General features: G+C 44.7%; 1 protein-coding gene and 1 non-coding gene across 2 annotated transcripts; both read left to right on the forward strand.

Annotated features, from left to right (window-relative positions):
• The first annotated feature begins 27,819 nt into the window (after nucleotides 1-27,819).
• Nucleotides 27,820-27,909, forward strand: LOC138673269 (small nucleolar RNA SNORD88). Its single transcript, XR_011319922.1, has one exon. It is a non-coding gene; the product is annotated as a small nucleolar RNA SNORD88 (small nucleolar RNA).
• A 20,244-nt stretch (nucleotides 27,910-48,153) lies between these two features.
• On the forward strand, nucleotides 48,154-119,562 carry MBD6 (methyl-CpG binding domain protein 6). The gene is made up of 13 exons (XM_069758563.1): nucleotides 48,154-48,492; nucleotides 85,335-85,521; nucleotides 85,822-85,958; nucleotides 87,813-87,915; nucleotides 94,966-95,134; nucleotides 97,871-99,556; nucleotides 101,555-102,255; nucleotides 103,445-103,637; nucleotides 104,033-104,211; nucleotides 104,312-105,058; nucleotides 109,596-109,648; nucleotides 113,573-113,648; nucleotides 117,063-119,562. Exons 3-13 carry the CDS (start codon nucleotides 85,846-85,848, stop codon nucleotides 117,132-117,134), a joined length of 4,092 nt encoding a protein of 1,363 aa, XP_069614664.1. The 5' UTR covers nucleotides 48,154-48,492; nucleotides 85,335-85,521; nucleotides 85,822-85,845; the 3' UTR covers nucleotides 117,135-119,562.
• Nucleotides 119,563-142,382: the final 22,820 nt, after the last annotated feature.

Raw genomic sequence — 142,382 nt, forward strand, 5'->3', positions numbered from 1 at the left:
CATTGCAGGCCTGCATGACACTCAGCTGGAGATCAGGAGTAAGGTGTTCCGACATGCCCTGCTCAATTTGGTTCAAAAAATTATGTGCTGGCCTCTGGAGATCAGCTTTTACTTGGTCGAGGCTTTTGGTGACCTCCTGGATACGTGTATTCATGTGGCTAAGTGAAATATCCATTCGGTCACCCAAAGCCTTGAGTCCTTTGTAAAAAACCGAGCTCAAGTGCAAAAACTCGGTCATGAGGGACCTGTCAGATGCCCTCTGCCGCTGCCGGGAGGAGCCCCCAAAAAAAGGGGCAGTGGCAGAGGACTGGGAAAGGGGAACACCTGATGGACCAGCTTCCTGGTCTCCAGTTAGTGTGGCAGGCACACTTGCTGCAGCGCTGCTGGATGGCTGGGACGAATCCATGGCTGTCTGATGAAGGACCGCTCCAGAACCTGGGCCAACAGTAGTGCTCCATGTGCTGTGAAAAAAGTAAAAAGAAAATTAATACCAAAAATTAACCAGACACAAAATCCTGTGGAATAGAAATATACAGATTATGGCAATACAATACAACCTAATGCAAGGGAAAAATACTTACGTTCTCTGGGCAAGGACCGGTCTTAAAAATGCCAGAACGCGATGGTACTTGTATTTTCTGATTCTTGCTCCTGAACCACTGGGAACACGGCTCTCTTGACGAAGGTCCTTGTTGAAGCGGTCCTTCATCGAACGCCACCGTGTTTTGACTTTGGCCGCTGTTAAAAAAACAAAACATTATGTTCAGAAAATGAACTTTTGACCGTCCTCACACAACTGTGTGTGATGAGAGAAACTCCTGAGAGTTTCTTTCATCACACACAGTTGTTTGAGCACGGCCAAGGTCTCTGCTACTTCACACTGCATTTCAATACTTACCGAATGCAGTTCGGACCCGAGTCGGGGCATTGTCCCAGCCATCCCACATCACTATGGCCACCTCATTCCATAGGCGCCGGATCGTTACGTTGTTTGAGTGCAGTGGATCCCAGGTGCCCCACAACGGGACTCGCTCCTGGACCAGGGAGATGAGGAGGTCATTTTCTATTAGGTCTTCATCCCGTTCTGGAACCTAAAAATGAAATAAAGACATTAATGTTGGGTCAATTAAGGAAAAGAAAGAAAACAGAGGCTGAGAAATGGCATGAATAGGAAAGTCAAGATACAAAAAGATTCCAGAAGAAAAATGTAAAGAGATAGGAATGTAAATAAAGGAAGATTCAAGAATACTTAAGTGAGGATAAAGGAAGATTCAAGAATACTTAAGTGAGGATACAGTAAACAGTCAGCCTTGTATATGTACACGCTGCTGCCTTGCCACCCGACCTTGACTCCGCTGCTCCTGCCCAGTCTCTGCCGCAGTAGAAGAAGAGCTCTAAAAAAATGAAAAACAAAAATTGTCATATGTGTAGATGTGACAGTGAATACTTACCAATCTGAGGAGGCAAGTACTCACCTCACTGACATGTTCTACTTCAGAAGGCCCAGGACGTTGCTCCTCATCAGAAGAAGACATTCTGATGCATGCAGAAAGAAAGAAATAGCAGAAATCAGGACATGTAGAGACAGAAAATAGAAAATAAAGGCATTGGCTAGGATATACTCACATTGTTCAGAGGCTTGTTTGCTCCAAGGTGCTGTGGTCTGTCTGCTCTGCTTGGCTGTCTGCTGAGTAGTGACCTGCAAATGTCCACTCCCTCACTTTATCACCTTGTATGTGGGGGGTGGCTTATCAGTGTCTAGACATGTTTTTCTCTTGTGGAACGCATGCGTTCACGAATGCAAGCAAACGCATGTGCTTGTGAACGCATGCATTCATATAGACAGCAATGCATTTTTTTGGCGTATTCCTTGCACAATTGACCACATACGTTTCCAGGCGGCAAATTGACGCCTCTAAAAATTACTACATGTTGCATTTCCGCGACAAGCCACAGAAGACGAAACGACGCATGCGTCGTCAAACACGGCAAAACGCGAACGATCGCAGACGCATGCGTCCCTAATGTTAAAGATAGGAATACACAACGCATGCGGATATTTGCGGAAGAAACACTGCGGACACAACCACAAATGTGAAACCGGCCTTACTGAGAAGAAAATTGACATGTTGCAGAGTTGAAACATGCACAGCAAGTCAGTTTACGCTGAGTAAAAAAAACACAGTGGACAGGAGATTTTTATAAATCCATCCATTTTGATGGAACTGTAAGCACATAGCCTGAAGTGTGTAGTTTCCAAAATAGGGTCACTTTGAGTGTTTTCTGCTATTCTAGCACCAAGGAGGGTCTATAAGTGGCACCTACAAACCATTACAAGAAATTTTGGGCTTCAAAAGCCAAATAGTGTTTCTTCCCTTTGCAGTTCTGCAATATGTCCAAACGATAGTTTTCAATCATATATTGAACATGTTTGCATTAAGGAGATATTGCTTCAAAAATTGTGGGGTCCATTTTCTCTTATTACCTCTTGTAAAAATAAAAAAAAATGGGGCTCAAACATTTTAGTAGAAACCTCCCCCCCTAATATATTGTTTCCACCAACCAACACTATAACGTTCTGTGATGCACATGGGGGCTGAATATACTCACCATATCAATTTAGGAATTCCTCCCTGAGTGCAGTTTATGAAGGTGGGGTCAATTGGAGAGGAGGGGTTCTACTGTTCTGGTACTTTTAGAGCTCTGTAAGCAGTGCCTACAAACTAGTCCAGACAAATTTGCAGTCCACAAGCAAAATAGAGTTTCTTTACTTTTAAGTTCTAAAGTGTGTCCAAATAATAGTTTCCAACCACATATGGGTATCGACATACTTAGGTGAAATTGCACAATAAATTAGGAGACCCGTTTTCTCCTGCTAGCATGGTGAGAATGAAAAAATTTGGGAAAAACCAACATTTTCATAGAAATTTATTTTTTTAAATTTTCTTGTCCCAATGTATAAACTTTTGAGAAGCAAAATGGTCACTAGACCCCTAGATAAATCTTAAGGGCATTGCAAATGTGATATGCCATTAACAATCCATTCCAGTTAAAATTGTCTTTCAAAAGTCATATAGCGCTCCTTCGGACGGACAATGTGCTCAAATAGGTAGTTTTGGACCACATATGGAGTATCAGCATACGCAGAAGAAATTGCGCTACAAATATTGTGGTCCATTTTCTTCTGCTACCCTTGTCAAAAGGAAAAAATTGGGGCAAAAACAACATTTTCAAAGGTAAAACTTAATTTTTCATTTTCATGTTCCAATATGATAAACTTTCATGAAGCACCTGTGGGTCTGAGAAGGTTACTGCACCATTAGCTACATTCCTTAAGGGATGTAATTTATAACTAGGGTCACTTGGGGGTGTTCTGTTTTGGCACCTTGGGGACACAGCAAGCAGTAGCCTTGGAAATCGTCACTTTAGTAGAAATTGCACAAACTTTTGGGTGAATTTTCTCTCACTACAGCTTGGAAAAATTTAAACTTTGAGGCTCAAACAAAATTTTAGTTGAAAGAATGTAATTAAACATTAAAATTTGTGAAGCAACTAGAGTTCGCAAATTTCCTGAATGTGGTTCTGGATACTTTGTACTTTGAAGGGTGCAGTTTTTAAAATGGTATAATTTTCAGAGGGTTTCCGGCATAAGCCCCTCTAAGACACTTCAAATATGAATAGGTCTGTAAAAAAATAGATTTTGAAAATTGTGCTTAGAAATAAAAAAAACACTCCTACACTTTAAAGGGGTTATCCATTACTTGGACAACCCGTTCTTGATTGAAATATTTGGCCCCGATAACATAATAAAGCCTATACTCACCTCCCATGCCAGCGCCATTCCTGCGGTGTTAGCACTCAATCTCCTCGGGTCTCTCATGCTGTTGTGATACGTGATGCCCGATGTCCAATCAGCGCTCTCGCCACTGTCTCCACCTTTGAACACTTTGAACATGAAGAGGAAGTCCGAGCTGCAGCTGATCCCCGGCTTCCATAACATTTTAATATTTTCCGCTAACCCCTTAACCCCCAAGGATGGTTTGCATGTTAATGACGGGGCCAATTTTTACAATTCTGACCACTGTCCCTTTATGAGGTTATAACTCTGGAACGCTTGCATGAATCCCAGTGATTCTGACAGTGTTTTCTCGAGACATATTGTCCTTCATGTTAGTGGTAAAATTTCCTTGACATTACTTGTGTTTATTTGTGAAAAAATGGAAATTTGGTGAAAATTTCGCAATTTTCCAACTTTGAATTTTCATACCCTTAAATCACAGAGATATGTCACACAAAATACTTAATAAGTAACATTTCCCACATCTCTACTTTACATCAGCACAAGTTAAGAACCAACATTTTTTTTGTTAGAGAGTTATAAGGGCTACAAGTTGACCAGCAATTTCTCATTTTTACAACACCATTTTTTCTTTAGGAACCACATCACATTTGAAGTCACTTTCAGGGGTCTATATGATAGAAAATACCCAAGTGTGACGCCATTCTAAAAACTGCACCCCTCAAGGTGCTCAAAACCACATTCAAGAAGTTTATTAACCCTTCTGGTGTTTCACAGGAATTTTTGGAATATTAAAAAATTTATTTCAGATCCAATTTGTTTTATTTTACCAAATGTAAGAGGAGAAATGGGACACCAAACGTTGTTGCACAATTTGTCCTGAGTTACGCTGATACCCCATATGTGGGGGTAAACCACTGTTTGGGCGCGTGGCAGAGCTCAGAAGGGAAGGAGCGCCATTTGACTTTTCAATGTAAAATTGGCAGAAATTGAGATAGAACGCCATATCTCGTTTGGAGAGCCCCTGATGTGACTAAACAGTGGAAACCCCCCAAAAGTGACCCCATTTTGGAAAGTAGACCCCCTAAGGAACTTATCTAGATGTGTGGTAAGCACTCTGAACCCCCAAGTGCTTCATAGAAGTATGAGCCATGTAGAGCCATGAAAATAAAAAAATCTTTTTTTTTCCACAAAAATGATCTTTTAGCCCCCAATTTTGTATTTTCCCAAGGGTATCTGGAGAAATTGGACCCCAAACGTTGTTGTGCTATTTGTTTTGAGTATGCTGATACCCAATATGTGGGAGAAAACTACTGTTTGGGCGCATGGCAGAGCTCGGAAGGGAAGAAATGGCGTTTGGAATGCAGACTTTGATGGAATGGTCTGCGGGCATCACGTTGCGTTTGCAGAGCCACTGATGTACCTAAACAGTAGAAACCCCCCACAAGTGACACCATATTGGAAACTAGACCCCCCAAGTAACTTATCTAGATGTGTTGTGAGAACTTTGAACCCCGAAGTGATTCACTAAAGTTTATAATGCAGAGCTTTGAAAATAACAAAAATGATTTTTTTAGGCCCCAGTTTTGTTATTTCCCAAGGGTAACAGGAGAAATAGGACTCCAAAAGTTGTTGTCCAATTTGACCTGAGTACACTGATACCCCATATGTGGGGGTAAACCACTGTTTGGGCGCACGGCAGAGCTCGGAAGGGAAGGAGCACCGTTTTACTTTTTCAAGGCAGAATTGGATGGAATTGAGATCGGATGTCATGTTGCGTTTGCAGAGCCCCTAGTGTGCCTTAACAGTGGAAACCTGTTATGATCCGGTGACCTAGGAGCTGCATGAAAACTTTCACTGGAGAAAATGGCCACTGTACTGACCGCAATCCTGAACTTAACACCGCACTAGAAGTAGCCGTGGAGTGTACCTAACACACCTAGACACCTCGTCACAGCCGGAGAACTAAATACCCCTAAAGATGGAAATAGGAATACTATCTTGCCTCAGAGAAAATCCCCAAAGGATAGACAGCCCCCCACAAATATTGGCGGTGAGTCGGAGAGGAAAAAAAACATACACAGGCAGAAAAACAGGATTAGCACAGAAGGCCACTCTAGCTAGATAGGACAGGATAGGACAGAGTTCCGTGCGGTCAGTATAAAAACCCTTCAAAACATCCACAGCAGGATATACAAAAACTTCCTACATCTTACTAAAAGATGTAGGAGCGTAAATCTGCAACTCCAGTGAATCCTACAATCAGAGCAGGAATAAAACTGAAACAAGCACACCGGCAGTGTGCCACAGAAACAAAAACCAAACACTTATCTTTGCTGAAATTGGCAGCGAGCAGGAGAAGCCAGAAAGTGATCCAACACTTCACAAGGAACATTGACTACTGGCAAGGGCTAAAGGATCCTGCCCACTTAAATATCCCAGTCAGAATTGTAATCATCCGATACACCTGGCCAGGTCTGTGACTCAGAGACAACTGCATTCCCACCTACAACCACTGGAGGGAACCCAAGAGCAGAATTCACAACAGTACCCCCCCTTGAGGAGGGGTCACCGAATCCTCACCAGGGCCCCCAGGACGATCAGGACGAGCCAGATGAAAGGCACGGACCAAATCAGCAGCATTGACATCAGAGGCAAAAACCCAAGAATTATCCTCCTGGCCATAACCCTTCCATTTGACCAGGTACTGGAGCTTCCGCCTCGAAAAATGGGAATCCAAAATCTTCTCAACAACACATTCCAACTCCCCATCAACCAACACAGGGGCCGGAGGATCAACAGAGGGAACAACGGGCTCCACATATTTCCGCAACAAAGATCTATGGAAGACATTATGGATAGCAAAAGAGGCCGGAAGCGCCAGTCGAAAAGACACCGGATTAATAATCTCAGAAATCCTATAAGGACCAATAAACCGAGGCTTAAACTTAGGAGAAGAAACCTTCATAGGAACATGACGGGAAGACAATCAGACCAGATCCCCAACCCGAAGCCGGGAACCAACACACCGACGACGATTAGCAAAACGTTGAGCCTCCTCTTGAGACAACACCAACTTGTCCACCACATGAGCCCAAATCTGCTGCAACCTGTCCTCCACAGAATCCACACCAGGACAGTCAGAAGGCTCAACCTGCCCAGAAGAAAAACGAGGATGAAAACCAAAATTACAAAAGAAAGGCGAAACCAAGGTAGCAGAACTAGCCCGATTATTAAGGGCAAACTCGGCCAATGGCAAGAAGGCCACCCAATCATCCTGATCAGCAGACACAAAGCATCTCAAATAAGTCTCCAAGGTCTGATTAGTACGCTCGGTCTGGCCATTAGTCTGAGGATGAAATGCAGAAGAAAAAGACAAATCAATGCCCAGCCTAGCACAAAAGGCCCGCCAAAACCTAGAAACAAACTGGGAACCTCTGTCGGACACAATATTCTCCGGAATACCATGCAAACGAACCACATGCTGAAAGAACAACGGAACCAAATCTGAAGAGGAAGGCAATTTAGGTAAGTGCACCAAATGAACCATCTTAGAGAACCGGTCACAAACAACCCAGATAACAGACATCTTCTGGTAAACCGGAAGATCAGAAATAAAATCCATCGAAATATGCGTCCAGGGCCTCTCAGGGACTGGCAATGGCAAAAGCAACCCACTAGCACGGGAACAAGGCTTGGCCCGCGCACAAGTCCCACAGAACTGCACAAAAGAATGCACATCACGTGACAATGAAGGCCACCAAAAGGACCTACCAACCAAATCTCTGGTACCAAAAATGCCAGGATGACCGGCCAACACGGAACAGTGAACCTCAGAAATCACTCTACTAGTCCATCTGTCAGGAACAAACAATTTCCCCACAGGACAGCGGTCAGGTTTGTCAGCCTGAAATTCCTGAAGAACCCGTCGTAAATCAGGGGAAATGGCAGAAAGGACCACCCCCTCTTTCAGAATACCGACCGGCTCTAAGACCTCAGGAGAATCAGGCAAAAAACTCCTAGAGAGGGCATCAGCCTTAATATTCTTAGAACCCGGAAGGTACGAGACCACGAAATCAAAACGGGAAAAAAACAAGGACCATCGAGCCTGTCTAGGATTCAGCCGTTTAGCAGACTCGAGGTAAATCAAATTCTTATGATCGGTCAAGACCACAATACGGTGCTTAGCTCCCTCAAGCCAATGTCACCACGCCTCAAACGCCCACTTCATAGCCAACAACTCCCGATTGCCAACATCATAATTGCGTTCAGCAGGCGAAAACTTACGGGAAAAGCAGGCACACAGTTTCATTAAGGAACCAACAGGATCCCTCTGAGACAAAACGGCCCCTGCCCCAATCTCAGAAGCGTCAACCTCGACCTGAAACGGAAGAGAAACATTCGGTTGGCGCAACACTGGAGCAGAAGTAAATCGACGTTTAAGCTCCTGAAAAGGCAGAGACAGCCGCAGAGGACCAATTCGCCACATCAGCGCCTTTCTTCGTCAAATCGGTCAAGGGTTTAACCACGCTGGAAAAATTAGCAATAAAACGGCGATAAAAATTTGCAAAACCCCAAAATTTCTGAAGGCTCTTCACGGATGTGGGCTGAATCCAATCATGAATGGCCTGAACCTTAACCGGATCCATCTCTATAGACAAAGGAGAAAAAATGAAGCCCAAAAAAGAGACTTTCTGCACCCCAAAGAGACACTTAGACCCTTTCACAAACAGGGCATTGTCACGAAGGATCTGAAATACTATCCTGACCTGTTGCACATGAGACTCCCAATCATCGGAAAAAATCAAAATATCGTCCAAATATACAATCAAGAATTTATCAAGATAAGTCGGGAAGATATGCATGAAGGACTGAAAAACAGATGGAGCATTAGAGAGTCCGAATGGCATCACAAGGTATTCAAAATGGCCTTCAGGCGTATTAAACGCAGTTTTCCATTCATCACCCTGCTTAATACGAACAAGATTATATGCCCCCCGAAGGTCAATCTTCGTAAACCAACTAGCTCCCTTAATCCTAGCAAACAAATCGGAAAGCAAAGGTAAAGGATATTGAAACTTGACCGTGATTTTATTCAAGAGGCGATAATCAATACAGGGTCTCAAGGAACCATCTTTTTTAGCAACAAAAAAGAACCCCGCTCCCAACGGTGAAGAAGATGGCCGAATATGCCTTTTCTCCAAAGACTCCTTAATATAGCTCTGCATGGCGGTATGTTCAGGCACAGATAGATTAAAAAGTCGACCCTTAGGAAACTTACAGCCTGGAATCAAGTCAATAGCACAATCGCAGTCCCTGTGTGGTGGAAGGAAACTGGACTTGGGCTCATCGAATACATCCTGAAAATCAGACAAAAACTCTGGAATTTCAGAGGTGAAGAAGAGGAGATTGACATCAAAGGAACATCATTATGAACCCCCTGACAACCCCAACTAGTCACAGACATGGACTTCCAAATAAAGAAAAAAAGCAGCATCCATACCAGGTGAATTGTGTCCAAGAAACGGTCTTTATTCAGCCATAAAACAGATGCAACGTTTCGGCCACAATGGCCTTTGTGGCCGAAACGTTGCATCTGTTTTATGGCTGAATAAAGACCGTTTCTTGGACACAATTCACCTGGTATGGATGCTGCTTTTTTTCTTTATTTGTGATTTCGGGCCCGATTGGATCCTGGGACCCTTGAGCGTGCATCCTGCATCCGAGTGCTGGTGGTTGACTTTTTCTATGTAGACATGGACTTCCAGTCCAACACAGGATTATGTGCCTGCAACCATGGAAAACCCAGCACGATAGCATCATGCAAGTTATGCAACACCAGAAATCGACAATCTTCCTGATGGGCTGGCGCCATGCGCATGGTCACCTGTGTCCAAAACTGGGGCTTATTTTTAGCGAAGGGTGTAGCATCAATGCCCCTTAAAGGAATAGGGTTCTGCAAAGGCTGCAAGGGAAAACCACAACGCTTGGCAAATTCAAAATCCATTAAATTCAAGGCGGCGCCTGAATCCACAAACGCCATGACAGAAAATGATGACAATGAGCAGATCAAGGACACAGATAACAGAAATTTAGGTTGTACAGTACTGATGGTAATTGAACTGGCGATCCTCTTTGTCCGCTTAGGGCAGACAGAAATGACATGAGAAGCGTCGCCACAATAATAACATAACCTATTTTGACGTCTGAAACCTTGTCGTTCCGTTCTAGACAGAATTCTATCACATTGCATAGGCTCAGAAATTTGCTCTGAGGATAACGCCACAGCGCGCACAGTTCTGCGCTCCCGCAGGCGTCGGTCAATCTGAATGGCCAGAGACATAGAATCACTCAGACCGGAAGGCGTGGGAAACCCCACCATAACATCTTTAACGGATTCAGAAAGCCCCCTTCTGAAAATTGCCGCCAAAGCATCATTATTCCATTTAGTCAACACAGACCATTTTCTGAATTTCTGACAATACAATTCTGCCGCCTCTTGACCCTGAGACAGGGCCAACAAGGTTTTCTCAGCTTGATCCACAGAATTAAGTTCATCATATAATAGTCCTAAAGCCTGAAAAAAGGAATCAATATTAAGCAAAGCCGGATTCCCAGATTCCAGGGAAAACGCCCAATCCTGCGGGTCGCCACGCAGCAGGGAGATTACGATTTTTACCTGCTGAATGAAATCACCAGAGGATCGAGGTCTCAGGTCAACAAACAGTTTACAGTTGTTTTTAAAACTCAAAAATTTAGACCTGTCACCAGAAAACAAATCAGGAGTAGGAATCTTCGGTTCTAAAGCAGGAGTTTGAACAATATAATCAGAAATACCTTGCACCCTAGCAGCAAGCTGGTCTACACGAGAAGCTAATTCCTGAACAGTCATGCTTGCACCAGGCTCCTCAGCCACCCAGAGATAAAGAGGGAGGAGAAGACAAAACAGACTGAAGAAAAAAAAATGGCTCAAGAGCTTCCTTCCCTTCTTCTGAGATGCATTTAACTCATTGTTGGCCAGTAGTACTGTTATGATCCGGTGACCTAGGAGCTGCATGAAAACTTTCACTGGAGAAAGTGGCCACTGTACTGACCGCAATCCTGAACTTAACACCGCATCTAGAAGTAGCCGTGGAGTGTACCTAACACACCTAGACACCTCGTCACAGCCGGAGAACTAAATACCCCTAAAGATGGAAATAGGAATACTATCTTGCCTCAGAGAAAATCCCCAAAGGTAGTCAGCCCCCCACAAATATTGGCGGTGAGTCGGAGGAAAAAAAACATACACAGGCAGAAAAACAGGATTAGCACAGGGGGCCACTCTAGCTAGATAGGACAGGATAGGACAGAGTTCTGTGCGGTCAGTATAAAAACCCTTCAAAACATCCACAGCAGAATATACAAAAACTTCCTACATCTTACTAAAAGATGTAGGAGCGTAAATCTGCAACTCCAGTAAATCCTACAATCAGAGCAGGAATAACACCGGCAGTGTGCCACAGAAACAAAAACCAAACACTTATCTTTGCTGAAATTGGCAGCGAGCAGGAGAAGCCAGAAAGTGATCCAACACTTCACAAGAAACATTGACTACTGGCAAGGGCTAAATGATCCTGCCCACTTAAATATCCCAGTCAGAATTGTAATCATCCGATATACCTGGCCAGGTCTGTGACTCAGAGACAACTGCATTCCCACCTACAACCACTGGAGGGAACCCAAGAGCAGAATTCACAACAGAAACCCCCCAATTCTAACTCCAACCCTAACCCCAACACACCCCTAACCCTAATCCCAACCCTTACCACACCCCTAACCCCAACACACTCCTAACCCCAACACACCCCTAACCCTAATCCCAACCCTAACCACACTTCTAACCCGAACACACCCCTAACCCTAATCCCAACCCTAACCAGACCCCTAACACAACCGTAAACGTAATCCAAACCCTAACCCCAACTCTAGCCCCAACCCTAACTTTAGCCCCAACCCTAACTTTAGCCCCAACCCTAACTTAAGCCCCAACCCTAATCTTAACTTTAAACCCAACCCTAACGGGAAAATGGAAAAAATACATTTATTTTATTTTATTATTTTCCCCTAACTAAGGCGGTGATAAAGGGGGATTTGATTTACTATTTATAGCGGGTTTTTATGTTTGGCAGCTGTCACACACTAAAAAATGCTTTTTATTGCAAAAAGTATTTTTTGCGTTCCTAAATTCTGAGAGCTATAATTTTTCCATATTTTGGTCCACAGAGTCATGTGAGGTCTTGTTTTTTGCGGGACGAGTTGACGATTTTATTGGTACCATTTTCTGGTCCATGACATTTTTTTATCGCTTTTTATTCCGATATTTGTTAGGCAGAATGAACAAAAATCAGTAATTCGTGAATTTCTTTTGGGGGGGTGTTTATACCTCATATCTTTTTTTATGCGTTGGCGCTTTTATACAATAAAAACTATTTTATAGAAAAAATAATTATTTTTCCATCGCTTTATTCTGAGGGCTACAAAATTTTAATTTTTTCGCTGATGATGCTGTGTGGCGGCTCATTTTTTGCGGGACGAGATGACGTTTTCAGCGGTACCATGTTTATTTATATCTGTCTTTTGATCGCGTGCTATTCCACTTTTTGTTCGGTGGCATGATGATAAAGCATTGTTTTTTGCCTCTTTTTTTTATGGTGCTCACTTAAAGGGACTCTGTCACCCCCTTCAGCTGTTAGAAACTAAAAGAGCCACCGTGTGCAGCAGTAATGCTGCATTCTGACAATGTGGCTCTTTTAATTATTGGTGCAGTCAAAGCAGAAATAAAGCGCTTTATAATTTCGCAAAAATACCTGTCTTTAGTTGTGGAGGCAGGTCTTAACCCCCCTGCTGCACACGCCACACTGCCGTCACTCAAGGCTTCTTCGGCACCGGGCGCCGCCCCTTCACGCTATTTTCAAATCAAATCCGGAGCCTGCGCTGTATTGTTCTGCCTGGGGCAGACGCAGTGAGCGCTGCCCGTCTGACCTCAGATGCAGTCTCGCAGACTGCGCCTGTGCGGCCACCCAGCTTGTTAATCCCAGCCCCGCACTGTGAGTAATGCATAACACACTGCGGGCTGGGATTCAAAAGCTGGGTGGCCGCACAGGCGCAGTCTGCGAGACTGCATCTGAGTTCAGACGGGCAGCGCTCACTGCGCCTGCCCCAGGCAGAACAAAACAGCGCAGGCGCCGGATTTTATTTGAAAACAGCGCGAAGGGGGCGGCGCCCGGCGCCGAAGAAGCCTTGAGTGACGGCAGTGTGGCGTGTGCAGCAGGGGGGGTAAGACCTGCCTCCACGACTAAAGACAGGTATTTTTGCGAAATTATAAAACGATTTATTTCTGCTTTGACTGCACCAATAACTAAAAGAGCCACCTTGTCAGAATGCAGCATTACTGCTGCACAAAGTGGCTCTTTTAGTTTCTAACGGCTTGGGGGGTGACAGAGTCCCTTTAAGGGGTTAACTAGTGGGACGGTTTTATAGGTCGGGTCGTTACGGACGCGGCGATGCTAAATATGTGTACTTTTATTGTTTGTTTTTTTTATTTACATAAAGGAATGTATTTATTGGAATATATATATATATATATATTTTAATTTATTTAGGATTTTTTTTACTTTGTCACAGGGTGAGATATCATGGTAGTGTCTGACAGGCAGTGCAGCAGGCTTGCCGGCGCCTGCTGTCAGCAGACACTTGCAAGCCACCTCCCTGCAGGACCCCGCGGCCATCTTAGATCCGGGGCCTGCAGGGAGGAGACGCGATGAGATGCGATCGCGTTGTTCCGAGGGTCTCAGGGAAGCACGCAGGGAGCCTCCTCCCTGCGCGATGCTTCCCTATGCCGCCGATACACTGCAATCATGTTTGATCGCAGTGTTCCGGGGGTTAATGTGTCGGGAGCGGGCCGTGCCGGTTGCCTGGTTGCTAGGGAATCCCCACATGTACTTATGCTGGCTAACAGATGTAAATCATTCAGCTGCGGCAAGAAAAACTAAATCTCCGAGCAATAAAAAATACTTGGGAGGACCCCCGAGCGTGCTCAAGAAATCTCGAGTAACGAGTATATTATTATTATTGATTTTTATAGCGCCATTTATTCCATGGCGCTTTACATGTGAACGGGGCAAATATAGACAAGTACAATAAACATGAGTAAAACAAGGCACACGCAAGTACAGGAGGAGAGAGGACCCTGCCCGCGAGGGCTCACAGTCTACAGAGTATATTCGCTCATCGCTATTTTTTATGTGTGAAATAAATTAAAATATATAAAATAAAGAAAAAGCAGGAAAAGAAAAATTAAAACCTATAGCAAATCTAAGTTGCCGTTACTAACATTGCCATCATCGGAAATAAATAATATATATATGTGTATACATATATATATGTATATATATATGTGTATATATATATATATATATATATATATATATATGTGTATAGACGAAAAAAAAGGAAAACAGCACACAAAAAAATAAATAGAAAAAGTGGGCTTTTAATGCCTGAACGGCGTGGCAACGTTTCGGATATAAAATCCTTTTTCAAGGATCACCATCACCATCCCACCCTCCCAACCGTGAAGGTTTTTCCACATGCTTGAATAAAAGGTTTATCCAACTTCAACATCGGTGAGTGCTGCCGCTTTTTTTCTTCTGTGGAGCTGCATGTCATTTATTTTTCTAAAGCGAGCACCTCCGATTAGCATTTGGGGAATTAACTGTTCGAGTACACGCTCATTTCTCCCTGCTCTGGCTGTGCTGCTTTGCTATTTTTCTCTTTATATATATATATATATATATATATATATATATATATATACACAGTGGGGCAAAAAAGTATTTAGTCAGTCAGCAATAGTGCAAGTTCCACCACTTAAAAAGATGAGAGGCGTCTGTAATTTACATCATAGGTAGACCTCAACTATGGGAGACAAACTGAGAAAAAAAAATCCAGAAAATCACATTGTCTGTTTTTTTAACATTTTATTTGCATATTATGGTGGAAAATAAGTATTTGGTCAGAAACAAAATTTCATCTCAATACTTTGTAATATATCCTTTGTTGACAATGACAGAGGTCAAACGTTTTCTGTAAGTCTTCACAAGGTTGCCACACACTGTTGTTGGTATATTGGCCCATTCCTCCATGCAGATCTCCTCTAGAGCAGTGATGTTTTTGGCTTTTCGCTTGGCAACACAGACTTTCAACTCCCTCCAAAGGTTTTCTATAGGGTTGAGATCTGGAGACTGGCTAGGCCACTCCAGGACCTTGAAATGCTTCTTACGAAGCCACTCCTTCGTTGCCCTGGCGGTGTGCTTTGGATCATTGTCATGTTGAAAGACCCAGCCACGTTTCATCTTCAATGCCCTTGCTGATGGAAGGAGGTTTGCACTCAAAATCTCACGATACATGGCCCCATTCATTCTTTCATGTACCCGGATCAGTCGTCCTGGCCCCTTTGCAGAGAAACAGCCCCAAAGCATGATGTTTCCACCACCATGCTTTACAGTAGGTATGGTGTTTGATGGATGCAACTCAGTATTCTTTTTCCTCCAAACACGACAAGTTGTGTTTCTACCAAACATTTCCAGTTTGGTTTCATCAGACCATAGGACATTCTCCCAAAACTCCTCTGGATCATCCAAATGCTCTCTAGCAAACTTCAGACGGGCCCGGACATGTACTGGCTTAAGCAGTGGGACACGTCTGGCACTGCAGGATCTGAGTCCATGGTGGCGTAGTGTGTTACTTATGGTAGGCCTTGTTACATTGGTCCCAGCTCTCTGCAGTTCATTCACTAGGTCCCCCCGTGTGGTTCTGGGATTTTTGCTCACCGTTCTTGTGATCATTCTGACCCCACGGGGTGGGATTTTGCGTGGAGCCCCAGATCGAGGGAGATTATCAGTGGTCTTGTATGTCTTCCATTTTCTAATTATTGCTCCCACTGTTGATTTCTTCACTCCAAGCTGGTTGGCTATTGCAGATTCAGTCTTCCCAGCCTGGTGCAGGGCTACAATTTTGTTTCTAGTGTCCTTTGACAGCTCTTTGGTCTTCACCATAGTGGAGTTTGGAGTCAGACTGTTTGAGGGTGTGCACATGTGTCTTTTTATACTGATAACAAGTTTAAACAGGTGCCATTACTACAGGTAATGAGTGGAGGAAAGAGGAGACTCTTAAAGAAGAAGTTACAGGTCTGTGAGAGCCAGAAATCTTGATTGTTTGTTTCTGACCAAATACTTATTTTCCACCATAATATGCAAAAAAAATGATAAAAAAAACAGACAATGTGATTTTCTGGATTTTTTTTTCTCAGTTTGTCTCCCATAGTTGAGGTCTACCTATGATGTAAATTACAGACGCCTCTCATCTTTTTAAGTGGTGGAACTTGCAATATTGCTGACTGACTAAATACTTTTTTCCCCACTGTATATGTATATATATATATATATATATATGTGTGTGTGTGTGTATATATGTATATATGTGTATGTATATATGTGTATATATGTGTGTGTATGTGTATATATATGTGTGTGTATGTATATATATATATGTGTGTATGTATATATATATATATGTATATACTAGATGGTGGCCCGATTCTAACGCATTGGGTATTCTAGAATATGTATATAGTTTATTTATGAAGATTTCAGAATAATGCAATGAATACACAGAATTTTCTGGGTAAAAAATATTTATTATCATTAAATTTTATTGGTCATGGAACTTAATACAATTGAATGAAATTATGAAACAGATTATCAAAATACATAAGCCATTACATGAATATCCAACTGTATTTACATAAATCATCGAACAAAAGAAGTACATCGACACTAATATATTTGTTAACAATATCAACCCAAAATATTTTTGTACACCACATTTTTTGTGAATACCTTTTCACTACTTATAAGCAACTTTCCTTGTAACGGGGTAGGAAGAACTTGCACTTTGACGTTGAATCTCATTTTAACTCTTGAAAATGCAACGTAGAGTTGTCCATGACCAAAAACAGGCTCCGGTAGATATATGCCAACACGGTGTAGAGTTTGACCTTGTGACTTGTTTGTTGTCATGGCAAAAGCTGGTTTAACCTGGAAACTGTCGACGCCAAAGCCCAAATGGAAGACCGGTGTCTGAAGGACATAAATCAATCCGTGGAATGAACACTTCATCTCCTTTTCCTGATCCAGTGATCACTCTTGCTTGAATGACGTTAGAATGGAGTCCAGTAACAATAAGGCGAGTTCCATTACATAGACCATTTTTTGTATTTAGATTCCGCAGCAACATTATGATTGTTCCAACTTTGAGTTGTAGTCTGTGGGATGGCATTCCTGATGGCATAAGACTATTTCAAAATTCAACTGGATAATGCTCTCGTTCATCTTCATTATCTACATCCACGGAATCATCACTTTTGTACAACTCATTCTCTCCAGGCATACTATCCATCACACGGGAATTTAGCAGAGCCACGTCATCGTTCTTGGGACAGAGAATTGCATGAGAAGAGGCCCTCTCAACACTACTTTGGTAATTCACATCAATTTCAATGCATTGTCCAAAAACATCACTTACTATGCAGTCAGTGCACAACATGTCTTCTGGTATTTCAATAATGTCTTCTCCAAGGTTGTATTCGTTGCTAGGTTCACCGTTACCAAGTTTAAGAAGCCAGTTGCTATACTCTGGGTCAGAAGATCGCATGTTGTTAATTAGTTGGAGCTTATTAAACGGTTTCCAAAGGTCAGCCATTTTTAAGCTGGACTCGATAACATCTGTTCTTGTTCCATTTGGTATGACTGGAAGGCATTGCCTAAAATCTCAGCCAATGACAAAAACTTTACCCCCAAACGGAATTTCATTTTTTTCAGCAACATTTGTAGTCATTACTTCACGCAGAAGTCTGTCAATTAAGCTCAAAGCGTATTTGGGTGCCATGGTGCACTCGTCAAGTATGAAAAGATTTGCGTTCTTTAACAGTCTTCCTGCAAATGTGTCTTGTTTTATTCTGGAAACAGAGATTTCGTTGACTGGAACTGGTATCCCAAAGAGTGAATGGATAGTGCGACCTCCCTGTAAAAGGTTTGTTGCAATACCTGTTGTAGCCGATGGCAATACGACTTTTCCAAACCCTCTAACGTGATGCATTAACCCCTTCATGACCCAGCCTATTTTGACCTTAATGACCTGTGTCCCTTTATGAGGTAATAACTCGGGAACGCTTCAACGGATCCTAGCGGTTCTGAGATAGTTTTTTCGTGACATATTGGGCTTCATGTTAGTGGTAAATTTAGGTCAATAAATTCTGCGTTTATTTGTGATAAAAACAGAAATTTGGCGAAAAGTTTGAAAATTTCACAATTTTCACATTTTAAATTTTTATTCTGTTAAACCAGAGAGTTATGGGACACAAAATAGTTAATAAATAACATTTCCCACATGTCTACTTTACATCAGCACAATTTTGGAAACAAAATTTTTTTTTGCTAGGAAGTTATAATGGTTAAAATGTGACCAGCAATTTCTCATTTTTACAACGAAATTTACAAAACCATTTTTTTAAGGGACCACCTCACATTTGAAGTCAGTTTGAGGGGTCTATATGGGTGAAAATACCTAAAAGTGACACCATTCTAAAAACTGCACCCCTCAAGGTGCTCAAAACCACATTCACAAAGTTTATTAACCCTTCAGGTGCTTCACAGCAGCAGAAGCAACATGGAAGGAAAAAATGAACATTTAACTTTTTAGTCACAAAAATTATCTTTTAGCAACAATTTTTTTATTTTCCCAATGGTAAAAGGAGAAACTGAACGTTTGGAAAGTTGTTGTCCAATTTGTCCTGAGTACGCTGATACCTCATATGTGGGGGTAAACCACTGTTTGGGCGCACGGCAGGGCTTGGAAGGGAAGGAGCGCCATTTGACTTTTTGAATGAAAAATTGGCTCCACTCTTTAGCGGACACCTTGTCACGTTTGGAGAGCCCCCCGTATGCCTAAAAATTGGAGCTCCCCCACAAGTGACCCCATTTTGGAAACTAGACGCCCCAAGGAACTTATCTAGATGCATAGTGAGCACTTTAAACCCCCAGGTCCTTCACAAATTGATCCGTAAAAATGAAAAAGTACCTTTTTTTTCACGAAAAAATTATTTTAGCCTCAATTTTTCATTTTCACATGGGCAACAGGATAAAATGGATCATAAAATTTGTTGGGCAATTTCTCCTGAGTACACCGATACCTCACATGTGGGGGTAAACCACTGTTTAGGCACATGGTAAAGCTCGGAAGGGAAGGAGCGCCATTTGACTTTTTGAATGAAAAATTATCTCCATCGTTAGCGGACACCATGTCGCGTTTGGAGAGCCCTTGTGTGCCTAAACATTGGAGCTCCCCCACAAGTGACCCCATTTTGGAAACTGGACCCCCAAGGAACTTATCTAGATGCCTAGTGAGCACTTTAAACCCTCAGGTGCTTCAGAAATTGATCCGTAAAAATGAAAAAGTACTTTTTTCACAAAAAATTTATTTTTGCCTCAATTTTTTCATTTTCACATGGGCAATAGGATAAAATGGATCCCAAAAATTCGTTGGGCAATTTCTCCCGAGTACGCCGATACCTCATATGTGGGGGTAAACCACTGTTTGGGCACACGGCAGGGCTCGGAAAGGAAGGCACACCATTTGGCTATTTAAATGGAAAATTAGCTCCAATCATTAGCGGACACCATGTCACGTTTGGAGAGCCCCTGTGTGCTACATTGGAACTCCCCCACAAGTGACCCCATTTTGGAAACTAGACCCCCCCCAAGGAACTTATATAGATGCATATTGAGCACTTTAAACCCCCAGGTGCTTCACAGAAGTTTATAACGCAGAGCCATGAAAATAAAAAATAATTTTTCTTTCCTCAAAAATGATTTTTTAGCCTGGAATTTCCTATTTTGCAAAGGGTAATAGGAGAAATTGGACCCCAAATGTTGTTGTCCAGCTTGTTCTGAGTACGCTGATACCCCATATGTGGGGGTAAACCACTGTTTGGGCGCACGGCAGGGCTCGGAAGGGAAGGCACACCATTTGGCTATTTAAATGGAAAATTAGCTCCAATCATTAGCGGACACCATGTCACGTTTGGAGAGCCCCTGTGTGCCTAAACATTGGAGATCCCCCACAAATGACCCCGTTTTGGAAACTAGACCCCCAAAGGAACTAATCTAGATGTGTGGTGAGCACTTTGAAACCCCAACTGCTTCACAGAAGTTTATAACGCAGAGCAGTGAAAATAAAAAAAAAATTCTTTTCTCAAAAATGATTTTTTAGCCAGCAATTTTTTATTTTCCCAAGGGTAACAAGAGAAATTTGACCCCAAAAGTTGTTGTCCAGTTTCTCCTGAGTACGCTGATACCCCATGTGTGGGGGTAAACCACTGTTTGGGCACACGTCGGGGCTCAGAAGGGAAGTAGTGACGTTTTGAAATGCAGACTTTGATGGAATGCTCTGCGGGCGTCACGTTGCGTTTGCAGAGCCCCTGGTGTGCCTAAACAGTAGAAACCCCCCACAAGTGACGCCATTTTGGAAACTAGACCCCCCAAGGAACTTATCTAGATATGTGGTGAGAACTTTGAACCCCCATGTGCTTCACAGACGTTTACAACGCAGAGCCGTGAAAATAAAAAATCATTTTTCTTTCCTCAAAAATGATGTTTTAGCAAGCAATTTTTTATTTTCACAAGGGTAACAGGAGAAATTGGACCCCAGTAATTGTTGCGCAGTTTGTCCTGAGTACACTGATACCCCATATGTGGGGGTAAACCACTGTTTGGGCACACGTCGGGGCTCGGAAGTGAGGGAGCACCATTTGACTTTTTGAATACAAGATTGGCTGGAATCAATGGTGGCGCCATGTTGCGTTTGGAGACCGCTGATGTGCCTAAACAGTGGAAACCCCTCAATTCTACCTCCAACACTAACCCCAACACACCCCTAACCCTAATCCAAACTCTAGCCATAACCCTAATCACAACCCTAACCACAACCCTAATTCCAACCCTAACCCTAAGGCTATGTGCCCACGTTGCGGATTCGTGTGAGATTTTTCCGCACCATTTTTGAAAAATCCGCAGGTAAAAGGCACTGCGTTTTACCTGCGGATTTACCGCGGATTTCCAGTGTTTTTTGTGCGGATTTCACCTGCGGATTCCTATTGAGGAACAGGTGTAAAACGCTGCGGAATCCGCACAAAGAATTGACATGCTGCGGAAAATACAATGCAGCGTTTCCGCGCTGTATTTTCCGCACCATGGGCACAGCAAATTTGGTTTTCCATTGGTTTACATGGTACTGTAAATGTGATGGAACACTGCTGCGAATCCGCAGCGGCCAATCCGCTGCGGATCCGCAGCCAAATCCGCACCGTGTGCACATAGCCTAATTCTAAAGGTATGTGAACACGCTGCGGAAAACGCTACGGATCCGCAGCAGTTTCCTGTTGTGAATTCTGCTTTTGGGCTCCCTCCGGTGGTTGTAGGTGGTAATGCAGTTGTCTCTGGGCTGCAGTCCTGGACAGGTGTATCTGCTGATTGCAGTTCTGACTGGGGTATTTAGGTTTGCAGGACTCATTAATCCTTGCCCAGAGGCGTAGCTAGAGCTTTTGCCGCCCGGGGCTGTTCCCGAGTTTGGCGCCCCCCCTCCCCCCCCCAATACACACAAAGGTTACCAAAAATGGTTTTCCTGTTTTGTAGAACTTAAACTGGGCCTAATGGTGTCACCCCCACATGCCACACCTGTGACTTAATACCACCACACCATGACCAGGCCACATAGTGACCGAATAATACTACATACAAGGGACAAATACCACAACATTATTTCCAGACCACATATTACCACCACATAGTGACTGAATACTACAATACTGATCAGTAATAAAAAAAACCCCCACAATACTATCACCATAAGTGCCAGTATTCACAGGAGATCTGTACTTAGTATGCAGTGTCTGTGTAGAGGTAATACAGAGATCACTGGTGACATTATACACAGGACCTCTATATAGTATACAGTGTATAGTGTCAGTGTATAGGTAACACTGACTCACCAGTGACGTCTCTAGGTGAAGTCCTTCATCTTTCATCCAGCACAGACCGCCATCATTCCTTCCAGCCAGGACTCGTTTCTGCAGGAAATAACAGTTATCTCGAGCTCCGCTTGCAGAACACATTACTTAATTTTTCACAACTTCTACATTACATCACATGAAGAAAAAAAGGTGATATAGTGTCACTCTGCACAGTAACAGGACCGCCCCATTTAAAACAGTATACTCAAAAAATAAAATAAATACATCACTGCAGTAATAATATCCCTTAATTAGCCCCTATGGTAACACTATTCCCCACCCTGGCCCCGTTTATCTCATTCCTGGCTCCAGCCATATGTTCTCGCATCCTGCCCTCATGAGTATCCATTCTACCCCATATGATCTCCCCATCCTGCCCCACCAGCCTCCATCGTATCCGTCCTGCCCCATGATCCAATCCTGCCCCATGTCTTTCATTCTGCCCCGTGTCTCCAATCATGCCCCGTATCTACATTCTGCCCATGCCTCAAGTCCTGCCCCCAGTGTGTCCAGCATATTACCCCCATGTTGTCCAGCAATCTGCCCCAGTGTGTCCAGCATATTACCCCCATGTTGTCCAGCAATCTGCCCCAGTGTGTCCAGCATATTACCCCCAGTGTTTCCAGCAATCTGCCCCAGTATGTCCAGCACTGCCCCCAGTGTCCAGCAATCTGCCCCAGTGTCCAGCATTGCCCCAGTGTGTCCAGCAGTCTGCCCCAGTGTGTCCAGCATATTACCCCCAGTGTCCAGCATTGCACCAGTGTGTCCAGCATATTACCCCCAGTGTGTCCAGCAATCTGCCCCAGTGTCCAGCATTGCCCCAGTGTGTCCAGAAGTCTGCCCCAGGGTCTCCAGCATTGCCTCAATGTGTCCAGAAATCTGCCCCAGGGTCTCCAGTATTGCCCCAGTGTGTCCAGCAATCTGCCCCATGGTCTCCTGTATTGCCCCAGTGTGTCCAGCATTCTGCCCCATGGTCTCCAGTATTGCCCCGGTGTCCAGCAATCTGCCCCATGGTCTCCAGTATTGCCCCAGTATGTCCAGAAGTCTGCCCCTGGGTCTCCAGCATTGCCTCAATGTGTCCTGAAATCTGCCCCATGGTCTCCAGTATTCAGTGTGTCCAGCAATCTGCCCCATAGTCTCCTGTATTGCCCCAGTGTGTCCAGCATTCTGCCCCATGGTCTCCAGTATTGCCCCAGTGTGTCCAGCAATCTGCCCCATAGTCTCCTGTATTGCCCCAGTGTGTCCAGCATTCTGCCCCATGGTCTCCAGTATTGCCCCAGTGTGTCCAGCAATCTGCCCCATAGTCTCCTGTATTGCCCCAGTGTGTCCAGCATTCTGCCCCATGGTCTCCAGTATTGCCCCAGTGTGTCCAGCAATCTGCCCCATGGTCTCCAGTATTGCCCCAGTGTGTCCAGCAATCTGCCCTATGGTCTCCTGTATTGCTCCAGTGTGTCCAGCAATCTGCCCCATAGTCTCCTGTATTGCCCCAGTGTGTCCAGCATTCTGCCCCATGGTCTCCAGTATTGCCCCAGTGTGTCCAGCAATCTGCCCCATAGTCTCCTGTATTGCCCCAGTGTGTCCAGCATTCTGCCCCATGGTCTCCAGTATTGCCCCAGTGTGTCCAGCAATCTGCCCCATGGTCTCCAGTATTGCCCCAGTGTGTCCAGCAATCTGCCCCATGGTCTCCAGTATTGCCCCAGTGTGTCCAGCAATCTGCCCCATAGTCTCCTGTATTGCCCCAGTGTGTCCAGCAATCTGCCCCATAGTCTGTTGTATTGCCCCAGTGTGTCCAGCATTCTGCCCCATGGTATCCAGTATTGCCCCAGTGTGTCCAGCATATTACCCCCAGTGTTTCCAGCAATCTGCCCCAGTATGTCCAGCACTGCCCCCAGTGTCCAGCAATCTGCCCCAGTGTCCAGCATTGCCCCAGTGTGTCCAGCAGTCTGCCCCAGTGTGTCCAGCATATTACCCCCAGTGTCCAGCATTGCACCAGTGTGTCCAGCATATTACCCCCAGTGTGTCCAGCAATCTGCCCCAGTGTCCAGCATTGCCCCAGTGTGTCCAGAAGTCTGCCCCAGGGTCTCCAGCATTGCCTCAATGTGTCCAGAAATCTGCCCCAGGGTCTCCAGTATTGCCCCAGTGTGTCCAGCAATCTGCCCCATGGTCTCCTGTATTGCCCCAGTGTGTCCAGCATTCTGCCCCATGGTCTCCAGTATTGCCCCGGTGTCCAGCAATCTGCCTCATGGTCTCCAGTATTGCCCCAGTATGTCCAGAAGTCTGCCCCTGGGTCTCCAGCATTGCCTCAATGTGTCCTGAAATCTGCCCCATGGTCTCCAGTATTCAGTGTGTCCAGCAATCTGCCCCATAGTCTCCTGTATTGCCCCAGTGTGTCCAGCATTCTGCCCCATGGTCTCCAGTATTGCCCCAGTGTGTCCAGCAATCTGCCCCATAGTCTCCTGTATTGCCCCAGTGTGTCCAGCATTCTGCCCCATGGTCTCCAGTATTGCCCCAGTGTGTCCAGCAATCTGCCCCATAGTCTCCTGTATTGCCCCAGTGTGTCCAGCATTCTGCCCCATGGTCTCCAGTATTGCCCCAGTGTGTCCAGCAATCTGCCCCATGGTCTCCAGTATTGCCCCAGTGTGTCCAGCAATCTGCCCTATGGTCTCCTGTATTGCTCCAGTGTGTCCAGCAATCTGCCCCATAGTCTCCTGTATTGCCCCAGTGTGTCCAGCATTCTGCCCCATGGTCTCCAGTATTGCCCCAGTGTGTCCAGCAATCTGCCCCATAGTCTCCTGTATTGCCCCAGTGTGTCCAGCATTCTGCCCCATGGTCTCCAGTATTGCCCCAGTGTGTCCAGCAATCTGCCCCATGGTCTCCAGTATTGCCCCAGTGTGTCCAGCAATCTGCCCCATGGTCTCCAGTATTGCCCCAGTGTGTCCAGCAATCTGCCCCATAGTCTCCTGTATTGCCCCAGTGTGTCCAGCAATCTGCCCCATAGTCTGTTGTATTGCCCCAGTGTGTCCAGCATTCTGCCCCATGGTATCCAGTATTGCCCCAGTGTGTCCAGCATTCTGCCCCATGGTCTCCAGTATTGCCCCAGTGTGTCCAGCATTCTGCCCCATGGTCTCCAGTATTGCCCCAGTGTGTCCAGCAATCTGCCCCATGGTCTCCAGTATTGCCCAAGTGTGTCCAGCAATCTGCCCTATGGTCTCCTGTATTGCCCCAGTGTGTCCAGCAATCTGCCCCATAGTCTCCTGTATTGCCCCAGTGTGTCCAGCATTCTGCCCCATGGTCTCCAGTATTGCCCCAGTGTGTCCAGCATTCTGCCCCATGGTCTCCAGTATTGCCCCAGTGTGTCCAGCATTCTGCCCCATGGTCTCCAGTATTGCCCCAGTGTGTCCAGCAATCTGCCCCATGGTCTCCAGTATTGCCCCAGTGTGTCCAGCAATCTGCCCCATAGTCTCCTGTATTGCCCCAGTGTGTCCAGCATTCTGCCCCATGGTCTCCAGTATTGCCCCAGTGTGGCCAGCAATCTGCCCCATGGTCTCCAGTATTGCCCCAGTGTGTCCAGCAATCTGCCCCATGGTCTCCTGTATTGCCCCAGTGTGTCCAGCAATCTGCCCCATAGTCTCCTGTATTGGCCCCAGTGTGTCCAGCATTCTGCCCCATGGTCTCCAGTATTTCCCCAGTGTGTCCAGCATTCTGCCCCATGGTCTCCAGTATTGCCCCAGTGTGTCCAGCATTCTGCCCCATGGTCTCCAGTATTGCCCCAGTGTGTCCAGCAATCTTCCCCATGGTCTCCAGTATTGCCCCCGTGTGTCCAGCATATTACCCCCAGTGTGTCCAGCAATCTGCCCCAGTGTCCAGCATTGCCCCAGTGTGTCCAGAAGTCTGCCCCAGGGTCTCCAGCATTGCCTCAATGTGTCCAGAAATCTGCCCCAGGGTCTCCAGTATTGCCCCAGTGTGTCCAGCAATCTGCCCCATGGTCTCCAGTATTGCCCCAGTGTGTCCAGCAATCTGCCTCATGGTCTCCAGTATTGCCCCAGTGTGTCCAGCATTGCCCCCAGTCAGACATAAAGAAAAAAAAAACAGTAAAATCCTCACCTCTCCCGTTCCTAGCGCAGGTCCGGTGCGGTGCAGCCAGTCAGCATCTCTCCGGCTCTGCGACGCTCAGGACAGAGAGGCTGAGCGGCGCGCACAGTAGTGACGTCATCGCGCCCTCTGCTCTGAGACGTCGCAGAGTCAGAGGACGCTGAAGCCGCAGGAACCAGGAGAGGTGAGTATTAGAGCGGGGGGCGGGGGGAGCCTGGTCGTGGCGGCGGACGGCGCCGCCCGAAGATTTAGAGGGGCGTCTTTTTTTTTTTTCTTTTCTCCTCCTGCAGCGCCGGCCGCCCCCCGCATTGTGCCGCCCGGGGCGGACCGCCCCCCCGCACCCTGTTCCTACGCCACTGTCCTTGCCAGTTGTCAATGTTTCTTGGGAAGTGTTGGATCTCTGTCTGGCTTCTCCTGCTTAGCTACCAATTCAGCAAAGATAAGTGTCTGTTTCTTTTTCTATGGCACACAAGCTGTGTGCTTGTTTTTTGATTGTATTCCTGCTCTGAGTTTAGTAGTCTCTGGAGTTGCAGATATACGTTTCACGTCTTTAGTTAGATGGAGGAATTTTTTGTATAATCTGCTGTGGATATTTTTGGAAGGGTTATAATACTGACCGCACAGAACTCTGTCCTATCCTTTCCTATTTTAGCTAGAGTGGCCTCTTGTGCTAAATCCTGTTTTCTGACTGTGTGTCTTTCCTCTCCTACTCACAGCCAATATTTGTGGGGGGCTGCCTATCCTTTGGGGTTCTGCTCTGAGGCAAGGTAGTATTCCTATTTCCATCTTTAGGGGTATTTAGTCCTTCGGCTGTGACGAGGTGTCTAGGGCTTGTTAGGTACACCCCACGGCTACTTCTAGTTGCGGTGTTAAGATCAGGATTTGCGGTCAGTATAGTTACCACCTACTCCAGTGAAAGTTTTCATGCTGCTCCAAGGTCACCGGATCATAACAGTTTCCAATGAGTTTACAGTTCAATGTAAACCTATGGGAAACAAAAATCGCTGTACACATGCTGCAGAAAAACTGCACGGAAACGCAGCGGTTTACATTCCGCAGCATGTCACTTCTTTCTGCGGATTCCGCAGCGGTTTTACAACTGCTCCAATAGAAAACCGCAGTTGTAAAACCGCAGTGAAATGCGCAGAAAAACCGTGGTAAATCCGCCATAAATCCGGTTTAGCACTGCGGATTTATCAAATCCACTGTGGAAAAATCCGCAGAGGACCAGAATACATGTACACATATCGAAACCCTAACCCTAACCCCAGTTCTAACCCCAACCTTAGTGGAAAAAAAAATTCTTTATTTTATTATTGTCCCTATCTATGGGGGTGACAAGGGGGGGGGTCATTTACTATTTTTTTATTTTGATCACTGTGATAGGTTATATCTCAGTGATCAAAATGCACTTTGGAATGAATCTGCCGGCCGGAAGATGGCGGCGCCCATGGAGAAGACGGACGGACCCCGGGAGGATCGGTAAGTATGATGGGGTGGGTGGGGGAGCACGATGGGGTGGATCGGAGCATGGGGGGGTGGATCGGAGCGCGGGGGGGTGGATCGGAGCACGGGGGTGGATCGGAGCACAGGGGGGTGGATCGGAGCACGGGGGGGTGGATCGGAGCACGGGGAGTGGATCGGAGTGCAGGGGGGTTGGATCGGAGCAAGGGGGTGGGATTGGACATTGGCTGTGTAATAATGGCCGTTAGTCTGCCAGAAATCCATCAGGTTTCCCAATTTCTGTGCATGTCTTGATAAGTCCCTATGATGCCAGCACTGGGCTCTGAATCACTGTGATGGATACCTGTGCCCCTCTTTCCTGACATGCAGGGGGCCTGAGGGACCGCAGTAGCGCAAGCACCAATACAGAAACTAAAAGGGTTCCTAAAGTGTGAATTTGGTGAACTGGTTACCTTGCAGTCCTAGAGCGGCCGATCACCCAGGCAAGGAGCATGCTGTATAAGTGTGGGTCCTTTGCACTCCTAAAGCTATCCGGGTCCCACCAGACTGTCCCCCATTCTTCTCCCTTATTGGGGAGCACAGATGGGGTCAGTGGCATGACCTGTCAATCTTCAGGAGGGCATTGGGAGCAGTGCGATCCGTTTTATCTTAAACGCCCCTTCACACTTATTTTGTGCAGAAACGCCCTATAAAGTCTCTTCACACTTTAAACTATTCAATCCAGGCACTTGTTGCACCCTTGATTCAGTGCTCCTTCCACCTCCTTGTGGTCCATCAATCTCCCGGTCATTGTTGATTGACAGCTCTGACTTCAGTCAGTAGTTTAAAAATGAAGGAGAAAAGCAAATACCGTAGGTGGGATGTTACACGGAACTGTTCGGCCACGCAAAGGGTGCACTTACTGCCTGTGAACTGTCATTGTGCAGTCTCCTAAGTCCTATGTGGGAAAGTGGTGGTCTCTTACATGTTGGGTTATGGCTGGAGTTGTGGGTAATTCCTTCAGTATTGGTTAGTGCTGATATATTATGTTATAGCACCATTTATTCCATGGCGCTTTACATGTGAGGGGTATACATAATAAAAACAAGTGCAATAATCTTAAACAATACAAGTCATAACTGGTACAGGAGGAGAGGACCCTGCCCGCGAAGGCTCACAATCTACAAGGGATGGGTGAGAATACAGTAGGTGAGGATAGAGCTGGTCGTGCAGCGGTTTGGTCGATCGGTGGTTACTGCAGGTTGTGGGCTTGTCGGAAGAGGTGGGTCTTCGGGTTCTTTTTGAAGGTTTCGATGGTGGGTGAGGGTCTGATGTGTTGTGGTAGAGAATTCCAGAGTAGGGGTAAATATCTCCAGGATCCGTCCTTTCCTCAACCCCCAATCTACTAAAATGCTTGTGCACGCCCTCATTTCCCGCCTTGACTACTGCAACATCCTTTTCTGTGGCCTCCCTGCTAACACCCTTGCACCTCTCCAGTCCATCCTTAACTCTGCTGCCCGACTAATCCATCTCTCTCCTCGCTACTCCTCCGCTTCCCCCCTCTGCAAATCTCTTCACTGGCTCCCATTCCCTCAGGGTATCCAGTTCAAATTGCTAATACTGACCTACAAAGCCATCCACAACCTGTCTCCTCCATATATCTCTGAACTAATCTCTCGATATCTTCCCTCACGTGACCTCCGGTCCTCCCAAGACCTCCTTCTCTCCTCCACACTTATTCGCTCCTCATCCAATCGCCTCCAAGACTTCTCCCGAATATCCCCCATCCTCTGGAACTCTCTGCCCCAACACGTCCGACTATCAACCACAGTCGGATCCTTCGGACGGAACCTGAAGACTCATCTCTTCAGGAAGGCCTACAGCCTGCACTGACACCGCTGCTGCCTCATCACTATCGAAGCTACCTCCTCACCAACACCGGAGCTACCGCCTCACCAACACCGGAGCTACCGCCTCACCAACACCGGAGCTCCTGCAACCCTCAACCTACTGTCTCCTTCCCCATAATCCTGTAGAATGTAAGCCCGCAAGGGCAGGGTCCTCGCCCCTCTGTATCAGTCCGTCATTGTAAGTTTGTTTACTGTATGTGATGTTTGTAACTCGTATGTAACCCCTTCTCATGTACAGCACCATGGAATCAATGGTGCTATATAAATAAATAATAATAATAATAATTGGAGCACGGGGGAGCAGACAAGAGCACGGGGGGAGCGGAGCACAGGACGGAGGGGAGCAGGGCAGTGTGCAGGACTGATCGGTGGCTTGGGGGAGCGATCGGTGGGGTGGGGGGCAAATCAGTGTTTCCAGCCATGGCCGATGATATTGCAGCATCGGCCATGGCTGGATTGTAACATTTCACCAGTTATAATAGGTGAAATATTACAAATCGCTCTGATTGGCAGTTTCACTTTCAACAGCCAAGCGTACTACCACTCCCCCCGTCCCTGCAGATCGGTTGAAATTGGAGTTAACTTTTTCACCGGATCTGCAGGGACGCGATCTTTCCATGACGCCACATAGGCGCCTTGTAGATTGTGAGCCCTCGCGGGCAGGGTCCTCTCTCCTCCTGTACCAGTTGTGACTTGTATTTTTCAAGATTATTGTACTTGTTTTATTATGTATACCCCTCCTCACATGTAAAGCGCCATGGAATAAATGGCGCTATAATAATAAATAATAATAATAATAATAAATAATAGGCATCATGGGTCGGATTGGCACCGACTTTCATGACGCCTATGTGGCGTCAAAGGTCGGGAAGGGGTTAAAACTTCATAGAGGTATGTTTTACCGCTCCCTCCTGGACCGTCAATAAAGAAACATTTTGGCCTTGCATCTGCTTGATTTTCTATAGCGCTCACAATAGTGTCATATGCAATCCGTTGTTGTTCATTTAAGGAGTTTCTTTTCTCTGTTGCCAACAATAGTTCGTAAGCTTTGTCATACTCTGGAACTTGTGGAACTTGATTTACAGGATGTGGCAAATTAAAGTCTGAAAACATTTTTCCATGCAGTTGTAAGACATTTTGGACATCTTGCATGGCATAAGATTCGCAATTTTGACAATTTCCACTTCTGTTGTGAAAATGTAAGCAGTAATCCTCGATTAGATATTCTTTAAAATTTGCCCAAAGTTGAGCCGGATTTGTAGGTGGTCCAAATACACAGATGTAGGCAAACAATTCATGAAGTTGCTTAGGCATATGTAGAGCAACTGCATCTTCTAAAGTAAGTCTCCACACAGTATCATCCAATAGAAGTCCTAAAGCCAAAGCTGCAACTTTAAATGTATCCTGCAATACTCCGTCAACTGTTTTCAAATCGTCATAACTTTTAGCTCCTTTAACATGCAGTAGTAACAGCCGAAGGCAATATCTTTCTTGATCCTTGACACTAACAGTATACATGCATTCAATTATTCTGCTAACTCCTCGTTGTCTTGGATTCCAAGTTTTATTCCACACGTACTGCTCTGGAATCTCTCAGTACAAATACTGCCTTGCGTTTTCGTCACGTTGGTTCAGCAAAAACCATTCCATTAATGTTGGCGGTGTGCTTAAAGTTTTTGAGACATCTTTGACTTTAGCATCTTCAAAGAAATAAGGCTGCTGTTGATTTGGTAAATGAATAGCTAAACGTATAATGGCATGGGACTGTGAATGCATTAGAAACGCAAATATCCTCCATGCAGCTTCTGGAGCACTAACGTATCTTGAGTCAACAAAAGTTGATGATTCATCGTGATTGACTGTTTTCTGTTGTATTTCAATGTTAGCTTTGTCATGCCCCTTGTAGATGTACTTGAAAAGATATTTGACACTTTTTATTGAAGTACAGATTTCTACGTTGATGAGACAGTTGTAGCGTTTTGATACGTACGGGTTGTATGGGACTATCCATGAGTTATTTATAATTTTTTTGTTGCAAACAATGTTATCAATGTGTTGTCGCCGGTAGGATGGGTAGCCATCCAAGTCTTTAATAGTGTGCTGTTTCAACTCCTTTGGAAACCCTTTTGTACACTTTCCGTTTTCCATGCATGGGCTTTTTGGATTTGCTACACTACATGGCCCATGAACCATATGAGAGACTACAATATTATACAGTTCAGGATACTTTTCTTGGTTAGGAATTTCAGCCCACACTATTTTGTCAATTTCTTCCTCCGTACGAAACTTGGAATCTGCGTCTAAGATAATTAGTATATGCGCATGTGGGAGACCTCGTTTCTGAAACTATGACGTGTACCATTGCTACGACTGTTCCAAAAAGCCAATTTTTTATGTCTTTCAAAAGGCTGCTGAGTTTCGGTCGAAACTAAGTCCGGTCTGTGTTCAACTTTTTGCCAGGGTTCTAGATTTTCGGTAATTTCCGGCCATTTATGATTACAGGTCATTTTCACAAAAATGTCAGGTCTTCCATGCTTTGTTACTATTGCCATTGCATCTTGGCATCTTTGGGAGAAAGGATGGGTCTAATCGCAGGATAAGCCTGTCCTGAAGAATCTTCATGTAGGGCTCATTGATTGACAGGACTTGTAGTTCACCCACTCTTCTGGCTGTTGTTATGGCTACCAGGAAGGTGGTCTTCCAGGCGAGTTTATCCATGGTTATGGAAGATAAGGGTTCAAATGGTGGCAGTGTAAGTCCTTTCAGGACTATATTCAGGTCCCAGGATGGAACTATATTTATGGGTCTTGGAGGTATGCGGGATGCCGCCGTCATGAATCTTCTTACCCATCTATGGTCAGCTAAAGACTGGTCAAAATAAGAGCTCAAGGCTGCCACTTGTACCTTGAGGGTGCTGGGTCTGAGACCCTTCTCCAGCCCATCTTGTAGAAAATCCAGGATCTTGGCTAGGTTTGGTTTATCTGGGTTAGGTTGTTCAGGAGCACACCATGTGATGAAAGTCTTCCAGATTTTTTGGTAGATAGAATTAGTAACTGTTTTGCGGCTTTTTTGTAATGTTTTAATTACTCTCTTTGATAGTCCTCTAGTTCTCAGAATTGAGAATTCAGAAGCCAGGCATTTAGGTGTAGCCTCTCGGGATCTGGATGCAGTATTGGCCCCTGGTAGAGAAGGTCTTTGACGGGTGGAAGTGCTATTGGCCCATCTATTTTTAGACTGATGAGGGCCCCAAACCAACCTCTTTTGGGCCAAAGTGGAGCCACTAGGATCACCTTGAGTTTTTCTGCCCTTATTTTCTGCAGGACTTTTGGTAGGACTGGCAATGGCGGGAAAGCGTATGCTAGCGTGAATGTCCATGGCTGGACCAATGCGTCCACAGCTAACCCCGGATTCATCGGATCTAGCGAGAAGAACTGGTCTACCTTTGTGTTCTGCATGTTCGCGAACAAGTCCACTTCTGGCTGTCCCCATCTTTTGACTAGTATCTGAAAGACTTCTGGGTTTAGGCTCCATTCTCCTGGATGGACCTCTGTTCTGCTCAAGAAGTCGGCTTGTACGTTTATCTCCCCTTTTATGTGTAGGGCGGATATGGAGAGAACATGTTCTTCGGCCCACGAAAATATTCTTGCTGATATTCTTTTTAGATCTTCGTGTCTTGTACTTCCCTGGTGGCGAAGGTGGGCAACTGTTGTCATGTTGTCTGAGCATATTTTTATGTGGGAATTTTGTACAAGAGTTACCGTCGCTTTGAGAACTTCTTCTACTGCTTTTAGTTCTTTGAAATTCGAGGATTGTTGTGCTATTTCGGCTGACCAGAATCCCTGGAATATGTGCTGGTCTACCGTAGCTCCCCAACCTTTTCCACTGGCATCTACTGTTATGGTCACTGCTGGGACCTGCAACCAGGGAACTCCTCTTATTAAGTTCTCTTTTTGTAGCCACCATGTTAATGAGGACTTTACATGCGGTGGTATCCGGATCTTTTTGTCTAGAGAACCTGGGGATCCGTCCCAGCTTGACAGAATATGTGTCTGAAGTATCCTGGTGTGGGCTTGAGCCCATGCCACCATCTGGATGCAAGATGTCATGGTACCTAGAACCGAGATGGCCCATCTTAGAGATACTCTCTTCTTGTCCTGCAACATTCTTATCTTTGATGTAAGCAGGGACCGTTTTTGTTCGGGCAAGAAAGATGTTTGGCTGTGGGAGTCTAATAAGACCCCTAAAAAGATCTTCGTTGTGGACGGAACCATATCCGATTTTTTGGGGTTTACCACCCATCCCAGGGATGACAGGATCTGGACTGTTGTTTGAAGATGTTCCTGTAGAATTGGAACCGTGGGAGCCACTACCAAGAGGTCGTCGAGGTATGGGATTATGCATATCTGCCGACTTCTGATGTACGCCATCACCTCGGACATGACCTTTGCAAAGATCCTTGGAGCTGATGATAGTCCGAATGGGAGGACATTGAACTGGAAGTGGTCTATAACTTCTCTGGTGACTGCAAACCTTAGAAATTTTCGATAGGTTGGATGGACTGGGACGTGATAATATGCGTCCTGTAAGTCGATGGTTGCCATGACGAAGTCTTGCCCTATTAAGGGTACTGTCGATCTCACGGACTCCATTCTGAATCTTCTGTAGGTTACATATTGATTCAGCGGTTTCAGATTGATTATCATCCGATGGGTTCCGTTTGGTTTCCTTATCAGAAATAGGCTGGAATAATGGCCCTTGTTTCTTTCGTCTTTTGGGACTGTGGAGATCACATTGTTGATTAAGAGATCTTCTATCCCAATTATCAGGGTGGACTGTAGCTTCGGTGTTGATAACGTTGTCGTTTTCATTCTTTTTTGGGGATATGATGTAAACTCTATTTTCATCCCCTCTTTGCCCAATCTTAAGGTCCACTGATCCACACCGATCTCTTGCCAGACTGGGAGGAAGTTCGAAATCCGACCCCCCACTATGACGGCGTCATTGCTTTCTCTGGTTTTGGGGTTGTGAAAGAAAAAGATTCCTGTCTTTCCCTCCTTTCGGATAGCTCCAGCGACCTGTCTTACCCTTTCCTCTGTATTGAGGAGTATGCTCCTGCTGAGCGCGGAAGGGTCTTTTCCTAGGGTTCCTAGGTTCTGGTAAGGTCTTTTTCTTGTCTGAAGCCTTCTCCAAAAGATAATCCAAGGCTGGTCCAAACATATACTTTCCTTTAAAAGGAATAGAACACAGCCTCATCTTGGAAGTCATATCCCCAGACCAGGATCTTAGCCAGAGTGCACGCCTTACCGAGTTTGACAGTGCAGATGATCTCGCCGTCACTCTCACGGATTCTGCGGAAGCATCTGCTAAAAAGCCTGTTGCTTTCTGGAAGATAGGCAAGGAGGGTAGAATATCTTCTCTCGGGGTACCTGAGGACAAGTGCTCCTCTAGCTGCCCCAGCCAGCGATGCATCGATCTAGCCACGCAAGTGGATACTGAATTGATGTTCAGTAAAGACGCTGACGTTTCCCACGACTTCCTTAGTAGTCCGTCCATCTTACGTTTCAGAGGGTCTCTCAGTTGGGAGGCATCCTCGAATGGTAGCGTGGTCTTTTTGGCTACTCTGGCAATCTGGACGTCCACTTTTGGAACTTCTGACCAGCATGACGCTGTCTCGGCATCCACAGGAAATCTGTCTTTAATTTCCGCTGGAGTAGTCAGCTTCTTTTCTGGGGATTCCCACTCCTCCAGAACTAAATCCCGGATGTTTTGGTGAATAGGAAACACCTGACGCTTCCTAGAACGAAGTCCTCCAAACATCTCTTCTTGCACTGACTGGGCCATCTTCTCTTCCTCAACCTCCATAGTTTTCTTTACAGCCGTAAGGAGTTCTTCTATATCAGATGAAGAGAAGTAGTATCTCTCTTGCTGGACAGTTTCAGAGTCCAGGGATAATTCACCCTCCTCTGGGGGTTCGTCCGACGTCTCTCCCTGAGAGTCCTCCTGCTCTTCCTCCTGTGGATTAAGTTTCCTTTTCTTAGCCTCAGGAGGGGCACTAGGAGATGGTGTAGGCTGGGAAAGAGTGGCCAGAGATGTTTTAATCTCCTGCTGGATTAAGGTTTTAATCTCCTCTATCAGGGATGGCTGTTCCTCTCTGATAATTTTGTCTGTGCATTCTTTGCACAATGATTTCTTGTATAAAGAGGGCAGCTTCTTCATACAAACTGCGCATTTGCGGGTAGTTTTTGTTTTGCTTCCTGATGTGGGTTCCTTGTCCCCCTAAAAAGGAAGGGGAGAAGGAATCATAAGACTACAACCCACATCAGGGAATGGACACCCGGGGCCAGACTACTCACTGGGGCCGGGATGGTGCTGTGTTCTGCAGGTGCAGAGCGCGAGGAAGCAGACATCTCCATAGTCTTCACCACACAGTGGTCCTACCTGCGATGTCTTCCTGTCCAGGGCCTGAATATATAGGCGACCGGACGCAGCACCTGTCCTCCTGGATGAGGACCTCCTCCTCCGGTGTCCGGAAGTACGTGGGGGGAGAACGCCGACGTCTTCCACGCTGTCTGCCTAGCGTTCCTGGCTGGAACGCACGAGGAACTTCCTGTTTCAGAGAAGCCGGCCGGCGTCTGACGTCATATCTGGCCGCCGGCTTCAGACCGGAAGTACCCACACACGCGCGCGCGGTGCGGAGGAGGAGAAGGGCTGGAGAGCTCCGAGAGGCCTCCAGCCGAAGAACGCCCCAGACCTTACCCGCAGGAGCGGAATGGCGGCGGTGAAGAGTCCCGAGTCGGAGGAGACGGGAGCAGCGACAGGGAATGGACGTAAGTCTGATCCCCGCTGCCCGGCCAAACTATTCATATTCCCCCTGGTGACCGCTGCCGGCACAGTGCACCTGGGATGACCTCTTCATCCCTAGTAGGGACAGGAAAGAACACTGAGGGGAGGATGAGGGAGGGGTTATTTAACCTCTTGTCATTTCCTGTCCCTATTAGGGAGGTAAGAACATTTCTAAAACAATCCACAGCGAGGAGATTGGAACAAAACAAAATCCTCTAAACTGCATGCTCGCAAACGCCAGAAGCCTGACAAACAAGATGGAAGAACTAGAAGCAGAAATATCTACAGGTAACTTTGACATAGTGGGAATAACCGAGACATGGTTAGATGAAAACTATGACTGGGCAGTTAACTTACAGGGTTACAGTCTGTTTAGAAAGGATCGTAAAAATCGGAGAGGAGGAGGGGTTTGTCTCTATGTAAAGTCTTGTCTAAAGTCCACTTTAAGGGAGGATATTAGCGAAGCAAATGAGGATGTCGAGTCCATATGGGTCGAAATTCATGGAGGGAAAAATGGTAACAAAATTCTCATTGGGGTCTGTTACAAACCCCCAAATATAACAGAAACCATGGAAATTCTACTTCTAAAGCAGATAGATGAAGCTGCAACCCATAATGAGGTCCTGGTTATGGGGGACTTTAACTACCCGGATATTAACTGGGAAACAGAAACCTGTGAAACCCATAAAGGCAACAGGTTTCTGCTAATAACCAAGAAAAATTATCTTTCACAATTGGTGCAGAATCCAACCAGAGGAGCAGCACTTTTAGACCTAATACTATCTAATAGACCTGACAGAATAACAAATCTGCAGGTGGTCGGGCATCTAGGAAATAGCGACCACAATATTGTACAGTTTCACCTGTCTTTCACTAGGGGGACTTGTCATGGAGTCACAAAAACACTGAACTTTAGGAAGGCAAAGTTTGACCAGCTTAGAGATGCCCTTAATCTGGTAGACTGGGACAATATCCTCAGAAATAAGAATACAGATAATAAATGGGAAGTGTTTAAGAACATCCTAAATAGGCAGTGTAAGCGGTTTATACCTTGTGGGAATAAAAGGACTAGAAATAGGAAAAACCCAATGTGGCTAACCAAAGAAGTAAGACAGGCAATTAACAGTAAAAAGAAAGCATTTGCACTACTAAAGCAGGATGGCACCATTGAAGCTCTAAAAAACTATAGGGAGAAAAATACTTTATCTAAAAAACTAATTAAAGCTGCCAAAAAGGAAACAGAGAAGCACATTGCTAAGGAGAGTAAAACTAATCCCAAACTGTTCTTCAACTATATCAATAGTAAAAGAATAAAAACTGAAAATGTAGGCCCCTTAAAAAATAGTGAGGAAAGAATGGTTGTAGATGACGAGGAAAAAGCTAACATATTAAACACCTTCTTCTCCACGATATTCACGGTGGAAAATGAAATGCTAGGTGAAATCCCAAGAAACAATGAAAACCCTATATTAAGAGTCACCAATCTAACCCAAGAAGAGGTGCGAAACCGGCTAAATAAGATTAAAATAGATAAATCTCCGGGTTCGGATGGCATACACCCACGAGTACTAAGGGAACTAAGTAATGTAATAGATAAACCATTATTTCTTATTTTTAGGGACTCTATAGCGACAGGATTTGTTCCGCAGGACTGGCGCATAGCAAATGTGGTGCCAATATTCAAAAAGGGCTCTAAAAGTGAACCTGGAAATTATAGGCCAGTAAGTCTAACCTCTATTGTTGGTAAAATATTTGAAGGGTTTCTGAGGGATGTTATTCTGGATTATCTCAATGAGAATAACTGTTTAACTCCATATCAGCATGGGTTTATGAGAAATCGCTCCTGTCAAACCAATCTAATCAGTTTTTATGAAGAGGTAAGCTATAGACTGGACCACGGTGAGTCATTGGACGTGGTATATCTCGATTTTTCCAAAGCGTTTGATACCGTGCCGCACAAGAGGTTGGTACACAAAATGAGAATGCTTGGTCTGGGGGAAAATGTGTGTAAATGGGTTAGTAACTGGCTTAGTGATAGAAAGCAGAGGGTGGTTATAAATGGTATAGTCTCTAACTGGGTCGCTGTGACCAGTGGGGTACCGCAGGGGTCAGTATTGGGACCTGTTCTCTTCAACATATTCATTAATGATCTGGTAGAAGGTTTACACAGTAAAATATCGATATTTGCAGATGATACAAAACTATGTAAAGCAGTTAATACAAGAGAAGATAGTATTCTGCTACAGATGGATCTGGATAAGTTGGAAACTTGGGCTGAAAGGTGGCAGATGAGGTTTAACAATGATAAATGTAAGGTTATACACATGGGAAGAGGGAATCAATATCACCATTACACACTGAACGGGAAACCACTGGGTAAATCTGACAGGGAGAAGGACTTGGGGATCCTAGTTAATGATAAACTTACCTGGAGCAGCCAGTGCCAGGCAGCAGCTGCCAAGGCAAACAGGATCATGGGGTGCATTAAAAGAGGTCTGGATACACATGATGAGAGCATTATACTGCCTCTGTACAAATCCCTAGTTAGACCGCACATGGAGTACTGTGTCCAGTTTTGGGCACCGGTGCTCAGGAAGGATATAATGGAACTAGAGAGAGTACAAAGGAGGGCAACAAAATTAATAAAGGAGATGGGAGAACTACAATACCCAGATAGATTAGCGAAATTAGGATTATTTAGTCTAGAAAAAAGACGACTGAGGGGCGATCTAATAACCATGTATAAGTATATAAGGGGACAATACAAATATCTCGCTGAGGATCTGTTTATACCAAGGAAGGTGACGGGCACAAGGGGGCATTCTTTGCGTCTGGAGGAGAGAAGGTTTTTCCACCAACATAGAAGAGGATTCTTTACTGTTAGGGCAGTGAGAATCTGGAATTGCTTGCCTGAGGAGGTGGTGATGGCGAACTCAGTCGAGGGGTTCAAGAGAGGCCTGGATGTCTTCGTGGAGCAGAACAGTGTTGTATCGTGCAATTATTGGGTTCTGTAGAAGGACGTAGATCTGGGTATTTATTATGATGGAATATAGGCTGAACTGGATGGACAAATGTCTTTTTTCGGCCTTACTATGTTACTATGTTACCTGGAGCAGCCAGTGCCAGGCAGCAGCTGCCAAGGCAAACAGGATCATGGGGTGCATTAAAAGAGGTCTGGATACACATGATGCGAGCATTATACTGCCTCTGTACAAATCCCTAGTTAGACCGCACATGGAGTACTGTGTCCAGTTTTGGGCACCGGTGCTCATGAAGGATATAATGGAACTAGAGAGAGTACAAAGGAGGGCAACAAAATTAATAAAGGGGATGGGAGAACTACAATACCCAGATAGATTAGCGAAATTAGGATTATTTAGTCTAGAAAAAAGACGACTGAGGGGCGATCTAATAACCATGTATAAGTATATAAGGGGACAATACAAATATCTCGCTGAGGATCTGTTTATACCAAGGAAGGTGACGGGCACAAGGGGGCATTCTTTGTGTCTGGAGGAGAGAATGTTTTTCCACCAACATAGAAGAGGATTCTTTACTGTTAGGGCAGTGAGAATCTGGAATTGCTTGCCTGAGGAGGTGGTGATGGCGAACTCAGTCGAGGGGTTCAAGAGAGGCCTGGATGTCTTCCTGGAGCAGAACAATATTGTATCATACAATTATTAGGTTCTGTAGAAGGACGTAGATCTGGGGATTTATTATGATGGAATATATAGGCTGAACTGGATGGACAAATGTCTTTTTTCGGCCTTACTAACTATGTTACTATGTTACTATGTTATTAGGAAAGGGGTAACATCCTCCAGGTGTGCTGTCGTGGGGGGTTACTAGAGAAAAAAACGCTAAAAATCTGCAACATGTGCACACAGCCTAAATGTGACTGAACTATGTAGCACTATGACTGACTGAAAATGTTAATTAAATTGGACTGAACTACGTGGCACTATGACTGACAGAAAGTGTTCATTAAACGTGACTGAAATACGTGGCACTATGACCGACAGAAAATGTTTATTAAATGTGACTGAACTACATGGTACTATGACTGACAGAAAGTGTTCATTAAACGTGACTGAAATACGTGGCACTATGACTGACAGAAAATGTTCATTAAATGTGACTGAACTACGTGGTACTATGACTGACAGAAAGTGTTCATTAAACGTGACTGAACTACGTGGCACTATGACCGACAGAAAATGTTCATTAAATGTGACTGAACTACTTGGCACTATGACTGACAGAAAATGTTCATTAAATGTGACTGAAATACGTGGCACTATGACCGACAGAAAATGTTCATTAAACATGACTGAAAGACGTGGCACTATGACTGACAGAAAGTGTTCATTAAGGCTATGTGCACACGTTCAGGATTTCTTGTAGAAATTTCCTGAGAAAAAAACGGAAATTTTCTGCAAGAAATCTGCATGCGTTTTTTGCACTTTTTTTGCGCGGATTTTTCCGGACATTTCCTAATGCATTATATAGTGGGAAATCCACAAAAAATCTGCAAAATTAATGAACATGCTGCGTTTTTTTACCACGATGCATTTTTTTCGCGGAAAAAAACGCATCATGTGCACAAAAATTGCGGAATGCATTCTAAATAATGGGATGCATAATGTATGCAGTTTTTATAGCGAAAAAAACGCTAAAAATCTGCAACATGTACACAAAGCCTAAATGTGACTGAACTATGTGGCACTGTGACTGACAGAAAAGCATTAACCTACTTACTGGTAGCGGCATTTCTCGGAGGCCCATGACAGCACGACGAGAGAGGGGATCCGCCCATTAGGAACAGGAAACCTACAGATACAAAAGGGCGGTACCTCTCCCTTGCCTCAGTTGTATTTCAGAGTCTTGAGAGGACTACCGCGGTTAGTGGTACACAAAAATATACACTATATACAGATTATATACAAAATATCAGACATCTATTGGGACTGAAGACACAAAAGAGAATAGTAAAACCAAAAACACTCAGTTTGAAAAAATTATTGCAGTAATCCGCAAGTGCTAGTAAAAGATGTAAAAAACAGGGTATTTGGTTGATACGTTTTTTGCAAAAAATGTATACTAAGCTGCTCTACCAATCTTCACGGTATACCCTTATCAGAGCAGTCCTAACTAATGTATGCAATCCCTATCTGATGTATTTAAAAACCTGATCATCTGTATATTACCTGTGTGAACAGGGTTCAGAGAGGAAAAATCCATGTGTGCATACAGAGTAGCCCATGTGTTCCTGTTCCTGTATCTATTGGGACTGGTATCGTATTGTGAAATATATACATTTATAGGAAGTGCAACCCCCAGTGAATAGGGAGGGAACTAAGGGTGCTGTCATGGGCCTCTGAGAAATGCCGCTACCAGTAAGTAGCTTAATGCTTTACTCGGACTCCCATGACAGCACGACGAGAGAATTACAGAGATGTAAGCTTCCTTAGGGAGGGACTATGGCCTGTAGCACCCTTAACCCGAATGTGAGATCAGAGGAAGCCCCCAAATCCAACCTATAGTGCTTAAAGAAGGTGGACGGGGATGACCATGTGACCGCCTAAAGGCCCCTTCACATTAAGCGACGCTGCAGCGATACCGACAACGATCCGGATCGCTGCAGCGTCACTGTTTGGTCGCTGGAGAGCTGTCACACAGACCGCTCTCCAGCGACCAACGATGTCGGTAACCAGGGTAAACATCGGGTAACTAAGCGCAGGGCCGCGCTTAGTAACCCGATGTTTACCCTGGTTACCATGCTAAAAGTAAAAAAAAAAAAACACTACATACTTACCTACAGCCGTCTGTCCTCCAGCGCTGCGCTCTTCTTCTCTGCTCTCCTCCTGTACTGTCTGGGAGCCGGAAAGCAGAGCGGTGACGTCACCGCTCTGCTTTCCGGCTCACAGACAGTACAGGAGGAGAGCAGAGCACAGCGCTGGAGGACAGACAGCGGTAGGTAAGTATGTACTGTTTGTTTTTTTTTACTTTTAGCATGGTAACCAGGGTAAACATCGGGTCACTAAGCGCGGCCCTGCGCTTAGTTACCCGATGTTTACCCTGGTTACCAGTGAAGACATCGCTGGATCGGTGTCACACACGCCGATCCAGCGATGTCCACGGGAGATCCAGCGACGAAATAAAGTTCTGGACTTTCTTCAGCGACCAACGATCTCCCAGCAGGGGCCTGATCGTTGGTCGCTGTCACACATAACGATTTTATTAACGATATCGTTGCTACGTCACAAATAGCAACGATATCGTTAACGATATCGTTATGTGTGAAGGTACCTTTACATATCTGGTCGATACTCCAGACTTTTCTGCCCAGGATGTAGCCATGGCCCTGGTGGAATGCGCCCTCAGATTCTGCGGAGCCGGACCTCCACCTGCAGTGTAAGCCAAAGAGATAGCCTCCCTAATCCACTTTGCTAGTGTGTACTTTGATACCCTAAGTCCCTTTCTAAGGTTTTGGAAAGATAAGAACAACGCATCATCTTTCTTCCATGTGTCAGTAATAGAGATGTATTCTAGCAGGCATCTCCTAACATCTAATGTATGGAGTAGTTCTTCTTTAGGGTTGGAGGGATTGGGAAGGAAGGATGGTAAAACTATCTCCTGTGTCCTGTGAAACCGTGATGACACTTTTGGTAAATAGGCTGGGTCCGGTCTGAGGATTACTCTGTCTGGTAGAAACTCTGTATAAGGGGATACCCTGGAGAGTGCTTGTATGTCCCCAACTCTACGGGCAGATGTAATTGCCACAAGAAAAGCTGTCTTAAGAGATAGGGCCTTAATTGAAGCTGATTGTAAAGGTTCAAACGGCTCTCTAGTCAATGCTGACAGTACTAGGTTGAGATCCCAAGGCATAGATCTATCTTTATGTATGGGTCTTGATCTAATAGATGCTTTAATGAACCTCGAGATCCAATTGGCGATGTTACAGGAAAATAGAGCCCCTAGGGCCGAGACCTGTACCCTTAGAGTACTAGTGGATAGATCTAGCTCTAAGCCTTTTTGCAGAAATTCTAAGATTTGTTTTATAGGTAATCCCTCTTCTAAATTAAAATCAGAAGAGGCCAGAAATTTCCGCCAGGTTCTAGCGTAAATTGTTGTGGTTATTTGCTTTCTACTTTTCATGAGGGTCTCAATTAGACTCGGGGAGAACCCTTTGCTTTTTAGCAACGCCCTTTCAAAATCCATGCCGTTAAATGGAGATTATTTACTTGAGGATGACTGATCGGACCCTGGTAGAGCAGATCTGGAATGTCCGGAAGTACCCAGGGTTCCTCCACTGACATGATCCTGAGCCAAGTGAACCAGGCCCTTCTGGGCCAGAATGGGGCAATCAATATAACTCTGGCTCGATCTTCTCTTATCTTCCTGACTACTAGGGGTAACAGGCCTAGTGGAGGAAATGCATACGCCAGTTGAAAATCCCATTTGATTAGAAAAGCGTCTACCGTCAGAGGATTTTCCCTGGGATTTAGGGAACAAAATTTTGTTGTCTTCCGGTTGTCCCTGGTAGCAAATAAATCTACTTCTGGATGTCCCCATTTGTGGACGATCTGATCGAACACGCAATTGTTTAGGGACCACTCCCCTTGTCTCAAGGTGTTGCGGCTTAGAAAGTCCGCTTTGATGTTTTCTTTTCCTCTTATGTGTAGAGCGGTTAGGGATAAGAAGTGATTTTCTGCTGTCTGGAACAGACGATCCGCCACTCTCATCAGTGACTCGGAATGAGTTCCACCCTGATGATTTATGTATGCGACTGCCACCTGGTTGTCCGATAGGATCTTGACATGATGACCCTTCAGATATATGAGGAATTTTTTCACTGAAAGCTCTACTGCCATTAACTCTTTCTGGTTGGAGGAGGCTGATGTTAGGGGAGGGGACCATAGACCCTGAACCATCATGTCATCCATGTGTGCTCCCCAACCCGAAGGGCTAGCATCCGTTGTTACAACACGTGTTACCTGTGACACCCAGGGAACTCCCGCTGATAAGTTTTCACTGTCTAGCCACCACCTAAGAGATGTGAGTGCTTTTGGACCTAAGGTAATCTGATTCTGCAGGGACCCCTGTAAGATTCTATCATTAACCAGCACCTCGGATTGTAACGGTCTGGTGTGGAACTGGGCCCAACGGACGGCGGGAATGCAAGAGGTTAAAGAACCCAATAGTGACATAGCCTGTCTAAGGGTCATGGATGGCTTATCAATTGCCCTAGACACCTGTTGCTGGATATGTAACAACTTGTCGGGTGGAAGACAACACTGTTGGGATTCTGAGTTTAACAATAGTCCCAAAAATCTTTGTATTTTCTGGGGCTGTAAACGAGATTTTTCGTAATTTACGATCCACCCCAGATGCTCAAGTTTGGATGTGGCTGTCTCTAGCGGAGAACGGCAATGGTCTGCAGAGCTCCCTACTATAAGAAAGTCATCCAAGTAGGGAATAATTAGGATGTCAGACTCTCGTAAGTGTGCCATGACTTCGGCCACTAACTTTGTAAACACCCTAGGAGCTGCCGATAAGCCGAAGGGAAGAGCTCTGAACTGGAAATGGCGAATCTGGCCCCCCATTGACACAGCTACTCTCAGGAATCTCTGGAAGTGTTCATGTATTGGAACATGATAGTATGCATCTTTTAGATCTACAACTACCATGAAACAGTGATTAAACAACATTTTTATTGCTGAATTGATTGTTTCCATTTTAAATGATTCATTGACCAGGAACTCATTAAGACATTTGAGATTAATGATCGTTCTAAAAGATCCGTCTGGTTTCTTAATCAGAAAAAGAGGAGAATAAAATCCCCTTCCTCTTTCTGATTCCGGAATTTCAATCAGCACGTTCTTGGAACATAAGTTGATAACCTCTGCTTCCAGGGCTGCTTGCTCAAGGGGGATGGAACGTAAAGGGGTTAATTTAAATTTTTCACGAGGCCAGTGATTGAAGTCCAGTTTTAGACCTTCAGTAATGATGCCTCTGACCCATTTACTGTTTGTAATGTCAAGCCAAGCTGAAGAGAATGCTGACAGTCTACCCCCCACAGGTATCGCTAGTCATTGGTCCGTTTTTTTCTGATCCTTTGAGGAACGGCGAAACATATATCCCGTACCTCTACCGCGTCTGTCTTCCCATCTGAAACTTTCTCTAGTGGGAGAGGACCCCGTTTCTTCCCGCGACCAAATCTCCTTCGATTGAATGGCCGGCGGTAAGATGAATATAGATTGGGGAATTTCTTTTTGTCATCCCCTGCTTTTTCCAACAACTCGTCCAGAGTTGGACCGAAGAGGTATTGTCCTTCACACGGAATGGCGCAGAGCTTGGTTCTAGACTGAATGTCACCTGACCAGCATTTCAGCCACAAGGTCCTGCGAGCCGCGTTGGATAGTCCTGCCGCTCTAGCCACCATTCTGACAGAGTCCACCGATGCGTCCGATAGGAAGGCTGCAGCATTCTGGATGGTCGGTAGAGCCTTCAGAATAGTGTCCCTGGATGCACCGTCCTTAAGCTGAGACTCTAACTGATCTAGCCAGACCATTAATGATCTGGCCGTACATGTTGCCGCCACAGCAGGTCTGAGAGATCCAGCCGCCATCTCCCAGGTACCTTTAAGGAATATATCTGCTTTTCTGTCCAGAGGATCCCCATATCCTCAAAGGGTAATGAGGCTTTGACGCCTTTGCAACAGCCGCGTCCAATTTAGGAGCTTTATCCCATGTATCCACAACCGGATCGTCAAAGGGATACCTGCGTTTTAATGCTGGTGGTAAGGCCCCCTTTTTTTCTGGTTTCTTCCATTCTCTAAGGATCAAGTCCTGAATCTTTTCGTTTACCGGGAAAGAGCTATGTTTTTTACGATCAAGTCCGCTAAACATCATCTCCTGTTTCGAAGTATTAGGCTATGTGCACATGATGCAGATTTGTAGCATTTCACATGATCCGGATATTTCCGTCCTTATTTGCAGCGTTTTATTTTCCGCAGCATATGGGATAGCTGACGCACCACTACAATATGCAGATATATAGAGGGGGTGCAAGACTGATGGCTAATAATGCAAACTGACAAAAGCACAAGAAACAAGAGCCATCAAAATATCTGCACACCACCAAAGTTATGATAAAAATACTATAAGCTTTATTGGGAACATAATTAAAAACATCTAAAATCACACATAACCTCCGTGCAGATACCCCTGTGAACACTGTATGCCAAAATATACATACGGTAGATATATAAACGTATGAAATCTTACAGACGTGTCCCTGCCCTCTGCACTTAATATTATTAATATAACTATATATAGTCAAAATTTGGAATGAACACGCTGTATACAACCATATAACAACAATTATGCACACAGTCAAGTATAATACAAGCCACAGATCATGCAAATAGCATGCAACACCCCACAACAATATGCAGCTTCCAGCAAAAAAACCTATGGACCCAGAGGAGCAGATAAAATAAACTGCCCTAGATATCCAAAGAAAGGGACAGGGGAAGATGTCCAAATATATACCCTGAAATACCCTGCATAGTCTGATCCTAGGAGTGGTCAAAAGGTGAAGATAGTGCTGGAGAAAGCACCATAGGAGAAATCCTGCTGCAGGAGGCTGTGAGGCTGAATAGTCACAGGGCAAATGCGACCGGAGGAGAAGCCCAACGCGTGTCGCTGTTCTAGGACAGCTTCGTCAGGGGAAGTTATTTTCCGCAGCATGTCGATTCTTTTTGCAGATCTGCAGCGTTTCTGCACCCATTGACTTCCATTGAGTCAGTCAATTTTGCTTCCAAAATCGCTGCAGAATTGTCAAAGGTAATGATGTCTGATGGAGGAAGAGTGCGTGCGTGGAGCTTATAAAACCGCATGAAAATCTGCAACAGACAAACTACAAAAACACACGGATTTTCCACTGCGTTTTTCTGCCAAGATATGCAAAACCTTGCAGAAATTTCTGCAAGCAAATCCGCATCTTGTGCACATAGCCTGAAGTTTCAGGTCCCAGAAAAGGGCGCCACAAAGCATTTTTCTTCCCAAATTCTGTATTTTGACGTCACTAAAATAATAATAATAAAACAAATGATAGCAGTTTGGTTTCGCCATAATCACACCGAGACGCAGAATCGTGTTTCTGGACATTTTTACCACACAACGAAAATTTTGCCTTGCTGATATTTTTTTCTCGATGTTTTAGTACATTACATGGTAAATTGCGTCATTCAGGACTATGACTGTCCTGGCATAAAACCGCCTCCTATGGAGGGAAAGGACCGCAGGGTCAGCCATAGTGTACACGGCTCCTCACACTCAGGCGCTGAGGTAATGCCGCTGTACACACAGGAGCGCGCTCTGACGCCCTCCATCCGACACCCTCCCTGTCAGGGGCACGGCCTGCTCTCCCGACACCCACATCCGACGCCCTCCATCCGACACCCTCCCTGTCAGGGGCACGGCCTGCTCTCCCGCCTGTCACTCGCCTCCTGTGATACTTGTTTATGTCAGGAAACCCGTTCGTGTCACCAGCCATTTTGTGCTGACAGTTACCGCGCCACACAACTAATGAGTACCGATACTATATTAAAGAAAAAGCGCTAACGGCGGCCCACGATAGGTCATTAACCCCTCTGATGCTGGTAGCCAAGAAGGTTAGAGAAGGAAACGCTACGCATTTATTTGCCCACAACCAAAATGGCGGCCGCAGCAGCCCTCCCGGCTCCCGTAGTGCGAATTGTGTATTGTGGGCACGGAATCCCCAGGGCTGCCCTTCGCTCCTCTGCGCGCATGCGCAACAGGAAACTCCATGATCTGGCTCTGGAACCCAGGGAAGGAAAACAGCCACTAAGAAGAGAGAGGCAGGGGTAGCTGGGAAATCTAGGAGCAAGCACAGGCCTGAGCCAGCCAGCTGCATTACCTGCCCCCTACCTTCTAAGCGACCGGACCCGCAGGGGGCAAACAGGTTCTGTGGGCACCGCACGGCTTTCCTATGCAGCCAGACACGGAGACCCCGGTGCCAGCCTAGAGGAGCCGTGGAAGGAGGGGCTGCTGCTGCCAGGACATCACAACAGCCAGCAAACACAACAATAACAAGCATGAGAGGGAAGCCATAAAGGGTTTATTGCTCTTTGTTGTGCCCCTTATTTGCCCCCTGCTGCAGAGGCCTGGCAGGAAGGGGCAGCCTGTCACCACCGTCATCTGCTGGAGGTGAGTGCCCGTGTGTGGTGGCCAGCATGGCAGCTGCAGCCTGTGTCACCTCCATGACAAGGCATGTCACCTGTGCAGGTGTGGGGGCAGGGAGAGGAGCTGCCATGTCCTGTGCTGACAGTGCCATGTGTGCCCTCCCGGAGCTGTCCGCAGTGTATATATATATTACCTGGGAGCACGTACCTTGTCGCTCCGCCGCCGTCACCTCTCATACTAGTCAGTGGCATATTGATCATAACAGAAAAATCAATCACCTGACAGTGGTCTGGGCATTGCTGTGACAGCTGCCCGGCGATGCCCACTGTCAGGGATTTTGTGACAATTTTTTATGCTTGTTTTGCTCCCGCGTTGCAGAAGCTACATTGCGCTTGATTTCCAGTCTGACTGGGCATTATTTCTTTGGTTCCATGGTTGTGGTGACATGCTGATGGTGGCACATGTGCAGCGTTACAGCAGATTTATCATCCTGTCACTTATGTGCTGTAATGCTACTGTACGGCTGGTCTCACCCTGCTGACAGTCACTGATGGCAGTGTCCGGACCGGCTGAGCGTCTTCTCACCCAAACTCATCAGCATGATGGGCAAATATGAGATCTGCGGCTGGTCCAGATATCACAGACTGAATGCTGGACGTGTCAGATCCGTCTATGGCTGCGTTCACACGTCTGCACATCTGCGTGAGCTTTACCATCTGGACACATTTCTTTCATTTTTTGGTGTCATCCTAGTTGTTTCTGTTCTTTTGTTATTTATCCATTGACTCTTAATTTATCAATGATAAACAGATAAAACTAGGATGGCGCTGAGAAATGTGAAGTATGTCTGCTAGGATGGCGCTGAGAAATGTGAAGTATGTCTGCCGTGTTTCATCCGTATCTCACAGATCCCCATAGACATTAATGGTCGAGTCTAATCCACAAAATGAATGAGGACTAAACATTCTCGGAGTCTCGTGGATCGGAGAGACAGATGCATTTTTAAAACTGATGTGTACAGATTAATGGAACTGGGTCAGTGTGCTGGCCGAGGCCAAAAAAATAGACAGCGCTAGGATGTCACACGGATGTGGCAATATAGCCTCAGACTGGACTCACATCCGTGAGCCGTGCGGCGCGGACTGGCCGTGGGTTTCCTGACCTTCACTTGTATATGCCCGTAAGGATCCTCAAGTTCACGTGGGGTGAAAAGACTACATGCCTGGTGAGCTTGACATTTCTGTCTCTGTGATGTAAAATGTGAAATCTGCAGCAGAATCCTGAAGGAAATCTCTGACTTGTAGGCTGTGTTCACATGTTGCAGCCACATTGCTTATGAAAGCTGCCCCTCTTAACATGATGACAACAGATAAAAGCATCTTCACTTGATAAGGTTGTGAAATAGGCATTCACCGCACTGTCATTTACAATGAGGCTGCCGTCATCTACAAGTTGCGCTGCTCAGCATGTTGCTGCTGTTTTCCGTTGCGATGCGTTAACGCAGGCATGGGGTTTGCAGCCGATTTTTCTTCAACTATGTACCAGGTTTTGATAAAAAATACAAAAAACATCTCACATAGTGCTGTACTGTTACTGAAATAATCTGTAACAAATAAGCAATATGTGAACATGTTAATGATTTGTGTTGGAAACTGTGGGTACTGTGATGTGTGAGGTGCAGGTGACCAGATTCCACTTAACATTGGTCATTGGTAGGGATCTGCTGCTCAACTGCACTTCTGGTCCTGCCAGGCATAATTGTTCTCAACGGTCTCCCCCATTGAAAGATTTTACTTCTTCAAGGGTTAGGCCGGTTTCACACATCTGACATTTACAGTCTGAGTACAGACGGCAATGTTAGATCCCTTGTTGTAATTACCTGTTCACAGCAGGAAATCCTATTTCAATGGAGGTTGACGTGTCAGCTCTTTCTCACCTCCCCAGTTATAAATAATCGCATATGTTCAATGTGAGGGTGATATGTCTCCTCTCCGGAGATGTCTTTTATGAGTTTTACAATTTTTCTCTATGACACCATCTTTGGAGGTCAGGTATCATTATTGCAATACTTTTTAAGCCCTGTTCATATCAATGTTTTTGCCAGGGATTGCTGTATTTTTGGCATCAAGAATAAAATAGTTTGCAGCATTATTCTTTCAGTGTAAGCTTGGTGGACCGTGTTCTAAGGAGAATTTATTGACATCTGTTGGGAAACTAATGCATCTGCAGCTATATGCACACATTGGTAGAGCCCTATGTTACAGGAAAATGCACCCCCACGTATACCTATGCTAGGCAGACTCAAGGTATGCCACTATGTATTTTTTCGCCTCAAGTGGCCCTCTGTATAGGAAAGTTGACAAAATGTAAAAGTCTAATGCCAGGATCACACATGCGAGAAGTACGGCCGAGTCTCGCATGTTAATGTCCGGCATTGCTGCCATCACTCAGGAGCGGAGCGTGCAGCTGCATGTATTTCTATATGGCCGCACGCTCCGCTCCTGATTGACGGCGGCAATGCCGGATATTAACATGCGAGACTCGGCCGTACTTCTCGCATGTGTGATCCCGGCCTAAGGCATAGTTGACATTGTCTCTTTGCCTCACATCAGTGAATGTGATGGGGGTTCCGTGTGAAGACCTAAAAGATAGGATTTGGTTATAATCGCCATCGGAGCCGTTTAGTTTATTGATAGACAGTTTGTGCTCTGTCCAACCTTCGTTTCGGCAGCGTCCACCCTTTTTGAAGCCTGGCATGAAAGTTCTGTTGACCACGCTAAAAAAAACAAAAACAGACAGGGCATGAAGTGATTCCATCTGCTTCATTAACACTGGCCCCGATGGCTGTTCTGCTTGAATCCCATTTTTCAGGATATACAGTGCCTTGCGAAAGAATTCGGCCGCCCGGAACTTTTCAACCTTTTCCCACATATCATGCTTCAAACATAAAAATACCAAATCTAAATTTTTGGTGAAGAATCAACAAGTGGAACACAATTGTGAAGTTGAACGAATTTATTGGTTATTTTAAACTTTTGTGGAAATTCAAAAATTGAAAAGTGGGGCGTGCAATATTATTCGGCCCCTTTAACTTAATACTTTGTTGTGCCACCTTTTGCTGTGATTACAGATGCACATCGAGAGACTGAAATTCTTGCGCATTCTTCCTTGGCAAACAGCTCGAGCTCAGTGAGGTTTGATGGAGATCGTTTGTCGACAGCAGTTTTCAGCTCTTTCCACAGATTCTCGATTGGATTGAGGTCTGGACTTTGACTTGGCCATTCTAACACCTGGATACATTTATTTGTGAACCATTCCATTGTAGATTTTGTTTTATGTTTGGGATCATTGTCTTGTTGGAAGACAAATCTTCGTCCCAATCCCTGGTCTTTTGCAGACTCCGACAGGTTTTCTTCAAGAATAGTCCTGTATTTGGCTCCATCCATCTTCCCATCAATTTTAACCATCTTTCCTGTCCCTGCTGAAGAAAAGCAGGCCAAAACCATGATGCTGCCACCACCATGTTTGACAGCGGGGAAGGTGTGTTCGGGGTGCTGAGCTGTGTTGCCTTTACGCCAAACATATCGTTTGGCATTGTTGCCCAAAAGTTCGATTTTGGTTTTATCTGACCAAAGCACCTTTGTCCACATTTGGGGTGTCTCCCAGGTGGCTTGTTGCAAACTTTAAACAACACTTTTTATGGACATCTTTGAGAAATTGCTTTCTTCTTGCCACTCTTCCATAAAGGCCAGATTTGTGCAGCGTACGACTGATTGTTGTCCTATGGACAGACTGTCCCACCTCAGCTGTAGATCTCTGCAGTTCATCCAGAGTGATCATGGGCCCCTTGGCTGCATCTCTGATCAATCTTCTCCTTGTTTGAGATGAAAGTTTAGAGGAACGGCCGGATCTTGGTAGATTTGCAGTGGTATGATACTCCTTCCATTTCAATATGATCGCTTGCACAGTGCTCCTTGGGATGTTTAAAGTTTTGGAAATCATTTTGTATCAAATCCGGCTTTAAACTTCTCCACAACAGTATCACGAACCTGCCTGTTGTGTTCCTTGGTCTTCATGATGCTCTCTGTGCTTCAAACCGAACCCTGAGACTATCACAGAGCAGGGGCATTTATACGGAGACTTGATTACACACAGGTGGATTATATTCATCATCATTGGGCATGTAGGACAACATTAGATCATTCAGAGATCCACAATGAACTTCTGGAGTGAGTTTGCTGCACTGAAACTAAAACGGCCAAATAATATTGCACGCCCCACTTTTCAGCTTTGGAATTTCCACAAAAATGTAAAATAACCAATAAATTTCGTTCAACTTCACAATTGTGTTCCACTTGTTGTTGATTCTTCACCAAAAATTTACATTTGGTATCTTTGTGTTTGTGTTCCAGGGAGCCGAATACTTTCGCAAGGCACTGTAAGACAGAAGAACCATCAGAGCCACTAACATAGCAAAAACGGAATATGAACATAGGCAAAAAGGACACATCTTAGGCCACCAGTAAGTGAATTCAGCACTTGGACATACCATTAGATCCACCCTGGGGTTCACATGTGTGAACGGGACTCAGGAGCTGAGCTCGCTGCCCACGAGGCAGATGCTGGCAGTCTTACACAGCCGGCATCTGCCTGTAGCTCTAATGACCGGAGGTAGCTCCAACCACTGCTGTTTAACCATCTAGATACCAATGTCAGTCACTGAAAGCGGCAAGTAAATGGCTGTGACGTGTGCTCCCCCTTGAAAGGGTTGCCATATTGGTACTCCTATGAAGCCTAGGCATAGGTCATAATTTTCACTCAATACTGTAGTATGTAAGTACCGTATATACTCGAGTATAAGTTGACCCAAGTATAAGCCGAGGCACCTAATTTTGCCACGGAAAACTTATTGACTCAAGTATAAGCCAGGTATACATTGTCCCCTCATCCCTGTCCTTGTATGCATGGCTCCCCATCCCCCGTCTTTGTATGCATGGCTCCCCATTCCCCGTTTTTGTATGCATGGCTCCCCATCCCCGTCCTTGTATGCATGGCTCCCCATCCCCGTCCTTGTATGCATGGCTCCCCATCCCCGTCCTTGTATGCGTGGCTCCCCATCCCCGTCCTTGTATGCGTGGCTCCCCATCCCCGTCCTTGTATGCGTGGCTCCCCGTCCCTGTATGCGTGGCTCCCCGTCCCTGTATGCGTGGCTCCCCGTCCCTGTATGCGTGGCTCCCCGTCCCTGTATGCGTGGCTCCCCGTCCCTGTATGCGTGGCTCCCCGTCCCTGTATGCGTGGCTCCCCGTCCCTGTATGCGTGGCTCCCCGTCCCTGTATGCGTGGCTCCCCGTCCCTGTATGCTTGGCTCCCCGTCCCTGTATGCATGGCTCCCCGTCCCTGTATGCATGGCTCCCCGTCCCTGTATGCATGGCTCCCCGTCCCTGTATGCATGGCTCCCCGTCCCTGTATGCATGGCTCCCCGTCCCTGTATGCATGGCTCCCCGTCCCTGTATGCATGGCTCCCCGTCTCTGTATGCATGGCTCCGTATCCCCATCCCTGTATGCATGGATTCTTATCCCCTATCCTTGTATGCATGGTTCCCAACAAAAAAACACATCCTAGTTACCTTCCCTGCGCGCTCTCGCTATAGCTCTTTGGCCGAGTGATCACGTGTCCCCGCTCATTAAAGGGAACCTGTCACCCCCAATATCGAGGGTGAGCTAAGCCCACCAGCATCAGGGGCTTATCTACAGCATTCTGTAATGCTGTAGATAAGCCCCTGATGTATCCTAAAAGATAAAAAAAATAGGTTAGATTATACTCACCCAGGGGCGGTCCCAGTCCGATTGGTGTCGCGGTCCGGTTCGGTGCCTCCTATCTTCATCAGATGACGTCCGCTTCTGGTCTTCACGCTGCGGCTTCGGCGCAGGCGTACTTTGTCTGCTGCCCTGTTGAGGGCAGAGCAAAGTACTGCAGTGCGCAGGCGCCGGGCCTCTCTGACCTTTCCCGGCGCCTGCGCACTGCAGTACTTTGCTCTGCCTTCAACAGGGCAGACAAAGTATGCCTGCGCCGGAGCCGCAGCGTGAAGGCGAGAAGAGGACGTCATCCTATGAATATGGGAGGCCCTGGACCGTGACGCCCACCGGATCGGACCGCCCGCCCAGGTGAGTATAATCTAACCTCTTTTTCTCATCTTTTAGGATACATCGGGGCTTATGTACAGCATTACAGAATGCTGAAGATAAGCCCCTGATGCCGGTGGGCTTAGCTCACCCTCGATTTTGGGGGTAACAGGTTCCCTTTAAAGTAATGAATATTCACTCCACATCTATGAGCGTGGAGAGGGGTGAATATACATTACCTTAGTGAGCAGGGGACACATGATCGCTTGGCCAGAAGAGCTGCTGGCGCCGAACGAGATGCAGCGAGGGCGCACAGGGAAGGTAAGTAGGATGTGTGCTGGAATCTGGTGGCTGCGGCTGTAACTGTACGCGCTATGAGTGTAATGAATATTCACTGCCAGCGCAGTGAATATTCATTTCTCCTTTGCAACGGACGCAGTTACAGCCGCAGCTGCCGGCTCCTGCCTCTTTGACCCGCTACTCATCCGCTCCCCCTCCCCCCCATCTTTCTGGGACAAGACTCGTGTATAAGCCGAGGGGGCATTTTCAGCACAAAAAAAGTGCTGAAAAACTTGGCGTATATACATATAGAACAAGCGATCACAAGTTCCGGACCTCAAGGCCTGGTTCAGATGGGCACATATATGGACCACAATGCCTTGAATGACCACAGCTACCTCGACCCAAACTTAGTCGCAAATCTACTATATAATTGTCTAAGGGTCACTTCCGTCTTTCTGTCTGTCCTTCTGTCTGTCACGGATATTCATTGGTCGCGGCCTCTGTCTGTCATGGAATCCAAGTCGCTGATTGGTCGCGGCAGCCATGACAGGCAGCTGGCGAGACCAATCAGCGACGGCCACAGTCCGATTTAGTCCCTCCCTACTCCCCTGCACTCAGCGCCCGCTCCATACTCCCCGCAGTCACCGCTCACACAGGGTTAATGCCAGCGGTAACAGACCGCGTTATGCCGCAGGTAACTCACTCCGTTACCGCCGCTATTAACCCTGTGTGACCAAGTTTTTACTATTGATGCTGCCTATGCAGCGTCAATAGTAAAAAGATCTAATGTTAAAATTAATAAAAAAAAATAAAAAATCATCATATACGCGCCTTTCCTGCTCCTCCGGTGCTAAAGATGGTATGCAACAAGGACCTTCCATGACGTGACGGTCGTGTGACGGCGACGTCATCACAGGTCCTGCGCGCCTGCGCGAGAAGGACCTGCCATGACGTCACGGTCATGTCGTCACGGTCATGTGACCGCGACATCATCACACCCTGGGACTGGAAGCTGGAGAACAGGTGACAGATACAAGGGGCCCTCAGATCGGAAGGTGAGTATGTTTATTTTTTATTTTTTAACCTGTGACATACGTGGCGGGGCAATATACTACGTAGCTGTGCAATATACTACGTGGCTCTGTGCTGTATACTACGTCACTGGGCAATATACTACGTGGCTCTGCTGTACGTCACTGGGCAATATACTACGTGGCTGGGCAATATACTACGTGGCTGGGCAATATGCTCTGTGCTGTATACTCCGTCGCTGGGCAATATACTACGTGGCGGGGTAATATACTATGTGACTGGGCAATATACCCATGATCCTCGCATCATGTTCTCATACACTTTATGCAGTATTAGCCCTCTGTGTCTGTACTGCTACATACTTAGGCAGTTAACTGGTTCATGCAGCTTTACATGAACACCTGAGCCTTACACTATGGCCGGTCCGAATAACTAAAGCAATTGTTACCATCCACCTCTCGTGTCTCCCCTTTTTCCTCATAGTTTGTAAGCTTGCGAGCAGGGCCCTCACTCCTCCTGGTATCTGTTTTGAACTGTATTTCTGTTATGCTGTAATGTCTATTGTCTGTACAAGTCCCCTCTATAATTTGTAAAGCGCTGCGGAATATGTTGGCGCTATATAAATAAAATTATTATTATTATTATTATTATACTATGTGGGCTGTACAATATACTACGTGACTGGGCAATATACTACGTGGCTGGGCAATATACTACGTAACTGGGCAATATACTAGACTGGGCTGTGCAATATACTAGATGACTGGGCAATATACTACGTGGCTCTGTGCTGTATACTACGTCGCTGTGCAATATACTACGTGGCTCTGTGCTGTATACTATGTCACTGGGCAATATACTACGTGACTCTGCTGTACGTCACTGGGCAATATACTACGTAACTGGGCAATATACTACGTGGCTGGGCAATATGCTCTGCTGTATACGCCGTCGCTGGGCAATATACTACGTGACTGGGCAATATACTACGTGGGCTGTGCAATATACTACGTGGCTGGGCAATATAGTACGTGACTGAGCAATATACTACGTGACTGGGCAATATACTACGTGACTGGGCAATATACTACTTGACTGGGCAATATACTACTTGACTGGGCAATATACTACTTGACTGGGCAATATACTACGTGACTGGGCAATATACTACGTGACTGGGAAATATACTACGTGACTGGGCAATATATAACCCTTACTTGGGGTTAGACATCTAAGGATTTGGAATAGACATGATCTCCTGGATGAGTAATGTGCGTACATCCCAATGCTCTGCCATTATCCATGTACTAACTGTTATTGCTCTGATCTTCCCGCAGTCCAGGGCCTCTGTCCTGCAGGTCTCCTTGTAGTACGGTAAGCTGGTTTGTAACCAAGACTTAACCTGAGCCCAGAAGGACCGATGAAGGAACAGTCCTGTGTTGTTAAGCACATGAAGCTTATTATTGGTCGGTACAGTCCTCATTGGGTGGTGGCTGTGACTTTCACCATATTTTGCTGGGCAGTAAGGTTTTCTAACCCTATTCTGGGGCTGTGATGTCTATAAGTATCTATTACAATAAATAACTTGCTGTGGTTCATTATTGGTATTGGAGTACAATGGGTGTATTTCACTCTCTGCTTCTGATGCTTATTTCGTTTACCACATTCATACTGAAATTGGCCATTATAGATGTATATCAGACACTACGGTGATTTTCTTTGCGGATCTCTTTAGATACCTATGGTTTTTCTGATCTTTCAGATCATTTATATATCTAGTCTGGTTTTTGACTGAGACTTTGATTCCTGGCTTCTGTACCCACCCTGGGAGAGTTGCTTTGGTATTCTTCATGGTGCTGTCCTGAGGGACGTAATGGAAAAAGGGAATTAGACTTACTGGTAATTCGGTTTCCAGGTAGTCCCTCAGGACAGCACCCATAGTTCCCTCCCTTATTATTCTCTTTTTAGGCTTGCACGGGATTAAGCTACCGGCAGATCGTTCGTCCTTTGGGTCACCATGGCTCGAAATTAAGATGAAGCCGTTAAATGGTTTATTACACACGTGTTTGTAAGGGCATGTTTAGATCATTTATTTCCATCCTTCTGTGGTACTTTGAAAAAACACTGGAGGGTGGAGGTGGGAGGGTCCTTTTAACCTCTCTATGATCCTGTCCCGCTATCATCCTGTCCCGCTATAGGTCAAGGAAGGATGTCCTCCATGGTGCTGTCCTGAGGGACTACCTGGAAACCGAATTACCGGTAGGTCTAATTCCCTTTTTCTACATTGTCCTGATAATGTGTGCCTCTTTGGGGCTTTTCGCTATCCGTGCTTTCAGTACCACAGTTGCAGATTCTTGAAACCGTTTCTGACAAAATCTCCAGTAATTTGTCTAGAACCCCTGGAGAAGCTAGTACATTATACTATGACCCATGCAGGTAGGATACTTTATTCTCTAGCCGTTAGTGAGTTTCAGGTCCTGACATGCCATGCTAATCACAATGCCCCATGATTATGAAAGTTGTGGGTCATGGATGTGTGACTGTTAAACAATGCGTGTTATAGTACATGTCAAAATTGTTTTCTTGCAATACGGGACATGTGGGTATCTTTACAAAGTGAAAACATGCATATATGCTCTGCACCTTTGATTATGGCCCCATAGATGCTCCTTATAATGCTGTGCCATATATGCTCTGCACCTTTGATTATGGCCCCATAGGTGCTCCTTATAATGCTGTGCCATATAGAATGCGGCTGCAATAAAAAAAAAAAATCACATACTCACCTCTCTTCTCAGGACGCCGGCGCTTTCAATAATTACCTGCTCCTCTGGGGCTCCGTCTCCAGCACTGACGCTCAGCAGAGGGCGCGCACTGACTACGTCACCGCACCCTCTAACCTGAGCGTCACTGCTAGAGGACGCTGGAGACGGAGCCGCACCGGAGCGAGGAGCAGGTAAATATAGCGCTGCGCTTCCCTTACCTGCTGCGGCGCGGTCCCTGGCTTCTCCAGCGCTGCAGCTTCTTCCTGTAATTGAGCGGTCACATGGCACCGATCATTTACAGCAATGAATATGCGGCTCCTCCCCTATGGGGGTGGAGCCGCCTATTCATTTCTGTAATGAGCGGTGCCATGTGACCACTCAGTACAGGAAGAATCTGCAGCGCCGGAGAAGCCAGGGACTGCAAGCACCGCGCCGCAGCAGGTAAGTATGACTACACAGCCCCCGCTCCCCCTCCCCTGCCGACACCCGGGTATATGACTCGAGTATAAGCCGAGAGGGGGACTTTCAGCCCAAAAAAATGGGCTGAAAATCTCGGCTTATACTCGAGTATATACGGTACTTATTTACCCCACTGTATATTTTACAGGTCCATTTTATACTGACTCCGACTCCACAGCCCTGCTCTTTGCTCCACCTCACACCTTCCTGAAATCTGTCATGTCTGTGTAAGGGTTCATTCATACATCAATCCAAGCACGGAACACATCACAATACAGGTAGACTGACTGGAGCATGACGGCTGGAACGTGAGGCTGTCACTTTCAGGTCAGCAGGGCCACAACCAGTCAGTAGTGTATTGTGCTCCGTGCTTGGATCGATTTTGCCCCAAATCTAATCTGAGGCATTATTTTTGGGGATGATGACAAGTTGAATCATAGAATGTTAGATTTGGAAGGGACCTCAAGGGTCGTCGTGTCCAACCCTGCTCAATGCAGGATCCTCTAAACCATCTCAGACGGATGTCTGCCCAGCCTCTGTTTGAAGACTTCCATTGAAGGAGAACTCACCACCTCTCCTGGCAACCTGTTCCATTCGTTGATCACCCGCACTGTCAAAAAAGTTTTATCTAATCTTTCTTCTCCCTTTCAGTTTCATTCTATTGCTTCTTGTGTTTCCATGTGCAAATGAGAATAAGGATGATCCCTCTACACTGTGACATCCCTTCATATATTTGTAGACAGATATTTGAGGAGGTGGGAGAAATAGAAGACGTGTCAGATAAGTGGGGAAGGAAGCAGATTTCTCTGATAAGATATTTTACAGCGTTTCTTATAATCTGTACTATTGATTTATGCAAAGTTTTTTTTTTAAAGTACAGTTTCATTTTTTCCCATACACTAAACAACAATAATAAAGTGAAACCCCTGAATTGCCATTTTTTGGGTAATTGCACCTTTTTTTTTTTTTTTTTTAACCATGAAAATATATATAACATAGAAATGTGGTATTGCTCTAATCATAGTGACTTGGAATATTAAATTTCCAGGTCATTGTTAGTGCAGAATGAGGCCGGCGTCACACTTGCGAGTTTTACGGACGTAAGAGCGCAGAAACTACGTCCGTAAAACTCGCAAAAAATACGGCACAATTATTCTCTATGCCCCTGCTCCTATCTGCCGTATTTTCCTGATCAGTATTATACGGCTTTCTACGGCCGTAGAAAATCGCAGCATGCTGCGTTTGTCACCGTATTGCAGGACAACCAGCAGAGGGCGCCCTCTTATGAACTCGAGCCAGGGAGCTTTCTAGGAAAGTTCCCACGATCTAGGAACAGCCAGCAGAGGGCGCCTCACCGCAAATGAAGCTAAATATAGGTCATTGACCTACTTTACCTTCATTCGCTGGGCTTTTGCAGGCAGGAGTAGTGCTGCATTAGCAGAACTCCTGCCTGCAAAATATTTTAACCCCTTCAGATGGATTTACATCGTTGGACGTTACAGATCCTCGGAAGGTATGTATATTCTTGGTTTATTTTTTTATTTTTTATTTACAGATCGAGGGTCTTCAGTGAGTGGATTGAGAGTAGAATAAATTAATACAACAACCTTTGTGTTTTTTTCATTAAATTAATTTTTAATAATGTGTGTTTTTTTTTTTTAACCCTTTACTAGTATTGGATTAATAATGGATAGGTGTCATAATTGACGCCTCTCCATTATTAATTAGGCTTAATGTCACCTTACAATAGCAAGGTGGCATTAACCCTTCATTACCCCATATCCCACCGCTACACGGGAATGGGAAGAGAGTGGCCAAGTGCCAGAATAGGCGCATCTTCCAGATGTGCCTTTTCTGGGGTGGCTGGGGGCAGATGTTTTTAGCCAAGGGGGGGGGGCAATAACCATGGACCCTCTCCAGGCTATTAATATCTGCCCTCAGTCACTGGCTTTACTACTCTGGCGAAGAAAATTGTGCGGGAGCCCACGCCAATTTTTTCCGCCATTTAACCCCTTAATTTACTAGCTAGAACGGCCAAATTTTGCATATACACACTACTAACATTAGTAGTGTGGAATATGCAAAAAAATGGTGATATGAGATGGTTTACTGTATGTAAACCAGGTCTCATATCATGTCGGGTTTTAGGAAGGAGAAAGCAAAAGCCGGTAATTGAATTACCGGCTTTCTGCTATATCGCGCTGGATGAAATATTAATATATATACATATATGTATCTACTGAGATATATATATATATATATATATATATATATATATATATATATATACACATACATACAGTATATATGTTTTGTTTTGTTTTTTAACACATGGATCCCTTGTATAGCCGTATGTCGGTTTTGCAAGCCTGCGAGAAAAACACGCAGTACGGCTGCCATACGGATTACATACAGAGGATGCCATGCGCAAAAAAACGCTGAAACACCCTGCCTACGGAGGAGCTACGGACCACTATTTTCGGGACTTTTCAGCGTATTACGGCCGTAATATACGGACCGTATTTTCATACGCTGTGTGTGACGCCGGCCTGAGTGCTGTAAAAACAAATCCCAAATAACAATGACAGAGTTGCGTTTTTTTTCATAATTTCATCCCATTTGCAATTTTTTCCGACATTTTTCAGTATATTATATGGTGAGAGAAATGAACCACACATCATTCATACAGCTATGTCAACAGAAAACTGTGATGTTGAAAGAGAGATGGAAAAGAAAGAAGTGCAAAATGTCCTTAACCCCTCTGTGACCTTAGACGTACTATCCCGTCGAGGTGCCCTGGGCTTATCTGACCCTGGACGGGATAGTACGTCATAGCCGATCGGCCGCGCTCACGGGGGGAGAGCGGCCGATCGCGGCCGGGTGTCAGCTGCTTATCGCAGCTGACATCCGGCACTATGTGCCAGGAGCGGTCACGGACCGCCCCCGGCACATTAACCCCTGGCACACCGCGATCAAAGATGATCGCGATGTGCCGGCGGTGCAGGGAAGCACCGCGCAGGGAGGGGGCTCCCTGCGGGCTTCCCTGAGACCCCCGGAGCAACGCGATGTGATCGCGTTGCTGCGAGGGTCTCACCTCCCTCCCTGCTCCCTCCAGCCCCGGATCCAAGATGGCCGCGGATCCGGGTCCTGCAGGGAGGGAGGTGGCTTCACAGAGCCTGCTCAGAGCAGGCACTGTGAAGCCTGCAGCGCTGCATGTCAGATCAGTGATCTGACAGAGTGCTGTGCAAACTGTCAGATCACTGATCTGTGATGTCCCCCCCTGGGACAAAGTAAAATAGTAAAAAAAAAAATTTCCAAATGTGTAAAAAAAATAAAAAAAAATATTCCAAAATAATGAAAAAAAAACAAAACATATTATTCCCATAAATACATTTCTTCATCTAAATAAAAAAAAAAAACCAATAAAAGTACACATATTTAGTATCGCCGCGTCCGTAACGACCCGACCTATAAAACTGTCCCACTAGTTAACCCCTTCAGTAAACACCGTAAGAAAAAAAAAAAAAAGAGGCAAAAAACAACGCTTTATTATCATACTGCCGAACAAAAAGTGGAATAACACGCAATCAAAAGGACAGATATAAATAACCATGGTACCGCTGAAAGCGTCATATTGTCCCGCAAAAAAAGAGCCGCCATACAGCATCATCAGCAAAAAAATAAAAAAGTTAGTCCTGAGAATAAAGCGATGCAAAAATAATTATTTTTTCTGTAAAATAGTTTTTATCGTATAAAAGCGCCAAACCATAAAAAAATGATATAAATGAGGTATCGCTGTAATCGTACTGACCCGAAGAATAAAACTGATTTATCAATTTTACCAAACGCGGAACGGTATAAACGCCTCCCCCAATAGAAATTCATGAATAGCTGGCTTTTGGTCATTCTTCCTCACAAAAATCGGAATAAAAAGCGATCAAAAAATGTCATGTGCCCAAAAATGTTTTCAATAAAAACGTCAACTCGTCCCGCAAAAAACAAGACCTCACATGACTCTGTGGACCAAAATATGGAAAAATTATAGCTCTCAAAATGTGGTATTGCAAAAAATATTTTTTGCAATAAAAAGGGTCTTTCAGTGTGTGACGGCTGCCAATCATAAAAATCCGCTAAAAAACTCGCTATAAAAGTAAATCAAACCCCCCTTCATCACCCCCTTAGTTAGGGAAAAATAAAAAAAAATGTATTTATTTCCATTTTCCCATTAGGGCTAGGGTTAGGGCTAGGGTTAGGGCTAGGGCTAGGGTTAGGGCTAGGGTTAGGGTTAGGGCTAGGGCTAGGGTTAGGGCTAGGGTTAGGGTTGGGGCTACAGTTAGGGTTGGGGCTAAAGTTAGGGTTGGGGCTAAAGTTAGGGTTAGGGTTTAGATTACATTTACAGTTGGGAATAGGGTTGGGATTAGGGTTAGGGGTGTGTCAGGGTTAGAGGTGTGGTTAGGGTTACCGTTGGAATTAGGGTTAGGGGTGTGTTTAGATTAGGGTTTCAGTTATAATTGGGGGGTTTCCACTGTTTCGGCACATCAGGGGCTCTCCAAACACGACATGGCGTCCGATCTCAATTCCAGCCAATTCTGCGTTGAAAAAGTAAAACAGTGCTCCTTCCCTTCCGAGCTCTCCTGTGTGCCCAAACAGGGGTTTACCCCAACATATGGGGTATCAGCGTACTCAGGACAAATTGGACAACAACTTTTGTGGACCAATTTCTCCTGTTACCCTTGGGAAAATACAAAACTGGGGGCTAAAAAATAATTTTTGTGGGAAAACAAAAAGATATTTTATTTTCACGGCTCTGCGTTATAAACTGTAGTGAAACACTTGGGGGTTCAAAGTTCTCACAACACATCTAGATAAGTTCATTGAGGGGTCTAGTTTCCAATATGGGGTCACTTGTGGGGGGTTTCTACTGTTTAGGTACATTAGGGGCTCTGCAAACGCAATGTGACGCCTGCAGACCAATCCATCTAAGTCTGCATTCCAAATGATGCTCCTTCCCTTCCGAGCCCTCCCATGCGCCCAAACGGTGGTTCCCCCCCACATATCGGGTATCAGCGTACTCAGGACAAATTGGACAACAACATTTAGGGTCCAATTTCTCCTGCTAACCTTGGAAAAATACAAAACTGGGGGCTAAAATATAATTTTTGTGGAAAAAAAAATATTTTTTATTTGCATGGCTCTGCGTTATAAACTGTAGTGAAATACTTGGGGGTTCAAAGCTCTCACAACACATCAAGATGAGTTCCTTAGGGGGTCTACTTTCCAAAATGGTGTCACTTGTGGGGGGTTTCTACTGTTTAGGTACATTAGGGGCTCTGCAAACGCAATGTGACGCCTGCAGACCATTCCATCTAAGTCTGCATTCCAAATGGCGCTCCTTCCCTTCCGAGCCCTCCCATGCGCCCAAACGGTGGTTCCCCCCCACATATGGGGTATCAGCGTACTCAGGACAAATTGGACAACAACTTTTGGGGTCCAATTTCTCCTGTTACCCTAGGGAAAATACAAAACTGGGGGCTAAAAAATAATTTTTGTGGGAAAAAAATTTTGTTTTATTTTTATGGCTCTGCATTATAAACTTCTGTGAAGCCCTTGGTGGGTCAAAGTGCTCACCACACATCCAGATAAGTTCCTTAGGGGGTCTACTTTCCAAAATGGTGTCACTTGTGGGGGGTTTCAATGTTTAGGCACATCAGTGGCTCTCCAAACGCAACATGGCGTCCCATCTCAATTCCTGTCAATTTTGCATTGAAAAGTCAAACGGCGCTCCTTCCCTTCCGAGCTCTCCCATGCGCCCAAACAGTGGTTTACTGCCACATATGGGGTATCAGCGTACTCGGGACAAATTGGACAACAAGTTTTGAGGTCCAATTTCTTCTCTTACCCTTGGAAAAATAAAAAATTGGGGGCAAAAATATAATTTTTGTGAAAAAATATGATTTTTTATTTTTACGGTTCTGCATTATAAACTTCTGTGAAGCACTTGGTGGGTCAAAGTGCTCACCACACCTCTAGATAAGTTCCTTAGGGGGTCTACTTTCCAAAATGGTGTCACTTGTGGGGGGTTTCAATGTTTAGGCACATCAGTGGCTCTCCAAACGCAACATGGCGTCCCATCTCAATTTCTGTCAATTTTGCATTGAAAAGTCAAACTGCGCTCCTTCCCTTCCGAGCTCTCCCATGCGCCCAAACAGTGGTTTACTGCCACATATGGGGTATCAGCGTACTCAGGACAAATTGGACAACAACTTTTTGGGTCCAATTTCTCCTGTTACCCTTGGTAAAATAAAACAAATTGGAGCTGAAGTAAATTTTTTGTGTAAAAAAGTTAAATGTTCATTTTTATTTAAACATTCCAAAAATTCCTATTAAACACCTGAAGGGTTAATAAACTTCTTGATTGTGGTTTTGAGCACCTTGAGGGGTGCAGTTTTTAGAATGGTGTCACACTTGGGTATTTTCTATCATATAGACCCCTCAAAATGACTTCAAATGAGACGTGGTCCCTAAAAAAAAATGGTGTTGTAAAAATGAGAAATTGCTGGTCAACTTTTAACCCTTATAACTCCCTAACAAAAAAAAAAATTGGTTCCAAAATTATGCTGATGTAAAGGAGACATGTGGGAAATGTTACTTATTAAGTATTTTGTGTGACATATCTCTGTGATTTAATTGCATAAAAATTCAAAGTTTGAAAATTGCGAAATTTTCAAAATTTTCGCCAAATTTCCGTTTTTTTCACAAATAAACGCAGGTACTATCAAAGAAATTTTACCACTATCATGAAGTACAATATGTCACGAGAAAACAATGTCAGAATCACCAGGATCCGTTGAAGCGTTTCGGAGTTATAACGTCATAAAGGGACAGTGGTCAGAATTGTAAAAATTGGCCTGGTCATTGACGTGCAAACCACCCTTGGGGGTAAAGGGGATAAAGGGTTATAAACAGTTGTTAGGGTAGTTTTTTTTTATCAACTTTAATCATAGCCTAATATGATCTAGAAAAAGAAAGCCATGTAGATACAAAAACAGACGCCTCCATTAGCCCTACTTGTCAGTTATCCCATGGATGGGTCCTGTGTGGGGACCTTCTTATGCACATCATGTGATCCTGGTCACATGATATGTAGTGTCACATGACTGACGTCATGTTTAGGACTATTCAGTTATCCACTATACACAGGACCAATCAGGTCATGGACTACATCATCCTAGTGCGCAGACAGGGGTCATCTGTACCTATACAATCAGCAAAATATTAAACACGTACATATTAGAAAAGAATCTGGTCTCCTAATCTTAAAAAAAATAAAAACCTGGGCAATCTCTTTCGGCTAGTATCACACATCTATGTTTCCCGGACTAAGGCCCCTTTCACACATCAGTTTTTTGCCATTAGTCACAATCCGTCGAATTTTGAAAAACCTTATCCAGCGACTGAGGCCGTGTCATACACTTGTATTAGCGACGGATGACCTCACGTTTCATCCATCGTTTGCCGCATCCGTCGAAAATTGTCCGGCCGGAGACAACGGACATAGTAACATTTTTTTGTCTCCGTCGAAAAAACGGACAGCGACAGATCAGTTGTTTGTTAGAATGGAAGCCTATGGACGCCGGAACCGTCAAATGACAGAATCCGGTGACGAATTCCGTTTTTTTAACTGAGCATGCTCCGATTTTTTTTTTTTTTTTTAAAGGATCCTTTAGCCAGTCCCCCTAGTTGGATCTGTCGAAAAAACAGATTCAACGCATCAGTTTTTCACATTCTGCGACTGATCCATCGAGCCAACGGATTGTGACTGACGGCAAAAAACTGATGTGTGAAAGGGGCCTAAGCATGGACTGGTCGTGGGTCTCCTGACCCAAAATTAAGGCATATATAAGACTGTTCAGTTTGGGTCAGGAGACCAAAAAGTCAGTACTCGGCTGGTTTCACACATCACACGTGTTTCAGAGTCTGTTTTTTTGTTTTTACATGTCAGGAGATCATAAAAGTAACATCTGGTCCTTAGAAGGTCTTAAAATGAGGGAAATGCAACCTCAGATGAACAACACATGGCAAATTACACCATGGCACTACTTACCGAAATTGGACCAAAATGCAGTAGCAGTGTGGGAAATACTAAGTACTCCGCATGAATCCACAGCTTGTAGAACCACCTTTAGCTGCAATAACTTGAAGTAATTATTTTCTGTAGGACTTTATCAGTCTCGCATTGATCTGTAGAAAATTTGTCCCACTCTTTATAATCATGCTTAAGTTCATTGAGGTTTGCTGGCATTTTTTGATGCACAGCTCTCTTAAGGCCCCCAGACAGCATTTCGGTTGGATTGAGGTCTAAACTTTGAGTCATTGCAACGCCTTGATTCTTTTTCATCCATTCTGATGTATACTTGCTGCTGTACTTGGGATCATTATCCTGTTGCATGACCCCTTTTCGGCCAAGCTTTTAAATAGATGGTCTAACGTTTGACTCTAGAATGCTATGGTTTACAGAGGAGATCGTGGTTGACTCAATGGCAGAGAGGTGCCCAGGTCTTGTGGCTGCAAAACCAAGTCCAAAACATCACCTCAACACCATCCATGCTTAACAGGAAGAGGACTAGAACTCTAGTGCCAACTATAGGAAGTAGCAATCCTAAAAGCCAATATCGACCCTCTAACCCCTCTATGGGCAGTGTCTTCATCCTGCTTCTGCGTAGACGAGTCGCTGCTACTGCATGAGTGCAGGTGCGGGATTATGGCGCCACAACTGCACGTCATAGGATGTTGTAACATGCATGGCAGGATGGGGGGGGGGTATTATAATTACTTCAGGAGGCAGAGATTTCTTCCAGCCACCGCACACCCCGAAGCCTGGAAGAAATAATTACCGTAACATAAAATATTAAAACTCTATTTAACAAAATCTAGACCTCCGCTATGAGGCATGCAGGTAGGACTATTTTAACCATTCTATTACCTGTATGCCAATAGTGATAGCTTGTAAGCGTCCAGTGGGTGACATTCCCTTTAATGACTGTGTACTTACTTTTTCTCTCTGCTTGGTTAATATAATTAATATTTTGGTCACTTTTAACGTTTGTCTGAGTTTCTTTGAATGTAATAAACAAACATAATGAATAGGATGTGAACATGACTTTAGGCACTAAGGGGACGTGCACACAATCAGGAAAGACAGCGCAGTGGCACTCATGCCCACTCTGCTTCTATTTGACGCTGCGTAAACTCACCCATGTTGCGGGTTTACGAGTTGCAGCATGTCTGTTTCTCTTGCAACACAAATTTCCACAATAGAAATGTATTGGATGCAGTAAATCCACATGGTTCAGTGAACACATGCAGATTTACCTGCTTGATTAGAACGCAGCGAAAACATGCTGCATCCAAAGTGCCCTATTCCTGATCATGGGTATGTACCCTATGGGGCTTGTGTACTCACTATGAAAGTCCATAATCTCTTGGCTGATAAAATAAGCAGTCAGCCAGCCCCCTTTATACTTGGCACTGGTCACATGCTGACACAGGAAGCTCACTCATGATGTTAAAACCAAGCCAGAATAGGATGTGCTGGGACTGGCACTGATATCTTTCTAATTCTATACACTTAAAAAAAGACTTTTCAGCTGAACAACCATATCAAAAGTCTATCTTGCTTGATGTAGTGTTTGATGCTGGTGGAGACAGGGAAGCTTGGTACATATCACCACGTACTACGCTCCATCTCAGTCTGTAATATTAATCAGATTTTTCTAAAATAAATTTTAGATTAATTCCTCTGTATAGCTCTGTTTCCATTTTTCAGATTCATGTGTTTTAAGTTTTTTTTTCTTCCCAAACATGAGGAAGACATCAGACATCACAGACATTACGTACAAAAAAAGATAGAAATCGCCTCTTGGACTGCTAATCGTTTACGAGCCAAAAAAAAAATCTGATTACATTTTCGCACTAAGAAAAGTAACCCATGGAGTATGGGATACAGTTATAGGCAATTACATAAATCTACTATCCAGTATGCTACTGGCCACTGACTTTTCCTCTTGTTTTCTGTGCTGTTGTCTGACCCTTTGTCGATTTTTACATCTCATAGATTGTAGTTATAGATGAATGGCTCTGACAACCTTTAATTCAGGGCTGTGGAGTCGGTGTCTATTGGTGGAGTTGGTATAAGATGGACTGACTCAGACTCAGACTGTGCTGTGTAGTCGAAGTTGAGATGAATGTGCTGCACATTATGTCCATGCTCAGTAGTGACCAGTGCTGTGGAGTCGTACTTGAGATGAATCTGTGCTGTACTTTATGTCCATGCTCAGTAGTGACCAGTGCTGCGGAGTCAGAGGTGAGATGAATCTGTGCTGTACTTTATGTCCATGCTCAGTAGTGACCAGTGCTGTGGAGTCATAGTTGAGATGAATCTGTGCTGTACTTTATGTCCATGCTCAGTAGTGAACAGTGCTGTGGAGCCAGAGTCAGGGAAATTGAGGTGTCTGAGTTGGCGGTTTGGCTTGCCGACTCCACAGCCCATTTTTCATTGTCCCCATCCTTCAACTAGAAGGAATTTTGGGGGGATATATAGCTAAAGATCTGCCTTTAGAGCTGAGCAAAAAGTCACCCCACTTTAGTCCAGTGTCCACTTTGGTACTTTGTGGCAACTGAACCAGGTCACTGTCAACTTCCCCAGGTAGCACTTGAATGCCGGTGTCCATGGGCACTTTTGTCTTTACAGGGTACTCATCTGTGATGTTCTGTGAGATTTAGTGACTAGTAATCTCTAGGATGTTGGCATTTGAGTGTCGTTCTTGGAGGATCACTCTGCCTGGCTTCCCTGGATTAGTTTAGTGAGCCAGGGTAATGCAAATCATTTTGTCACTTTGTCTGTCAGAATGTAACATCCATGAGGTCGCTAGAGCTGTTGAGAATGGAGGGGATTGGGGAATGCGGATACTTGACATTGAGGCGCTGTCGGCAAGTTTTAGTTGGTAATTTTCATTCAAGCTGCTGTAGATGAGAATTATTTGGCCTCATTGACAACCTGTCCTTAAGGTGGCCATTAGATTTGATTTAAATAATAATAATATAATAATAATAATTTTATTTATATAGCGCCAACATATTCCGCAGCGCTTTACAAATTATAGAGGGGACTTGTACAGACAATAGACATTACAGCATAACAGAAATACAGTTCAAAACAGATACCAGGAGGAGTGAGGGCCCTGCTCGCAAGCTTACAAACTATGGGGAAAAGGGGAGACACGAGAGGTTGATGGTAACAATTGCTTTAGTTATTCGGACCAGCTATAGTGTAAGGCTCAGGTGTTCATGTAAAGCTGCATGAACCAGTTACCTGCCTAAGTATGTAGCAGTACAGACACAGAGGGCTAATACTGCATAAAGTGTATGAGAACATGATGCGAGGAACCTTTTTTTTTTTTATTATTTTTTTTATTATAAATAGGCCACACAGGGATCGTTAAGTTAATGCATTGAGGCGGTAGGCCAGTCTGAACAAATGAGTTTTTAGGGCACGCTTAAAACTGTGGGGATTGGGGATTAATCGTATTAACCTAGGTAGTGCATTCCAAAGAATCGGCGCAGCACGTGTAAAGTCTTGGAGACGGGAGTGGGAGGTTCTGATTATTGAGGATGCTAACCTGAGGTCATAGCGGAGCGGAGGGCACGGGTAGGGTGGTAGACTGATACCAGGGAGGAGATGTAGGGTGGTGCTGAGCCATGGAGTGCTTTGTGGATGAGGGTAGTAGTTTTGTACTGGATTCTGGAGTGGATGGGTAGCCAGTGTAATGACTGGCACAGGGTAGAGGCATCGGTGTAACGGTTGGTGAGGAATATGATCCTGGCTGCAGCATTCAGGACAGATTGGAGCGGGGAGAGTTTTGCAAGAGGGAAACCGATTAGTAGAGAGTTACAATAGTCCAGACGAGAATGAATAAGTGAAACAGTCAGAGTTTTTGCAGAGTCGAAAGTAAGAAAAGGGCGAATTCTAGAAATGTTTTTGAGATGCAGGTAAGAAGAGCGAGCCAGTGATCGGATGTAGGGGGTGAATGAAAGGTCAGAATCAAGGATGACCCCAAGGCAGCGGGCATGTTGCTTTGGAGTAATGGTGGAACCGCACACGGAGATGGCAATGTCAGGCAAAGGTAGGTTAGTAGAGGGAGAGAACACGAGGAGTTCAGTTTTTGACAGGTTTAGTTTCAGATAGAGGGAGGACATGATGTTAGAGACAGCGGTAAGACAATCAGCATTTCACAGGACACCAGCCACTGGCCACAACCGTAATCTGTGGTTGCTGGATGGCAGCTCTAATAGCAACCACAGCCCTTCTTTTGATGAACCAGTATGGCTGCAAGCCACAACTGTGACCTAGTATTTATGAATTTGGTTCTGTTGGATTGTTGTAAATACTTTTATGCTCAAAAATGACAATATTCTCGGAGTGATGGTGCACAATCTGTTATACAGCTGTGGACACGAGTTGTATATTTTTTTTGCCAAAACAGGATAGCAGTCCAATACAGAACTAAATAAGCCATTAGACCGTACACAGCAGGGGCACATTTATAAGATTATCTCACCACGGGGCCATTTTATTTAAACACATCCAGTTGTGGAAATTATTATTATTTTAAGATCTATCGATTAAAATGAACTTTTGCTTGTGGGAAAATTCCTTTAAGTTAGAAATCCTTTTGTTAAGTCAACAGCATTTGTAACCATGGAAACCAGAATGAAAATTCTAATTTTCACACTTTCATTCTGAATGCTACATCCTTTATTGAAGTGAATTGGTGGCTATTAATTTTGGTGGGTGCTAGTGGTTCTACAGAGCGGAGAATCTTACTGGACATGACTCTGCATGTCAGCTAATATGTCCGGTATGAAAGGGTTGTGTCCCCAAGCTAACCCTTCTGGGTGGGAAAAGTGAAGAGTGGCACTTCCACAGGTGAAATAAAAGCACTATTTTATTTCTTTAAACTGTAAAACCCAGCAAACAAAGATAAAAAAAAAACCTGACGTGTTTCTGGCATCCCAGACCTCCCATAATCATAGCCTAGTAATGAAATGACAATGGTTCTGTTTTAACCTAAACAGTCAATCACAAAGAGGCTGGAAATGTCGTGTAATTAGCAGGCGTGGAGGATCAGAGAACATGCAATGACATACAAAGCAACCAATCAATATGTATATAGTACAGATCTATCCAGATCTATCCTCTGCTTCATACATATGAAGTGTTGTATCGTCCAAACTTAAAGGGAACCTGTCAGCAGGATTGTGCACAGTAACCCACAGACAGTGTCAAATCGGCGCCTTCATACTGATTAACCCCTTAGCGACCGCCGATACGCCTTTTAACGGCGGGCGCTAAGGGTACTTAAAGCACAGCGCCGTTAATTAACGGCGCTGTGGAAAAAGTGAATAGCGCGCCCCAGAGTCGGATTTTCTCCGGGGTCTCGGCTGCCGGGTGTAGCCGAGACCCCAGAGAACATGATTTGGGTTTTTTTTTACCGACCCCGCATTTGCGATCGCCAGTATATAACAGTTTACCGGCGATCGCAAAAAAAAAAACGCGATCTCTTTTTAATTTCTCTGTCCTCCGATGTGATCACTGGTAGACTGGGACAATATCCTCAGAAATAAGAATACAGATAATAAATGGGAAATGTTTAAGAACATCCTAAATAGGCAGTGTAAGCGGTTTATACCTTGTGGGAATAAAAGGACTAGAAATAGGAAAAACCCAATGTGGCTAAACAAAGAAGTAAGACAGGCAATTAACAGTAAAAAGAAAGCATTTGCACTACTAAAGCAGGATGGCACCATTGAAGCTCTAAAAAACTATAGGGAGAAAAATACTTTATCTAAAAAACTAATTAAAGCTGCCAAAAAGGAAACAGAGAAGCACATTGCTAAGGAGAGTAAAACTAATCCCAAACTGTTCTTCAACTATATCAATAGTAAAAGAATAAAAACTGAAAATGTAGGCCCCTTAAAAAATAGTGAGGAAAGAATGGTTGTAGATGACGAGGAAAAAGCTAACATATTAAACACCTTCTTCTCCACGGTATTCACGGTGGAAAATGAAATGCTAGGTGAAATCCCAAGAAACAATGAAAACCCTATATTAAGGGTCACCAATCTAACCCAAGAAGAGGTGCGAAACCGGCTAAATAAGATCAAAATAGATAAATCTCCGGGTCCGGATGGCATACACCCACGAGTACTAAGAGAACTAAGTAATGTAATAGATAAACCATTATTTCTTATTTTTAGGGACTCTATAGCGACAGGGTCTGTTCCGCAGGATTGGCGCATAGCAAATGTGGTGCCAATATTCAAAAAGGGCTCTAAAAGTGAACCTGGAAATTATAGGCCAGTAAGTCTAACCTCTATTGTTGGTAAAATATTTGAAAGGTTTCTGAGGGATGTTATTCTGGATTATCTCAATGAGAATAACTGTTTAACTCCATATCAGCATGGGTTTATGAGAAATCGCTCCTGTCAAACCAATCTAATCAGTTTTTATGAAGAGGTAAGCTATAGGCTGGACCACGGTGAGTCATTGGACGTGGTATATCTCGATTTTTCCAAAGCGTTTGATACCGTGCCGCACAAGAGGTTGGTACACAAAATGAGAATGCTTGGTCTGGGGGAAAATGTGTGTAAATGGGTTAGTAACTGGCTTAGTGATAGAAAGCAGAGGGTGGTTATAAATGGTATAGTCTCTAACTGGGTCGCTGTGACCAGTGGGGTACCGCAGGGGTCGGTATTGGGACCTGTTCTCTTCAACATATTCATTAATGATCTGGTAGAAGGTTTACACAGTAAAATATCGATATTTGCAGATGATACAAAACTATGTAAAGCAGTTAATACAAGAGAAGATAGTATTCTGCTACAGATGGATCTGGATAAGTTGGAAACTTGGGCTGAAAGGTGGCAGATGAGGTTTAACAATGATAAATGTAAGGTTATACACATGGGAAGAAGGAATCAATGTCACCATTACACACTGAATGGGAAACCACTGGGTAAATCTGACAGGGAGAAGGACTTGGGGATCCTAGTTAATGATAAACTTACCTGGAGCAGCCAGTGCCAGGCAGCAGCTGCCAAGGCAAACAGGATCATGGGGTGCATTAAAAGAGGTCTGGATACACATGATGAGAGCATTATACTGCCTCTGTACAAATCCCTAGTTAGACCGCACATGGAGTACTGTGTCCAGTTTTGGGCACCGGTGCTCAGGAAGGATATAATGGAACTAGAGAGAGTACAAAGGAGGGCAACAAAATTAATAAAGGGGATGGGAGAACTACAATACCCAGATAGATTAGCGAAATTAGGATTATTTAGTCTAGAAAAAAGACGACTGAGGGGCGATCTAATAACCATGTATAAGTATATAAGGGGACAATACAAATATCTCGCTGAGGATCTGTTTATACCAAGGAAGGTGACGGGCACAAGGGGGCATTCTTTGCGTCTGGAGGAGAGAAGGTTTTTCCACCAACATAGAAGAGGATTCTTTACTGTTAGGGCAGTGAGAATCTGGAATTGCTTGCCTGAGGAGGTGGTGATGGCGAACTCAGTCGAGGGGTTCAAGAGAGGCCTGGATGTCTTCCTGGAGCAGAACAATATTGTATCATACAATTATTAGGTTCTGTAGAAGGACGTAGATCTGGGGATTTATTATGATGGAATATAGGCTGAACTGGATGGACAAATGTCTTTTTTTGGCCTTACTAACTATGTTACTATGTTACTAAAATGGGTCCCAGATAGCCCCCCGATACTCACCTATCTCCCCCGGTGCTCCTCGTGGCTCCCGGTGGGCGCCGCCATCTTTAAAATGGCACCGGGAGAATCTTTGGGGTCTCGGCTGCCGGGGGTAGCCGAGACCCCAAAGAACATGATCGGGATCGGTTTTACCGACCCCTGTTTTGCGATCGCCGGTAATTAACTGTTTACCGGTGACCGCAAAAAAAAAAAAAAAAAAAAAATCAAAGTGTAATTCTCTGTCCTCTGATGTGATCGCACATCAGAGGACAGAGAAATAGGGGGATTCGGGGACCCTGTCATACTCACCTGTGTCCCTGGGTCCTCCTGCTGCTCCTCCTGGCCGCCGGCAAAAGAAAATGGCGGGCGCATGCGCAGTGCGCCCGCCATCTGTCTCCATCTGCCGGCCGGCAGGAGAACAGCAGTTAGGGCTAAAATTAGGGTTAGGGCTAGGGTTAGGGTTAGGGCTAAGGTTAGGGTTGGGGCTAAATTTAGGGTTAGGGTTCTTTCACACTTATGTCGGAACCGACGCACGTTGTGAAAATTATGCACAACGTGGGCAGCGGATGTAGTTTTTCAACGCATCCGCTGCCCAATCTATGTCCTGGGGAGGAGGGGGCGGAGTTACGGCCACGCATGTGCGGTCAGAAATGGCGGACGCGACGTACAAAAAAAACGTTACATTGAACGTTTTTTGTGCCGACGGTCCGCCAAAACACAACTGATCCAGTGCACGACGGACGCGACGTGTGGCCATCCGTCACGATCCGTCGGCAATACAAGTCTATGGGCAAAAAAACGCATCCTGCGGGCACATTTGGAGGATCCGTTTTTTGTCCAAAACGACGGATTGCGACGGATGCCAAACGACGCAAGTGTGAAAGTAGGGTTAGGGTTGGGGCTAAAGTTAGGGTTAGATTTGGGATTAGGGTTAGGGTTTGGATTAGGGTTGGTATTAGGGTTAGGGTTGGTATTAGGGTTACGCTTGGGATTAGGGTTAGGTTTGGGATTAGGGTTAAGATTAGGGTTGTGATTAGGAGTGTATTGGGATTAGGGTTAGGTTTGAGGTTAGGGTTGAGATTAGGATTAGGGGTGTGTTGGATTTAGGGTTTTGATTAGGGTTATGGTTAGGGTTGACATTAGGGTTGTTTTGGGGTAAGGGTTGTGATTATCGTTAGGGTTAGTGATTAGGATTATGGATCGGGGTGTGTTGGGGTTAGGGTTGGAGCTAGAATTGGGGGGGTTCCACTGTTTAGGTACATCAGGAGGTACATCAGGGGGTCTCCAAACACGACAGCCAATTTTGCGCTCAAAAAGTCAAATGGTGCTCCCTCCATTCTGAGCTCTGCCGTGCGCCCAAACAGTGGGTTACCCCCACATATGGGGCATCAGCATACTCGGGATAAATTGGACAACAACTCTTGGGGTCCAATTTCTCCTGTTACCCTTGTGAAAATAAAAACTTGGGGGCTACAAAATCTTTTTTGTGGAAAAAAAATATTTTTTTATTTTCACGACTGCATTCTAAACTTCTGTGAAGCACTTGGGCATTCAAAGTTCTCACCACATATCTAGATAAGTTCCATGGGGGGTCTAGTTTCCAAAATGGGGTCACTTGTGGAGGGTTTCTACTGTTTAGGTACATCAGGGGCTCTGCAAACGCAACATAACGCCCGCAGACCATTCTATCAAAGTCTGCATTCCAAAACGGCGCTCCTTCCTTCCGAGCTCTGCCGTGCGCCCAAACAGTGGTTTACCCCCACATATGGGGTACCAGTATACTCAGGACAAATTGGACAACAACTTTTGGGGTCCGATTTCTCCAGATACCCTTGTGAAAATAAAAACTTGGGGGCTAAAAAATCTTTTTTGTGGAAAATTTTTTATTTTTTTATTTTCAGGACTCTGCATTCTAAACTTCTGTGAAGCACTTGGGCATTCAAAGTTCTCACCACACATCTAGATAAGTTCCATGGGGGGTCTAGTTTCCAAAATGGGGTCACTTGTGGGGGGTTTCCACTGTTTAGGCACATCAGGGGCTCTCTAAACGTGACATGGCGTCCGATCTCAATTCCAGCCAATTCTGCATTGAAAAAGTCAAACGGCGCTCCTTCACTTCCAAGTTCTGCGGTGCGCCCAAACAGTTGTTTACCCCACATATGGGGTATTGGCGTATTCAGGAGAAATTGCATAACAAAATTTATGGTTACATTTCTGTTTTTATACTTGTGAAAATAAAAAAAATGGTTCTGAATTAAAATGTTTGCAAAAAAAAGTTAAATGTTCATTTTTTCCTTCCACATTGTTTCAGTTCCTGTGGAGCACGTAAAGGGTTACTAAACTTCTTGAATGTGGTTTTGAGAACCTTGAGGGGTGTAGTTTTTAGAATGGTGTCACACTTCGTTATTTTCTATCATATAGACCCCTCAAAATGACTTCAAATGTGATGTGGTCCCTAAAAAAAAAAAGGTGTTGTAAAAATGAGAAATTGCTGGTCAACTTTTAACCCTTATAACTCCCTAACAAAAAAAAAAAAAATTGTTTCCAAAATTGTGCTGATGTAAAGTAGACATGTGGGAAATGTTATTTATTAACTATTTTTTGTGACATATCTCTCTGATTTAAGGGCATAAAAATACAAAGTTTGAAAATTGCAACATTTTAAAATTTTTTGCCATATTTCCGTTTTTTTCATAAATAATCGCAAGTAATATCGAAGAAATGTTACCACTAACATGAAGTACAATATGTCACGAAAAAACAGTCTCAGAATCAGCGGGATCCGTTGAAGCGTTCCAGAGTTATAACCTCATAAAGTGACAGTGGTCAGAATTGCAAAAATTGGCTCGGTCATTAAGTACCAAATTGGCTCTGTCACTAAGGGGTTAAACTGATACCTGGGTGATAAAAATCCATCTTTTGGTTGTTGTTTAATCTTTTTCAGTTTTCTCGCAGTCTGCTATGTCCAACTTTACTCTCTGCAAGAAAACACTTGTCATCTAACATAGTAACATAGTTAGTAAGGCCGAAAAAAGACATTTGTCCATCCAGTTCAGCCTATATTCCATCATAATAAATACCCAGATCTACGTCCTTCTACAGAACCTAATTGTATGATACAATATTGTTCTGCTCCAGGAAGACATCCAGGCCTCTCTTGAACCCCTCGACTGAGTTCGCCATCACCACCTCCTCAGGCAAGCAATTCCAGATTCTCACTGCCCTAACAGTAAAGAATCCTCTTCTATGTTGGTGGAAAAACCTCTCCTCCAGACGCAAAGAATGCCCCCTTGTGCCCGTCACTTCCTTGGTATAAACAGATCCTCAGCGAGATATTTGTATTGTCCCCTTATATACTTATACATGGTTATTAGATCGCCCCTCAGTCGTCTTTTTTCTAGACTAAATAATCCTAATTTCGCTTATCTATCTGGGTATTGTAGTTCTCCCATCCCCTTTATTAATTTTGTTGCCCTCCTTTGTACTCTCTCTAGTTCCATTATATCCTTCCTGAGCACCGGTGCCCAAAACTGGACACAGTACTCCATGTGCGGTCTAACTAGGGATTTGTACAGAGGCAGTATAATGCTCTCATCATGTGTATCCAGACCTCTTTTAATGCACCCCATGATCCTGTTTGCCTTGGCAGCTGCTGCCTGGCACTGGCTGCTCCAGGTAAGTTTATCATTAACTAGGATCCCCAAGTCCTTCTCCCTGTCAGATTTACCCAGTGGTTTCCCGTTCAGTGTATAATGGTGATATTGATTCCTTCTTCCCATGTGTATAACCTTACATTTATCATTGTTAAACCTCATCTGCCACCTTTCAGCCCAAGTTTCCAACTTATCCAGATCCATCTGTAGCAGAATACTATCTTCTCTTGTATTAACTGCTTTACATAGTTTTGTATCATCTGCAAATATCGATATTTTACTGTGTAAACCTTCTACCAGATCATTAATGAATATGTTGAAGAGAACAGGTCCCAATACTGACCCCTGCGGTACCCCACTGGTCACAGCGACCCAGTTAGAGACTATACCATTTATAACCACCCTCTGCTTTCTATCACTAAGCCAGTTACTAACCCATTTACACACATTTTCCCCCAGACCAAGCATTCTCATTTTGTGTACCAACCTCTTGTGCGGCACGGTATCAAACGCTTTGGAAAAATCGAGATATACCACGTCCAATGACTCACCGTGGTCCAGCCTATAGCTTACCTCTTCATAAAAACTGATTAGATTGGTTTGACAGGAGCGATTTCTCATAAACCCATGCTGATATGGAGTTAAACAGTTATTCTCATTGAGATAATCCAGAATAACATCCCTCAGAAACCCTTCAAATATTTTACCAACAATAGAGGTTAGACTTACTGGCCTATAATTTCCAGGTTCACTTTTAGAGCCCTTTTTGAATATTGGCACCACACTTGCTATGCGCCAATCCTGCGGAACAGACCCTGTCGCTATAGAGTCCCTAAAAATAAGAAATAATGGTTTATCTATTACATTACTTAGTTCTCTTAGTACTCGTGGGTGTATGCCATCCGGACCGGGAGATTTATCTATTTTAATCTTATTTAGCCGGTTTCGCACCTCTTCTTGGGTTAGATTGGTGACCCTTAATATAGGGTTTTCATTGTTTCTTGGGATTTCACCTAGCATTTCATTTTCCACCGTGAATACCGTGGAGAAGAAGGTATTTAATATGTTAGCTTTTTCCTCGTCATCTACAACCATTCTTTCCTCACTATTTTATTTCTGAACAAGTTTGTTATTCTGTTATTCTGATCAAATTGTTATTTCTGAACAAGTGCTTCTAGCATGTAACCTTTCTCCATTGGGGATAGCCTGGGTAGTATGTCGGTTGGAGAATAGTATTACTTTTCCTGTACAAAGATGTCTATACACAGTTAGCATTGCAATCTCCTTCCAGAAAAATGTCCAAAAATGAAATTTGATTGAAAAGTGAATCAGCTCTGCATTTCAAATTAAATGTATTATCGTTTAGATAACTCAGAAAATTCTAAAGTGCTTCCCACCCACGCCAGGAGGAGGTCGTCTACATAGCGACCATACCACCTGATGTGTTCACACATTGGCAGAATTGCTGATGCACATTTCCACAGCAGAAATTTGAGGCTAAGGTCTACGGATGAGGAAATCTGGGCCGATTCTAGTTCTAGCGATCGTACATTCATCTGTTATGATCATGGATTCTAAAAAGGATGAGAGAGGCATTTGTTTTGTTAAAAACTCAGCAAATTACATTAAAGCACCACTCCAACATGTTTTCATTTCAGATATGGAGTGGTGCAACTAATCTAAGTTCCCTGACCTTAATATTATACGGTTATGGGAAAAAGTGTTTGCCCCTTTCCTGATTCCCTGTTAGTTTGCATGTCTCTTGATTAAATGTTTCAGATCACCAAACAAATTTAAATATTAGACAAAGATAACACAAGTAAACTCAAAATGCAGCTTTTAAGTGAAGGTCTTTATTATTAAGGGAAAAAGAAATCCAAGCCCGAAAAGGAGAAGTTATCATTTTAGTTTAATTTCTATTAGTTATGTAAAAACACTTTGGATTTTAAATCTTTGGGGGGAAAAAAAGGATAAAAAAAAAAAAGATTTTACTGATCATCAAAAATAAATGGTAAATGCCAATCAGTATATGTGAGACATTGAGATTTCTTCTGCACATCTGATTCAATTTAATGACCTTTCCAAGGACCATGTGAGTATAGCTTGGCAGCCTTCACAAAGTTCAGGACATTGAAAACTGGGCATGAGCAAATAGCATTAACATTATTCGATTAAAAGTCTTTGCCGAGTTAAAATTCGAGTAAATGTCAACTTTAATCCACTCAGAGATTCTGATAATTTAAAATAGATTGCAGATGAGGCTCATTCAGGCATGTGGTGGGTGGAGATATTACCGTATTTATTACCGTATGTCTTTGCCGTGCTCTCAGAGCCGAAAGGTGACTATTTTGTACGTAAATTCAGTAATAAAGCTAAACCTACACAATCTCATCCAGCCTTTATAACTCCTTAATGACCAGGACTGAAAAGGGGTACTCTCTCGATGGGGTCTGGCTGTTGGGGCCTAGAACAATTCCGAGAATCCCATGAATGCAGCGGTGGTTGACCCTTTGGTGGTCGACCCTTCGCACTACCACTGTATTCTTTCTAATGGGATTGCCGAAGACCAGTCGAGCTCCACACTCTGTCTCCGTCACTTCCATTAATAGTGAATGGAGAGACAGTGCGCATGTTTGACTATTGTCCCATTCATATGGGGCTCTACAAATGATTTGGGGTGTGTATCATTTACATTGATTTCTATATTTGCAGTACCAAAGAAATGCAAATTTAGTTTTTTTTCACACCTTATAACCTGTTGAATGAATTTTTCCAGGTTTTTATGGTTGTGTACATTATATGTATAGGGTCTGTTTATTTTGTTTTTGTAATTAGACTTTTTTGGGGGGAATGGGGAGCGCCCTGATTGCCAGAGCTCTACATGGTGCATGTGAATTGAACCTCTTTGCTTTCTTTGTAAAGCTGTAGCCCCTAACTCTGGCCGATGCATGACCTGTTATGAGTACTGACATGGTGTAAGGAACCCTGCATGAAGTTCTTACATTTTGTTACCATTGGAGTATTTTTTAGTCGTCGTTCTAGTTTTCATCTCGTTGTGTCTTATTAATGCACCGCATCATTGTTTATTTCTGGAAGGGTTGTGTAAAATATTTCATATTTCCCCTCTTCACATCCCTCAGTATCAGCGAATTGTCGACACTGACCTTCTGATTGATTCAGTGAATTTAAAAGGAATGTCATCAGAAAATGGACTATTGTTCACAGCAGCTTTTTATATTCAGTGTTTTTTTTGAGAATTTTATTTATCAATTTTCCTTATCAATACTCCTCAACATTAAAATTGAAAGAAGGAAGTTGTCAAATTATGAAAATCACTGGATTAAATAGCATGTTAATGATATGCAAATAATGAAAAAACGGAGACAAAATGAGTGAGCGCCATTCACAGTAATACATGCACTAACACGCTTTGGCATCAATGAGGTTATTGATGGTTATCTAAGGAATGTTCTGCCACACTGAATGTAATCGGGCACACAAATCATCAAGATCCACTGCTTGCAGCTCCCTTTGCAATTGATGATCAATGACGTCTCCAATGTTCTGTTTGGGACACAGATCTGGAGATGCTGCCGACTATTGTGACACATTTAGGCCACGCTGGCTGCTCACAGTAGCACGAGCAACTTGCATCCTGATGTTGAAAAACAGCCCTTGGGACTGTGACATATTGGAAAAATTGCCAAACCGTTAGATTCACCACAAAATAACTGTTTCACCTAGCTATTAGCATACCTGAAATGAATACTAGAGGGGCTCTGGCTACCGTAGTGGCTGCATCACCAATAAGACAGACACGCTTCTCCCAAATCCTGACCAGAGCTGCCCTACTGGGAAGCATTTACTATATACCTTTCTCTTCTGCTTATTCTCCCTACATAAGTGAGGTTTTGACAAAGACCGTGCCTGGTCGAAACGTTAACCTTGTTGTCCGCAGTCACTATATCTTTGAAAAGCCCCTGGTGATGTTTGTATACGTGAATAAAGAATTCTTTTTGCATAAAGTTCAACTATGTTAAAGCGTGGGCAGTTCTGGTCAAAATTTGTTATTCTGAACAATTAAGAATGTTGCAGATGAAATGATCTCTAAAAGGCCTAAAGTTAAAGGTGATTCATTTTCTTTGTATTTTAGGCAAAAATATATTTTTTTTTAGCCAAGAGTCTTTCAATTCTTGTTTGGCGGATTTTCATCCATTCTTCCTTGAAAAATTCTTCCTATTATGTGAGATTCCTGTTTGTTTTGCAGGCACTGCTATTTTGTGGTCTAGCCACAGATTTTCAGTGATGATCAGATTAGGGGACTGTGAGGGCCATTGTAAAACCTTTGTTTTGCGCCTTTTAAGGTAGTCTAATGTAGATTTTGAACTGTGTTTAGAATAATTCTCCATTTGTAGAAGCCATCCTCTTTTCAACTTTAGCTTTTTTACAGATGGTTTTATGTTTGCATCAAGAATTGTTAGAAATTTCATTGAATCTGAAATGTTCCCTGTGCCATTGGCTGGAACACAACTCAAAGCGTGGTTGGTGAGATGTTCTTTTCCTGAGGTTTTGTGCCCTTTTTTCTCCATACATACCTTTGATCATTGTGGCCAAAGAGTTCTATTTTAACATTATTGATCCACAGGGCTTGTTTTCAAAATGGATCAGGCTTGTCTAGATGTTCTATTTCATACTTCTCTCGCTGAATTTTATGGTTAGGACGCAGGAGAGGTTTTCTTCTGATGACTCTTCCATGAAGGCCCTATTTATGCAGGTATCTCTGAACAGGAGAACAATGTCCACAACTCTATAGAGTCTGCTAAATTTTTCTTAAAGTCTTTTGCAGTCAAGTGGGGATTCTGATTTGCCTTTCTAGCAATCCTATGTGCAGCTCTCACTGAAATTTTGCTTTGTCTGCAAGACTTTATCTTGATTTCGACTGTTCCTGTTAACTGCCATTTCTTAATTACTAGTGATGAGGGAACGTGCTCGGATAAGGTGTATGGGAGCATGCTGGTATGCTAACAGAGTGACCTCGATGTGCTTGGAAAATATGTTTGAGTCCCCGCACCTGCATGCCTCACGGCTGAAAGGTCCCATCACCACAACACAAATCATATTGGGCACCGACCCACCGTGCCACCTGCTGGCAATTCCTCTGCTGCGGACACTTGGCATCATGAACTTATTTGTTATTATTATTATTTATTGTTATAGCGCCATTTATTCCATGGCGCATTACATGTGAGGAGGGGTATACATAATAAAAACAAGTACAATAATCTTAAACAATACAAGTGAGGATCGGAGGTTGCGTGTAGGTAAGTATCGGGAGACGAGGACACAGATGTATGGAGGAGACAGGTTGTGGATGGCTTTGTACGTCATGGTTAGGGTTTTGTACTGGAGTCTCTGGGCAATGGGGAGCCAGTGAAGGGATTGACAGAGGGGAGAGGCCGGGGAATAGCGGGGGGACAGGTGGATTAGTCAGGCAGCAGAGTTTAGAATAGATTGGAGGGGTGCGAGAGTGTTCGAGGGGAGGCCACAGAGCAGGAGGTTGCAGTAGTCAAGGCGAGAGATGATGAGGGCATGCACTAGGATTTTTGCAGATTCCTGGTTGAGGAATGTACGGATTCGTGAAATATTTTTGAGTTGAAGTTGGCAGAAAGTGGAAAGGGCTTGGATATGTGGTTTGAAGGAGAGATCAGCGTCAAGGATTACCCCGAGGCAGCGAGCTTGTGCCATTTGTTGCCCTTAATACTTTCCAAATCCCGTCCCCAACTTTGTAATTTCTCACGTTCCCATTTTCCCCCAGTAAAGGATGGGGGTACAATAAATTCCTGCACACCGCCTAGTGCCGACATAGGAGGAATGTGGTAATGAGTGGTCGGAATGTGCAGCAAGTTATAGTGTCCCAGTGATATGGTAATAAAGCCTTTGTTGTCCCGCTGTTAAGCATGGTATATGCCATAATCTGCCAGTGTATGAAGTAAAGGTAGTAAATTCCTCTGGGAGGGGAAGGGTTAATTGCGGCTGCCCCCTCCTTCCCGACTCCTCCTCCAGATGCCTTTTCTGTCTTGTGGGAATGACTGCTATTCTTCCTGAGGGTAATAAATATCAATTTACTGGCTGGCAGGCTCTTTGTCCTGGTTATTTCATCTGGTTGGAGGCAGTGCGGAGGATGATCTGTGTCTCCCCCATCACTCCCAGGCCTGTCTGTGCAGCCACACTACACACTGACATCAGCACCTTACTCCCTTATCACAGCCAAAAGCATTATGGCAGCGGGGCAGCCACACACCGGATATTTCTGCAGGGGGGTTTGGTGGAGGGCTGTCAGTAATCAGCTGGGTGAGGGCAGGAGGAGGTTATCGCACCCAGCGCTGCTGCGTATGGCTGCTCCAAGGGCCATGTGATGGGTGCGATATTGAGGCTGCCGCCTGCAGAGCCATTTATAATGCTAATCATAGGTATGAGAGGCTGGAAATAGCCGATTGCAGCATCACTGGGTGAGTATTGGGGTAACGCTGCTAAGCCTTAGTAATGCAGAGCCGCCGAGCTCATGCCATGATGGAGCGCTGTACCCGCGGGCACACATCCGAAGTGTACAGTGAACTTCAGCATCGCACTGCGAACGTGGCTTGGCGAATACATGCAGATTAGAACATTTTCTCATGTCATGTTTGTTTATTTTAAAAAAGTAAAGTTTTCTCTTTTTCTTGCTTTTGCAGAAAAGATGGATCCCTAGCAATTTGAGGGCAGTCATCTGGCGGCTCCATTGGAACACTAAGGGAGCAGGCGAAGAGCACCCAACTCTGCGTCTCCCCACCACGGGATCCTGACACACAGTAACTGTGCCATGCTGGGCCGTGAGGATCGCATGCAGACCTAACGCCCATACTGTGCCGCAATGAGCAGGTAAAGGTGTTCCCGAGTGCACGCCCCACTTCCAGAAACCCTTCCATGTACTGACGGGGAACCCGTACGGGTGGCTGGGGAGAGCCGGCACCACTAAGCCCTGCTTTGTTTAAAGTGCACAACTAATAGGTATTTGTGTCTACAAATGGTGGAACATTTCCAGACGGAGCTTTTAAATGTCATATGTCCATTCACATTATATCGTCTGCCTGCTAACAAATGGCAAGATGTTCCTTTAGATTTGACCAGGCGTCATGGTAATAATCTGGGGTTGATTGGTGTTCATTTTGTGTATGGCAGGTACAAGAGAGAAGAGAGAACAAAATGAATGGCGGCAGTGAAAGTGGAGGAGGAGATAACTATGGAGGGGCCCCGATGGTCCAGGTGCCCATTGGTTGGCAGAGGAGGGTGGAGCCAGGCACTGTGGTGTATGTTAGGTAAGTCCCTCTCCACAGCTGCACCTGCCGCAAAGTGTTTCCTGAAGTTTGAAGTAAGTGGTTAATAAATTATTGCAGCTTTTTATCGTATACGTTGGGAAAAGCTCAGAGACTGTGACCTGTGCCTGAAAGCAGCATCAGTCACCACACAGGTTACCAAGATTAAAGGGAATCTGTCATCAGGTTATATTGTAGAGCCACAGACCCTGATTCCAGTGCTGTGTCACTTACTGGGCTGCTTGGTGTAGTTTTGATAAAATCATTGTTTTATCAGCAGTAAATCCTCATTGGAGGACTAATAAACCTGCTGCCAGGTAGTCCTCCATATTCCAGAGCTCTGCATAACCCCGCCTGATTGGCAGCTTCATGTGTACACTGTGCATAGGCTGAAAGCTGACAGTCAGTGGTGTGGGCGGGGTTATACAGGGCCCAGCATTCAGAGAACTGATAGATGTGCAGCAGATAAGACAGGGATTTTTATTAAAATGACCGCAAGCAACTTAAGTGGAATTGGGGTCTCAGCTCCCACATTATGATGGGTTAGCAAAAACCTGGTGATAGATTCCCAGAGGGTACCACACACTACACATATTTTATACTGGACTCTGGAATCGTATATTCCATATCCTCTATTTCGAGTATACTGGCACTTTGTGACCAGGCTGATTCTAAAAGGACGCTGTTTTGTTCTCCATTTGTCTAATGCAGCCCTGTGGACGGGCCATCTACATCAGCAGAGATTTCCTGGGAAATGCACTAAACGGGACCATATGCTTTATAGCTCAGGGGTCCGTTATCTACTTATAAAATACAGTACATCCACTTCCGATTTATATGAGAAGAACTGGAGACTAGTGCAGTGTAAATGTCAAATCTGGCCTCTTCTTACCATTTACAGTATTAGGGTAAGTTCACACAGGACTTTTTTGCTTCATATTTTTGCTGCTTTTTTTATGCTAATTTAGGTGCGTTTTTGGGGCGTTTTTTTTTCTTCTCTTTTTTTCAGGCTAAGGTCCTTGGATTTTCAGCAGCAAAAACGCAGCAAATAATGATACCTGCGTTTTTGCTGCGTTTTTTTCAACACCCATTCAAGTCAATGGGTGAAAAAACGCAGCAAAAACGCTGAAAGAAGTGACATGCTCTATGTCAAAAAAACGCAGCAAAGCACAAAATACTGATCAAACAAAAAACCAATGTGTGTGCATGAGATTTCTGAAGTCTCATAGGCTTTGCTGGTATTGTAAAAATCAGCTGAAAATTAGCAAAAAAAAAAACACAGCAAAAATACGCAGCAAAAAAGTCCTGTGTGAACTTACCCTTATTTTGTTATTTTACGTTTTAATTTTTTTTACTGTTGCATGCCCTCAGCACTTAGGGTTGCGGTTTTGTGGCTTTTTTTTTGCACAGGTTTGTTATAAAACTTGAAGAATCGTCTAGTACCAGCAAAGTGACGAAGATTCCTGAAGTCTCATACACACTTGGTTTATTTTTTCCTTGCAAATTTGCATTAGATTTAAGTCAGCAGTATGGCAATTCTTTCAGTGTGTTTGCTGCAGCTTTCACCCATACTAATAAATTGGAAAATGCATGCAGAAAAACACTTCTATTTTGTGCTGCATTTTTCCTGCCAAACACATCAGTATTTGCATCAGATTTTTCTGCTACAAATACTGAACGTTCTCATACGGTAATCGTAATCTGCCTATTGATTCACAGTAGCTTGAGTTGGTATAACAGTATTTAAAAGTAGAATTCTGAGGTTATTAAATGACAAAAACTAAAATCTTTATTAAAAACAAAAACTCATGTTACACCTGTTGGCAATTACGGTGCCTTGTATCTTCTGTATTGCAGTCCAAGTGGCACAATTCTTACCTCTATGGATCAGTTGCGGTCTTACCTGGTAACTGATGGAACTTGTAAGTGTGGGCTGGAGTGTCCCCTAAACATCTATAAGGTGAGTGATGATGCACGTCAGATATGTTCTCCACTGTCCGACCTTACACACAGCATAATTTTGTCCCATCAAAGTGAAGAACACGACAGACAGTGGGATTCAAGAAGCCTCAGTGATTTCTGCCACCCATCGCCAGACCATTCTGTCTTGTGTAATGAATGGGCATTGTGTAAATCAATTGCTTAAAAAGCATAATTTATTTTTGATAGTATGAGAACTATTTTTTTTCATTCCTATCCTCAAAAAATAATAATATATGGTAAAAAAAAAACCTTTTGCGCTCATGGCCTGCTCAAACCAATATCAAGGAAATTATATTCTGATGTTTTATCTGTAAACCTGGCCCAGATGTACTTTTTTTTTTAACTCCTTTTGTTGAAGGAGAAGAAGAACATACAAAATGAGCAATGTTCCAACAGAACTTCAACAGTCTAAGATGGCAGTGTGCAGCATATAAAGTAGAAATGATGCCTGTAAAGGTACCTTTACACTAAACGACTTACCAACGATCACGACCAGCGATACGACCTGGCCGTGATCGTTGGTAAGTCGTTGTGTGGTCGCTGGGGAGCTGTCACACAGACAGCTCTCTCCAGCGACCAACGATCAGGGGAAAGACTTCAGCATCGTTGAAACTGTCTTCAACGATGCCGAAGTCCCCCTGCAGCACCCGGGTAACCAGGGTAAACATCGGGTAGTGTAGGGCCACGCTTAGTAACCCGATATTTACCCTGGTTACCATTGTAAAAGTAAAAAAAAAAAAAAACTACATACTCACATTCTGATGTCTGTCACGTCCCCCGCCGGCGTCCACAGGGTTAAAACTGTTTTCGGCAGGAGCACTGCTAATGCACACGCTGCTGCCGAGAGCTTCCCTGCACTGACTGTCAGCACCTGCCATAAAGCAGAGCACAGCGGTGACGTCACCGCTGTGCTCTGCTTTACGGCCGGCGCTGACACAGTGGACGCCGGGGGACATGACAAACATCAGAATGTGAGAATGTACTTTTTTTTTTTTTAACTTTTACAATGGTAACCAGGGTAAATATCGGGTTACTAAGCGCGGCCCTGCGCTTAGTAACCCGATATTTACCCTGGTTACAAGTGAACACACGCCGATCCAGCGATGACAGCGGGTGATCAGCGACCAAAAAATGGTCCTGATCATTCCCCAACGACCAACGATCTCCCAGCAGGGGCCTGATCGTTGGTCGCTGTCACACATAACGAGATCGTTAGCGGGATCGTTGCTACGTCACCAAAAGTGTGACGTTGCAATGATATCGTTAACGATATAGTTATGTGTGACGGTACCTTAATACCTAATGACAGAGATATTTAACACAGGATCAAACAATAGAAGTTTGACTCCAGTTTCATAGTAATAAACGTTGACATGTTACAAGTGTATTGATGAGATCAAAGATAAGATAGTCAAATGGACCAGGCAAAAAAGAATAAAAGAAACCTTGCGTGTTTAGCTGGAAAGATTATCCCGTCAAGTCACGAATGGACCTAGCCATTTCACGAGCTGACGGCACAGCAGCATGAAAGCTACACCACTGACCCCCAAACATGTGGAAACTTCCCAGGATGTTTCCTTTGGATATAAACCAATTTTTCGTGAGAAGTAACGGTATCTACAGGTCTTATCCCAGTTTAAAGCCCAAGTGACCGTCTATCCATCCATTATTTTGCGAACTAGAAATATTGATTGTCTAAGGAAAATTCAGGAATAGTGGGACCATTGTTCGTCATCAGGTATCCTAAATAAACAGGCTAGCAGGTGTAATAATAATTAATGGGAATTCAACATCCCAGTAATGTAGATAAAAAAAAAAATCCACAACCTCATTCCAAAACCCAGAATTAGCGGGGCAAGTCCAAACCATGTGCCATAAGATGGGGACATATGACATTTAGATACTTTGATATCCTGACCATTTTATGTCGCATTGCAGGCTTGATGTAACTTTGATGAACAAAATATAGTTAAGTAAGTCTGTTATTTATTGCAGGGATACAGACTAATGAGATTCCATCAGATCTTTGATCTGCTCCTGTGTAAGATTCCAATTCCATTTGTCTGTTATAACAAGAAGAGTATACCATAGCTAGGAGTCCCCTCAGACCTTGAGATAGGTGGATATGAATGACCAGGGGAATGGGAGTTGCGCATTAAGGGCATGTCATACTTGGAGGTGATTATAGGAGTAGGTTCTGGCTATTTGTAGTTTCTTTTGAACTTGGCCAAAAGAGAATAAAATGTAATTCTGGAACAAGTCACCAATTACCTGGCCTCCATGTTCTCACCAGAAATTATTCTGACAGCATGTTAAGAAGTGTCATTCCAGTATTTTTCCATAATGGCATGTCAACGGAAATATCACTATAAGAAATGCAGTAATTTGTTTAGTTGCCCTCCGTTTTTTATGTGCTGTTTTATGTATAGGTGATCGTTTCCTAGTATTAGATTTAAGAATGGGCCAAATATGTGAATAGTGAGCTACCGTATTTTTCAAACTACAAGATGCATTTTTTCCTCCAAAAATGTGGGGGAAAATGGGGGGGGTGCGTCTTATAGTCCGGATGTCCCTAATCTGGCTCTGATGGGGAGGTGGGAGAGCAGCAGAGGGTTACAGGAGGCAGGAGTCGGCTGCTGCATCTAACTCCTGTGCCCTCTGCTAAAGAGAAATGAATATTCACTCCATTCCACGCCCATGGGCATGGAAAGGAGTGAATATTCATTTCTCTTTAATAGCAAGCACAGTGTTAGCCGCCGGAGCCGGGTTCCTGCAGCTGCCCAGCGTTCGAGTGTGCCAGCTACTTAAAGCAATGAATATTCACTGTATTATACTCCCGTTGGCGTAGAATGCAGTGAATATTCCTCCCCTTTAGTAGCGGCACACATGAAAGCCCGGCAGCTGCAGGAACCCCGGCGGCTGCTGCTAACACTGTGCTTGCTAAAGAGCAATGAATACGCACTGATCTCCACTCACATAGTCCGGCATAGAGAACAGTAAGTATTTCGACAGCTGTCCTCGGCAGGTTGTAGGTAGGCAGCTAAGTATGTCACTGCCATTCGCTGCTTACAAGCATAAAGCAGCTGCTGGCACCGGAGCAGGACGCTGCGACGGAGCATAGGGAAGGTAAGAATGTTTTTTTTTTTTCCCCTGCTCGGGCTCATGCATACCAGGATAAGGATGGGGCCAATTACCAATTATACCAGGATAAGGATGGGGCCATGCATACCAGAATAGGGATGGGGGCCATGCATACCAGGATAAGGATGGGGCCATGCATACCAGGATAGGGATGAGACCATGCATACCAGGATAAGGATGGGGGACATGCATACCAGGATAAGGATGGGAGCCATGCATACCAGGATAAGAATGGGTCCATGCATACCAGGATAGGGATGGGGCCATGCATACCAGGATAAGGATGTGGCCATGCATACCAGGATAGGGATGGGGGCCATGCATACCAGGATAAGGATGTGGCCATGCATACCAGGATAGGGATGGGGGCCATGCATACCAGGATAAGGATGTGGCCATGCATACCAGGATAGGGATGGGGGCCATGCATACCAGGATAAGGATGGGGGACATGCATGCCAGGATAAGGATGGGGGACATGCATACCAGGATAAGGATGGGGGACATGCATACCAGGACACGGATGGGGGACATGCATACCAGGATACGGATGGGGGACATGCATACCAGGATACGGATGGGGGACATGCATACCAGGATACGGATGGGGGACATGCATACCAGGATACGGATGGGGGACATGCATACCAGGATACGGATGGGGGACATGCATACCAGGATACGGATGGGGGACATGCATACCAGGATAAGGATGGGTCCATGCATATCAGGATAGGGATGGGGCCATGCATACCAGGATAAGGATGGGGGACATGCATAACAGGATAAGGATGGGGCCATGCATACCAGGATAAGGATGGGGCCATGCATACCAGGATAGGGATGGGGGCCATGCATACCAGGATAAGGATGGGGCCATGCATACCAGGATAGGGATGGGACCATCCATACCAGGATAAGGATGGGGCCATGCATACCAGGATAAGGATGGGGCCATGCATACCAGGATGGATAAGGATGGGGGACATGCATACCAGGATAAGGATGGGGGACATGCATACCAGGATAAGGATGGGGCCATGCATACCAGGATAAGGATGGGGCCATGCATACCAGGATAGGGATGGGACCATCCATACCAGGATAAGGATGGGGCCATGCATACCAGGATAAGGATGGGGCCATGCATACCAGGATGGATAAGGATGGGGGACATGCATACCAGGATAAGGATGGGGGACATGCATACAGGATAAGGATGGGGGACATGCATACCAGGATACGGATGGGGGACATGCATACCAGGATAAGGATGGGGGACATGCATACCAGGATAAGAATGGGTCCATGCATACCAGGATAGGGATGGGGCCATGCATACCAGGATAAGGATGGGGCCATGCATACCAGGATAGGGATGGGGCCATGCATACCAGGATAAGGATGGGGGCCATGCATACCAGGATAAGGATGGGGGCCATGCATACCAGGATAAGGATGGGGGCCATGCATACCAGGATAAGGATGGGGGCCATGCATATCAGGATAAGGATGGGGGACATGCATACCAGGATACGGATGGGGGACATGCATACCAGGATAAGGATGGGGGACATGCATATCAGGATAAGGATGGGGGACATGCATACCAGGATACGGATGGGGGACATGCATACCAGGATACGGATGGGGGACATGCATACCAGGATACGGATGGGGGACATGCATACCAGGATACGGATGGGGGACATGCATACCATGATAAGGATGGGTCCATGCATACCAGGATAGGGATGGGGCCATGCATACCAGGATAAGGATGGGGGACATGCATAACAGGATAAGGATGGGGCCATGCATACCAGGATAAGGATGGGGCCATGCATACCAGGATAGGGATGGGGGCCATGCATACCAGGATAAGGATGGGGCCATGCATACCAGGATAGGGATGGGACCATCCATACCAGGATAAGGATGGGGCCATGCATACCAGGATAAGGATGGGGCCATGCATACCAGGATGGATAAGGATGGGGGACATGCATACCAGGATAAGGATGGGGGACATGCATACCAGGATAAGGATGGGGCCATGCATACCAGGATAAGGATGGGGCCATGCATACCAGGATAGGGATGGGACCATCCATACCAGGATAAGGATGGGGCCATGCATACCAGGATAAGGATGGGGCCATGCATACCAGGATAAGGATGGGGCCATGCATACCAGGATGGATAAGGATGGGGGACATGCATACCAGGATAAGGATGGGGGACATGCATACCAGGATAAGGATGGGGGACATGCATACCAGGATACGGATGTGGGACATGCATACCAGGATAGTGATAGGGACCATGCATACCAGGATAAGGATGGGGGACATGCATACCAGGATACGGATGGGGGACATGCATACCAGGATAAGGATGGGGGACATGCATACCAGGATAAAGATGAGGCCATGCATACCAGGATTAGGATGGGGCCATGCATACCAGGATGGGGGATATTAAGTATAGATTTGACCACATTGTTTGCTTCAATTTTTTTTTTTTTTATTTCCTCCTCTAAAACCTAGGTGCGACTTATGGTCCGAAGAATACGGTATCAGCCGAATGCCTCTTTGAATACACTGGGTGGTCAGGGGAGCACTAATCTTTTAGGTATTATAAGTTGTCTGGCAAGATGATAAAGGTCTGGGAGAGCCTCACCAGCTAACCCTTTGGCCTTTGCAAATTAGCAAACTTTAGTTTAGATCTGGAGGTCCCCCATATAAATGTTATAAACAAAGCGAACCTGTCATGTTGAAAATAGTGTCTGATCTGCAGGCAGAATTTTATAAAGCAGAAGGAGCGTATCAGATGGATACATTTTTGTGGGGAAATTTCAGTAATACTTAAAGGGAATCTGTCACCAGGTTTTTGCTAAATCATCTGAGAGCACCATGATGTAGGAAAAGAGGCCTGAATCCAATGATGTATCACTTAGTTTACTGGGTGCAGCAGTTGGGACACAATCATGTATCATGAAGTAGAGCTCAGAAAGTTAATCCCACCGACACCAGTCTCACTGTGCTCTTTCTCCAGTTAGTGACAGCAAAGATAATGTCTTAGTGATAAAACCTTCACTGTAAGTAAACAGCACACAGTCAGATAAGTGACACATCGCTCAATTCTATGGTTTAACCTTTACCTCATGCTGTCTACAGATTACATAGCAAAAACCTGCTGACAGATTCCCTTTAAAGGGAATCTATCAGTTAGTACATGCAGTCTGATCTGTGGACAGCATGGTGTAAAGAAGGAGAAATTGTGCTTTGTATGTTCTTTCCGTGTTTGCGTGGGTTTCCTCCGGGTACTCTGGTTTCCTCCCACATTTCAAAGACATACTGATAGGGAATTTAGATTGTGAGCCCCAACGGGAACAGTGACGATAGTGTGTGCAACCTGTAAAGCGCTGCGGAATATGTTAGCGCTATATAAAAATAAAGATGATTATTATTGTGCAGAATGATTTATTGATTTGTTGGAAAGATTCAGTAGAAGTTGTGTTTTATTAATTATTTATTAATTAGTCAGTGGTTAGCCGTGTTCCCTGTATGATTGCGGTCAGTCACTAGTAGGACAGCCCACTGGGCTCATACATACGAACACTGGGGATTTAATGAATAAGGTTCCATGCTGATCACAGATCGGACTGCATGTACATAGGTTCCCTTCAAAGTGTTTGCAACCTTTCTTTTTGGTTTCCATGGGCAATATAAAGATCCTAACTGCATGTCACATGTTCACTGGCCATCTCAAGGATCACAATGATTTTGGCTCCAATTTTCCCCAAATGTGTATATTAATTGACATACTGCTATGTAAAGTCGGGTATACGGTGTGATTCATAATGATATCCTTCCTGCGGCAGGTTTTTAACTTTGACCCAAGAGCAGTGGTGAAACGGCGTAGTGCGGAAGATGTGAAGGCCGAAGAGGACATGACCAAACTTTGTAACCACCGAAGGAAAATTGTAGCCCTCGCAACTCTGTACAAAAGCATTGAGAGTACACCCCTTGCACTACAAAGTCAAGCTGCTGGTAAGCCCGAATATCATGGAGCACTCTCATCACACTTCGAATAACTTTTGCAAATGCACTTTTCTTTTTTTAAGACCAAAAAGAACATGTAACTTGTAATGTTAAAGGGGTTGTCCATTACCTGAATAGCCCTTTTTAGAGTTAAGTCATCGCCCTTGTAAAATTAAAATGACAGATACTCCTCTCCCAAATTGGCGCCATTCCAGTGGTGGTTCTGAGATCACATGTTATTCTTATGCCGCGGGAGCTGTGCAGCCAATCAGCAGCTGCTATTTGGCACCCAATTGCAGCCGCTGATTAGTTGTAGGACTTGCTTTGACTAGACATCGATAGAACGGCGTCAATTTGGGAGGTGTTTTTGATTTTTTTTTTTTTTTTAATTTAAAAGGCGACTGCTTAATTTGAAAAGAGGTTGTGCAGGTAGTGGAGATCCTTTTTCAATTCTTTTTGGTTAAATAAATACTTTTGTTGTCTGAATGAGCTTAGTCCTACCAAGCAAGGGGGGTTGACTCATTTTTCTTAAGTAAGGTGAATCATATTGGGGCGTGTAGTAGCACAGTATTGTACGGCATTTTGTGGTGTAGATGCAGCCACAATTTGTCCGTCTTTGCATTAGAAGTAGTAGTGCTTACTAAACATCAAGCAATAAAGCAGTGGCTCCATGACCTACATAAATTGTAAAAAATCAACAGTATTTCCATGACCAGTAATGTACTGAAATAGTAGCCATTGTTTTAATTTGTATCTCATATATCGATCGTACACATGAAAATAAGAAACTTTGCAATTATCTTATCTGAGAGTTTTATTTCTTTCTCCACCAGGACTGAGCATTCTTTTTTAAAGTCCTCAATTCCTAGGTAAAATCTGAAGACGGATTGTTACATTTCGGAGACATGAGATGACAGGTGATACTGATAAGATTCTATATAGAGGTGAGAGGGAGAAAGAGCTGGAGACAGAGCCCTTTCCTGTCCATTCAATATAGAATCTTATCAGTAACTGAACACAGATTTTACCTGGGAATTGAGAATTTTGAATTGAGATTTCTCTGATCAGATATACCGTATATACTCGAGTATAAGCCGAGATTTTCAGCCCAAATTTTTGGGCTGAAAGTGCCCCCCTCGGCTTATACTCGAGTCACGGTAGCAGTGGGGTCGGCGGGTGAGGGCGCTGAGGTATACTTACCTAGTCCCAGCGATCCTCGCGCTGTCCCTGCCGTCCCACGGGCTTCGGCGCTGCAGCTTCTTCCTCTCTTCAGCGGTCACGTGGGACTGCTCATTACAGAAATGAATAAGCGGCTCCACCTCCCATAGGGGTGGAGCCGCCTATTCATTCCTCTAATCAGCGGTGCCGGTGACCGCTGATAGAGAAAGAAGCTGCGGCACCGAAGACAGGAGGGGACAGCGCGAGGATCGCCAGGACTAGGTGAGTATAGCATATTCACCTGTCCTCGTTCCAGCCGCCGGGCGCCGATCCATCTTCCCGGCCGGCGCCTCCATCTTCCCGGCGTCTGCGCTCTGACTGATCAGGCAGAGGGCGCGATGACGCATATAGTGTGCGCGGCGCCCTCTGCCTGATCAGTCAGAGCAGAGACGCCGGGAAGATGGAGGCGCCGGAACGAGACGCCGGGAGCTGCAATCAAGGGAGGTGAGTATGTGTTTTTTTTTCTTTATTGCGGCAGCAGCGGCACAAATTTATGTGGAACATCTATGGGGCACAGTGAACGGTGCAGAGCACCGTATAAGGCACAGCACAGCTATGGGGTACAGTGAACGGTGCAGAGCACCGTATAAGGCACAGCACAGCTATGGGGTACAGTGAACGGTGCAGAGCACCGTATATGGCACAGCTATGGGGCACAGTGAACGGTGCAGAGCACCGTATATGGCACAGCACAGCTATGGGGCACAGTGAACGGTGCAGAGCACCGTATATGGCACAGCACAGCTATGGGGCACAGTGAACGGTGCAGAGCACCGTATATGGCACAGCACAGCTATGGGGCACAGTGAACGGTGCAGAGCACCGTATATGGCACAGCACAGCTATGTATGGGGCACAGTGAACGGTGCAGAGCACCGTATATGGCACAGCACAGCTATGGGGCACAGTGAACGGTGCAGAGCACCGTATATGGCACAGCTATGGGGCACAGTGAACGGTGCAGAGCACCGTATATGGCACAGCACAGCTATGGGGCACAGTGAACGGTGCAGAGCACCGTATATGGCACATCTATGGGGCACAGTGAACGGTGCAGAGCACCGTATATGGCACATCTATGGGGCACAGTGAACGGTGCAGAGCACCGTATATGGCACATCTATGGGGCACAGTGAACGGTGCAGAGCACCGTATATGGCACAGCTAGGGGGCACAATGAACGGTGCAGAGCACTATATGGTTCACACCTATGGGGAAATATGAACGGTGCAGAGCACTATATGGCACAGCTATGGGGAAATAATGATCTATTTTTATTTTTGAAATTCACCGGTAAATGCTGCATTTCCACCCTAGGCTTATACTCGAGTCAATAAGTTTTCCCAGTTTTTTGTGGCAAAATTAGGGGGGTCGGCTTATACTCGGGTCGGCTTATACTCGAGTATATACGGTATTCCAAAGTTGCTTATTTTCATGTCTACCATTAAGGCATGAAATAAGTTAAAATGACAGTTACTCTTAAGTGTTTTGTTTTTCATTTTGATTTTCTATTTTTTTTTTATTCAGGATGTGGCTCAAGTCAGAACTTTAATACAACACCCACCAGCCCAAAGATGGGACAACACCCTTGTTCCCTGGATCCTGACATCTTCACCAAACTGATGATGGAAAAGGCCCACAACATGCCTGCTCACCATGTGGAAAAACCCCTGGATCACAAGTCAGATACTTTCACTCCCCACCCTGGAGAAAGGTATTCTGACCTGCGATCCAACCAGCGGCCTGCCTTACTCAGGCAGCATGGGACTCCTCTTGGCGAGTCCTATGCCTTAAGGAACTGTCCACCAGTGCCATCAAATGGTAATTACGAGGTCTTTTCAAGGACTCCACAAGCCGTATCTCATGAGCTGTGTACCAGTTCTTACACACAAGTTAAGTCTTCCCAGAATCGGCCTTCCTACCCCTCATGTAGTCAAGAACTTTCAGGCCTGTCCCCCAAGCCATTAGCTCTTAATTCATGTAATTTTGTGCCAGGTGGCATCTTTAATCGGACGCTTGAAGAATCTATTCAGGGCCCTCGGCGACAATTTGTTTTTCCTGAAAAAGATCCACTGGGTATTTTGGACTGTAACAGCTGTAGGCCGCCTAGCCCAAAGCACCATATATTGAACTCTCCCCCCTTAATTCAGTCTCAGGTTCCCATAATGAACCCTCACCTTGGTCCTGAACACAACGCAGGCAACCATTCATCCACAACCCTACCGCCTCCATTCTCTCCTTTCACTCGTAGTGGCGCACTCACATCTCCATCTACAACCAGGTCCTCCATATCTTCCATCTCTTCTCCAGCCGGCAGTGTGGAGCCATCCCCTCAGCGTTCCCGCCATTCATCAGCCTCCTCCGAGCACTTTCCTGCCTCCATAAGGTCAAGCTCAAGATCTCCACGACCTGTCAGCTCCCCTAAGCGATCTGTACCCCACAGTCCAAAAGCAATACTTGAAGGCCTCCCTCCCTTTGGGCAGGCCCAACTGGGATCCTCTTCAAATGCCAGCCATGCCTTAACCCACCAAAGCAATAAAACAGCACCACCGGTGTCTTTGGGAGCAGCGCAAGGCTTACTGGGCTTTCCCCTCGGATGCATATTGGGTCAGCAAGCCAATGCTTCGTTTCCTGCTAGCAGCCTTCTCACAGCAGCTGCAAAGGCCCAAATGGCTAATCAAACCAAACCTGAAGCCACAGCCCCTAGCACTTTACCCAGCCGAGTGCTGAATCCCAATACTTTGCTTTCTGCAACAGTCACACAAGAGGGTCGGGCCCTTTCCAACAGGACTCACTCCCAGAAAAGGGATATATTGGTGAAACGCAAAAGACAAAAGAATTCTCCAGGCCCTGATGCCAGTCCTGAGGACGTTAGTGGACACAACCCTACTAGCCCTAGTGGACTATCCAAATTGAATTCTTATTCAAGGTTAACAGGTACTGGGGCTCACATTGAGGAAGAAATGGGAAGATCCAAAGCCATCTATTCACACTCTGTTTCTGGTCATGCTCCCTTTTCTCTTCAAATGCCTCGCTCAACAGTAGAGGAGTCCCCAAGCCAAAGCAAAACCCTAAACCTGTCTCCAGCTTCCCAAGATATCAGCAACCATCTTCTTGGCCTCGTAGGGCAACTAGTCCAGACTTCTACAGAGCAGAACTCAGGGACTTCTTTACCACTGAAGTTACCATCCACGCCCACAAGTGCAAATCCACGTAAGTCGGCAATCTTTTAAGTTTAACAGTTACATATTCCAGGCTGTCACCCCGGTGTAACTTTATTTATAATCTTTCAGAAGGGATAAGAGCGGAATAGAACCACACGGACATTGTGCCATTATATTGTCCTGCGTCAATACAGCACAGTGCTGACTACAGAACGCTCTCAGTGCTGTATTACTTCAGAAGCATGTTAGGGTTTGTTAACTTATTTCTTTTTTACAAAGATTTTTCTGGTTGAAAAATCAACACCCAAAAACCCGATTTAAAAAAGACATTTTTAGGCCTTTTTCTTGTCGCTGTCTTTAGTTTTAAACTTTTTTGTTGATTCACTAGGCAATTTTGGAGACATTTCTCAAGAATTGACATTTTGCTAATTTTCCATACTTCAAAAACTGTGGAAAATAAACTGACCAGGTGAAATATCCCACTGAAATCAATGGGAAGCTTATTCACTGCGTATTTGAGTGGAATTTTGGTGTGGATTTTGGAGCAAATACACTCTGAAAACTCAACGTGAAGGTAGTCTAACCCTAATCATAGAGTCCTTTAGAAACTGGTCCGGCAGTACAGGGCTGACTGCTAGATAGGAAACAGGATTTTACAGTTAAAGGGGTTGTCCAGGACTAGAAAAAAAGCATGGCTGCTTTCTTTCAAAAAGAGCGCCACACTGGCCAACAAGTTGTTTGTTATATTGCAGCTCACACCTATTAACTTCATTGGTACGAACTGCAAAACCCACCACAACCTTTGGACAGATGTGCTGCTGTTTCTGGAAGAAAGCAGACATTTTATTTTCTGATTCTGCTCAACCCCTTTTAATAGAGCAATCATATTTTAAGCAGACATTGGTTTTGCTGCAGATCTTTAAAGTTAATATAAACTTTTCATGTAACTTTTCTTATTTTTTATTTAAAGCATCACTACAGCGTTTTTTTGTTATTTTTTATTATTTTACCGCTGAAGTGGTGCCATTAGTCTAATTTAATTACTCCTACTATCATACTTGCCATCCGCTGTCTTCATCTGTTACCTGCGCCTCTCTGGTCGTCTTCTGCAGGTTCTATCCTGTCTGATCGCTCCAGTGCTTGCTGGATGAGCCGGAAGTCGCTGCTCAATGCAAGTCTATAAGAGCCAGAAAGGGCCAGAACGAGGGTCTTGTAGAGTTGCATTGAGAGCTTGTGACAGCTATGGTGGTGGATTGAGATAAAAGTGGCGCTGGGAAGAGCAGAAGACCACGGCTGATGAGTATAATACTAGGGGCAGGGAACTTACATTAGTGGCACCACTCCAGTGCTGAAACAAACACTCTATGGAGTGGTGTGCTGCACATTGATCCTCAGCTACTTAATTAACCCCGTGGGAGGCCACGGGGTTAATCTTGGGTACTCGGGGATCCTAATGGTGGGTTTGTTAATATTGCGGTGATTGAGGTATATCCGTTTCCCCACATCCTGGGATCAACCTGAACTATTCCCTTTGGAACTGCTAGAGAGACCAGGAGGAACATGAATTACGATCTACCTGGGTGAGACCGTTCCATTTATTATTATTTTGTGGCAGATGTCATTTCTTCTGTGAGGGTAACCATATGGTTTATTTTGTTAATATGGTATAGCTTGACTCTCTATGTTTGAGTAGGCTGACATTACCCAGGGACACTGCTATATTGTAATTCTCGCTCGATCTTATTAGAGATTATTAACCGAGACTTAATATTTATATTTATTTATCCACCTTAGTAGCCTATGTTAGGATACACCTAAAGGTTGTTTTTCTGGCTACGTTGGGTGGCTTGTGGTATGTGTATTTTGTGTGTTAGTTGCTCTTATCTTTTAGGATTTTAAATACTAATATTAAAAGTTAATTTTTATATAGTACCTTTTCTACCCTGCTGTATATTATTAGTTTTTTTTGGGATTGGTAGAATTTTTTGGATTAATTATATACGTAACGCTATTAACTGTATAATCAATGCTGTTCTTTCTGTTCTAGCATTCTCTTCTGGCCGACCGAGTCCATCTCCCTTACCAAAATCTCCTGTTCCGAGCTTGCCCCAGAGCAGTGTTGCAGAAGGGAGCAATGAGCTGCCATGTTCTCTGACTAATGCTGGGGATAGCTTCTCATTTTTGGGACAAGAGCACGTCATGCCATTTTCTGCTGCCCCTGCCCTGTTAAACTTGGCAATGCTGGGGTCATTGCCGCTTTCCCTCAGCTTGAATCAGCACCATCAGCTTCTTAACCAAGGTTTGCTCAGTTTACTCTCCTCCTCTTTGTTGGGTAGTGCGGAACTTGGCCTTTTGGGACTCCAAAACCCACCTATGGCATTGCCTTCTGCTATGGGTGACCCTGACTCCAATGCTGTGCAGGCTTTATTAATGGCATCGCTACTACAAAATCCTCTTTTACCACTGGGAGGACTTGGGCTACCACAGCTCGATCTTCCACCACAAAACCAACAGCAAAGCGCACTCTTGTCATCCCTCGCACCTTTGCTGGACTCTTTGCCTGCTCCGCAGAATGACGCAACTGAGAAACATGAGACACCACTTACCTTGCCTGAGACGTTCCCGGAAAACGCCCTTCAACCTTTGCTATTCCCACCGGTCTCTGCCTCTCCTGCCCTCATAGCTTTGAATTCAGCACTACTGGCTGCCAGTCTTGGGGCTGTAGACTCCTCTGCTTGCCCTGGACAGGTAAGATGAAGGTTTTATTTTTCTATTATGGCATGTTGGATGAGGGTTTTTTTTTTTTTTTTGCATTATTCAGTATGATGTCTTTAGAGTGTGACCCGGAGAACCTGGGGAGAACATACAGACTCCTTCCAGATGTTGTCCTTGGTGGGATTTGATCCCAGGCCCCAGCGCTTCAAGGCTGCAGTGCTATCCACTGAGCCACTTTGCCAAGTTTTGGCATTTTATGTCAGCCATTTTCCCTGTGTGAATCTGCATCATCAGCGGGTGAAACTTATTAGAGGCATGGCCTAGCACAGCCCAAGAGATTTACTATCCTACCAGAAGAGGCCTAAATTATAGCAGAAGTATTCTCCATTCATTGGCTGGAGTACATTTCTGCTGTGATTTATGTGACCTCCTAACTCTTCTGCATGTGAAGCCCAAAATATGCACCAAAATAATGGAGGTGAGTGCCACTTAAAAAAAATTATTGCGCATTTTGCTCCAGCTGACTTTTGATCAGGACTGAATAACCCCCTTTGTTTTAATTCCTGGCCATTTTCAATTCCTCCATTTGCTGTCAGTGAATAGCAGTCCCGAAGTCGTCGTCAGTGCATCCAGTGTAGAGATCCCCTACGTCCGCTCCCTGCTAGTTTGCAGCCATGTTTCAGTCTGCAGTACAGACATTGCCCCGCCTGCATACAATGGTTTCCACATCTTGGAGAAAAAGAATAACTGGCACGATGACCAGGTGTATGCAGCAGTATCTTCAAACTTGTAGAACTTTTCAGTTATAAAATAATTAGAGTTTAGTTATAAAGAAATGGAAAAAATGACTTCAAAGGGCTGTCCGGTGAATACCATCCATGGGATAGGTGATAACTTGTTGTTCAGTGGGACCGGTACCGATCAGCAGAACAGGTAACTTTTATGCCCTTAGAATGGGGCCGCAGTGCGCTCTTAACCACTGCTCCATACACTGTCTCCACCAGCCCCATACACAATGAATGGAGGTGGGGCATCTGGCCTGCCACTCCTTGTAACATGGATGAAAATTCCCCAATCTGTCAATCAGTGTGTTTCCCTGTGGACAAGCACCTTTCAGCTAGCTCTTACCTATCCTGTTAATATGTGATGGCCAGATTTCACTGGAGAACCCCTTTTAAGAAGCACAGACTATGACCCGTAACTATGTATGCTTCCTTTTCAGAGCTGCATCAATGCCTCCTGTACAGGATCTGGCTCCATTACTACAACCACTAACTCGCCTGCCTTATCAGAGGGGAAACTTCCTCCGTCCGAACCACACAGCCCATTCCACCTCCATCAGCCACAACCTCCTGGCAGGCTGAACCCTCTGATGCCACCACTGCTCAACCCATTGCTTACCGCTGGATTGTTAGGTGGGCACAATTGATTGCAGGTGTCGGAGCTGGAGATGCTTATCGTCTGTCATCCCTTCTACTACATTTACATTTATGATTATTGAATATATTTTTAACCAGTTGAGGACTGGGCCAGTGATCCCCCAACCTGACCACGCTGTGCCTTCTCTATGAGGACTCTGGATGTCTCTGACCGCTGCACGATCACATGTACTGCGCTCCTATACGGTGACATCTTACAATGTCATTGCAGACTAGGGGCCAGACCGCCCCGACATTTTAAGTCTATGGGCGGTCTGGAAATAGTTACATAAGCAATCTGAAAATAAAAAGCTGTAATGATATTGATAGTGATTTAAATCTTAAAAAAAAAAAACTACAAGTCATGAATTAATTGACTTTACTTTTTCTAGGGGATCTTGCAGCACTGAACACTAGCACAAGTGCCCAGATGGGGAGCCTGCAGTCTCTTTTGGGGGCACAGGCCCTGCTACACAACCAGCAGGCTTTTTTACCATCTCTCCCGGGGGCTTTGGGAATGCACTTCTTTCAGGGACAGTCCCTTCTGCAAGGACAGCGCAGCAACAGCCAGGTGACTACCTTTACCTTATCCCTGTGTTTCTGATGCTTTAACACCATTAAGTCGCCTTTTTTAAGGTTTGTACTTAAATAGTAACTCTCTCTTTCCACAGAACCATTCATCAACATCAGAGAAAGACATCAACCCATCCCCCCACCCAGAAATCTGCATTACACCTACGTCTCATATCCCGTCAGATTCTCAGCCGACCTTGGATTCAAGTTTTCCCCCACAACGAGCTGATGTGACTAACAAGTCCCAAACTTTGCCGCTTACCCCCTCGCGGACTGGTTCTTTTGTCTCCAACACCTCAAGTGCCTTTGAATCCAGTCCCAGCCCCAAAGGCCCTCCTTTTCAGGGACCAGTCCGCACTGACCTTCCTCCTGACACACCTTCTGACCCCCCAAGAACAGACACCTTATCCCACTCAATGGAGCCACCTCTCTCAGAGGCAGAACCAGACGCATCTCCACTTAAAAAGTGCCGACTGCTGACTGATTCTGTCATTCCCTCTGAGATCCCCAATGGAGCGTCTCCAAACATTCTCCCGTGGACGAGCTCCCCTCACCCATCCAGCACATTAAATCTTCCTGAAATGGATCTTACTAAGGGCAAAGAGCGGGGCTACAGGTTCAATGGTCGATCCCGTGCTGAGAGATCTTATGGACGTCGGCCACGTGGTGATAGGTTATCCAGCTCCCGGCACTCTTACTGGAGATATAATGGGGACGATGCCTTGCAGAATGATGGAGAGGAAGCAGGACAGAGCCAGGAAATCGCACAACCAGTGCGGGGAATCCCTGCATTTACTCACCATTGGCATGAGGAAGGAGAACAGCCAAGGGAGCAGGAGGTGGATGTATGTATTGAACAAATAAGCGTGTAGAGTATTAGGGTGAATTCATGGGGCATTTTTCGCAGAAACCTCAGTGACTTCCCCATTCATCTGAACTGGGTTTGAGAAACACATGCAGATGGTACAGAATTAATCCCATTTAGTTGATTTCTAGCTTCAGAAATCTGTGAATTGGCCCTTCAAAGGGAATTTGTCACATGTAATGTGAGAGTAGCATGATGTAGGGTCTGAGAACCCGATTCCAGTGATGTCACTTGCTGGTCTGCTTGCTGTCATTTTTATATAATCACGGTTTTCGCTGCTGCAGATCTAGCAGTGCTCAGAATGCTGAGCCCTGTGTTATCCCGCCCACACCACTGATTGGCTGGTTTCTGTCAGTGTACATTGCACACTGAAAGCTGCCAATCAGTAGTGGGGGGCGGGGTTACACAGAGAAGGAGGCTTACATGGGAGGAGGTACCTAGTCGTGTAGTGATCTTCTGATAAAATACTGATTTTATTGAAATGGCAACACAGCCTAGTAAGTGGCACATCACTGAAATCAATGTCTCAGACACTACATCATGCTCAGAATACATAGCAAAAACCTGATGGCTGATTCCTTTAAATGTATCGTACCCACACCAAACAAAAACAAATGTTTAAGAAAAAATCATTCCCTTTCTTGTCATTGACATTTGCTGTTAACGTAATTAGAAAGTACCGTATATACTCGAGTATAAGCCGACCCGAGTATAAGTCGAGACCCCTAATTTTGACACACAAAAACTGGGAAAACTTAATGACTCGAGTATAAGCCTAGGGTGGAAAATGCAGCAGCTACCGGTAAATTTCAAAAGTAAAAATAGATACCAATAAAAGTAAAATTAATTGAGACATCAGTAGGTTAAGTGTTTTTGAATATCAATATTGAATCAGGAGCCCCATATAATGCTCCATAAAGTTTGATGGCCCCATTAGATGCTCCATATTAAAATATGCCCCATATAATCCTGCATAAAGGGTAATAAGGGCCCCATAAGATGCTCCATAGAGATATTTGCCCTATATAGTGCTGCACAAGCGTTATGGCCCCATAAGATCATCCATACAGTCACTTGCCCCTTATAGTGCTGCACAAGCGTTATGGCCCCATAAGATGCTCCGCACAGTCACTGCCCCATTATAGTGCTGCACAAACGTTATGGCCCCATAAGATCAACCATACAGTCACTTGCCCCATAAGATGCTCCGTACAGTCACTTGCCCCATATAGTGCTGCACAAGTGTTATGGCCCCATAAGATGCTCCGTACAGACACTTGCCCCATATAGTGCTGCACAAGTGTTATGGCCCCATAAGATGCTCTGTACAGACACTTGCCCCATATGCTTTTGCTGTGATAAAAAAAAAAATTCACATACTCACCTCTCTTCACTCAGGACCCCTGGCACTTTCAACATTTACCTGCTCCTCGTGCGGCTCCGTCTTCAGCACTGATGTTCAGCAGAGGGCGCGCACTGACTACGTCACCGCGCCCTCTGACCTGAGCGTCACAGCCAGAGGACGATGAAGACGGAGCCGCACCGGAATGAGGAGCGGTAAATATCATGCAGCGCTCCTTTCCCCGTTTACTCACCTACTGCTGGCACTGCGTCCCTGCTTCTTTCAGCGCTGCATCTTCCTGTATTGAGCGGTCACCGTTACCTCTCATTATAGTAATGAATATGCGGCTCCACCTCAATGGGAGGTAGAGCCGCATATTCTTTACTGTAATGAGCGGTACCATGTGACCACTAAGTACAGGAAGAAGCAGGGACGTGCAGGGACCGCGCCAGCAGTAGGTGAGTATAATTAGACAGCCCTCGCTCTCCCTCACCTGCCGACCCCTGGGTATGACTCGAGTATAAGCCGAGAGGGGGACTTTCAGCCCAAAAAAATGGGCTGAAAATCTCGGCTTATACTCGAGTATATACGGTAGATCATAATGGAGTTCACAGACGAGCTCCAGTGGGCATGTGCCAACTACACTTTGTGCAGAATTTTTAGGCAAGTTGTATTTTAGAGGATTATTTTTATTATTGATCAACAACTATGTTCTCAATCAACCCAAAAGACTCATAAATATCAAAGCTTAATATTTTGGGAAGTTGGAGTGTTTTTTTTTTAGATTTGGCTATCTTAGGAGGATATCTGTTTGTGCAGGTAACTATTACTGTGCAGAATTATTAGGCAACTTAATAAAAACCAAATATATTCCCATCTCACATGTTTATTTTCACCAGGTAAACCAATATAACTGTACAAAATTTAGAAATAAACATTTCTGACAAGCAAAAACAGAACCCTCCAAAATGATTGACCAATATAGCCACCTTTCTTTATGATGACACTCAGCAGCCTTCCATCCATAGATTCTGTCAGTTGCTTGATCTGTTTACGATGAACATTGCGTTCAGCAGCCACCACAGCCTCCAGACACTGCTCTGAGAGGTGGACTGTTTTCCCTCCCTGTAGATCTCACATGTTATGAGGGACCACAGGTTCTCTATGGGGTTCAGATCAGGTGAACAAGGGGGCCGTGTCATTATTTTTTCTTCTTTGCTTTTTGTTACTCCAGTAATGTTGCAGCTCTGAAATATGGCACAACTGGTGGCAAATGGCATCTTGGCAGCTTCATACTTGATTTTCCTCAATTCATGGGCAGTTATTTTGCACCTTTTTTGCCCAACACGCTTCTTGCGACCCTCTTGGCTTTTTGCCATGAAACGCTTGATTGTTCGGTGATCAGACTTCAAAAGTTTGGCAATTTCAAGACTGCTGCATCCCTCTGCAAGACATCTCACAATTTTGGACTTTTCAGAGCCTGTCAAATCTCTCTTCTGACCCACTTTGCCAAAGGAAAGGAAGTTGCCTAATAATTAAGCACACCTTATATAGGGTTTTGATGTCATTAGACAACACCCCTCCTCATTACACAGATGCACATCACCTGATTACCTTAATTGGTAGTTGGCTCTCAAGCCTGAACAGCTTAGAGTAGGACAACATGTATAAAAAGTATCATGTGATCAAAATACAACTTGCCTAATAATTCTGCACACAGTGTATTGTGATTCTATCAACATTCACGGCTTCATAACCAAAGTTTAAAAAGGAACCTGAGAGTCCGATGTCCCAAGTTCAGTAACGTACATGTTACTATGCTGTAGGCAAATACTGCCGTATTACTAGTGATGAGTGCAAGGGCTGGTTACTTGAGTTTCCCTGAGGTGCTCGGGTATGCACCGAGTATGACGGGTGCTCGAGTGACATGTTCGAGTCCCTGCCCCTCATACTTAGCTGCTGTTAACATAACCACAAATCATCCTGGAATTGCCCGCATTTACCAGGTAACCACTGCATGTTTTGTAGCTAACAGCCGCGAAACATGGGGCCACGGGGACTCGAGGACCCGCGATACTTTGGGAATACCCGAGCACCCTAGACAAACTCAAGTAGCGAGCACTTGCGCTCATCACTAATTATTACCAATATATTATAGCCAAGTGGGCGGTTCTGCAGCAAGTAATAGTCATAGTCCATATGCTGTTTACTCGGCCGCTCAGCATTGATTTACATCCTACCTCATATGGCAGTCCAAGCTGGATGGGCATATCAGCAGATACTAGACTTTGACTGGTTCTCTTTTCAGCACCACCCAATTGACAGCTATTTTACAAGCAATTTTTCTCCATCAATGCTAATACTTTAATGAGCGGCATGTTTAGCATTGGATTGCCATACAGTATAGCACCGTATTCCATGTTTAGTCAGTTCTGTTTAAAGGGATTCTGCACAAACTACTGCAACCAAGCACTTGTGCTCAGTTCACACTTAAAGTGGCCGAAGAGTTCACTGCACCCTCCACCTACTTGTTTTGCCTCATATCTTGGCTCGCCTATACAGCCCAAGGAGGGCAGAGATGGATGCAGTGAAATGCTCGACCATGAGCACTCGTGCTTGGTATGAACAGTTAGTTTGTGATGACGGACCCCCTTTAGTGCCCTGTGAGTTGTTCAAACTTCAGACAGCTGTTGATGCCTAGTGCGGCCATCTAAACTGAGCAATGTATAACTAATTCAGAACTTAGTTTGGGATATATTAACAGTAGTGATGAGCGAATATACTCGTTACTCGAGTTTCCCGAGCATGCTCGGGTGTCCTCCGAGTATTTTTTTAGTGCTCGGAGTTTTTTTTTTAGCGCCGCAGCTGAATGATTTACATCTGTTAGCCAGCATAAGTACATGTGGGGATTTCCTAGCAACCAGGCAACCCCCACATGTAGATATGCTGGCTAACAGATGTAAATCATTCATCTGCGGCAAGAAAAACTAAATCTCTGAGCACTAAAAAATACTCGGAGGACACCCGAGCATGCTCGAGAAACCTCGAGTAACGAGTATATTCCCTCATCACTAATTACCAGTAATTACAGCAAAAAAAAAGGAAAAACAACAGGTTTATATTAAATACATAGAACTTTTTGTAACTCAACCGTTATGTGTTCTCTGCCCATCAGATGCCACCCCAGCTGCTGAAACGCTCCCGTAGAGGAAGAAGAAGAGGCCAAAAGTAGGTTTAATTACAATAATTGTGTATGTAGCCTCAGTTACAGGGTTGACCTCATCTTCTGCAGGAGTACACCACTCCCCGGGCCTCATGTTGGCTGCTGTGAGGTGTGCTTCTGCTTGATTGACAGTTTGGACCAGCAGCATCACAAAGCTGCTGGCCAGAACTGTGTGCTCCTGATGCTGCTGAATGAGAAGGCCGTGCCGCGGTAGCATCACAAAGCTGCTGGCCAGAACTGTGTGCTCCTGATGCTGCTGTGTGAGAAGGCCGTGCCGCGGTAGCATCACAAAGCTGCTGGCCAGAACTGTGTGCTCCTGATGCTGCTGAATGAGAAGGCCGTGCCGCGGTAGCATCACAAAGCTGCTGGCCAGAACTTTGTGCTCCTGATGCTGCTGTGTGAGAAAGCCGTGCCGCGGTAGCACTACAAAGCTGCTGGCCAGAACTGTGTGCTCCTGATGCTGCTGTGTGAGAAGGCCGTGCCGCGGTAGCATCACAAAGCTGCTGGCCAGAACTGTGTGCTCCTGATGCTGCTGTGTGAGAAGGCCGTGCCGCGGTAGCACCACAAAGCTGCTGGCCAGAACTGTGTGCTCCTGATGCTGCTGTGTGAGAAGGCCGTGCCCCGGTAGCATCACAAAGCTGCTGGTCATAACTGTGTGCTCCTGATGCTGCTGTATGAGAAGGCCGTGCCGCGGTAGCATCACAAAGCTGCTGGCCAGAACTGTGTGCTCCTGATGCTGCTGTGTGAGAAGGCCGTTCCGCTGCAGCATCACAAAGCTGCTGGCCAGAACTGTGTGCTCCTGATGCTGCTGTGTGAGAAGGCTGTGCCGCGGTAGCACCACAAAGCTGCTGGCCAGAACTGTGTGCTCCTGATGCTGCTGTGTGAGAAGGCCGTGCCGCGGTAGCATCACAAAGCTGCTGGCCAGAACTGTGTGCTCCTGTTGCTGCTGTGTGAGAAGGCCGTGCCGCGGTAGCATCACAAAGCTGCTGGCCACAACTGTGTGCTCCTGATGCTGCTGTGTGAGAAGGCTGTGCCGCAGTAGCACCACAAAGCTGCTGGCCAGAACTGTGTGCTCCTGATGCTGCTGTATGAGAAGGCCGTGCCGCGGTAGCATCGGAGGAGCGCACTGAAGCTGACCTGATGAGGGGCTGTTGGTGCATGTCAGCCAGCTAACCAGCTTAAGCACTGTCTTACAAGCTCTACAGGAAAGAACGCACATGTTCATCCACCACTGTTAGACTGCAGCAGTGGTCGGTAGCCTAGGTAACGAGCAATAAAATAAAAAAATAGAGAACGGGATTTTTAATAAGTAAATTGAAAAGCTCCTTGCTTTTACTAGCACTTTTTACCCATTAAGGAACATGGACAATCCCTTTAATATTTCCAAGATACCATGTCAACGTCTTACCCTGCAGAATACAGAAAACAATTTATGAAAACTTCATAAACATCTTAAATTCTAATCCTGCACAGGTGGTATTGGGATAATTAAAGGGAATCTATCACCCCAAAATTCGCCTATAAGCTAAGGCCACCTCCATCAGGGGCTTATCTATAGCATTCTGTAATGCTGTAGATAAGCCCCCTGATGTAACCTGCAAGATAAGAAAAACAAGTTAGATTATACTCACCCAGGGGTGGGTGGTCCTGGTGTGAATCGGTCCGATGGGCGTCGCGGTCCAGGTCCAGCGCCTCCCATCTTCATATGATGACGTCCTCTTCTTGTCTTCCTGCCGCAGCTCCTGCGCAGGCACAAAGTACTACAGTGCGCAAGCGCTGGGCTTCTCTGACCTTTCCCGGCGCCTGTGCACTACAGTACTTTGCTCTGCCCTCAACAGGGCAAATAAAGTGTGCCTGCGCAGGAGCTGCGGCAGGAAGACAAGAGGACGACGTCATCATATGAAGATGGGAGGCGCTGGACCTGGACCGCGACGCCCATCGGACCGGACCACACCAGGACCATCCCTGGGTGAGTATAATCTAACTTGTTTTTCTTATCTTGCAGGTTACATCGGGGGCTTATGTACAGCATTACAGAATGGTATAGATAAGCCCCTGATGACAGTGGCCTTAGCTCATAGGCGAATTTTGGGGGTGACAGATTCCCCTTAAGATACCTGCCATCACATTAGCAAACACAAAACCCTTCCTAATCACACCGCAGCATGGCCTGTGTCAGGAAGGAGCGCCTCCAGACTGGCCGCCCTTTGTCTTACCGCCTGAGTTGTCTGTCTATGCTCCATCACTGGATGGCGTCTGAGAGGTTTCCTTTCCTGTGTACACATTTTGGCAGATGGACTGTATGTTCACTTGTTCCCCAATGACTATCAGCCAGAGCAGGAAGGAGCGCTCCTAACAACATTACCTGTCTTGCTTTGTGTCTAGGGTGGGCTTTTTGATTACTTTTCTGTTGGTGCCATTTTAATTAACATATTGCCTATCCCATACACAAAATAAGTGTTTAAAATAATTGAAGATATATTTGTGAATTTAGTTCTGGTTGTGTTTTTTTCAGTATTTCATTTTCTTTTCCCCAGAGTTCCCCTTTAATGTAAAGGTTTGTTCAATATTGGACAACCCCAGTTTGATAAATCCCAAACCTCACTTAAAATGAAAACAGTCTATACTTCCCACAGCGGCATCATTCCAGTAATATCTGCGCCACTGTTCTCGGCGTCCACGTGACCCGTATTACGTACTGGATGCAGCCATTACTATTTTATCGCACTGGGCGTCTGCCCTGGTTGAATATTGGTGAGCTGCGGCTGGCGTGTGATACAAGTCACGTCACTCTTTGGGAACAGAGGCACCAACGTCCCTGGCACAGCGCCGCCCCAGGAGGGGAGTATACATTGCTTTTATTTTAATTAAAGTCAGGAATTGAGTAAACTGGAGTGTCATGTAGTGAACAACTCATTTAAAGTGTACTTGTTGTTTCAGAATTAGCGGTGATTTGTGTGGGTATGGGAGCAATAACACTATATGTGGCCATTATAGGACGTGTATCCTGCATTTTTACTAGTTTTCTCCTCTGAAGGCTTGTTCTATTATAGTTTTAATTGGTTTCTAAGCAAGTAAGTGGAGACTGGCTAAGAGGAGACTAGACTTTTTCCATTCACACTACACATAGAGAGATGGATTCCTGCTCTCCTTTCTCAGTAGCGCACAGACAAAAGCAGCAGCTTGGAGGACATAATACAGCAGTACTGAGCAGTATGGCTGTGACTCCTGCTCTAAGCTAAAATACATTTTCATGAAGCTGGAGCATAGTCTGCCTAGTTTCTATCTTCTCCTCTCCCCTCCCATCTCCATAGAGTATAATTGTCTGTGTAACCTGGCAGTCTGTTACTGTGACCAAGACGGAGGTGAGCAGTTTATTCCAGAGCAGGAGTGGGCAGTTAATTTTCCCAAGGGGCCACATGAGAGACCGTGACGATTGTGGAGGGCCAAACCAGTTGAAATTACAGTAATTCTGCTCAATATTAATATTAACATGTAATTATTTAGATGAATTGTATCACTTAATATTGAGCAGAATTAAGTATGCTGCAGGTATACAGGTATACATATGATGGAAACTACAAAATAAATGTTACAAAAAAAGTTTTAAATTAACCCCTTCCTAAATTAGGATGTGAATAAGCTTCCTGGGCAGGGGGTTCAGGATCTGAGCACGCTCCATTCAGTGTCTGACAGTGGCATTTAAACAGTGGTTGCTGTCTCTCGTGCGCGCTCTTTGTCTCATCCCCAGTACATTGTGTCTGTACCTTTTATTTTCAAAAAAGTGTTTTCTACTGTATAAATGCTTTTGGAGTATTATAATGTAAGACCTGGATATTTTAATGATTGGGAGAAGAAATAGATCATAAAATCTTACTAATACATGGTGACACTTGTAATTCTGACATCTAAGACTTTTGTGGTTCCAGCTCTCAGAGGATGGGTTCTCGAATAGACGCTCTCCCTGCAAAATGGCCAACTATGGATCCTGCCAATGGTTTAAATGTAAGCGCTGTACACAAGTCTTCTTCAGTCTTGGCAGAACTGTGATAGAGGAGGGCATATATTTGAATATAATTGCAAGTGTTGTATTTTAGTTCTTTGAGTCACAATCCACTTTTTATGGTCCTTCACGGATCAGAATCTACTATAAATGGTGCTCATCTATACGTGTCTAAACTGCACTTTATGTAGTGCTAAACATGAGATCTGTATTACAAGGTAACGCATCTATATATATAATTGTCTAAGGGTTTTTCCGTCTGTCTGTCTATCTGTCCTGGAAATCCCGCGTCTCTGATTGGTCGAGGCCGCCAGGCCTCGACCAATCAGCGGCGGGCACAGCGACGATGTCATAAAGGACGTAGAAATCCCACGTTTCTGATTCAACGACGGGCACAGTATCGACGTAGATGTCATAATGGTTGCCATGGCGACGATGATGTCATAAAGGTTGCCTCGACCAATCAGCGACGGGCACAGTCTGCCGCAAATTCTGGAATCATCATTGTCCATATACTACGGGGACATGCATATTCTAGAATACCCGATGCGTTAGAATCGGGCCACAATCTAGTTAATTTATAGTGGAGCCGTAACCAAGTTTCACAATACAAACTGTATATGTTACTAAAGCAGAATTCTCAAGTTATTAATTTACTTTAGCTAGTTAGCAAGCATGACAATAACCAAGTTTGCAATTGCTGTGCTTTTTCTGTCAGTTGCAATTCTCCTCCATTGAAAGGTTTCTATGGAGCTCGGCCACCAGAGCCTGACCAGACCCTGGTCGAATGTGGGCGGTAGCTACACTTCAGGAGAGGAGTTAAAGAGGTTGTCCGGGCATGGGGTTCAAGTCTGCAGTCACTCTGTGACTTCAGACCTGTGAATCCTCACAGTGTGCACACTGCATGCTGTCAGGATTTTCCAGGAGCAGGAGGGCGCCTGCCCGTAAATGTGCAATTTGCATACATGCGGACACATTAGCTCAGTTCAAGTGAATTGAGCGACACTGGACATGTCTAGTCAGATTGTGGTTAGAAGTATGCAAATCACATACTTGTGATAACATGATCACCCAGTGCCGGCACCAGAGAATCCGTGCAATGTGCGAGCTGTACAAGTTTGGACAATCCCTTTAAGTCCTAACATACCAGCCAACTCTCCAGTCTATTGATTTCTGTACAGCAGTTTGCTGCTCACTTCCCTCTTAGCTCCTGAAGAGCTCTTCTCATCAATCCGAAAGAATCACAATCCCCATCACCCAACATTACAGCTCTCACTGTTCCTAGATGGGCTTTCTTCAAAAGCCCTGTTATTTTTAGGTGTAAAAATAGTGATAGCAGTGTACACTCCATGACAGACTGCTGAGAGCTAAATGTGTTACAGCAGAGCTTGTGCTGAGCTTTATAGTTCTACTAATACTACAGCTCTGCTACTCACCAGAGCTGTCACTCAAGGAGGAGTACACGCCCTGCCATAAACTAGGAAGTGCACGAGACTGGGAGAGCGGTGTTCTGCTCCTGAGTAGTGTTGAGCGATACCGTCCGATACTTGAAAGTATCGGTATCGGATAGTATCGGCCGATACCCGAAAAATATCGGATATCGCCGATACCGATATCCGATACCAATACAAGTCAATGGGACATCAAGTATCGGAAGGTATTCTCATGGTTCCCAGGGTCTGAAGGAGAGGAAACTCTCCTTCAGGCCCTGGGATCCATAGGGATGTGTAAAATAAAGAATTAAAATAAAAAATATTGATATATTTACCTCTCCGGCGGCCCCTGAACTCAGCGCGGGTAACCGGCAGGCTTCTTTGTTCAAAATCAGCGCTTTTAGGACCTGAGAATCACGTCCCGGCTTCTGATTGGTCGCGGGCCGCCCATGTGACCGCCACGCGACCAATCACAAGCCGCGACGTCACCGCAAGCTATTAGCGCGCTCATTTTTGAAAAATGAGCGCGTTAATGACTTTCAAAGACGTAGCGGCTTGTGATTGGTCGCGTGGCCGCGACCAATCACAAGCCGCGACGTCGCCGCAAGCTATTAACGCGCTCATTTTTAAAAATGAGCGCGTTAATGACTTTCAAAGACGTAGCGGCTTGTGATTGGTCGCGTGGCGGTCACATGGGCGGCCCGCGACCAATCAGAAGCCGGGACGTGATTCTCAGGTCCTAAAAGCGCTGATTTTGAACAACGAAGCCTGCCGGTTACCCGCGCTGAGTCCAGGGGCCGCCGGAGAGGTAAATATATCAATATTTTTTATTTTAATTCTTTATTTTACACATCTCTATGTATCCGATACCGATACCCGATACCACAAAAGTATCGGATCTCGGTATCGGAATTCCGATACCGCAAGTATCGGCCGATACCCGATACTTGCGGTATCGGAATGCTCAACACTACTCCTGAGACAACTTGAGAATAACCCTTGTTATATATAGCTTTTAATCCTGGTGAAACTGATGTATTTACTTTAAGAAGCCATGTCAGGATGGATGTGTATTCCTGATGTTAAGATGAGCATTTTCGGAGTTCCTCTATGGAGTGTGAGAGCTCATGAGTTCAGTGTGTTCAGGCTCTATGCTCCCCGCCTGACTGACATCTGCCGCTTGTACTGAGCGGCGTCCATCGTGCTGCTGAGATCTCACACTGTCAGGACAAGCTGCAGCTGTCAGTCAGGATAGATGGGTGGTGATGGAGTTAAACTATCATACAGGATAATGCAGCCATTTTTCTGATATGGGTTATGACAGTAAATTCAGCCTCCTTGTCAGGCCTAAGAGACCTGTTTAGTGTTTAATGTGTGCAGATTGTATTGGGAAGTCTGGTGACTGATCTGCTTTTATTGCAGAGTTAAGACTGTGCATTAAAAGATTAAGGCAGTCGTCCAATTTGGTGAGTTTGGAAATCTAAATGAGCACTTACCGGTTAGGTCATTTCTGAAAGCTGAGTTTTAATGTCGAGCATTGCAGTTAACGTAGCTGATCTGGCAGCAGCGCAGGACTTCCTCCCCCTCTCTCTGTGTCAGTAACGGGTAAAGCCGGGCTGTCACCGCTGATTCAGAGAACGTGAAGTGGGCTAGCCAATTAACCTCGTCAGCGCGTTCCTTCAAGCACATCACTGACATACAGCGGGGAAGTGCGGCCGGAAGTGAAGGTCCCCCAATCCTGGACAGCAGTGTAGCTCTAGTGAGGTATAATAGTATGTTTATGCCCTTGGACCGCCCCTTTAAGCCACGTCTAATGAAAGGCATACACGTACTGTTTACATGTGGACTTCTTGGGCTCTTGTATTCCAGTTTGATGATAGGAAGGCATAGAGGAAAATGCAGTCACATTTTTTATGTTCAGATACTTTTTTTTTTTTTGCTAAGATGCATATATGATGTTAACCATATATTCTTTTCCTACAGGCTGAACGTCCAGTTATTCGCCAGAACCGCCCGGGTCGACCAGCCAAGAACAGACGGCGGAGGATCATTTAGAATAATTTAACCATTGTCATGCTCAGTACCAATGTCCTCTCATCTTCACCTAATGGCACTTCCCTGCTCCTCAGCCTATGCCGCATTTTATCATTCAGCTAGAGGCAAAGCTCTTACTTATGATTCCCCCTTTAAGACACAACCATGACCTTCTGTCCTGAGTGGCTGCACTGGTGAGAAGCCAGGCTGTCTGGTCAGTCCGGTCCTCTGCTCCTCTCCAGTGTCCTGTTCTCTGACCAGTCAGCTCCGTGTAGAGTGCATTATTTAGTGTTGGGACTTTATCATTTGGATCTTTGTATGAGATTCATGACACTCGTGTTATGAAGCATATATACTTTGACATATTATAGATATTTAAAGCGCCCTTTTTTTCTTTGTAGGAGGAGTGGCATATTTCTGCGGCTTTCAAAGGTGTTGCAATAGGAGCAGGCCATTTTCCCATTTCTGTATGTTTGTATATAGTAATATTTTAGCTGTGTCTTGTACTTTCACAGAAACACTGTAATTGGGTCTAGACACTTAGTGGCTTTCCATGTGATATTGGAATATAGCTCCCAGCATACTTTGTGAGCCACAGAGTTAATGATGTATAATGGGACTTGCTTCATCCATGTACATGGCCACTAGGTACCTAGACCATACATGGCCATTAGGTACCTAGACTGTACATGGCCACTAGATACCTAGACTGTACATGGCCACTAGGTACCTAGACCGTACATGACCATTAAGTACCTAGACCGTGCATGGCCACTAGGTACCTAGACCGTACATGGCCTCTAGGTACCTAGACTGTACATGACCGTTAGGTACCTAGACCGTACATGGCCACTAGGTACCTAGACCGTACATGGCCTCTAGGTACCTAGACTGTACATGACCGTTAGGTACCTTGACCGTACATGGCCACTAGGTACCTTGACCGTACATGGCCTCTAGGTACCTAGACCGTACATGGCCACTAGGTACCTAGACCGTACATGGCCTCTAGGTACCTAGACCGTACATGGCCACTAGGTACCTAGACCGTACATGACCTCTAGGTACCTACACCGTACATGGCCACTAAGTGCCTAGACCGACTTGCCGGACAATAAACGAGCCATGCAGTGATTCTGATGGGCTCCTAAAAGCACAATCTGCATTATCCACTTCCTCTCACATGTTGTTTTCTTGTCCAGTACACTATTTTAATTTATTTATTCTCTAGTTTGTGTATATGTTTTTCTTTTATTTCTTTCTATATACTGGTACTTTTGGAAATTCCACAAATTTGATTGTCCGCTAAAGCACATCACAGGTTTTGTTGGTTTTCTGGTAGCATGACTTGTATTCTTTGCCCTAATTTAACTTTATAGCAAGTTTTAAGGCCTCACACGTACATCCACATCCCTCTCTGTTTTTACATTTTACTACCTGATGCACGAACCCCATAGACTTCAGTGTAGAGGGCCGCACAGGCGGACAGCTGAGAAAGGGTCTGTGTTTTCCCAATACGTCAGCTGGGATCCATATCTATATACCATTTATGACATATCCTGTGAATCTGAGATAAACTTGTAATATGGGTGTGCCCCTGTAACTAATGGCGTTCACTTCTATTTTAATGGTTAAATCTAGAGCATTTCATCAGATGCAGAGCTGTTTGCACAGGGCATGAATTTTAAGACAATTAATTTTAATTGTTTTAGCGACTGGGTCTGATGCATCATCTGCACCCCATGACGTGTCCCATGTAGCGTCACAAGGGGGTCACATATTTTACAAGTGTTCCTTATATAATAGCTGATCAATTATCTCAACATATCAAATCCAATATTCTTAACATTTTTAACAATGCACTTTTTAATCTGTGTCTGAATGTGAAGTGTGATGACTTGTAAGGCTACAGTGGCAAACCCTATATATAATCATGTACACGATTGGTCTCTTTATATCTCGGTAACAGGTATTGTAGCTGGAAAGAATACCGGTCTTATTATTGATCAGCTGAGCGTTGTTTGTATAGGTCGTTATCATGTACGCCATACAGTATCTGTTGGCGCTCCGGACACGTCTATTTTAGTAACTGCGTCTATACCTCATAAACTAGCAATGCTGTAGCACACTTTATAAGTGCGTCATTTTACTGCCGTTTCACAAAAATTGCTCTTTTTCTTCATTGGGGACCCAGGAACCTTTGGTTAGGATGCTGACATAAAGAATACATCTTAGGCTGGAGTCACACTAAATGTATGAAAAATCGGTCCGAGTCTCCCTGCCGAGAGTTGCACAAGTGTAATGCAAGTGTCATGGTAGTACAATCTGATTTTTCACACCTAACATCCGATTTACATCCGACTGCAATGCGATTTTTAACATGAGTTTTTACATAGGGCAATTCTCTGTCATTGACACATTGTTTTCAAAGGAAATATATATATATATATATATATATATATATATATATATATATATATATATGTATATATATATATATATATATATATGTATATATATATATATATATATATATATATATATATATACATATATATATATATATATATATATATATATATATATATATATATATATATACTAACCTGTCAGTGTGATTTTTACTGTACACCACACATGATTTGCTGGCTTTTCAAAGGACGCCGGTGCGTAAAAAAATTTTTTTTTCTCACACCCATAGGCTTGCATTGCCAAGTCTCGGCCAAGTCATGTTGCCAGTCGCAGGATGCTGTGATTTTACTCGCACGTCGAACACGTCTGAGAAAATAAACGGTGACGTGAGCTGCCCCATAGAGTAACACTGGGCCGAGTGCTATGTGATGATTTCTTGCACAGCACTTGGCTGTATTCTATGATAGTGTGACTCCGGCCTAAGGAAAAAACGGACTCCTTCGTAGCAGAAGGATAAACCTGGACCCCCAGTTGTTCAGTCTTCTGCTAAGATCGTTGTAAATCTCTTACCTTCTGCATCTAGAGAAGGGCGCCACAAGAGGGACTGCTATTTTACCTTCTGCAGTAATGGGATTTGTTTTTTATTTAATTTTTTTTAAACCGCTTTAGGACGTCCCATGGCTCCTGTCTCCCCCAAATGAAGCAACTGAGAAATAAAGATTTTTGGTACTCATTATAACATCTCTATCTCTCATAGCCGTCACAGTGGACCCAGCACCCTCCCTGGTTTGGGAGGGGTGTTGCTTTCTGGGTGTCAGCTGCCCTGCTGTTGCCTAGTGGGGAAGAGTCAGTTTGTTTTTTAGGTGTTTTTTTTTTTAAGAAGTCCTCTCAAGGCCTGTGCATACAATGCAGATTTGTCACAAAACCTGATTCCAGCAAAGTGAATGAGAATCCTGAAGTCTCATGCACAGGTTGCTTATTTTTGACATCCAGATGTAAATCTGCTGTATGTCAATTCTTTCAGAGTTTTTGCTGCAGATTAGCTCATACTATTTAGTGAGGAAAAATCTGCCCCAAAAACATGCGCTTTTGACCTGCGTTTTTCTTGTCAAAAGATGCAAATACTTCTTGTGTGCACATAGCCTTAGGCTACTTTCACACTTGCGTCGTGCACCGCACGTCGCTATGCGACGTTGCGGCGCACACACAAGCAGCGAAAGCGCCGCACAACGGGGGCAGTGGATGCATTTTTCCAGCGCATCCGCTGCCCCATTGTGAGGTTCGGGGAGGTAACGTTTTTTGCTCCCGGCGGACCGCCACAGCACGGCGCGACGTGTGTCAATGTGTCGCTAATGTTAGTCTATGGGGCAAAAATGCATCCTGCAGACAACTTTGCAGGATGCGTTTTTTCCCCTAAACGACGTATTGCGGCGTATTGAAAAAAATGCCAGTGTGAAAGTAGCCTTAGTGTCATCCTCCAGTTGGCAGCATAAAGGCTACAAGAAAGAGATTTCACAGTGCGTACCAAAAATCTTTGTGAATACCACACCTGACGAAGGAACCCAAGTAGTCTCGGAAGCTTGCGATTTGTCACCACTAAAAAAGTATCAATTATGTTATTATTTTTACCTTCTGAATAGAATTTTTTCTCTTCTGAAAAAGGATAAATAAATTGATAACTGGTAGTTCCCATTCTCTTTGTGACACTATGACACTGTCAGCACTTAATAGACCCTGGGACGGTAACAGCCAGTTATCAGTCTACATTACAACCGAGGAAGAAAAGGTTCCAGTATTTCCTAATTCAGACGAGTCCGTAGAGCTATTAGGGTCTCTAGAAATCGGAATCCTAGTCTTCATTTATAGTTTCTCATCCAGTCATTAACTCTTCTATAGTAATACCTGTAAGAAGGAAATGAAGTGATCATGGGCCTGGAGGGAATGTTCAGGGTGGTTTTCCCCTTGGTTCCTTTACATATACGACAACGTTATAACGGTATGTGTAGGTAGGAATAGCATGGCACTGCTGCAGAATATAGATCAGTGGTATTGTGGCAAACGAGGTAACATTAAAGTGGTTGTGTGGTCTCATAAGAAAAGTCTATGTGACTTCAGACTACTGAATCCTGACATCTTGTGGAGTGCACACTGTCACGATTCCACTTTATGCCTTGTGCGAGTTGGAGATCACCTACTGAATAAATATAGGAGAGCATTGAGTCTAGCTGGCACGTGACGGCAGGTATGAACATGGCATAAACGCACGGTAACATGACCGCCCACTAGTACAGGGAATCGTGACAGCATGCGTACAGGACACATTGCCGTTCAGCGCATAGTGACTGCAGACTTTTCTTATGAGTCCAGACAACCCCTTTAAATTATACATATTCATATACTTCAATCACCTCTTCTCCGGCTTCCATCCACGTGGCTAAAACTAAGATATCTAGTGACATTTGGGTTTTTCTAGTCCAGGAAGTGAGATTTGGAAGTGTTTTCACCACATTGTTGCTTCTAGTATATAATAGGGGATAGTAAATGTTCTTTGACTATTCGCAGGGGGGTCTACAAGCTGCTTCGCCTTTCACATAGTATTGAAATCATGACTGAAACGTCATACAGCTTCTCTAAAGTTAAAAGACTAAAACGTTGGCACTGTGGAAATGATACCCCCCCAAAAAAAAATCTTCCAGTTTGTAATATACGTTAGTTAATAGACACAGGTCTGTATGCATATAGAGCACCTCTGTATCAAGACCGGCCCTGGGAACCATGCTATGTAGGCTGATGCCCCAATCAGATGTCCCATTGGTTGTAGTGGAGATTGGCTGTGATTGTGCAGCCGCCCCTCCACAAGGAATGAATACCGCATTCATGGGCTCAGTGGTGATCCCAGCATTTGGACCCGTAAGGGGTCTTTATGAGAACAATTTATCATAAATGTCTATCATGGACATTTTATTGCTTGTATTTCTACTTAAGGGGTCTTTCCTGTTTCCATTCACATTGACTTCCTTTTTTGGTCCATAAATAATAGAAAATAACCTTATATGACACAATCCCAAAATGTCATTCCACTAAATCTTCTGTCCATAGGCTGCATTCACTCACGGTATGTACACAGTAATAACTATGTACATTGTTATTCCATTAACACTTCTATGGTCCTAGTATTGTGACCTGCGTATTGCTACCACAGTGCCAACCTGTAACTAAACTTTGGAGGAAGGGAGGAAACCATAAATTCACTTATAAAGATTTCCTTTTCCTCTTCTGACTTTCTTGTGTCTTTTTTTGGGGGGTGGGGGTGTTTTTTACTCTACCATTTTGTTACACAGCTTTACCTTGTACGTTTTGCAATTTTTTAAAAACTTTTCCGTAGAATTGCAGATGCCATGCGTGCCACAGTGAGAAGTATATGTCGGCCCTAATGATTTATAAATGTTAGACCATGAAATACTGACCTCCAGAAGGATAAAACATTAAAGGGAACCTGTCACCCCCTTCAGGCGTTTGTAACTAAAAGAGCCACCTTGTGCTGCACAAATGCTGCATTCTGACAAGGTGGCTCTTTTAGTTATGATGCCTGCACACGCTGAAATAAACGTTTATAAAAAGTGCCCCCTCATACCGTGAAATGTTCCCAGAGGCGGGTCTGTCCCTCCTAATCAGACGCAGCACAGCCGTAACTCCGGGCCTGTGCGCGCCGGGCGCCGCCAACTCTTGCTGCATTATCGTCCCCGATGCCTGCGCATTGTTTTTTTTTCCGGGCATGCGCAGTTGCGCTGCCCTTCGTACTTACAGCGCAGGCGCCGGGGACGATAATGCAGCAAGAGTTGGCGGCGCGCACAGGCCCGGAGTGACGGCTGTGCTGCGTCTGATTAGGAAGGAAAGACCTGCCTCTGGGAACATTTCAGGGAACTAATCTATGTAATTGTTGAAAACTTCCCCCCAAAAAAAGACCTGGCGATGTACCTGTACTGAAAATACGCTGTAATTTTACACATAGGATAATGGTTACTGACAGAGGGGCTGTACTTTAAATATAAAAATATTGTTTATTCCCAGATAACTTCTTTAAAAAGTTGAGCATCTATTGACTTATGTTGCATCTATAGTGGGTTTTTTTTTTTTGCATGGAGAACATTATAAGCATTTCCCAGTAGAACACTAACTTTACTTTGACATCACTACACACCGATTAATTTTTTTTTTTTTTAATAGAGCTTTATTGAAATTGCAAAAAAGATTGCACCCTCCTGATTTTTCCCAAATAATAGCCCCTATTATCCTGTAGACATGAATTCCAACTATTAGGCCGGGATCACACACAGCGAGATACGGCCGAGTCTCGCAGGTTAAAACTAAGCTCTGGCACCGCACTCCAGAGCGGAGCGTGCGGCCGCACAGCAATACATGGAGCTGCACGCTCTGCTCTGGAGTGCCGGTGCCAGAGCTTGGTTTTAACCTGCGAGACTCGGCCGTATCTCGCTGTAGTGTGACTCCGGCCTTACAGCTGAGGGCTCCACATAGCAATTCCTCCTTTGCTGCTTACAGGTTTTTATGATCTCAGGCACACATCAGATTCTTCTGATATCAAGGTTCCGGTCTTGATCACACAGGGACATATTAGGGTGGCTGATGCTGTGAATGTACTGTATCCATTATTACTATTGTTACAGCAGTGCCCTGCTTGTACAGTTCAGTAAGGCTCTGAAGACATTGGCATCACTGCTTCCATTATTTCTGGAGCTTTGATAGTTGAAATGATTCCTGTTAGTTCCCAGTAGCTTACAATAGGTGGCTTCATATATTCTCCAGCCCTCATCTGGTTGGCCATCTTACTCTCTCCATTTTGGGCGCTGGGGCTGCCCTCCACTTTAAAAACCTCCGCCTCTCGCTACACAAAAATTTCCAGTGCCCCACTGCTCCCCAGGTAATGTGAACCAACTAATACTAATATCCGATCTTCACTTCACATCCTCATTATAACCCCCTATAGTCTCATGTACTCAGCACGACTTCATAGGATACATTTTTGTACGACTATAAAGTGAAACATATTTAATAATCCTCTTTTAAAGAGATGCATAAAGCCATATTCTATTTATTAGCCCCAGAGCCATGGGGCACAATGTAGCTTGACACATATTAAATCGCGGCACGCTACACGTCTGTGCATGAATTCTACCAACGTCTCCATTCCTTGAGATGATGGGAGTGCTTTTATTTTGATCTTATAATTATTCTGTATTGTTATATCAGACTGTCTTTCCTGCAAAGATGATTAGAAAATATCCCCTGTGGGAATCCAGAGCTCAAACGACTCTGCGTCATGCAATGCAGGTACAGATTACAGCCCGCACCACCTTATCTAGTGTGCAATCACTTATTACTGTATAATGTAAGGAGCACACGGTTGGAGCTGTACCATCAATGACTAATTATACCCAGTGCTGCCTAGATCCCAGAATGTAGCATTGATCCCGTTATTGCACACTACAGCTAGATTAGCTTGGAGCGGTCACACAAGGAACAAGTGACTTCTGTTCTCCTTCCTAACGGATGACCGAGCACTTCTCAATGAATGCATTTCAGACCTCTTCAGCTGGGATGGAGCTAATGTGTACACTCAATTATGCAAATATATAACCTATTTGTGTGTAAATATTGTATAGTCCCTTTGTCTTGTTACTTACAAGACATAAAAAAAGAAACAATGTCAACAAGAAATTGGATTTTGTATCACTTTTTTGCCTTTCATGTAATATATTTTCCTCCTTTAAGTTTTTAATATTTTTTTTGTACAAAATAAAAAAGGAAAAACAAGACAAACTTTTACAATTGTGAATTTTAGCTTTTTATATGGAAGTTGACTTTAATTTAACAGATGAAAATATTTTGAAACATTTTTAGATTTTATGTTTTCTGATCATTGAGGGGTCTTTTTATTTTGTATCAAGTATTAAAATGAAAAGTGTGGTTATGTTTAAATTTAATGTGCGTCTGTGTTTTTAATCTTTTTCCCCCTGTAGTCTGTTTTACATTTACACCCTAAGTGGTAGAAGGAATGTAGATATCGCCGCAAAATGACCTCATATACCTAAACCAGGAGTACACAACCAATCCCAAAGGCCGCAAAAATGTAAATGAGTACTTACATGAATACATCACCGGAACCACCATCAGTACATTAATAAATCACCAGAACCAAGTTTTGAGGATTGAGAGTTTCTGCTCCAAAAAGTAAGTGAAAATACGCTTACTTACATTGAGTTTTTGAAGCAGAATCTCACCAAAGCCTCCTCATAATCTCAAAACCATAAGTTTTGAGGATTTTTAAGTTTTAACATCGCCATGAAGCCCGTTTTGGATTGCTACGTGTGTACAATATCAAAACCACCATCAGCACATGAATGCAGTACCTGAGCCAGTCAGTGCATGAGTAAATTACCACGTTAATACAGCAATAAACTGCAATGTCAAGTCAGTCCCATGTACAATTTCAACACATGAACCTACATCTCCCAGTATGTCTTTAACAATGTAATGAGATACTGGGAGTTAAGTCGTCATCATCAGACTGTAAAACACACAGGAAACCTAGCACTGATGAGACACAGGAAGGATCACAAATAAACAGTTACATCCAGGTACCTTATATTTGACATCTCTGATTGAAGTTTTTCCCATCCCTTTTTTGTCTTCATGCAGTACCAAGGCCACGATGAGATTTCACATCCAGAGTTCATCTCTGCAGACCTCTCTTGTCTTCAGCAGCACTTCCCAGCACACTGACCCTCTCCAAAATATCACCCCACACACACTGCCCCTCTGAATACAGTGCCCACCACAAATGCCTCTCACAATTGTCACCCCTATTAAGTGCCCATACTGTAACATTAACCTCCTCATCCACAATGATTAATTTAATCTTTGTCTTCTTGGTAGATCGCTGTCAGGTCGTTTCTTCTCCACCTCGGTGCTGACAGCAGTGTGATGACGTTGGCAGCGTGCTGACCTCATCACGCTGAGACGTACATTGGGGCCGGGATTGACCAATGCTCCTCTGCTCCAGTCCAAGTGCTGCAGTGTTCTTCAAATGTATTGGCGTCCGAAAGATGTGAATACATTTGAATATAAGAAGGGACCCGGCGTCTCCCAGCGGGCCACAGTAAAACCTTTGGCAGTCCGCATGCAGCCCATAGGCTGTATGTTGTGCAGGCCTGACCTAAGCACTTCATTCTAAAATTAAGGGCATTATCGAGTCCTACTGCCTCCTCTCTAACAGCGGTCAGTCATCCAGAAGTGTTTACATTTCTTTTGCATATCATTAACAGGTCTATCGATCCTGTGATTTTCATAATTCCACAACCTTTCCTTCTTGGGACTGCAAATTAAATGTTGAGGAGCATATATACATTATATAATGTGTAGGGCCTCGAAAAAGTATTCATACCCATAAACTTTTCCACATTTTCTTCATGTTACACACCCAAACTTATATTCTTTGGCCCTAAGTAAATGACCCAAGTAAGGAGATCCATAAAAACTACTCTGAGCTCGGTATCCCACCTATGGGGACCACAACAATCAGATAACTATCAAGTGGATACATAATTTGTCCCAACTGGAAAAGCTATTTAAATGCTTAGCACAAGTAGATGTAAAACTACATCTCTGCTGAGGTTTGCAACTACAGAGGACATTCAAGATCTGAGAACGTTGCACCAACGGTAATGCCAGCTAATTTTTTCCTGTCTTTCTGTATAAAATATGGTAAAATGAAAGGCGTCATTTGATGCTACAACTTAAAAAGCACAAGCCCTCATACAGCTGTGTCACTATAAAATTAAAGTAGATTTGGCTACTGAAAGAAGAGAAGGAAAAAATGGAAGTCCCCCCCCAAAAAATTTCTGATCCTCAGTTAGCCCCTTCACGACATTGCAAGTATAGGTACTGTACGTTCAAGGTTGTGCCCCTACCTTATGCAGGCTACGGGGAATCTGTAGTTACGTATCTTTTTTTTTAAAATTTGACCATTGTGGGTTCTCTTTAAAAAGAAAAATGGTAGCTACAGTTCTTGAGAACAATCTGCGGAGAATGTTAAAGCTGACATCAATTGTATATATATTCACTGATAATTGCTCAAAAATTACTTAATCTCATCTAGCACTGGGCATTGCACCACTAAATGTCATAACCTCTCACTATCAGGGTGACCAAACATTAACAGATCTCCACAGTGGTACTTGAATAAAATCAATATTTATTAAACCAAATTTAAAATGTAATTTACATGTTACAAGAAGGGTACATGATCCAAAGAAGAGGGACTAAACGTCCATAGGATTTTTTTCAAACAGTGGCTAAATAAGTGATGACTTATAATTATTGACTACCAATAGATCCCCCACATTGTTAGCAGGTATTGTATGAGCCGTAACTATCAATACACAAGGCCTAAGCTAAAGTGTCTCCCAAACAAGCAGTGCGAAACGCGTGTCGGGGCAGAGGGACGCCGAGGTTTTTTCACGTGGCCAATTGTGAGTTAACTATTTACTTACCTTGTGATTTTCACAACCGTAGTTTGTCATACCTTGTCTATGGGAATGAGATTTTTTTCTTACCCTTAGGCTACTTTCACACTTGCGTCGGTACGGGCCGACGTACCGGCGCACATTGTGAAAAAAATGAACAACGGGGGCAGCGAATGCAGTTTTTCAACACATCCGCTGCCCCATTGTGATGTCCGGGGAGGTGGCGACGGAGTTCCGGCCGCGCATTCGCGGTCGTAAATGGTGGACACGACGCACAAAAAGTTACATGTAACATTTTTTTTTTGTGCCGACGGTCTGCCAAAACACGACGCATCCATCACACGACGGATGCGACGTGTGGCCATACGTCGCAATGCGTCGGCTAATGCAAGTCTATGGAGAAAAATCGCATCCTGCGGGCAAATTTGCAGGATGCGTTTTTTCTCCAAAACGACACATTGCGACATACGCCTAACAACGCCAGTGTGAAAGTAGCCTTATAGCAGTGATTAGAGACACTTTAGCTTAGGCCTTGTGTATTGATAGTTACGGCTCATATACATACCTGCTAACAATGTGGGGAATCTATTGGTAGTCAATAATTATAAGTCATCACTTATTTAGCCACTGTTTGAAAAAAATCCTATGGAAGTTTAGTCCCTCTTCTTTGGATCATGTACCCTTCTTGTAACATGTAAATTACATTTTAAACTTGGTTTAATAAATATTGATTTTATTCAAGTACCACTGTGGAGATCTGTTAATGTTTGGTCACCCTGATAGTGAGATATCAATTGTATATAGGATGCCAAAAAGGTTTGGAACTTCAGGATATACATTGTAATGTACATAATTTTTTTAATGTATATTTTGCAAGGTATAAAAAAAAAGAATTAGTCCTACTGGTAATTGTATTTCCAGGAGTCCATCATGACAGCACTACAGGAGGTAGTCCTTCTCATCCTTTAGGGACAGGAAACACACAAGGTTAAAAGCCTCTTCCACCTCACCCTCAGTGTCTTTCCCAATCGCCACCCCAGTATGGATGCAACTCTGTTTTATTGAATTCTTACATACAAATGTTAACCGCACATCAGTTTTCAGAATTCAGGAGAGGGAATGTAATGGTGCTGTCATGATGGACTCCAGGAAATACAATTAGGACTAATTCCTATTTTCCCCAGGACTTCCCTCATGACAGCACGAGAGGAGAAATACCAAATCAATGACATTTTAGGGGGGGACCACTGCCTGCAGGACCTTCCGTCTGTAAGTTACCTACTGACCTGACATTACGTCTAGCTTGTAGTGTCTACAGAAAGTCGTTATATTAGACCAGGTTGCGGCCCTGCAGGTCTATGGAAGCCCCCTGCTCTTTTGGCCCAGGATATGGAAATTGCTCTTGTGGAGTGAGCTTTAATATTAAATGGGGGCTCTCTCTTTTCTGACTTGTATGTTTGTGATATTTTTTATGTAATCCACCTAGTTAAAGTTGACTTTGAGGGTTTTTTGCCCTAATTCTTCCCCTACTGTATGAACAAGTTCGAGTCCTGCCTCCTGGGAGCTGTGACCTCTACATAGCGCATCACTGCTCGTCTTACATCCAGTGTGTGGAATAGCCTTTCTTTCTTGTTCTTTGGGAGCTGACAGAATGATGGAAGAACGATCTCCTGGCTCAAATTTGTCTTTGATACTGCCTTTGGCAAGAAAGACGGGTCAAGCTTAAATATTAAATGATCCTCTAGGATCTGTAAATAGGGATCCCTTACTGACAGTGCCTGGATTTCCCCTAACCGTTTTGCAGAGGTGACTGCCTCCAGAAAGTTAATGTTAGATTCTTCTTGGGGTTCAAAGGGAGATCTGCATAGTGTCCCTAACACTAGGAAGTTTAGGTCCCATGGTGGAACAGTCTCCCTGATTGTGGGTTTTAACCTAGTAATGGCTCCAGTAAACCTTTCAGCACACGAGTGGCCTGCTAGAGGGAGGTCCATAAAGGCGCTAAGGGCAGAAATCTGTTAGTGTGCTAGGCCTCAGACCCTTCTCAAATCCGCTCTAGAGCAATTCCAGTATAATGGGAATGTCTGGACGGGATGCATCCGAAGTAGATTCCCCTACGTAAGAGCAGAATTTCTTCCATATCTTGGAATAGATCGCCGAAGTCACTGATTTTCTACTCGCCTGCATAGTGGTTATTACCTTATCCCATAATCATTTGGAGCTTAGGATCTTCCTCTCAGTATCCAAGGTGTCAGGCGTAGAAAGTGTGAATCTTGATGCCAGGGCGGACCCTGGGACAGCAGGTCACATTTGTCCAGAAGGGGGACAGGACTTCATGGCCATGTAGTGTAACACTGGAAACCAACTTCTCTTGGGCCAGAAGGAGGCCACCAATATTACTGTGTCTTGATCTTCCTGGATTTTCCTCAGGACCCTCAGTATAAGGAGAAAAGGGGGGAATGCGTACAGAAGATCTTCATCCCAACTCTGAGATAGGGAATCCACCTCTTCTGTGTTGTCTCTTGAATCTCTGGAGAAGTACCTTGCCACCATTGCGTTCTTTCAGGTTGCAAACAGATCTATATGTGGAATTTCCCCTTTCTGGGTCAGCTGGTGGAACACTTCTGGATTCAATTCCCACTCAGGACAACAGCTTTTCCCTGCTGAGAAAGTCTACTGTTCTGTTTTTGGAGCCTTTCAACTGCACTGCCAAGATGGATAGAATATTCCTTTCAGCCCACCAAAATATTTGTTATGCTAAAGCCAGTAGGAGTTGATCTCTCAGACCTCCCTGTCGATGCAGAAAAGAAACCACCGTGACGTCCGAAAGAATTTTCACACGACAATCCCTGACCGTATCTCTGCATTGTTTTATAGTCTTCCATACCGCCATTAGTTCTTTGTAATGGGAGGATCTTTCCTGGTCTTCCAGGGATCATGAACCCTGAAAGTATCATCTCTCCATTTCTACACCCCATCTTTCAGGCTTGCATCGGTGGTGATACGGATGCAGGGAGAAAGGATCCACGGTACTCCTTCCCCAAATTTGTTCCCGGATGTCCACCACGATAGAGAATTTTTTTAGGCAGGCCGAAGTTCTCATCTTCCGGTCTAGGCCGGATGGATGTCTGTTCCAGACTGATAGGACCATACCTTGTAGTTGTCTTAAATGGGCCTGACTACACCGTATGCTTGGGATGCAGGATGTCATCAGGCCTAGGACCCTCACGGCATACCTGATGGAAACTATCCTCTTCCTCTGTAATTCCCAGATCTTGCCTCTGATCTCCTGCTTTATGAGAGGCAGGGAAGACATCCTGCAATGGTAATCAAAGAGGACTCCTAAGAACACCTTTTGAGTACCTGGACGCAGGTCGGATTTTTCCCAGTTGACATGCCAACCCAAGCCCTCTACGATGTTGATAGTCTGGGCCAGCTGCTGCTTGAGGAGGATAGCTGAGTCCGCTACTAGAAAGATGTCGTCTAGGTATGGAACCACAACACTACCCTTCCCCCTCAGAAAGGCTGCCACCTCTGTCATTACCTTCGTAAAGATACAAGGGGCTATGGATAGGCCGAACAGTAGACATGTAAATTGAAAATGGCGGCTTGCTCTCTGATGATCCAGTGCAAACCTCCGATACTGGCGGTGGTCTGGGTGGATTGGCACGTGATAGTATACATCTCTTAGATCTAATGTGCACATGGCGGAGTCCTTCCTCACCTACTGAATGCTTGATTTAATTGTCTTCATTTCTAATTTTTTGTGCCTGACCCATTGATTCAGAGGTTTTAGGTTTGCAATGGTACGATATTTGCCCAAAGGCTTTTTTTTATGGAGAAAAGGGAGGAGCAGTGACCCCGACCTGTCTCTGAAATGGGACTGCTAATTCTAAGAGGTTCTTGGCATCCGCCCAGTCTTTTTAGAGTGGAGAGGGACAGGGGTTTGGTAGTGCAAAACCATTAAGGAGGGAGATGAGAAGTCTATCCTGTACCCTTTCCCTATGGTCTGCAGAATTCACTAGTTGTCCGTCATTTACCCAGAAAAAAACTGCAATCTCCCACCTACCTTCCTGGTATCAAGTTCTCTGTGGGCCAGAAGGAAACTGGATGGATCTATCTCTGCCCCCCTTGGAGAAACTCCACCTGCCTATCTTCCACTTCCCCTTATAGTCCTGTTGTGGGAATGACAGGGCCTACAAAAGAAAGGGTAGTTTTGAATTTTCTCTTCCAGGAACCTTTCTTGTCAGCAGCCCTCTCTAAAATGTCATCTAGCACTGGACCGAAGATGTGTGCCTGAGAATGGGTTGGAACAGTTTGCTTTTTGAATGGCTGTCCCCCGATCACGTTTTAAGCCAGATGGCCTGACACTCTGAGTTAGATAGTATGTTACTCCTGGCTCTGAACCTTACAGACTCAGCTGAACCATCGGCCATAAATTGTCGCCATTTTCAGCATAGGGAGGGACTCTAAAATAACCTTTCTAGGGGTGTTAGATTTCATTTGGGAGGTTAGCTTGTTGATCCAGATACACATAGACCTGACTCCTACAGATGAGCGAACATCGTCGGCTCCCTCCTTATTCGGCAAGCTATAGCGCTTACTGAAGAAGCTGCATCGAGAACCTGGATATTTGAAGTGCTCCCGATGATCAGCTGTTCGGCACCGCAGCTACATGTGTTGCGGCTGTGTGACAGTCACAACACACAGGGTCTCCATGCATGTGTGGTGACTGTCACACAGCCGCGACACATGCAGCTGCGGCATCAAATAGCTGATCATCGGGAGAGCTCCAGGTATCAAGGTTCCCAATGCAGCTTCTTCGGTAAGTGCAATAGCTTGCCGAATAAGGAGGGAGCTGACGGTGTTCACTCATGTCTACTGCCTACCGAGGTGGCGGCTATAATAGTCTTAATGACCGCTGCCAAAGACTCCCAACTCCTCATTAACAGTCCCTCTGCCTTTCTGTCCATAGCATCCCGCAGGCAGGAAGAGTCCTCAAACGGTATTGAGGCCTTTTTTGCACCCTTGGCAATAGGGATGTCCTCTTTGGATTTCTTCCCAAGCCTTGACTTCTTCTGGATCATAGGGGAGCGGGCCTTAAAGTCTGTGGGAATGACAAGCCATTTCTCTGTCTTCCCATTCTTCCAGGATCATTGCCTTAATATGATGGTTGACCGGGAACACTCTATTCCTTTATGTTCTTAGCCCCCCCAAACATTCCATCCTGAATCATCTGAGGCACTTGAGCCTCCTCAACAGATCATCCCTATTTTCGGATGAGAAAAAAACTTTTTCCTCTCCTCCAAAGGCCTCTGGGGAAAACTTTCTTACTCCCCTTCAGCGTCCTCCTCTGGATAGTATGAGTATGGGTACGCCTCCTCTGAGGATTCATCCATCTCCCATCTGGCTGTCTTATGACGGGAGGTACTCGGGGCTGGCTGCAGTGGTACGAGATTGGCGACGGTGGTTTGGACCGCTTCCCTAATAATGGCCCGCATATCTGTTAAGGATTCCTGCTCGTCCTTCAGGAACTTCAACTTCGCAACACGCTCAGCACATAACTGCTTTTTATACGACTGCATGGTTCGTGTTGCATGTCGGGCATTTTATCAGGAGCCTGATCTTAAGGTTGGGGTCAGACTTTCGTGTGCAATGCGAGAAACTCGCACATCAATACGCGGCACTTGGGACCGGAGCGTGCGGCTGCATGTATTTCTATGCAGCAGTAAAGATGGAATGGCACCAGGTGTTGTCTCCACGGATGATATATAACGTGGAGTTTGCCCGAGCCTTAGATTAACAGCGCTGGATTGTGGATCAAAGGAGACTCAATTTAGAACCACTTCGGCATGCGGTAAACAAATAGCGTTGGGGTGGTGCTCAACGTTAGAGAGCAATGAGAATCCACAAGATAAAGAAAAATGAAGTGGCACTCACCCGATATTGCTGTATGAAAAATGTCCTTTATTCAGAGTGTGCACTCACGGACATCTGGTGGAGAGGCGGCTTGGTAGGAGGGAAGGTGCAAGGGGAGGCAAACCCTTGCACCTTCCCTCCTACCAAGCACCCTCTCCACCAGATGTCCGTGAGTGCACACTCTGAATAAAGGACATTTTTCATACAGCAATATCGGGTGAGTGCCACTTCATTTTTCTTTATCTTGTGATTTCTATGCAGCTACACACTCCGGTTCCGAGTGCTGGCGGCAGCTTTGGGTATTGATGTGAGTTTCTCGCATTGCAACGCAAGTCTGACCCCCGCCTAAGGGAGTCTCTTTGTCCTTATTAAAAGATGGGAAATTTTTGCTCGTTTAACTAAGTGGCCAATATGAAACGGATCAACAAAAAAGACGCTATGGGGGTTTACTTACACTGCCCAAGGATTGCTCAGCTCCTGCTTCTGAGCGTGAAGGATTACGATCCATGGTTCAGACTGTGCACACCACACTATTCTGTCAGCACCCTTTTATAGGGTCTTACCTTGTCCAGGTGGCCTTCAAATTACCCCATAGCCCCTTCTTGCATTTCTGGTTGGAATGCACGCTGCACCACCTCGATCGGAAGTGCGCTCCATGCTGGAACGCACACGTATCATCAGAAGGTGGCCCAGGATGGAAATGCATTCCACGCTGAAACACACGCCAGTACATGCAACTGGAGGTCCAGCGGCCGGCAGCATAGTGGACCCAGGAAACCTCCGGAGACAGAAGCAGCGATGTCAGGAGCTCCATCCTGCTCCACTGATAGACTGAGGGACACATGCCCAGTGAGGTGTCGGCCTTGGAGCCTCTTAACAGCGGGAAGGGAAGAGATCTAGTCCCCTCTGATCTCACGGTAAGTTGTTTGCACTCCTGCCGTGCTGTCATAAGGGACGTCCTGTGGAAAAAAACCTTTCCATCCACTTACCTTAAATATATCCTTCAATTGTATGGACTTCTAGAGTTTATTTAAGAAAGCTGTATTCAAGCTTCTCCTAAGACAAATCCAATGCTCTACTTATATGTAAATACAAATGACTGAATCTGTGTCTATCGTAAAAAGCTGTAAAGTGTTTGTAAAAACAACCAACTTTTCAATTTACTTATTAAAAAATCCTTTCCGTTTTCAGGAATGGAGGATTTTTTTTTCTGCAGTTTCTAAGTGGCTGGTTACATGGAGCGTGCACCATTTGCTTTAGCTTTCAAACTCTGCTCTGAAGATGGCTGTATGTTGCCAGCTCCATTCTCTGCTAACAAAATGAGAGAGTCCTCAGGTCAGGCCGGCAACCATGCCCTTCAGGAGCAGACTACCCCCTGGGTAGTGTGAAGCTGGAAGGCAGTGAACTGGCGAACTGAACATAAGCGTGTTCTCATCTTATGTTAGGAAAACATTCAAATGACTAAAAGAAAATACTGTGAATCAAACAAGGTTCAAGGGTGTCTAAGTATCTAAGACCACTTAATACACTCTTTGAAGTAGATCTCCTTTAAAATACATCAGAAAAAATTGCCTTATTCACAAACCAGTAACTTTTGTTCCCCACAGTTATACCACAGCACTTTGCAAGGGCTTGTGCTCATGACTGTATTTTCAGTCCAAGCTCGATCCAACAAAACATCGGATTGCACTCAGACCAATGTTATTCTATGGGGCTGTGAATACGTCAGATTTTTTTCCTCGATTTGCATTCAATATTTGGATTGCACTCCGCCATGAAAGTCAAAGAATCTGTGGAAAACATAGGACTGCGCTCAGATAACATGAGTGTAAAGGATGTACCATCCCAGAATTACGTCTGCAGTCTCTTTGGCTCTAAGCTGAATGAAATTTGTAAGATACTTAGTGATGATCAAGACTTTTGTTTTCCTCTAGCTCCAAAAATCAGATTTTGGTCTGTTTCTTACAGACCTATAGGTCCCTAAGGCTAGGGTCACATTGCGTTAGTGCAACCCGTTTAGCGCTAGCGGGTTGCGCTAACGCAATGTTTTTAATGGGGCCGCGTCCTGGGGTCGCGGTAACGTCCCCGCTCTCGCTCTCGCCCGTGAATGGGCGCGCTAGCGGACGTGTTGCATGGCGTTAACTTCGCCGTGCAACGCTGTCCGTTAAACGCGTTCCCATAACGCAATGGGAACCCAGCCTTAGAAACAAGAGGATTTCATTTTAGCATCTCCAGAAAAAAGTTTCTGCAATCTTGAAATCTAATTTCCTCAAAGAAGAAATAGTTTTCTGAACTAAAAGCAAATTTCCATTTGGGGCTAAGAATTCTAGGATGGCATCAATGTAAGAGGTACATTCGTTTACTTTTATTCATATTTATACTTCTGGATGTGACAGTCGTCCTTGAGAATACATACCTGCATGTTTCACTCCAAAGATCTTGCATAAAGTTCCTAAGGTTGGCAATCAAGTGAGGTATGATGACCAGTCATCTCCAATTCACCTGCTTACCATTCAGCCTTTCTTCATCTGAATGGGTGTTTACAAAGATTGTGGTCTTCCTAACAGCTCATCTGAGGATGAACTGCGTATTTACCATTCCATACTTACATGACTGCCTTCTGAGAACAGCTTCCTAAGATCTTTTGGTGAATCGTAAATCTTAAGCTTCATTAAAAATCTCAAATTCTTGTCCAACTCCAATCAGAATTTGTCCCTACTTGGGCATCATAATGAACTCATCCAGGATTAACCTGAGTCTTACCCAGCATAAGGCTTCAACTTGAGGGACATGATCCTTTGTTCTGTACAGCATGAAAAATATACACTGCTCAAAAAAAAATAAAGGGAACACAAACACAATGTAACTCCAAGTCAATCACACTTCTTTTGAAATTAGACTGTCCAGTTATGAAGCAGCACAGATTGTGAATCAATTCCTCCTGCTGTTGTGCAAATGGAACAAACAACGTGTAGAAATGATAGGAAACTAGCAAGACAACCCCTATAAAGGAGTGGTTCTACAGGGGTTGAACACAGACCATGTCTCTGTTCTCAGCCTTTTTGGCTCTTTTGGTCACACTTGCATTTTGTCATTGCTCTCACCTCTAAAGTACAGTAGCATGAGGCAGTGTCTACAATCCACAGAAGATGCTCAAGTAGTTCAGCTCATCCAGGATGGCACATCAGTGCGAGCCATGGCAAGAAGGGTAGCTGTGTCTGTCAGCACAGTATCCAGAGCATGGAGCAAATAGCAGGACAGGCAAGTACACCAGATGTGGAGGGGACCATAGGAGGTCAACAACCCAGCAGGAGCACTGCCTCCTCTTTTGTGCAAGGAGAAACAGTGCCAGAGCCCTGCAAAATTACCTCCAGCAGGCCACTGACATCCTTGTGTTTGTTTCTGACAGTTTGAGCAGACTCTATGAGGGTGGTATTAGGGCCTGACGTCTAGAAGCGAGTGTTGGCCTTACAGCCCAACACAGTGCAGGGTGATTGACATTTGACAGACACCACCAAAATTTGCAGAATCGGCATTGGCGCCCTGTGCTATTTACTAATGAGAGAAGGTTCACACTGAGCACATGGGATAGACGTGAGTGTCTGGAGACACCGTGAAGAAAGTTCTACTGCCTGCATCATCCTCCAGCATGACCGGTTTGGCAGTGGGTCAGTAATGGTGAGGGGAGGCATTTATTTGGAGTCCTGCACAGCACTCCATGTGCTAGCCAGAGGTACCTTGACTGTCATCAGGTACTGGGAGGAGATCCTCAGACCCATTGCGAGACCATATGCAGATGCAGTTGGGCCTGGGTTCCTTCTGAAACATGACAATGCTAGGCCTCATGTGGCTGAAGTGTGTCAGCAATTCCTGCATGATGAAGGCATTGATGCTATGGACTGGCCTGCCCGTTCCCCAGACCCAGAATCCAATTAAGCACATCTGGGACACCATGTCTTGTTCCATCCACCAACACCACGTTGCACCAGAGACTGTCATGGACACACACACATTTCCTTGTCTTGAGCAATTTCCACTGAAGTTGGATAAGCGTGTAATTTGTATTTCCACTTTGATTTGGAGTATCATCCCAAATCCAGACCTGTATTGATTTACATTGATAATTTTTATGTTTTATTGTTCTCAACACATTGTAATGAATAAAGATTTGAAACTGGAATATTTTATTCAGTGACATTTACGATGTGGTATTTGTGATCCCTTTATTTGTTTTGAGCAGTGTAGATCAGGGCCCCCTGGTTGGACTCTCCTAATTTTGCCCCTTTGACACCGACTTGGACCCTGCTGTTAGTCAATTGATCAATACCTGGGGATGGTGGTGGAAAGCTGACCTCTGGTTCTCCTCCTGATTGATATACTTCATTTGATATTGTCTACCTGGATTTCAGTATGCTACCCTAAAGATCATCCTAGTTCAAATGATAAATTCCTATGCCCAGGTCTTGTTGGATTCTAAGACTGGTTCTGTATATATGGAACAAGCTTAGTTTTTCTGGATTTTATACCAAATCTACATCCTTTGTGCAGAACTTCGGCATCTTCAATGGTCTAGGGTACATTGGACTTAAACCTTTTTGAAAAGAACTCTTATAATTCTCCAGGATTTGGTATATCCCCTCCAGTCTTTTGGGAGGGGACGGGCAGATTGATGTCACTTTATTACTATTGTTAAATTGTTTTCCTTTATCTAACTTTTTTCAATAATCATTTGAGAAAAAAAAACACATACATCAGGGATGCTATGAGATTCCTTGACCTATTAACACATTTTGGAGGCAATCATGTGGCTGAAACCCCATTTCAGGTCTCTACAGCTTGAAATATTGCCTTGTTTGAACAAGACTACATCAGGGCTGGATCATTGAAAAGAATATTGACCCCAACAAAGAAGGAGCTCACCAGGTGGCTTCAACCGAATCAAAATACTCTGGAAACATCTCTATTGTGCAGACTTGTTGTTTCTAACCACAGATGTATCCAACCTATGCTGAGTCAATCATGGGTCCAACCCAGGTGGTTTCAGGAAGAACACACTGGAAAGATCTAAGGGCAAGGGGTGTCAGATTCATTTTCACCTAGGGTCAAATTCACATTACGGTTGCCTTCAAAGGGCCAGTTGTAATTGTAAGGGCTCATGCAGATGTCTGTGCAACACGATACAAGCAGACTGGTCAGGGGCGATAAAAGAGCTGTCCTTGGGTAGAAAGGATAAAGGTACCTTCACACATAACGATATTGTTAACGATATCGTTGCTATTTGTGACGTAGCAACGATATCGTTAATGAAATCGTTCTGTGTGACAGCGACCAACGATCAGGCCCCTGCTGGGAGATCGTTGATCGCTGAACAAAGTCCAGAACTTTATTTCGTCGCTGGACTCCCTGGAGACATCGCTGGATCGGCGTGTGTGACACCGATCCAGCGATGTCTTCACTGGTAACCAGGGTAAACATCGGGTAACTAAGCGCAGGGCCGCGCTTAGTAACCCGATGTTTACCCTGGTTACCATGCTAAAAGTAAAAAAAAACAAACACTAGATACTTACCTACCGCTGTCTGTCCTCCAGCGCTGTGCTCTGCACTCCTCCTGTACTGTCTGTGAGCCGGAAAGCAGAGCGGTGACGTCACCGCTCTGCTTTCCGGCTCACAGACAGTACAGGAGGAGAGCAGAGAAGCAGAGCGCAGCGCTGGAGGACAGACAGCGGTAGGTAAGTATCTAGTGTTTGTTTTTTTTTACTTTTAGCATGGTATCCAAGGTAAACATCGGGTTACTAAGCGCGGCCCTGCGCTTAGTTACCCGATGTTTACCCTGGTTACCGGCATCGTTGGTCGCTGGAGAGCGGTCTGTGTGACAGCTCTCCAGCGACCAAACAGCGACGCTGCAGCGATTCGGATCGTTGTCGGTATCGCTGCAGCGTCGCTTAATGTGAAGGGGCCTTTAGAGAATGCTGTTCCTGGGTAGTAGGGCTAAGAGAGATGTGCCTGACCTCAGAATCCAAGATGGACTGCTAAGTACTGGCTGTCTCTGCTGAGTCAAAGATGGAACCACACAAAAGTGCTGGGTAACTGCATTCATCTTTTGTGCTGGCTGACAGCATTCATATTTTGTGCAGACTACATTTATAGCATTAACCGTTTGTGCTGTCTGGCTACAATCACTGTTTTTGCAGGCCGATTCTGGTCATACCATGTACTTTTCACTGACAAAGATGGCACCTGCTCCTTGCGCTGGCACAGCCTCTTTATTGGCTGCATCTGCTCCCATTCAAAGATGGCATCAGCCTCCTGTGCCACCTCCTCCTCCTCTGATAAGCACTGACTGTGTCGACGTAGAACAGGGTGGTGCCAGCACAGGGGCGATTTCCATCTTAGATTTTGAGCTTTGGTGAAGCATTTAGTGAGCTGTACCCGGAGACAAGCCTAACGCTGGAAGTTCAAAGTAAAACTATATAACAACATATTTTATTAACTTTATACTTACATGTCCTATTGATTTATGCAAAGATTGTTTTATTTCAATCCTACATTATACAATGCGTGAGTCCCTACTCTTCCAAGAATTACAATATACCATATTTTTCGGACTACAAGACGCACTTTTTCCCCCCAAAAAAAGGGGGGAAAATGGGGGGTGCGTCTAATAGTCGCAATGCAGGCTTACCGTAGCGGCAGAGGTCCGGTGGCAGAGGTGCAGCGGCAGAGGTGTGGGGGCAGAGGAGGCGCAGTAAGCAGGGTCCCTTTCTCCGGTGAGGTGATGCAGCAGCCCGGTATGCAGCAGAGGCGGGTGAATCCTGTTGTTATCGGTGGGCACGGCCATTTTCCTGAGGCCGCGCGTGCGCAGATGAAGCGCTCTGCTTCCCGGGGCTTCAGGAAAATGGCCGCGGGAAGCCGCATGTGCACAGATGGAGATCGCAGCGGCCATTTTCCTGAAGCCTCGGGAAGCAGAGCGCTCCATCTGCGCACGCACGGCCTCAGGAAGATGGCCGCGCCCACCGATAACAACAGGATTCACCCGGCTCTGCTGCATACCGGGCTTCTGCATCACCATACCGGGGAAAGGGACCCCGCTTACTGCGCCTCCTCTGCCGCTGCACCTCTGCCGCCACGGTAAGCCTGCATTGCCTGCACGTTAAGCCTGGGACCCCTCTCACGCCATACCTCTCACTGCACCTCCTGATCCCAGCAGCTCCTGATCCCAGCAGCTCCTGATCCCAGCACCTTCTCATCCCAGCACCTCCTCATCCCAGCACCTCCTCATCCCAGCACCTTCTCATCCCAGCACCTCCTGATCCCAGCACCTTCTCATCCCAGCACCTCCTGATCCCAGCACTTTCTCATCCCAGCACCTCCTGATCCCAGCACCTTCTCATCCCAGCACCTCCTCATCCCAGCATCACCCCACCTCTGCCGACACCTTGCCTCCTGTGACCCTGCTCTGCCACCGCCAGCCCTCAGGTAAGATACTGTAAATTCGGACAACAAGACGGACCCCCATCTTATAAAAAAATCTTTTTTTCTGCAATTTTCACCCCAAATTTGGGGTGCGTCTTATGGTCCGCTGCGTCTTATAGTCCGAAAAATACGGTACCTTTTTTTTTAGAGGACAAAATTATTTTGAGAACTAATTTACATAATTACAAAATGTCTAAGAAGCATCTTATTAAGTCAGCTGCATGTGAGCATTTCACAGTGACTCAAGATAAAAATACAGGAAAGATATATATCTTGGTACCGTGTTAGCCAGTAGATAGAAAAATATTTAGAATTGAGAATCCTTAGTGGTTGATACCTTTTAACCCATTATCTACCAATGTCCTTTTTTAGGGCCACCTAATCTATTGCTTCTAGCAACTAAGATTTTATAATTTTTATAATTCGGTACAATTTTTTGTGTTGTGTTTGTAAAATGAATGTTTTCAAAATAGGAAATCATGTCATTGTCATTTTTAATTGAATATTGGGACGCCCTTTTCTGAAAAATCCGTAAAATGAAAATTTCTAATTTGACAAGTAATGGGTAAATGGTTAACTGAAAAGATGGTTAATAAATTGCAAGCTTTGGAGACTACTCAGGCCTCTTCATCAGGCATAGACTAAAAGAAATTCTGGAGAATCACATATTTATGCACAACATATCACATAAAAAAAAAACATGGATAAGAGTTGACATGAAGCAGAATTACCATGAGTGATAAACAGTTATGTCCTAAATATTGGATCAGTTCTTAGATAAGGAATGTTTTATTGTCCTTTCATTGGGGTCTGGTTCTGTTATGATGACCCTACATGGTCTGAAGGGCAAATTCCTTAGTTGATGTAAAAAGACATAAATCCATGCGACTCATTCCTGCACTAAGACTGTCAAAGGTCATCAGTT

The sequence above is a fragment of the Ranitomeya imitator genome, chromosome 3 (assembly GCF_032444005.1).
Source record: "Ranitomeya imitator isolate aRanImi1 chromosome 3, aRanImi1.pri, whole genome shotgun sequence".
Taxonomy (NCBI): domain Eukaryota; kingdom Metazoa; phylum Chordata; class Amphibia; order Anura; family Dendrobatidae; genus Ranitomeya; species Ranitomeya imitator.

What these genes read in the sequence shown, in the direction of transcription:
- MBD6 (XM_069758563.1), top strand. Translation starts at nt 85,846, where the DNA reads ATGAATGGCGGCAGTGAAAGTGGAGGAGGAGATAACTATGGAGGGGCC. An exon ending in ACTACAAAGTCAAGCTGCTG is followed by an intron (nt 95,135 to 97,870) that starts GTAAGCCCGAAT and finishes TTTTTTATTCAG; the next exon opens with GATGTGGCTCAAGTCAGAAC. An exon ending in GACAGCGCAGCAACAGCCAG is followed by an intron (nt 104,212 to 104,311) that starts GTGACTACCTTT and finishes CTCTTTCCACAG; the next exon opens with AACCATTCATCAACATCAGA.